At 51.9% G+C, this 139,811-nt stretch overlaps 4 protein-coding genes across 9 annotated transcripts; 2 read left to right on the top strand and 2 right to left on the bottom strand.

Annotated features, from left to right (window-relative positions):
- The first annotated feature begins 35,676 nt into the window (after window positions 1-35,676).
- On the top strand, window positions 35,677-67,971 carry ITGA3 (integrin subunit alpha 3). Of its 2 annotated transcripts, none has more exons than XM_070773295.1 (26): window positions 35,677-35,802; window positions 36,067-36,295; window positions 43,553-43,680; window positions 44,006-44,082; window positions 45,792-46,041; window positions 47,663-47,749; window positions 48,119-48,326; window positions 48,790-48,986; window positions 51,367-51,455; window positions 51,581-51,717; window positions 51,881-51,967; window positions 54,981-55,048; window positions 55,122-55,258; window positions 55,834-55,983; window positions 56,079-56,176; window positions 56,597-56,744; window positions 57,006-57,074; window positions 57,646-57,725; window positions 57,831-57,908; window positions 58,406-58,508; window positions 58,616-58,798; window positions 58,931-59,053; window positions 59,702-59,815; window positions 60,733-60,831; window positions 65,236-65,361; window positions 66,587-67,971. In XM_070773295.1, exons 2-26 carry the CDS (start codon window positions 36,090-36,092, stop codon window positions 66,740-66,742), a joined length of 3,198 nt encoding a protein of 1,065 aa, XP_070629396.1. In that variant the 5' UTR covers window positions 35,677-35,802; window positions 36,067-36,089; the 3' UTR covers window positions 66,743-67,971. The 2 variants fall into 2 exon arrangements, with proteins under 2 accessions (XP_070629396.1, XP_019837625.2); XM_019982066.2 differs by adding an exon at window positions 65,697-65,837 and having other exon boundaries at window positions 35,685-36,295.
- Window positions 67,972-72,616: 4,645 nt separating this feature from the next.
- PDK2 (pyruvate dehydrogenase kinase 2) lies at window positions 72,617-88,901 on the top strand. 4 transcript variants are annotated; one of them, XM_070773298.1, is made up of 12 exons: window positions 72,717-72,855; window positions 74,060-74,159; window positions 74,681-74,822; window positions 82,152-82,223; window positions 82,537-82,754; window positions 83,194-83,283; window positions 83,486-83,563; window positions 85,936-86,012; window positions 86,104-86,202; window positions 86,373-86,480; window positions 87,153-87,266; window positions 87,819-88,901. In XM_070773298.1, exons 3-12 carry the CDS (start codon window positions 74,755-74,757, stop codon window positions 87,957-87,959), a joined length of 1,065 nt encoding a protein of 354 aa, XP_070629399.1. In that variant the 5' UTR covers window positions 72,717-72,855; window positions 74,060-74,159; window positions 74,681-74,754; the 3' UTR covers window positions 87,960-88,901. The 4 variants fall into 4 exon arrangements, with proteins under 4 accessions (XP_070629400.1, XP_019836739.1, XP_070629399.1 ...); XM_070773299.1 differs by lacking the exon at window positions 74,060-74,159 and having other exon boundaries at window positions 72,617-72,855; XM_019981180.2 differs by lacking the exon at window positions 74,060-74,159 and having other exon boundaries at window positions 72,620-72,855; window positions 82,537-82,721.
- Window positions 88,902-89,138: 237 nt separating this feature from the next.
- SAMD14 (sterile alpha motif domain containing 14) lies at window positions 89,139-107,183 on the bottom strand. Its single transcript, XM_019981179.2, has 10 exons — window positions 106,608-107,183; window positions 102,986-103,040; window positions 95,399-95,565; window positions 94,706-94,994; window positions 93,765-93,852; window positions 93,602-93,676; window positions 93,337-93,496; window positions 91,827-91,946; window positions 91,584-91,739; window positions 89,139-90,729 (listed from the first exon to the last, which is right to left on the bottom strand). Exons 1-10 carry the CDS (start codon window positions 106,614-106,616, stop codon window positions 90,574-90,576), a joined length of 1,275 nt encoding a protein of 424 aa, XP_019836738.1. The 5' UTR covers window positions 106,617-107,183; the 3' UTR covers window positions 89,139-90,573.
- A 3,239-nt stretch (window positions 107,184-110,422) lies between these two features.
- On the bottom strand, window positions 110,423-126,610 carry PPP1R9B (protein phosphatase 1 regulatory subunit 9B). 2 transcript variants are annotated; one of them, XM_019980441.2, is made up of 10 exons: window positions 124,744-126,609; window positions 120,890-121,022; window positions 119,492-119,612; window positions 117,556-117,660; window positions 116,406-116,541; window positions 115,691-115,843; window positions 115,527-115,580; window positions 112,628-112,857; window positions 112,213-112,309; window positions 110,423-112,038 (listed from the first exon to the last, which is right to left on the bottom strand). In XM_019980441.2, exons 1-10 carry the CDS (start codon window positions 126,112-126,114, stop codon window positions 111,985-111,987), a joined length of 2,454 nt encoding a protein of 817 aa, XP_019836000.2. In that variant the 5' UTR covers window positions 126,115-126,609; the 3' UTR covers window positions 110,423-111,984. The 2 variants fall into 2 exon arrangements, with proteins under 2 accessions (XP_019836000.2, XP_070629397.1); XM_070773296.1 differs by lacking the exon at window positions 117,556-117,660 and having other exon boundaries at window positions 124,744-126,610.
- Window positions 126,611-139,811: the final 13,201 nt, after the last annotated feature.

Here is a 139,811-nt window from a genome sequence, read left to right as displayed (position 1 = left end):
CTTACCATATTTATTGAGATGATCTATCGATGTGTCTCTCTTGCCGATTGGACAGTGAGTTTCCCAAGGTCAGGGACCACGTCTGATTTCTGCTCTGCCCTCAACGCCTCACACTCAGCCAGGTGCTCAGGCCGCAGGTGCTCAGTAATGTCCCTGGGATCCTGCTCTTGCATCTGTTCTCAGCTGCCACTTCACACAGGCCTTGCACAATCTCTTCCACTTCTCTGGCCTCTCAATCTGCAGCTCCGGCACAGGCCCTCCCCACAAGTCCAGAACTGGGCATTTACTCTCTTCTAGACACTCTAACAGGGGCATCCCAAAAGCAGCTCAGACACCACCTGTTGGAAACTGAATCTTCCAATATCATCCTAAAGCTTCTCCTTCACTGCTCCCCTTCTCAGCAACAGCACCATGCCACTCACTGTACTACGCTCCCACCTGCCACAGTCGCTCCCCAAGGGTTACTGATCCAGTCTCCAAAATACCTGTCATTTTTCTCTGCCATGTTCACCCCACGGCCCTGCCTCCCCCACCCAACCCAGGCCTCCCTCCCCTGATGTCCTATCCCAGGCCTCTCTCAAGCCGGCCCTCCTCTGTAACGGGAAGTGCAGCTCAAAGCCCTTGGGTGCATCATCTTCACCTTCAGCCCTGCAGACTCCAGCCCTGCCAAGAGCCCTGCATTCTCTAGGGGCCAGCTGGGAGCATGTGCCCCTCTCCGAGTCCGTCCTCCTTCTTTAGGTGCTAACCCCTTCTTGTCCTTACCTCCATGAAGCCTGCCATGATCCACAGCCCGGTCCCTCAGCTCAAAGCCCCACGCCTGGGCTCCTGGGACCTCTGTGCTTTTTCTCTTCTCTATCTTGTGTGTCTATTGTACTAGACAGCAATCTGGCTTCCTGAAGTAAAACCTCTGTGGTTAGACAGGTGGTCTCTCTTCTACCAGTCTCTCCCTCTAGATTGTGAGTGCCAGGGGGCAGGATGACACCCTTAACCTTGGACCTCAGTCAGAATTTATCACATAGTAAGTGCTCTTCAGTCGTGACATGGGTGATCTGTGGACCAGCGATGGCAGGGTTTGGCAAACTTTGTAAACGGCCAGATAGGAAATATTTCAGCCTTTGCAAGTCCTGTGGTCTCTGTTACAAGAAAGCAGCCACAGTCAAAAGTAACACTGTATTTGCAAAATCAGGTTGGATTTAGTCTGTGGACTGCAGTTTGCCAGCTCCTGAACTATATGGATGAACTCCCCCAGCGCTTGGGGACAACTTCCCCCCAGCTTTCATGCTCAGTGAGACCTGTGCCTGCTTGCTGTTCTGACCAGCCTCCCTAAAAGGCCCTTCCCCATCCCCTTCTCTCACCGTCCCACCCCATTCCACTCTCTGCTACTCATTACCCCCTGCAGGTTCCTAGCTACCTGTGACTCAGAGCTCAGCTTTCTTCCCCTGGGGCTCCTCCTGCCCAGCCACATGGACTCCTCATCATTCCCACCTTGACACAGTGACTGCCCTTTGGACAAAGGAATGACAAGCAGATATTTACCATGAATGGCATTTCCTTGGCTGATCAGAAGCATTTTCCTTTGCAAAGCAGTTTACCTGTGATTTTCCACTCTTGTCAGCCCCTGGCTCTCTTACCTTTAGCTGGGCTCCCTGAGGACTTTCCCCTAAAGGCTCAGCCCTCCTGGCCCCTGCCCTGGCAGATGTGCTGCGTGTCAATCAGCAGCGTTGGGCCCCAGGAAGATGGGCATATGGAGAGGGTTATTTTCCTTCCCGGAAAACTAAGGAGGGGCAGGTATAGAAAAAGCATGAGAGATTTTGTTTTCTGATAGTACAGGAGGCAAGGAGAAGATGACAGCCAAGGCATCCGCCCTTGCCCAGCCCCTTGGCCTCAGCTGCACTCCTGGTTAGGCAGGTGGCAGGAGGGTTTATGTGAGAGACTTGGAGCCTCTAAGACCCAGCACAGCTGCTGTGGGGCCCACGTGTCTGAGCTGAGCAGCACCCTGGCACCCAAGGGCTGGAAGTTTGGGGAACACTGGAAGAAAGCACCTTGGTATTTTCCCCAGAGTACCGTCAAGTCCCTTTGGAGTGGTTTTGTGGGCAAAATAGTTCAGCTGGGGGACTGGAGTGGCGGAGGAGGGCCAGCGTGGGTGCAGCGGGAACCACTGCTTGGGGACAGGTTTGCATTTATTCCTGGGCTTTCCCTTTGGGGGCTCCAGAGATTCCTGGTGCCCCCAATAACAGTGGGGTCTCTGACCAAGGAGGAAGAAAAGAGTGGATGTCAGGGGTGGGCAACCAATGATCTCACCACACTGGTATGCTTCCTTACAAGGACAGAAAAGAAGGGGACATCTGAGAAGTCATGTTTGTTCTACAACTGGCCCTGAGGATGAAGAGCAGGACAGGGGATGGATGAAGGCAGCTGTGGAAACTGGACCAGTGGAAGGAGGGAAGATGTGGACATCAGCCAGGTGCGGAGAGGCAGAGGCACCCCGATTATAAAGATGAGGAAGCAAAGGCCCAGAGAGAGGCCATGACCTGCCCACAGTCACACAGCAGTGTCTCCCGTCTCCAGGCTGGGCATTTCTCCAGTTAGAGCTGTCCGGTTCATCACAGACCTGGTGTATCTCCACAGTGTCCTGCTTGCTGAGGTGGACAGGCAGTGTGTCTCTGGGCCTGGGTGTCCACCAGGGATATCCAGACCCCCCACGCAGAGCAACCTGGAATCTGCCTTCCTTCTTCTAAGGAGAAAGAGGCCAAGTTTTCTCATATGAATGGGGAGGGAGGAGCCAACAACCCATCCTGGCACAAAGCAGCCAGCTCAATATGTTTAGAAGTAGAAGGAGAAACAGGCAGACAGAATTCCTGCCAGTCCTTGGCCCAGCCGCCCCTCAGGCTGACTGTCCTGCCCTCGCATACTCTTAATCTTTCTCTGTCTTGAAAATAAGAGGTCAGACCATAGGAGCAAAGGTGAGGGAGAAATCTCTTTCCTTGGAGATTTTAAAGAATACCACTGCCTAAGCGTGCTAGAAAAGAGGAGGGTTGTGACCTGGGGGCGGGAGGAGGGTCAAGGTCACCCTTGGATGAGTCTTAATGGTCGCAATCCAGGCCTCGGAGATTTGGAGAAGGGTGATGCCGGGCCCTGACCGCCGGCTGCAGTAAGCGAAATGGCCACCAGGTGGCAGGCCTGCCTATTTCTAACAGATGCGGGCTCCGGCTGCTGGGAACTCAAATTGGTTTTGAGCCGTATTTATTTACTTATCCGTCATTTATTCATTCATGGTTTTTATTCCCCAAGCACTTTGGACTCCTCATATATGCCAACGGGCATTGTGCTAGGTGTAAGGAGGAAACAAAAGTGGCCGAGACAAGGGCTGTGTTCTAGGCACCTCGCACAGCTCCTCCCTGCTTAGCAGCCAGTCCCACAGGCAGAGGGTCCATGGGGCGGCCAGGTGTCTGTGGGTCATGTCTGCTGCCTAGGTTGGTTCCTGCTGCAGCCTCGTGGGATGGTGCCCCTTGCCTATGTTCTGCAGAGAGCCAACGGGCCGTGGGCCCTGAGTGAGGTCTGGATGGCCTCCCATCCCGGTGTCAGATCGCCCACAGCAGATCTCAGGTGTAGCCGCACAGTGGTCCCTGGGGCTGAGGTTTTCTCCATCTCTGTTCCTCCTCCAGCCAGGACCAACCTCAAACCACCAGGCTCTCCCCCCGCCCTTCCTCCCTTCAACTGCTCTGTTCTGGCAGCTTTCCTTAGAAATGTCCATCCAGAGAGCAGAGAGTGGGCCCCTGGAGCAGACCCAGGTCCTGGATGCCCTGGGTCACTTCTGCCTTCCTCAAGCCTGGCTCCTACCCCACCCCTACTCCAGGCACCCAGGGCCAGCGTTCACCTCCAGAGCACTGGTCTCCCATGTGCTGGAAGCATCGTGTCTTCACTCCTCACTCCATCCCCACCTGAGATACAGTCTCAGAAGGCCAGGGATCTCGACTTGCTCCCCATAGATGCCCCGGGGACCTTGCATAGTGTCCGACAACAATGTGGAATCACTCAGTGGAGGTGAGGGAATGCAGCTGTGCAAAAGCTTCGAGGCCTTTGAGGTCTCCCCATGGATCCACAGGAAGGCAAGGTGGACAAGGGTAAGCTTGGATGTTAAGAACACACCTGAGACTTCCCAAGTAGCTGCCTTGAATTGAATTAGAGGACCCCCTGGACCAACCTCAGTGAGGACCACCGGAGACCCAGTCTGCTCCTTATGCACTCAAACTCCAGACCCAGCAGAGTTGGGGTAGCATCCCCTGGGGTCACTCTTTCAACAGGGCCCCCAGATGGCTTCCTCAGCCAGCAGCCACAGAACCCTGTCGTCTGAAAGAGTGCCAGCCGCTGTTCTGCCTTGCTTCCTTCTCCCTCTCTTCCTGCCCCAGCTTCCCTGGCAACTGGGAACCCCCTTGCTCAACCCAGCCCTGTGCCTCTGACTCATGGTGCAGCTCAGCTAGAAAGCATCTGGCCATGCCCATCCATGGCCCTGGCAGCTGGCGCATTGCCCTACGTGAGGAACACCCCTCCTCACATCCTCCATGTGCTTCCTCCATTAGAATTATGTCCACTGAAAACTTCCCCACTCTGAAGAAACCCTCTCTGATAAGTGGGGATGGGGCAAAGCACCCCCGCCCCAGCACTCAGCGCCAGGTGGAGTGGGAGTCCTGATCTTATCAGCTCATCACATTCCGAACATTCCCCATGGGCAGGGGAGGAGGGAGGCTAGGAGAGGAGAGTCCCAGCCTGTGTCTCTGTCTGCCCCAGTTTCTCCCCCACCCTCACCCTAGCCCAAGCCCCAAGGCCCCTCCATGTTCCTCACAAGGCCTCCTTGGACCCCATGTCTGGTTCCTCATCTTTTTCTAGTCTCTTCTGAGAGTTCCCCCAAAGCCCCCTTCCACGTCCTGGACCAGAAGTGAAGGCCTGCTCCTCCACCTGCCTCCCACATGCACCAGCCTTGGGCCCCCTTCCTCTCTTGCTGGAGGAGGGGCTGCCTGCCCACATTTTTTACACAGCGTCTGTGGCTATTTGGAAAAAGTTGTCCTTTTCCTAAACACTTCAGCACACACCCCTCTGCCCTCTGGCCACCTCCTAACTCCTAACCAGAGAGCAGTGACTGAAGGGGGAGCTGAGAGCCAGGAACCTCAAGTTCTAATTCTGGCTCCTGCCACTAACTTACTGACATGAGGCTTGCCACCACCCTGCTCTGAGCCTCGGTTTCCCTGAGGAATGACAGGGATGGATTGGCGGTCTCAGGTTGTTGAGTCTAAGGGGAACACTTGATGATCCCTTAGACTAAAGTTTTGGTGGAGGACATGGAAGGGAGTCATCAGGGAGGTGCTCCCTCTTTGGAGACAACTCCATTTAGTTTTCTGGTGAGGAGCAGGCCATTCCTAGGGGTGCCCCTCCCCCAAGTATTCCCCACCCCAGGTCCTCTTCCCTCATCAGAAAAATGTTTCCACCGAAGAAGTACCATGAAGAATATCACCAAGCACATGCTCACACACACACACACACACACACACAGCCAACATCAAGCTTCATGGTGAATTACTGAAAACTTTTCTACTGAGGTCAGGAACCAGACAAGGCTCTCACTCACTATCACCCCTCTGACCAGCACTACACTTGGAAGTCCCAGACAGGGCAATGAAGCAAAAGATAAAAGCTATAAGAACTGAAAAGGAAAAAATAGAACTGTCAACATTTTGGGGGGAAGAGTGAATCATAGATTTTTTTTTTCACTGTATGAAAGATTCTTTAAATTCTATAGTGCTTTACAATTTTCAAAAGTTTCACACACATGATTTCATATAACCCCATAGTAATTTTCCCCCACCCCTATATTGCCTCTTCCCACTTCTTCCCCCTCCCCATTGGTAATCACTAGTTTGTTATATATTTCTGCGAGTTTGCTTCCGATTTTGTTTTATTCATTAGTTTGTGATCTTTTTTAGACTTCACATATAAGTAATGGGCTTCCTTGGTGGCTTAGAGGTTAAAGCATCCTCCTGGAATGTGGGAGACCCGGGTTCGATCCCTGGGTCGGGATTGCAGTATTTGTCTTTGTCTGACTTATTTCATTTAGCATCACTTCAGTTCAGTTCAGTTCAGTCGCTCAGTCGTGTCTGACTCTTTGTGACCCCATGAATTGCAGCACGCCAGGCCTCCCTGTCCATCACCAACTCCCGGAGTTCACCCAGACTCACATCCATTGAGTCAGTGATGCCATCCAGCCATCTCATCCTCTGTCGTCCCCTTCTCCTCCTGCCCCCAATCCCTCCCAGCATCAGAGTCCTTTCCAATGAGTCAACTCTTTGCATGAGGTGGCCAAAGTACTGGAGTTTCAGCTTTAGCATCATTCCTTCCAAAGAAATCCCAGGGCTGATCTCCTTCAGAATGGACTGGTTGGATCTCTTTGCAGTCCAAGGGACTCTCAAGAGTCTTCTCCAACACCACAGTTCAAAAGCATCAATTCTTTGGGGCTCAGCCTTCTTCACAGTCCAACTCTCACATCCATACATGACCACAGGAAAAACCATAGCCTTGACTAGACAGACCTTTGTTGGCAAAGTAATGTCTCTGCTTTTGAATATGCTATCTAGGTTGGTCATAACTTTCCTTCCAAGGAGTAAGCGTCTTTTAATTTCATGGCTGCAGTCACCATCTGCAGTGATTTTGGAGCCCCCCAAAATAAAGTCTGACACTGTTTCCACCGTTTCCCCATCTATTTCCCATGAAGTGATGGGACCGGATGCCATGATCTTCGTTTTCTGAATGTTGAGCTTTAAGCCAACTTTTTCACTCTCCACTTTCACTTTCATCAATAGGCTTTTTAGTTCCTCTTCACTTTCTGCCATAAGGGTGGTGTCATCTGCATCTCTGAGGTTATTGACATTTCTCCCGGCAATCTTGATTCCAGCTTGTGCTTCTTCCAGTCCAGCATTTCTCATGATGTACTCTGCATAGAAGTTAAATAAGCAGGGTGACAATATACAGCCTTGACGTACTCCTTTCCCTATTTGGAACCAGTCTGTTGTTCCATGTCCAGTTCTAACTGTTGCTTCCTGACCTGCATACAGATTTCTTGAGAGGCAGGTCAGGTGGTCTGGTATTCCCATCTCTTTCAGAATTTTCCACAGTTTATTGTGATCCACACATTAGCATAATGCCCTCCAAGTCCAACCTTTGCTACAAATAGCAAAATTTCATTTTTTTTTATGACAGAGTAGTATTCCATTGTGTGTGTGTGTGTGTGTGTGTGTGTGTGTGTGTGTGTGTGTGTGTGTGCATAACATCCTCTTTATCCATTCATCCATTGATGAACATTTAGGTTGCTTTCATACCTTGGCAATTGGAAATAATGCTTCTACAAACGTTGGAAAAACTGGTGGTGCGAGTGGTAAAGAACCCGCTTGCCAATGCAGGACACATAAGAAACGCAGTTTCGATCTCTGGATCGGGAAGATCCCCTGGAGGAAGAAATAGCAACCCACTCCAGTATTCTTGCTTGGAGAATACCATAGACTGAAGACACTGGTGGGCTACAGTCCCTAAGGTCACAAAGAGCTGGGCATGACTGAAGTGACTTAGCATGCATTCACCAATATTTAGATACATATGGTAACAGAGAAAATCCAAAAAATATATAAACTATTAGAATAAATAAGTGGATTTAGCAATGTCATTGGATACAAAATCAGTATAAGAAATTAAACGTTTTCCAATATATTACCAATGTACAATTAGGGAAAGGAATTTCTTTGAAAACACCATTTATACACCATAAAATTATCAAATACCTGTGTGCTAAGTCATTCAGTCATAATCAACTCTTTGTGACCCCATGGACTGTAGCCTTCCAGGCTCCTCTGTCCATGGGATTCTCCAGGCAAGAATAATGGAATGAGTTGCCATTTCCTCCTCCAGGGGATCTTTTGGACCCAGGGATCTAACCTGGATCTCTTATGCCCCTGGCATTGGCAGGCGGCTTCTTAACACCACCTGGGAAGCCAGAAACTAATCTCAGTGCAACCCAGACAGGACTCGGGCCCACAGTCCCCGGCTCCGCAGGCTGATGCCTTATCCATTAGGCCAGTGGGTCAACACATCAAATACCTACCGAGAAATGAAAGTGAAAGTGAAAGTCATTCGGTTGTGTTCGACTCTTTGCTACCCCATGGACTATACAGTCCATGGAATTCTCCAGGCCAGAAGACTGGAGTGGGTAGCTGTTCCCTTCTCCAGGGGATCTTCCCTTCTCTAGGGGATCTTCGCTTCTCCAGGGGATCTTCCCAAACCGGGGATCAAATCCAGGTCTCCTGCACTGCAGGCAGATTCTTTACCAACTGAGCCACCGGGGAAGCCCAAGAAATAAATCTAACCAAAACAGTGCAAGAATAATCAGTACACAGAAAATCACAAAATGTAACTGAGAAATACTCTAAAATACCTAAATGAACTATACTATATTATGTTCATGAATTGGAAAACTGGATATTGTAAAGGTGTTCATCCTCCACAAATCAAACTCAATGCAAACTCAATGCAAACAAATTCAATGAAATCTCAATCAAAATCCTAGTGCGAATGTGTATATGTGTGAGTTTGTGTGTGTTTAAATTGACAAGCTGATTCTAAAATTTGTGTAGAAATGGGAAAGACCAAGAAATGCCAAGACACACTAGTAGAAGAGTAAAGCAAAAGAATTCCAATACCACATATATTGAGACATTTTGGTATTAGTGCAAGAACAGACCAGATAGAACAAAATACAGAGCCCCAAAACAGATCCATACAAATATGGCCACTTGATTTTTGACACAGATGATACTGCTATGCTATACTGGGAAAAGAAAGGTCTTTTCAAACTGGTGGTGGGTCAATTGGATATCCATTTGGGAAAAAAGTATCTTTTTAAAATTGAAGTAGAATTGGTATACAACAGTATATTAGTCTCAGGTGTACAACATAATGATTCTACTTTTGTATACATTGCAAAATGATCACCACAATAAATCTAGTTATTATCTGGAAAAATATATATTTTGACCCTTATTTCACCCCACATCAAAAATAGATTCAGGATAAGTTTAGATCTAGATATAAAAGGTAAGGCAACTAGAAGAAAGCATAGAATATCTTCATGTCTTTGGGGTGGGGAAAGATTTCTTAAACAGGGCACAAAGTGCTAACCATAAAGGATAAAATTTTATAAATTATCCTCCATTAAAATTAATAACTTCTATTTATCACAAGTCACCATTAAGAAAGTGAAAACACAAGCTACAGAGTTGGAGAAGGTATTTGTAATGCAAAGGGCTTGTATCCAGAAAACAGAACTCTTACAGATTAATAGGAAGAAGATGGACAACTCAATAGAAAATGGGCAAGAGGCCTGAACAGGAACTTCACAAACAAGGCTTTGGAAATGGCCTGTCGACATATGGGAAGATGCTCAATATTATCCGTCGCCAGGGAAACGTAGATAGCATACAGAGCTGAAATGGAAAAGACTGACGCTATTAAGTATTGGTGGGATGTGAAGCGTATGGCACTCTGGTACCCAGCTGGTAGGAGTAAGTTGGTGCGACCACTTAGGAAAATCTATAGCAGCATCAACTAAAGATGAACTTATCCAGCCCCTCGTGATGGTTTAGGTGGTTTAGTCACTCAGTCATTTCTGACTCTTGTGACCCCATGGACTGGGGCCCACCAGACTCCTCTGTCCATGGAGTTTTCCAGGCAAGAATACTGGAGTGGGTTGCCATTTCCTTCTCCAGGAAATCTTCTTGACCCAGGGATTGAACCCAGGTCTCTTGTATCTCCTGCATTGCAGGTGGATTCTTTACTGACTGAGCCACGAGGGAAGCCCAACCCCTACGGCCTAAAAATTTCCCATCTGAGTGTGTGTCCAACAGAAAAGCATACATGATGCCCCAAAAGATAGGTGCGAGAATATTCACTGCAGCACTATTGTCAGTAGCCACAAATTTTAAAAGTTGGATGTCCCTCAGCAGAAGAATAGACAAATTAAAGGTGATGTGTTCATATGATGATGTATTTATTTTACAGCAAAGCAAAGGAACAAACTACCGCTATAAGAAACAATGTGGGGGATCTCACAAGCTTGATGTTGAACAACAAAAAAAACCAGACACGGAAGAACATGCATTGTTTCTTGCTATTGATCAGTTCAGTTCAGTCCAGTTCGGTTCAGTTGCTCAGTCGTGTCCGACTCTTTGCGACCCCATGAATTGCATGCAGCACACCAGGCCTCCCTGTCCATCACCAACTCCTGGAGTTCACTCAAATTCATGTCCATCGAGTCAGTGATGCCATCCAGCCATCTCATCCTCTGTCATCCCCTTCTCCTCCTGCCCCCAATCCCTCCCAGCATCAGGGTCTTTTCCAATGAGTCAGCTATTCGCATCAGGTGGCAAAAATATTGGAGTTTCAGCTTTAACATCAGTCCTTCCAATGAACACCCAGGACTGATCTTTAGGATGGACTGCTTGGATCTCCTTGCAGTCTAAGGGACTCGCAAGAGTCTTCTCCAACACCACAGTTCAAAAGCATCAATTCTTCTGCGCTCAGCTTTCTTTATAGTCCAACTCTCACATCCATACATGACCACTGGAAAAACTATAGCCTTGACTAGATGGACTTTTGTTGACAAAGCAATGTCTTTGCTTTTTAATATGCTGTCTAGGTTGGTCATAACTTTTCTTCCAAGGAGTAAGTGTCTTTTAATTTCATGGCTGCAATCACCATCTGCAGTGATTTTGGAGCCCCCCATAATAAAGTCAGCCACTGTTTCCACATCTATTTTTCATGAAGTGATGGGACCAGAGGCCATGATCTTAGTTTTATGAATGTTGAGCTTCAAGTCAACTTTTTCACTTTCCTCTTTCACTTTCATCAAGAGGCTCTTTAGTTCTTCTTCACTTTCTGCCATAAGGGTGGTGTCATCTGCATATCTGAGGTTATTGATATTTCTCCCGGCAGTCTTGATTCCAGCTTGTGCTTTGTCCAGCCCAGCGTTTCTCATGATGTACTCTGCATATAAGTTAAATAAGCAGGGTGACAATATACAGCCTTGAGGTACTCCTTTTCCTATTTGGAACCAGTCTGTTGTTCCATGTCCAGTTCTAACTGATGGATGATTCCTGACCTGCATATAGGTTTCTCAAGAGGCAGGTCAGGTGGTCTAGTATTCCCATCTCTTTCAGAATTTTCCAGTTTATTGTGACCCACACAGTTAAAGGCTTTGGCATAGTCAATAAAGCAGAAATAGATGTTTTTCTGGAACTCTCTTGCTTTTTTGATGATCCAGCAGATGTTGGCAATTTGATCTCTGGTTCCTTGGATGCTGTTGATAGAAAGTCCAAAACCAGGTAAAACTACTCTGGGGCAGTAGAAATCAAGGTGGTGATTATCTTTGGGGAAGTAGAAATTAGCAGGAAGCAAGAGGAGTTTTGGGGGATACTGGAATTAATAAATCTTCATTCTGGTTACATATTGTGTTCATTTTGTGAAAATCTGTTTCACACACACACAAAAAAAGCCCTTTTCTATCTGTGTGTTACATTTCAATAAAACATTTATGTTACAACAAAATTAAATGGCTCAGAGAGATTTGTGAACTTGCTCAGGATCACACAGCTCTGAGTCGGCCAGTTAGAAGTTCCAGGTTTTTACTCCTGCTTTGTTCTCTGACCTGGAAGGTCCTGGACAATTTGCTTTCTATTCTGGGGCTCAGTTTCCCCATCTATATGGAGTGAGAAGAAAACAAAACCGCAGTTGCTATTATAAAAGCTGGCAGCAGAATTCCCCTGAGAGGAGACTCTGCCTGGGAAATAACTTGCTGGACTCTCCTTGGGCATGAAAGAAAGAGTGGTGAGGCCCCAGCTAATAGCTTTTAGCTCTCTGGGTTTCAGGGGAGGGTTCTTGAGCAGAGATGTGGGCGACGGGGGAGGAGACAGAGAGAGGCTCAGAACCCAGGTAACAAGAAGGCGGGCGACCAGGGTGAGATGAAAACCGGCAGCTGGCCGTGAGAGGAGGGGTTGGCTGAGGGGCTCAAAGACCAGTTGTATCTGATATTCATCACTCACCTCCTGCTCCAGCACCCTCACCCTGAAGGAATTATTCCCTATCCTCACTGCCCTGAGTGACTAGAATTCAAGGAGCAATTAATGAAGGGGAGGGTGCTGCATTCCATACCTGGGCTGACAAAGTGCAGAGCCAACAGCCCACAGGTGAGAGGCAGAGAAGTGGAGGATTCAGCAGAAGCTGGGACCCTCAGCGTAGGGGCTCATGTGGCTCCAGTATGATTTTTTAATGTGAGAGCGGAAAGGTGAACCTGAAATTTTGGAGCACTCAAGTTCCTTGGGTGACTGACCCTTGGTTTCCATGTGAACCAGGCCAGGAGATTGGATATGGTTTAAGGCCCATTGCACTCAGCTGAGGAGAAGGCAATGGCACCCCACTCCTGTACTCTTGCCTGGAAGCTCCCATGGGTGGAGGAGCCTGATAGGCTACAGTCCATGTGGTTGCAAAGAGTCAGACATGACTGAGCGACTTTACTTTCACTTTTCACTTTCATGCATTGGAGAAGGAAATGGCAACCCACTCCAGTGTTCTTGCCTGGAGAATCCCAGGGACGGGAGAGCCTGGTGGGCTGCCGTCTATGGGGTCACACAGAGTTGGACACGACTGAAGCAACTTAGCAGCATCAGCAGTCAGCTAACTTCCCCCAAGCCCCTTCCTGCACTGGTACAGGGCTGCAGGTCAGACCCTTTCAGCCAGATATTACACAGACACGCAGACACCGTGGAGAATGTCAGTGGCCAAAGGCCAAGATGGCTGGAGGAAGCCATGGAGATGCACCCTGCTGACATCACAGCAGGCCCCCTTCCCAACCCATCTCTACCCTGTCCTGTCCAGGCCTGTCCTTGGGTGAAAGGACCCTGACACTCCCCAGGGAAGAGTCAGCAGCCCTGAGGAGCTGAGACTGAAGGACGGGGTGGGGTCGGGGGTGCCTTCAGCTCCTCCCAGGGTGAGCAGGAGGATGAGTGGGAGACTCTTACCACAGCACCTCCATTGCCACTCACAATGGAAACCCCAGTCCTCTGCAGTAGGTGCAGGGCCTCACCTCTCACAGACCTGTCACCCATCACCCTGGGTGAGGTGCAGAAGGGCAAGAAGCATGCTTTACTCCTGGGGGTAAAGGAGGCTCCAGGTCAGGTGGGAGTGAGGGGGTAGCAAGGGTAAATGCAGCCTCCAAGAGAGACGAAACATCCTCATTAAGGCCTGTCTCTGAAGGTCACCTCCTCTAGCAGACCTTCCCAAATGTCATTAAAGAAGCTGTCCCCACCCTCATCCCCAACTCCCACCTCTCACAACACAGGTATGCCAGCTTCCCACTCCAGTGGGGGTCTGCTCTGGTTATCCCCCCCACCAACCTCTGACCGACTTCTGAATAGCTGGGGCTAGGGCTAGGGCTCCTCTGGATCTCCCCCAGGCTGCCAGGGTGTGCTTTGCACATGGCAGGTGTTCACCAGAGTCAACCAGAGAGGGGTCCATGCCACCTGGAAGACTTATTGAGGGAGGGATCAAAGGAGGGAGCCCAGGAGGACCTTCCAGAGTTTAGGGGACAAGAGGGGGGCTCAGATATCCTGGGATAGCCACTGCCCACTTAACCCTGATTCTAGGGCAGACATGCCCTTGCTGCCCTGGCTGGGGCCCCCAAAAGGCATGGAAGGACCAGCCCACCCCCATACTCAGTCCCAGCTGTGGAAGCCCAGGTCTAGGAAGGAGAGGCCGTAACTGGGCAGAGGGCCTGTCCTTTCCTGCAGCCTTGGCCCCACAGGGTCTGGAGTCTCTCAGGCCAACAGCCCCTCCCCACATGGGCCGGGGCAGAATGAGGCTCCCCAGGAGGCAGGGTGGCTCCTCTCGCTGTGCTCAGGGGTGTTTGCAGGGAAAGGGTAGCCTTCAGGGAGGAGGAGCAGGTTTTTACCTGGTTGGGAGAGGCTTGGCTGAAGTTCAAGTTTAGCTACTTTACCACGCCCTGGGGGAAGGATATGCTGTTTGTTCCTATGTTGCTACCCTAAACCTCCCAGGGAAGGGTGGGGCTAGATGGGACAGAGAAGCTGAGTGTCTGGGTCGCCGCCGTGGAGATCCACAGCCACTTCTCCTGGTGTGGCCCCTCCTCCCACCAGATCTCTCTTGGGTGGGCAGATCCTTGTCCCAGCATGTCTGGCAGAGATGAGAGATAAGGAGAGAGGGGACAGAGAGACAGAGGAAGACAGGAAGGACTCAGGGCAGCAGTAGGGTGATAAGGGCAGAGGAGGGGGCAAGGGAGAAGGCTCCGAAAGACACTTGGGCAGAGGCCCGGGGAGCGGGGCAGGGCTGCCCATTTTCCTGGACCGAGGGAGGGAGCCACACAGGGCTGGCCCCTGTACGCCACCCAGAAGCGGCATCTTAGCTTTCTGGGGGCCCACGCGTGCCTCTAGTTCTAAGGATGTGTCTGAGGGCTGTGGCGCGTGATGGGATGGTGTGCTCTGGGAGGGGACTGCTTGTCAGCAATCCTCCCTGCCCCCCACCCCCTACTCCTGTCAAGCTCCTTGATTATTTTTTCCTGTCAGCTCTGCCTCCAGGGACGGCCTCCCGCCCAGGATGTAAGGCAGGCAGCAGCTTGTCTGATTCAGCCTGGCCCTGTTGAGCCCCTGCTCTTAGGGGGCTGAATAATCTGAGAGAGCGAGACAAGAGAGACTCTTCCCACCACCATTCTGGGAGCCAGGGAGGCCCCCCTCCCTGCCCCAGCTCTCTAACCTCTCCTCAGAGAGCAGGCCATGAGCCTTTGGGATGCAGCCAGATTCCTGCTGGTGGGTGGGCTGTGGGAGGATCAGCAGGCAGGCTACTGTTCTCTGCATCTCCCATCCCCCTCGCAGGGTGAGCCAGGCTTCTGCCTCCTCCAGCTTCCCCTCCCTGTGTCCAGGGCCTGCTTGTCGGTGTGAGACGAGAAATGGAGAAAGTCAGGGCCTGACCCAAGGGCCTTGGCTCTGGGCCCAGTGCTAGGAACACAGTCCGTAAATATTTGGGGAGTGAATGATGCCTGCCCCTCCCCACACAGCTGACTCCTGCAGCCACAGAAGGCCTGCCTCTGATCTGGGAGCAGCATCAAATATCTTGGGGTTCAGCCTGCGGGGCCTTCGACCAGATCTGTCCATAAACAGAAAGCATCTTCTTCATTCATTATGAAGGGCGGTGTCATGTCAGCCATGCCCCTGCTTCCAGATTGGCCATAGGGTCAAGCGCAGCCTGGAGACCCCAAGCCTTCTCTCCTGGGTACAGAATGCCTTGCTGATAGATGCTTTTCTGAAATCCAGCTTCTGCCCTTCAGAGGCCCCTTTACGTGGTATCGGGGTGGACATGAACCCGGTCTGACCTTTGGAAAGTTAACCGAGGGCCTCAGCCTTCTCTACTGTGCCCTTCCTGGAGAGTTGTCTGCCTGCTGTCACCCCATCTGGAAGGGCTCAGCCCTGGGTGGATGCCCCCAAACTCCTTGGGGGTCCCCTTCCTTGTCCTGCTGTGACCCTGGAGGGGAACATGCAGCCCTCAACTCCCCTCTCCCATGGCCTTGGATCAAGACAACAGAAATGTCTTTGGAAGGAAGTCTCTGGACAGTTCCCGGGGCCGGGCAGCTGGGTATTGGAGAGAGCCGCCGGCCACCTGCAGGGGATGACTGAAGCCGTCTCAGGCTGCACCCTGTGTGCACTTGTAGGGCCCTGGGACAGGCTGCAAAGTGGGAGAGCTGGAGTCAGGGAAGAGGGTGCTCGTGTGAGCTTTTCCAACGCGGCTCCGTTGGTCCACCCTCACTTCGTGACACCGCCTTGGCCCACTGTCTTGTCAGTTAATGTTGGGCAAGTGATCCTCAGCCTCCAGGGCTTAGTCTTCTTGTGTGTGAAATGGGGTTCATAACAGTATCTACTCCAGAGGATTGTGGTAAGGATCAGATGGAATAATGCATATAGGGCACTTAGCATGGGGTAGAAAATACAAGAAATATTCAATAAATATTAACCATTATGACTAAGACTTCTAAGACTCAAAGCCCAAGTTTTCCACTTCCTTCAGCCCTGAGCTCTGGATGTGCTTCTCATGGCTTGGGGGAAGAAAGGCTGTGGAGGAAATAATGTATTTGGGGACTGGATGGACCCCTGCCCCAAACTGCCTGCCCTGAGCAGGCCGACCTGCTCCCGTCCACGGTTGCCCTCCCCACTGGGTTCTCGTGGGACCCCAGATCTGCTACCTTCCCCCACACTCTTCCCACCTAGCCAGCCTGGTGCCCACCCCATATCCAGGAAGAAGGACATAAACACAAGCCAGGGTGGATTAGAGCTTCTAGCATCCTCTCCGGAAACACCAGGGTGGTTGGGGCTCCAGGGAGGTCTGGGGGGCGGAGGAAGCACCATTTCAGGAGCTTAGGAGAGAGGGAGCAAGGTGGTCCCAACTAAAGGTGGTGTTCAGACCCTTGCCACCTCAGCCTGCATACATAGTGGGTATGAAGTGGTATCTCCTTGCGGTTTTCATTTGCATTTCCCTGATGACTAATGATGTTGAGCTTAGTGCTTATTGGTCATTTGTTTATTTTCTTTGAGGAAATGTCTATTCAAATGCTTTTTAACCACCTTGCTGGCAGCAAGGCACTGGTTTGTCCTGCCTACGCCCATTCTCCCCACTGCAGCCTGTCCTCTGCTAAATGAGGCTCTTGCCAGGCTCTTCTTTGCTTAAATCCTCAGTGGCTCCCCTTTGCTTGCTGCTGAACTTGCCCAACTGTGTTCTGTGACAAGTGCTTTGGGAGAGGTCAGGAGAGGTTCCTTTGAAGATAGTTCCACAGTCAAGTTATGGTCACAGTTTTGGGAAATGTTATCTGCTCGCACCCATGCCAGGAGTTTGCCGACATATGTTGGCCCAGAGAAGTCCCAAAGCACACACTCCCCCTCCTTAATCCAACATTTCCCAAATGAATTTGATGATGAATTCACACTCCCCTCACCTTTTATTTTCTTTTTGACAGATTTATTGAGATATAACTCACATATCATACAACCAACTCACTTAAAGGGTGCAGCTGAAAGGTTTTAGTCACAGAGACGTGCTGCTGGGTCGCTTCAGTCGTCGCTGAAGGTCGGTTACTCTTTCCGATCCTATGGACTGTAGCCCACCAGGCTCCTCTGTCCTCGGGATTCTCTAGGCAAGAATACTGGAGTGGGTTGCTGTGCCCTCCTCCGGGGGATCTTCCCAACCCAGGGATCGAACCCGTGTCTCTTGCATCTCTTGCGTTGGCAGGCAGGTTCTTTACCCCGAGCACCACCAGATGAGCAGCCATCACTCGTATCGATTTTGGAACATTTTCATCATCCCCAAGAGAAATTCCATACACCAACCTGCCCTCCTCGTTCCTTCCTCTCAACCCTGGAAAACTACTAATCTACTTTCTATTTCGGTATTTGCCTGTTTTGGACATTTCATAGTAATGGACTCATACTGGAGGCAGCCTTTTGTGACTGACTTCTTTTCACTCAGCAAAGTGCTTTCCTGGTTCGCCCGCATTGTAGTGTGTATCAGCACTTCATTCCTTTTTGTGGCCAAATAGCTGTCCCAAGTGTGGATAAGCTACATTTTGTTTATCCACTCATCAGTTGATGGACATTAGTGTTGTTTTTACTTTGGAGCTATTTTGAATAATGCTGCTATGAACATTCATGCACAAGTTTCTGTGGGAACATGTGTTTTCATTTCTCTTGGAGTACATACTTGGGAGTGGAATTGCTGGGTCAAACGGTAACTCTCTGTTTAACTATTTGAGGAAATTCCAGACTATTTTGAAGCAATTGCATCATTTTACATTCTTACCAGCAGTGTACGAGGGCTCCAGTTTCTCCACAACTTTGCCAATACTTATTTGACTTTTTGGATCTAGCCATCCCAGCAGCTTCCCTGGTAGCTCAGTGGTAAAGAATCCACTTGCAATGCAGGAGATGTGGGTTGATCCCTGGATTGGGAAGATCTCCTGGAGAAGGAAATGGCAACACACTCCACTATTCTTGCCTGGGAAATCTCACTGACAGAGGAGCCTGGCAAGCTACATTCCATGGGGTTGCAAGAGTCGGACACCACTTAGAGACTAAAACCAAAACAAAACAGAAAATCCCTATAGGTGTGAAGTGATATTTCATTGTGGTTTGATTTGTATTTTCCTAATGATTAGAGTGGAGAAGGCAATGGCACCCACTCTAGTACTCCTGCCTGGAAAGTCCCATGGATGGAGGATCCTGGTAGGCTGCAGTCCATGTGGTTGCAAACAGTCAGACACGACTGAGCGACTTCCCTTTCACTTTTCACTTTCACGCATTGGAGAAGGAAATGGCAACCCACTCCAGTGTTCTTGCCTGGAGAATCCCAGGGACGGGGGAGCCTGGTGGGCTGCCGTCTATGGGATCGCACAGCGTCGGACACGACTGAAGCTATTTAGCAGCAGCAGCAGCAGCAATGATTAGAGAGGTTCAACATTCTTCCTGTGCTTGTTGGCTATTTGGATATCTTCTTTGGAGAAATGTGTATTCAGTTCCTTTGTCCATTTTCAAACTGGGTTACTTGTCTTTTTATTACTGAATTGTAAATGTTATTTATATATAGATACAAATCCCTCATCAGATACATGATTTATAAGTATTTTATTTCATTCTACGTGTTATCTTTTGCCTTCTTAAAGGTATCTTTTTATTTATTTTTACTTTATTTATCTTGGCCATCCCATGTGGCATGCAGAATGCTCGTTTCCTGACCAGGGATTGAATGCATGCCCCCTGCAGTGGAAGCATGGGTGTTAACCACTGGACCACCAGGGAAGTCCTGAGACGGATCCTTTAAAGCACCATTTCGATTAAGTTCAGTGTCTCAATCTATTCAGTCTGCTATAATGAAACACCTCAGGCTAGGCAGCCTCTAAGCAACAGAAGTTTATGTCTTACTGTTCTAGAGGCTGGAAGTCCGAGACCAGGATGTCAGCATGGTCAGGTGAGGCCTCTTCTGGGCCGCAGACTTCCTGTTACAACCTCACATGACTGAAGGGGCTAGGCAGCTCTGTGGGCCTCTTTTATGAGGATCCTAATCCCAGTCATGAGGGCAAATCCTCCGTGACCTTAGAACCTCTCAGAGGCCCCACTTCCTAAAATCATTATCTTGGGAATTAGGATTGCAACATATGAATGGGGGTGGGGGGACACCGGACACAGACGTCTAGATCAGCGCGTTCAATTTATCATTTTCTTTTGTTGTTTGTGCTTTTGGTGTTCTATATAAGAATCCATTGCCCAGTCCACAAGCACTAACCCCTATGTTTCCTTCTAAGAGTTGTATAGGTTTACCTGTTATATTTGGGCTTCCCTGGTGGCTCAGAGGTTAAAGTGTCTGCCTGTAAGGCGGGAGACCAGGGTTCAATCTTTGGGTCGGGGAGATCCCCTGGAGAAGGAAATGGCAACCCACTCCAGTATTTTTGCCTGTAGAATCCCATGGACAGAGGAGCCTGGTGGGCTACAGTTCATGGGGTCGCAAAGAGTCGGACACGACTGAGCGACTTAACTTTCACTTTCACCTCTTATATTTAGGTCTTTGATCCATTTTGAGTTAAGTTTTGCATATGATCTGAGGTAGCGATCCAACTTCATTCTTCTGCATGTGAATATCCAGTCCTCCCCTGAGCCTCCCTTGTATATTTACAGAACATCCAGTAGCATCTCATGGAAACCTGGTGCTACAGGAAACACCAATTGGGAACTGCCAACCTACATGATCAGGTCCAAGTTTCTCAGCCTAGTCAAAGCCTCTCACCATCTGCCCTCAACTGGCCTCTTGCTGTTCCTTAGACTTGCACTGGGTATTTCTGCCTCCACAGCTTAGTCTATGCTGTTCTAACACTTCTCCCAACACTAACACTGTCACATTCACATGTACCACTCGTCTTTTTCTACTAAAATTCACTCATCCTCTAAGGAATAATAATTCCTAACATTTATCGAGCACTTGTTATGTACCATGTCCCTAAGTGCTTTGTTTGTAATAGTATCTTATTTAATCCTCACAATAACCCAATCCTTACAATAACCCTAAGACATATATATGCCTATTATCCCCATTTTACAGATGAGGGAATTGAAATTCAACATGGGTAAGTAAACTGCCCAAGGTTACACGGTTAGCAAGTGATGGAGGGGGAATTTAAATCCAGATCATCTGCCTCTAGAATTCTTGTAAATCACTGTCCTCCCATCAACCTTCACTTATCACCACCACTTTGCCAATTACCTCACTGGCACCAAAATATATTTATTGAACTCCACTATATGTTTCCCCCTTAATGGATCGCAGCCTTGTCGAGATGAAGGGGTTTGCATAACTCAATGAAGCTACGAGCCATGCCGTGCAGGGCTACCCAAGACAGATGGGTCATAGTAAAGAGTTCTGACAGAATATAATCCACCAGAGGAGGAAATGGCAAACCACCCCAGTATTCTTGCTGTGAGAACTCCATGGACAGTATGAAAAGGCGAAAAAGATATGTCACTGGAAGATGAGCCCCACAGATCAGAAGGTGTCCAATCTACTACTGGGGTCGAGCAGAGGGCAATTACTAACAGCTCCAGAAAGAATGAAGCAGCTGGACTAGAGTGGAAACGACCCTCAGTTGTGGATGTGTCTGGTGGTGAAAGTAGTCTGACACTGTAAAGAACAATGTTGCACAGGAACCTGAAATGTTAGGTCCATGAATCAAGGTAAATTGGAAGTGGTCAAGTAGGAGATGGCAAGAGTGAACATCAACATCTTAGGAATCAATGAACTAAAAGGGACAGGAATGGGCAAGATGACCATTCATCTGGTCATCAACTCAGATGACCATTATATCTACTACTGTGGGCAAGAATCCCTTAGAAGAAATGGAGTAGCCCACATAGTCAACAAAAGAGTATGAAATGCAGTACTTGGGTGCAACCTCAAAAAACAACAGAACGATCTCGGTTTGTTTCCAAGGCAAACCATTCAACATCACAGTAATCCAAGTCTATGCCCCAACCACTGATGCTGAAGAAGATGAAGCTGACCAGTTCTATGAAGACCTACAACACCTTCTAGAGCTAACCCAAAAAAAGATATCCTTTTCATCGTAGGGGATTGAAAGGCAAAATTAGAAAGTCAAGAGATACCTGGAGTAACAGGTAAGCTTGGCCTTGGAGTACAAAATGAAGAAGGGCAAAGATGAACAGTTTTGTCAAGAGAACATGCTGGACACAGCAGATACCCTCTTCCAATGACACAAGAGATGACTCTACACATGGACATCACCAGATGGTCAATACCAAAATCAGACTGATATTCTTTGCAGACAAAGGTGGAGAGGCTCTATCAGTCAGCAAAAACAAGACCTGGAGCTGACTGTGGCCCAGATCACGAGTCCTATTGCAAAATTCAGGCTTCGACTGAAGAAAATAAAGAAAACCACTAGGCCATTCAGGTATAACTTAAACCAAATTCCTATGATTATACAGTGGAGGTGATGAATCGACTCAAGGGATTAGATCTGGTAGACAGAGTGCCTGAAGAACTGTGGAAGGAAGCTTGTAGCATTGTACAGGAGGCAGTGACCAAAACCCTCAGAGAAAGAAACATAAGAAGGCAAAGCGGTTGTCTGAGGAGGCTTTACAAATTGCTGAGGAAAGAAGAGAAGCAAAAAGCGACGGAGAAAGGGAAAAATATATGCAACTGAATGTAGAGTTCCAGAGAATAGCAAGGAGAGATAGTTCAGTTCAGTTCAGTTCAGTCACTCAGTTGTGTCCGACTCTTTGTGACCCCATGATCACAGCACACCAGGCCTCCCTGTCCATCACCATCTCCCGGAGTTCACTCAAACTCACGTCCATCGAGTCAGTGATGCCATCCAGCCATCTCATCCTCTGTCGTCCCCTTCTCCTCCTGCCCCCAATCCCCACCAGCATCAGAGTCTTTTCCAATGAGTCAACACTTCGCATGAGGTGGCCAAAGTACTGGAGTTTCAGCTTTAGCATCATTCCTTCCAAAGAAATCCCAGGGCTGATCTCCTTCAGACTGGACTGGTTGGATCTCCTTGCAGGCCAAGGGACTCTCAAGAGTCTTCTCCAACACCACAGTTCAAAAGCATCAATTCTTCGGCGCTCAGCTTTCTTCACAGTCCAACTCTCGCATCCATACATGACCACTGGAAAAACCATAGCCTTGACTAGATGGACCTTTGTTGGCAAAGTAATGTCTCTGCTTTTGAATATGCTATCTAGGTTGGTCATAACTTTCCTTCCAAGGAGTAAGCGTCTTTTAATTTCATGGCTGCAGTCACCATCTGCAGTGATTTTGGAGCCCCCAAAAATAAAGTCTGACACTGTTTCCACTGTTTCCCCATCGAGTTCCCATGTAGTGATGGGACCAGTTGCCACGATCTTCATTTTCTGAATGTTGAGCTTTAAGCCAACTTTTTCACTCTCCTCTTTCACTTTCATCAAGAGACTCTTTAGTTCTTCTTCACTTTCTGCCATAAGGGTGGTGTCATCTGCATATTGAGGTTATTGATATTTCTCCCAGCAATCTTGATTCCAGCTTGTGCGTCAAGGCTGTATATTGTCACCCTGCTTATTTAACTTATATGCAGAGTACATCCTGAGAAATGCTGGGCTGGAAGGAGAGATAAGGCCTTCTTAATAGAACAATGCAACGAAATAGAGGAAAACAATAGACTGGGAAAGACTAGAGATTTCTTCAAGAAAATTGGAGATATCAAGGGAACATTTCATGCAAGGATGGGCACAATTAAGGACAGAAATGTTAAGGACCTAACAGAAGCAGAAGAGATTAAGAAAAGGTGGTAAGAATACACTGAAGAACTATATAAGAAAGGTCTTAATGACTCGATAACCATGATGGTGTGGTCACTCACATAGAGCCAGACATCCTGGAGTGTGAAGTCAAGTGGGACTTAGGAAGCATCATTATAAACAAAGCTAGCAGGGTGATGGAATTCCAGCTAAGCTATTTAAAATCTTAAAAGATGATATTGTTAAAGTGCTGCACTCAATGTGTCAGCAAATTTAGAAAACTCAGCAGTGGTCATAGGACTGGAAAACGTCAGTTTTCATTCCAATCCCAAATAAGTACAATGCCAAAGAATGTTCAAACTAATGTAGAATTGTGTTCATTTCACATGCTAGTAAGGTTATGCTCAAAATCCTTCAAGCTAGACTTCAGCAGTATGTGACTAAAGAACTTCCAGGTGTACAAGCTGGGTTTAGAAAAGGCAAAGGAACCAGAGATCGAATTGCCAACATTCGTTGGATCATAGAGAAGGCAAGGGAATTCCAGAAAAACATCTACTTCTGTTTCATTGACTACACTAAAGCCTTTGACTGTGTAGATCATGACAAACTATGGAAAATTCTTAAAGAGATGGGAATATGTCTCCTGAGAAACCTGTATGCAGGTCAAGAAGCAACAGTTAGAACCGGACATGGAACAACAGACTGGTTCAAAATTGGGAAAGAAGTATGACAAGGCTGCATATTGGCACTTTGCTTATTTAACTTCCATGCAGAGTACATCATGCAAAATGCTGGGCTGGATAAATCACAAGCTAGATTCAAGATTGGTGGGAGAAATGGCAACAACCTCAGATATGCAGATGATACCTCTCTAACGGCAGAAAGTCAACAGGAACTAAAGAATCTCTTGCTGAGGGTGAAAGAGAGGAGTGAAAAAGCTGGCTTGAAATTCAGCATTCAGAAAACTAAGATCATGGCATCTGGTTCTATCACTTCATGACAAATGGAAGGGGGAAAAAGCAGAAGCAGTGACAGATTTCATTTTCTTGGGCTCTAAAATCACTGTGGACGGTGACTATAGCCACTGAATTAAAAGATGCTTGCTCCTTGGGAGAAAAGCTATGACAAACCTGTGTTAGTCGCTCAGTCATGTCCGACTCTTTGTGATCCCATGAGCAGTAGACCACCATGCTCCTCTGTCCATGGAATTCTCCAGGTAAGAATACTGGAGTGGGTTGCCATTCCTTTCTCCAGGGGATCTTCCCAACCCAGGGATCGAACCTGGGTCTCCTGCATTGCAGGCAGATTCTTTATCTACTGAGCCACCAGGGACAGTATGTAGAGAATGACAAACCTAGACAGTGTATTGAAAAGCAGAGACATCATTTTGCTGACAAAGGTCCATATAGTCAAAGCTATGGTTTTTCCAGTGGTCGCGTATGGATGTGAGAGTTGGACCATAATGAAGGCTGAGTGCCAAGGAATTGATGCTTTTGAACTGTGGTGTTGGAGAAGACTCTTGAGAGACCCTTGGACTGCAAGGAGATCCAACCAGTCAATCCTAAAGGAAATCAGTCTGAATATTCATTGGAAGGACTGATGCTGAAGCTCCAATACTTTGGCCACTGATGCAAAGAACTGACTCATTGGAAAAGATCCTGATTCTGGGAAAGATTGAAGACAAAAGAAGAAGGGGGCAGCAGAGGATGAGATGGTTAGATAGCACCACCGACTCGATGGACATGAATCTGAGCAAACTCTGGGAGATAGTAGAGGACAGAGGAGCCTGGCATGCTGCAGTCCATGGGGTCCAAAGAGTGGGACATGACTTAGTGACTGAACAACAACAATGCATTTTGTTGAAATACCAAGTTATCTAATGGGTAAAAGAAATAATAGAACTGCACTGACAGAGCTGGAAGGCCTCAGGCATCCTGGAATGGGTGGTACATTTGAGGATAACAACCCGATCTGATGGACAGGGAAGCTCTGTGACATACCCAGGGAAGCTCTGTGGCATACCCAAGGTCACAAGGTAGGGCAGAAACCAGGTCAGGACCAGGTCTCTTCCCCTCCCGCCAGTAGCTCTGACACCACGCCTGCTGTGTCTCCAATCAACACACAGTTATTGAGTTCCTTCTCTGTGCCAGGCCCTAGTCTGAGCTCCATCTGAAGCAAAGAGAACAAGACCCCCGGGACCTGGTCCCGCCGCTTTCCCTGGTCACAGTGGGGCTTAGGCCTGACGGGGCTCCTCCCTGGTTTCAGGGGCCATCCCCTGGGCTCCGACTCAGCTTTCCCTGCTCCTTTGGGAGGGAGCAGGGAGGTGACAGGCGGTCAAAGGCACAGGGCTGGCCGGGAGGAAGGGCCCCAGGCCCAGTTCATTTCCTGGCACCCTTGTTTGCTGTGTGCCCTTGACTTCCGGTGGCTGTTTCCGCCCCGCCCATAGCCTCCCTGGCTGAGTGGGCAGCTGGCCTGGGACTGGAATTCTCCCGCCATCCTCAGTTTGAGCTGTCTCTCAGCTGGGCAGTCCCCCAAAGCCCAGTAGAGCCAGATGAGAATCCTGCTCTCTCCTCCAGCTGCATGACCTTGGACCTGTCACTTTGCTAGGCTGGGCCTTTGCTTCCTCTTCTGGAAAAGGGGATGATGAAACTGACCTCACAGGTCTGTCATGAAGAATAAAGGATGTACTATACATTAGGGGCCTGGCACAGTGGGACTTTCAGTACAAAATATTGTCCCTTTTCTCAGCCTGGCTGTCCCCAATTTTCTCCTCCAGGAAGGCTTCCAGGATACCCCCTTCCCCCTGTCTCCTCATCTGTGTGTTGGAGTCCCAGTCTGAGCCCTGGGGAAAGCCAACTGGGCTCCTCCATGATGGTGGAGCTATGATGGGGTTCCCCAGATGCTGATACCTCCACAAGCTCTCAAGTGTCCATTTCACTCACACTGATGTGTCCACGTACCGTAAGGAACGGGGATGAAGGGGACCCACAGGGAATTTCAAAAGTTTTTCAATGTACCCGTTCAATTCAATGCACATTATTGATCTCCACACCAAGCAGAGTATTGTGGTAAGAGCTTTTGGCAGGGTGGAAAGAAGGGGGCCTGAGCTTGACTTTTCCTGAAGGACTGAGTTATAGAGGGAGAGATAGCCACTGCATCCCCACTCCCATCCCAATAAAAAAATAATACTTATTGAGCTATCACTATGTGATAGGCACTGTACAAGTTCTCTTTTACTCTCCATAATGACGCTATGGTTAGGGTGTAATTTGTAATTCAATCTTACAAATACAGAAATTGAGGCACAAAGAGCTTAAGCAACTTCACTCAAGTGAGTAAGTGGCATCTGGCCAAATGTGACAAACACTGGATCAGAGGGAGAAACATGGTTATGCTGGAGCAGAAAGCATCCAGTGAGATCCAGGGAGCTTGGGAAGACAATGGGTTTCGGTTGGTTTTGAAGGAAGGGGAACTGTCCATGGGCAGGAGGAGGCTGGAGCACCGCCTGCAGGCAAGGGCCTCAAGAAGGGGGTGAGCAGGCGTTTGGGAGAGGCAGATCTGCCTGGCAGCTGGGGCTGTGTGGGGAGGACAGGCATGTGGAGGACAAGGGCAGAAGGTAAGCAGGACAGTCATGGGCGACCTCAAGACCCTGCTGAGGTCTTTGGGTTTGGTTCTGCAAGGCATCTAAGGTAGGGTGTTGAGGAGGGTCAGATCAGAGGAGAGGTGGAGGGCTTCCTGGGGCTAGGTGATGGCTGTCTAGGAAGAGAGAAGGGAAAGTCATGGTGGGTGGCCCGCTGTCAGCTGCCCCCCCAAGTATGATCAGTTACCCATCCAACAGTCCCTGGAGTTGGGCATGATCATCACCCCTTTGCAAATAAACTGAGGCTCAGAGCTGTCCAGAGGTGGGTTAGAGGTGAATAACATTGGGGTAGGGATAAGGGCCCCCTCCCTGGGGTGGGGCCAGGGCCCAAACCATGCTTCCCCACTAGTGGCAAGGGTGGGTGTATAGTGCTCGGAGGTCTTCCCAGGGTGTCTGTGGGTACAGAGAGGAGGGTGATTATGGAATGAATGAAGTAGGGCCCCTGGGATTACAACTGGGGTCACCAAGAGCTAGATAGAACCCAGGGGGCTGGAAGGAAGGAAGGACAGAGGTGAGGGGCTGGAGCCCAGGGTGCAGGTAATGGGAGACCTAGTGGGTTGGGACCCCGGGGACTACCTTCAGTGAGCTTGCTATGGGCCCAGGCTGACCATTGGAACCAGGCTGACATGGCCTGATCAATGGCAAAGCTCAGGCTGGTGCTCCTAAGGAAAGGCGCTGGAGAATTTTCCTCTGCAAACCTTGGTGTCACTTCTGGACTCTGGCCTTCTTGTCTCTCTCTAGCTCTGCCCTGGGGCCTTGGGCAGATTGCCAGCCAGACCTGCATCTCCACTTAGGAGGCCCTAGAGGTCGCCCAGACTTACTGGTTGTCCTTGTTGCGGATCTCACCCATGACCCCTGCCTCCCACAGCCACCAGCTCCTTCCTGCCCACACTCCTTGCCCAAACATCTCACAAATCTACAGTAAGGCAGGTCCTCACCCCTTATCATTTCCAACCCCACATCCGCCCACAGATGGGTCTCCCTGACTCCAAACCAGAGGAAGCTTTTGAATCCACAAAGCCTGTCAGCTTACTCCAAAGCATGAGCCCGTCATTTCCCTTTGGTTCCAAGGCGGGCAAGCTGAAGCCCAGACTCCAGGCTCTAGTGCCGTCCTGGGCGTGTCCCTTCCGGCCAGCTGTGCTTGTGATTGCTGCCCACAGCCCTACTTACTGCATGTCAGTGCCCCCTCCCCGCCACACTCCTGGCTCTTCCCTCCCCACCCCCACCCTCAAGTTCCCTTCTCCCTTCCTGTAGTGGGCTGTGTTCTCACCCTACCTCAGAGCTACACCTGTCAGCAGCGAGGCCCAGGGCAGCTCTGTCACTGAGGGAGTGGCCTTGACACCCCCAAGCCCTGTCAGTTTCCTTCCCTCAGATGAGCCCGACATCCAGGACAATCCTCCAGAGGCAGAAGGCTACACCTCTCAGGGAGCATTTTACAGGAAAGTAAAATCTCCTTCATTGTTGACCTCATCATGCCAATACTTAACTGAAGAGGGCAGTGTCAGGGCCTGTCTGGAACCCCTGCCTGCCCCGCCCGCCCCCATTAAATCATTCTTTGTCCCAACTCTTCCCTCAGCACCCTTTCCTCCCTCTCCCCACCCTGCTGGCTGCCTGAGTCATTTATAACCCAGGGCCCTGGTTTTTGTGGGTGATGCTGTAATATCCTGCCTTATCCCTGCCAGAGTCCGCTTGCTCCCTTGCCAGGTAGGGCTCCCTGTATTTCAACAGGAACCTTCAGGAGATTGGCCTTAAGCCACAGGAGGGTTGCCCAAAGGTGAGAATTTCTGTGATCCTGGCAGGAAAGGAGAGGGCCATGAAGGGGAGGAGGAAATTCTGCTGCCTCTCACATCAGACTCCAGACAGGCACCCTGGCTTGCACATCAGACTCTGGGTCCTGAGAGCAGGCTTGTGTCTCCCCCCTCAGTCTACCCTGTAATCTACTCTTTAGCTCACTGAAACTTGCAAGCAGATTTCAAATCAGCACTCACCAGCCCCACAGACCTTCTTGTTACTGCTGACAGCCCCAGGGTGAGGTTAGAAGTGAGGGGTTTGGAGAGTGGGGGGAGCGCTCGGATGAGGGGCGAGAGCTGGGAGGAGGCTACAACCTGTGTTACTCAGGGTCTGGCCTGAGTATAATCACACTAGAAGCCCAGCCTGCAAGTCCAGAGCGGCAGGGAGGAGGAAGTGAGTCAGTGGGCATAGCCATTCATGCCTCAGAGTTCTGACTTTCCTTTTCAACCCACTGAGCCAAGACATTTGTCCCAACACGATCCTATGGTGGGGGAGGGGCAGGGAGCAAGAGGGTATTTATGAGACAGAGCTGGCCTCTCACTCACTTCTACTAGGTTCCCTTTCTTAGGGTCATAAAGCATATGTGGCCAACTGAATTCAGACATGCTGTGGTTGAAGATCTACTGAGTGTGAGGGACTGTCATGCGTGCTGGAAATACAGGTGTAATTGACATTGAGCACAACTATCAGTGAGATACTTCTGGGTCCCAGTTCTGCTGTTTTTCAACAAACCTCTGAGTCTGGTATCTTTATGTTCAACTACAGTGAGGAGACTAAGAGGTGAAGAGACCTGTCCAAGTCCTATCCCATCACAGAGCCTCTTGAAAGTGAAAGAGAGTGAAAAAGTTGGCTTAAAACTCAACATTCGGAAAACTAAGATCATGGCATCTAGTCGCGTCACTTCATAGCAAATAGATGAGGGAAAAAAGGAAACAGTGACAGACTTTATTTACTTTGACTCCAAAATCACTGCATATGGTGACTGCAACCATGAAATTAAAAGACGCTTGTTCCTTGGAAGAAAAATTATGACCAACCTAGACAGCATATTAAAAAGCAGAGACATTACTTTGCCAACAAAGGTCCATCAAGTCAGAGCTGTGGTTTTTCCAGTAGTCATGTATGGATGTGAGAGTTGGACCATAAAGAAAGCTGAGCGCCAAAGAACTGATGCTTTTAAACTGTGTTGTTGGAGAAGACTCTTGAGAGTCCCTTGGACTGCAAGGAGATCCAACCAGTCCATCCTAAAGGAAATCAGTCCTAAATATTCATTGCAAGGACTGATGCTGAAGCTGAAGCTCCAGTACTCTGGCCACCAGATGCAAAGAACTGAGTAATTGGAAAAGACCCTGATACTGGGAAAGATTGAAGGCAGGAGGAAAAGGGGACGACAGAGGATGAGATGGTTGGATAGCATCACCGACTCAATGGACATGAGTTTGAGCAAGTTTCAGGAGTTGGTGATGGACAGGGAAACCTGGTGTGCTGCAGTCCATGGGGTAGCAAAGAGTCGGACACGACTGAGCGACTGAACTGAACTGATAGTTTGAAGAACAGGTGGAGATTTTCCAAGTGGACAAGAGGGTATGGGGTATTCCAGGCAGAGGGCTCAGCTTGTGCAAAGATCAAGTGGCACGGACCAGCCTTGGAGTGTCCATGGAATCCTGCTGGGGGTGAGGCACTGAGATAGAGGTTGTTATAGAGAAGCAGGCAGTGGGGACAAGGGGAATGTGCTGATCCAGATCTGGACACTCAGAATCTGGGAAACCTGTGGGTGGCCAGCTGGAGGTGGTTGAAAGAGCTGAACATCAAGGCTGGGGCCTGGAGGCACTTGGGTGGGGGTCATCAGCAGGGAGGGGAATGCTAATACACAAACAGTGATCTGGGGAGGCAGAGGAAGGAGCAAGAACAGAAGCCCAGGGTGGGCTGAGGAGTCTTGCAAGGGGAAGAGACAGAGAGGAAGGAGGACCAAGAGAGGGCAAAGAGGGAGGTCACCAGGGTTCCTGCTGCCACCCCAGAGGGGTCAGGGACAAAGAACCAAAGACCACTACTGGGTGTGCCCCTCAGAGGAGGCTGGTGCCCAAGGAGATAAGGTTCCAGTGAGGGCAGAATCCCTACTTCAGGGATGTGACTTCTAAGCTGCAGAGACTTAGAAGAACAGAAAGCAGCCAAGATGACTGGGGGATCGGGGAAGGAGGGTGCCTGGTATCTTGGGTACCTGAGTACCTTGGGTACCTCAGTATTTTCAGCTGTAAAGTGGGTGACATCTCCACCTCATAAGGCTATTAGAAGATATACATAAAGGGCTGGCTACATAGTAGGTGCTCAGTAAACATTAGCTCCCTTTCTGAATTCAAATGTACATGAAACATTCAGAGACAAATAGTCACATAGGCAACATGTATAAATGTGTAAGGGATGACATGCACAGACACATTCCAACCTACATGTATGTAGGAATGCTCCATAGACAACCACACACACATGGCCCTCCACCCCTAGCAGAATCTCTAGGACATTAGTAGGAGTGGAAGCGGGGTGTAGATGAAGCCCAGCCCCTGTCCAGATTTCACACCTGAGCACAGAACTCTGCCAATAAGAAGGCATCTCCCCAAGGGGGCTGGTGACTCAGCTCAGCTGGGGCCACCAAGTGGCCTCTCAAACTTGAAGGCGCCATCTTGGCATGAAGTAGAGATGCTGTAGAGCCCACCCAAGTCCTAAACTCCCAGTCAGAAGGTCAAGGCATGTGCAGCAAGGCCTAGGCCATGGGGGACAGCATGGAGAGGGTCAGAGGAACTAGAAAGGCAAAGCGGTTGGCCAGCACAGAACTTTCCTGATGTCTGGGGCCTACTCTCCAGGCCCCTGTGGGGGTCACTCTATTCTTTCCTTCCCCTACCTCCTGCATAACCACCCCCCCACACACACACCTTTATCTAAGTCCAAGTCAGATCAGCGCCTTGGGGCCTTCTCACTTACTCTCTCCCTCCCTCCTTCTGCCCCTTTTCATCCCACTTCACCCACTGCCCAAATTATTATAGCTGCCCTCCCAGCCCAGTTCCTCCTGGCAATGCCAACTCCATGCTATAGCCAGAATGTTCTAACAACCCTCCATTGTTCCATAATCACCAGCCCTAAAATATAATGCAATGTGGATCTAGCCTCTTAAAATCTGAGAGCTTTCAGAATGTGAGGCCAGGATGAAACCCTGGCCTCCTGAAGATGCTCTCATTCATTTTTGAGCCTCTGGAGGTTCTCAGCTCTGTGCCAGGACATAGCAGGTTGTCAATGAATGCTTGAGACTGACAGATTCTGAGCCAGAGAAGTTTCTTGGCCTGGGTGCCTGTTCTGCCCCCATATCTGGGTCATAGGAGAAAGGAAATCTGATAAACCCATTCATGCTTCACTGTTCCCCTCTCCCTCCCCAGTAATTTGCATTTTCAATTTAAGTCAGAGACAGAGACCTGAGTCTTAGTTCAATAGCTGAGATTTGGTCCACTTAGTTCAACAAATACTAGGAGCCTTGGGACACAGGGATGCCAGGTGAAGAATAATAAGGGATATCTTCCAGCTCCTTCATTTCATAGATGGGGAAACTGAGGCTTGGAGGACGTGACTTCTAAGCTGTAGTGTCCTGGAAGAACAGAAGGCAGCCAAGATGTTTGGGGCATGGGGGAAGCAGGGTGCCTGGTGGAGGTACCTTGGGCATCTCAGTATTTTCAGCTGTAAAGTGGGTGACATCTCCACCTCATAAGGCTATTAGAAGATATACATAAAGGGGTGGCTACACAGTAGGTGCTCAATAAACATTAGCTCCCTTTCTGAATTCAAATGTACATAAAACATTCAGAAACAAATAGTCACATAGGCAACATGTAACTTGTACAAGGTGAGAGGGCAGAAGATAGCCTGCATTCAGCCCTTTTGGCAGCACAGTTCTACTTCATCCATCTCTCTCTATCTACGTGCTGACCTTCCTGTGAGAAGTGAGTGAGCCAGTGGTGTGGTCTGGGGATCTGGGAGAGTGAGATAGGGACAAGCAGGGTGTTGCATGGGGCAGGCTGCAGAGGAAAGCTGGTATGAATACATAAATGGAATAAATGGAAGGTCCTTTGCGGCATCTGATGTTTTCATGTTACTACTGGGAAAACTGTACCCCAAGCTAAGCCCTGACTCTTCTGCTCTCCTCTCTCTTGAGGCTCCCTCTTGCTAGTCCTTTCCTTCTCGCTTGTCCAGATGTTCCTCCTCCAGGAAGCCTCCCTCACTCTACAGCAGAACCCACGGTTTGTATGCTATCGTGGTCACCCACAGAGACAGATGGACCCCCATCCAAGATTTGGTTCAGTGTCAAGACTGATGATGTCACACGCACACCAAGACAGAATGAAAGGTTTTATTATTTATGTAATTGAGGTCTCTGGAGGAGCAGGGCCAGCTTCTCAAGCAGGTCCAAAATGGCTTGAGAGAGGGAGGAAAGGAGACTGGCCGGGGTTTTTACTGTGGTGAGAGAGTGAGGTTGGGGGAGCATTTGTGAGGAAAGGGGCTTGCATGGTTCAATCTCCCATGGACACCACAGGAGGCAGCACAGCACTCAGGCCCAAGAGGGAGAGGGGACAGCTGACGAGGTGTCAGCAGTCAGACATCAAAATATGGTCTCAAACTCCTCATTACACATGCTGTTCTCTGGGTCAGCATTTCTAGTGGCTTCCCTTCTCTACAGGAAAGAGTTGGCCTACTAAAGTCAACTGAGGGATGAGATGAAGCTGTGGATGATAATGCCACCGAACTGTGGTTTTCTCTTTCCGCATCTCTCCAGCCCAAAGACCCTTCCAGTCCCTTCATCTCTCCACCTCCATTCCATCTCCCCCAGATCTGTCTGCTGTGCTGTGCTCAGTTATGTCCCACTCTTTGCTACCCCACGGAATGTTGCCTGCCAGGCTTCTCTGTCTGTGAGGATTCTCCAGGCAAGAATTCTGGAGTGGGTTGCCATGCCCTCCTCCAGGGGATCTTCCCGACCCAGGAAACCAAACCAGGGTCTCCTGCACTGCAGGTGGATTCTTTACCAGCTGAGCTACCAGGGAAGCCTCCAGATTCCTTAGCTTGGGCCCTCCCCCTACCAGATGCACCCTGCTCCCACTTCCACATTCCCTCTGGAAACTCCCCCACAGTGGAAAAACCATCCCTCATCCCTTTCCTGCTCCCAAGCCTGGGATCGGACATGCTGGTCATTCCTGTTTGGGATGGCCAAAGAGATAACACCTGGCATGGAGCCCATCTGTCATGACAGAACTCTGAAAGCTGTTTCAGGCGGGACCCCTGTCCACATCGAGTGTCCACCCTGGCCCCTGGGTTCCTGGTCCTGGCTGTTCCCCCTTCTCCAAGAATGAGGTGGAGGACCCAGCAGCCAACTGGAAGGAGAGCAAGGTAACTGTTCAGTCCAGGTGAGCTTCCTATTCCTTAGTCCCACATCTCCTAACTCCTGGAGGCTCTGGGCCACAAAGCAGCCTGTGGAGAGAGGCTGGGCAGCTCTGAGAGTCACAGCTTGGGAACAAATGCTGCTCCAAGGGCAGACAGGGACAAGTGTCCTCTCCCCAAACACTTTAGAGAAACGCTGCTATCACAGCTGCGTTTGTTCAGGCGTGTCTGGCTTTCCAACCAACATCTGCCTGGAATTTGTCTCTTAAAGACACAGCTGTGGCCAGTGGCCTCCAGTTCTAGCTCTGGCCTCCCATGAGTTGTGTGACCTTGGACATCTAGTTTCCTCCTTAAGTTGAATGAGGCCAAATGACAATGAAATGAGAGTCTGTAGGTGAAAGGATTCATAAAAAGAAGTTCAGCTTGAGTCCCTTCCCATGCTCTGAATCTCATTTTGTACTCTTAATTCTTTATCCTTTTCCTTAAAGAGGGCTTCAAATTGTACAAACTTCAGGCCCCACCAAACCTAAATGTGCCCCGTGTATGGTTTGAATGTTAATTATTAGCACAAGTGGTCACAAAGGGCTCTAGGGTCAGAAAGCATAGGATTAAAATCCAAGTTGCGTAGCCTTCAATTTGCTTAACCTCACGGAGCCTCGGTTTTCTCACCTTACAACAGAGATAACACTTGAAAGATTGTTGTGAGGATTTAATTTACTAATATTTGTAAAGCAGGTAGCATAGTTTACACTGCCCAAGCCCTACAATATGGTGATCTTATTACCATAAACTCTCAGAGATAGGGGCTCTAAAATGAACTTTGAGAAGTAATCTCTGAAGAATGAACTGTTGTACCACAGTAAGAAAGCTCCTAAAGCCTAGAAAAAAGAATGCTCAGGGGAAATGGGTCTTTGTGCTGCAACAAAAGAAACCTGAGTTAAACTCAAGAAAACAGAGTGATCTCTTTAAGTTTCCATTTAGTTAGATTCTTCTGCGGATAACCAAATCTTTGGACTCCGCCTACCTAACTCAACCCTGGTGCCACCCACGACATACCTGTTGGGGCTGAAGTCCCTGCCCAGTCTCCAAACACTCAGAGCCTGGGTGGGAGGAAGGGACCTTGGGGATTCTGCTGGGCTGGGCCCTGAAGGCAAGCGTGGATCAGAAATGGGTACAGTCTGAGCCTAGGTCCTGGCTACGCAGGCACTCTAAAGAGAAGGGACTTCTTTTCACATCGACTGGATATTCATGATACAGTAGATATCAGAAGGCGTAGCCTGTCGGGGAAAACGCTGTCGTTGCTAATTATAATTAGCGATGCTTGGTTATTACCACTGCTAAATATCTGTCTGATTTTGCGAGACCATTCCCCGCCCGGGTCAAAGTGGGTGGGAACAAGTGGGTAAAAGAAAAAAATCTTGACAAGGAAGGCGAAGGGGCTGGGTACCAGGAAGAACGCTCAGAGACCGCTAACCTCTCAGGGACTCACAGCGCGGCGGAGGAGAGTAGAGCCTTCCAGCCTGCGGCTTGCGGACATTGGTTCCCAGATGCGCCAATGCCGGGGCTCTCCAGCCGGACCCACAGAGGTGGCCGCGCCCGGAACGGCCTCTCCAGCGGCCGCAGCAAAGCAGCGGGACAAATCCCACCGCCGGCCCCGCCCGTCCAATCCATCTTGCTCGGGAAGCGACGCTTCTCTGGAGGAGCAAGCGAAGGGGAGGGGAAATCCAAGCTTTTGGGGTCTCCCGACAGGTGTTTGGGGGAGAGGGCGGAGCCGGCTCAGGAAGGATGAGGGAGGGGCGGTGCTGCCCCTTTAAGAGGCGGCGGCCGAGCCGGGACCTTTTCTCTTTCCCCGGAAGGAAAGCTTAGTCCTGGCTGGGCGCGCAAGGTGGGGAGGTGCGGGGCTGGGCGTGGGGAGGCGGGGCGCGTGCGGGGGGACACCCCTCCTTCCTGCCTTCCTTGCGGTGGACTGGTCTGCCTGCTCAGATCCGCCACCGAACCCGGATCGGAGGCGACTGTGTGGCCAAGTGGGCGCGGCCGGTGCGAGCTGAGGGGCAGGGTGCCCCGGGCAGGGGGGAGGTGACCCGGGACAGTGCAGGCGGGAGAATAGACCCGCGGACCTCCGAGGGAAATCTGAGCGTTCAGACCGTGAGCGGATGTAAAATTGACCAAGTCTGGGGGCCAGAAACTGATCAGCGCTGCGGGGCTTAACTACGCGGCCGGCGGGAGCGTTCTCCGGTGGCGCGGGGGAGCAGGTGAACAGGTCCTCACTCCCAGCTCCACGCCCTCACGCGCTCTCGCCAGGAGCCAGGTTCCCGCCGGCAGCCATGGGCCCCGGCCCCAGCCGTGCCGCCGGCGTCCTACGCCCGTTGCTCGGCATGCTCGCCTTGATGGTGGCCGCAAGCAACCGCGCCGCCTCCGCCTTCAACCTGGACACCCGATTCCTGGTGGTGAAGGAGGCCGGGAACCCGGGCAGCCTCTTCGGTTACTCGGTCGCCCTCCATCGGCAGACAGAGCGACAGCAGCGCTACCTGTAAGTGAAATTGGCCGGAGTGGGGTGGGAGGGAGAGTGTGAGCACAGGCTGCAGATCTCGAGCTGAGTCCGAGCCCTAGGGCCCGGTGGCTTCCAGGCTCGCAGGCCGTCGGCTTTGGGGAACGAAGATTGAGAGGGCGGGGACCTAGGCAGCTCTCCTGCTGCTGAAGCTTGGCGGGAAATAGAGGGATTGGAAGTGGGATGGGGGCAGTAATCATTTGCAAGTGCTGACCTGGCCAGAACCTGTCTAGACTCAGCCCCTCGGCCTTTTAAACCTCTGTTGAGAATAGAAGTGGAGTCCCCGTTTCCTGAGACCCCTCCCATTCAATGAACCGGGAATTTAGTGTACCGAATGCCTCATCTCTCCAAGGCTGGGAACTGGGGAAAACTGCAAGATAAATGCCTTTCCCCTTTCCCGGGAAGAACCTATGGGGATATGCATTTAAGCCCGCCCCCACCTCACACTTAGTGTGTGGCCCCGCCAGCCACACCCTGCGCAGAACCAGACTGGAGGGCCTTCTCAAGTGCTTGGTGGTTCGAGAGAGAGGTGACGGCGAGTCTGGGTGGCTGGAGCTGTCCAGGCGCTCCTTCAGACCCCTTGAGGATGCAGAAGTAGCAGTGAGAGGAGGAGCTGTCCCGACTCCCCCTTGGTTTCCTGCACCCCACCCCCACACCCCGGCAGTGATGCCCTCCCACTAGACGTCTCTGTCTCCTCGCATTCCACGGATTCATGTTGAATCTTCAAACCTGAGTTGTGTTTGTTTTGGTTTCAGGAGGGAAATAGTGTTTTTCTCTTCTGGTCTCCTTCCCCAACACCTGCAAGGAGAAGGAGGGGAAAGAGCTAGACAGAGAAGAGAGACGGGAAGGAGACACATCCAGCTGCTTATGTTGTGCCCCCCACCCTATATCATGCCCAGAGGGGCATGTCCAAGTTTGAGAAGTTTCTCTGCGTGGGCTCAGTGTGCTGAGGTTGGCAGGTGGAGGAAAAGGGCAGCTGGGGAAGGTGAGGCTGTCCAGGAGGGAAGGCTGTTAGGACAGCGCAGGCAGGCCTTCTTTGGGCTCTTCTGTTTGACTTACTGAGATGTCAAACCCTGCTGAGCAAGAGGACAGTGTCAGATAAAGGGTGTGTTGAAACCTTTTCCAATTCTGGCTGGAACCTGCAGAAACTTGAGGAAGTTGGAATGTCCAAAGTCCAGACTCTGCCTCAGCCTTGGCCCCTGCCCTGCTGGCCCGGCCCCTGCCCAGTCTACCTGCCTACTTGGCCTCAATTCCATCTGGCTTTTGCAGAGGTTAGGGCCACCACACCCTTCCCAACCTGGGCCCAGCGGCTGCCGTCTGGCCTTAGCCAATTCTCCATCTTTTGGAGACCCTAAGTGACCATCAGCTTAAGTTTCTATATTAGTGCTCTTTCTGCCCCAGCCCAGAAAAAGATTTTCAGATTTTCATTGCTGAATCAACATAATATAAGGCAATGTAGTGTAAAGAGAACATCAGAAAAGCAAGGGTAGGTAATGGAAAGTTGGAGGAAATAATAGATTCTGTAATATGCAATACTCCCCCCCCCCCGCCTTTTTTTATTTTTATTTACTGCTATGTGACCTTAAGCAGGATATTTCCATTTTCTGGGCCCGTTTTCCCGAGAAAGGGGTTCAGTCTGGATCTATATATGCCTTCCTGCCTCTGTTGGTGTGTAAAAGGCAACTTGGCATTGTGGAGAAAGAAGAGGCTCCCAATCCCATTACCAGTTTCCCATCTAGAATCTGTCACTAATACCTGACTCTTCACATATTAGGGCACTTTCTTCATGGGGGTAATAGTGAGGTTTTAAGGAGATGATTTGGGGTAAACACTGCATCAGCTGAGGGCTCTTGTGCTAACCAAGGGCCTCACTCAAGGTGACTTAGTGGAGGAGTCCTACTTTTCTTCCTGGGTAGCTAGAGACGGCATTAGGCCTTTCAGGAGCCCAGAAGTTTCTAAAACTGATGAATCTCAGAGTGACAGGTAGTTCTAGATACTGTTCTGGGTGACTCATTTGGTTGGGTATCTTCAGTCTTTCCAGGGGTGATTCTACATCTTGGCTCATCTCTTCCTCTCACTGAATTCTGCCCCATGACCCTTAGGCAGAACCAGCTGGGCCAGCTGGGCTTAGCTGCAGCCAGCTGTGTAGCCAGATGTAAACAGCTGCCGAGTACACAGCTCAGGGGAACCAGCAAGTCAGGTGGCAGTCTTATATTCTGTTAGCTTCAAAGTCCCTTTGGAAAATGGGGGAAGGTTCATGATCCTGAACAAAGTCTGAGCCTGGAGTTCCCTGCAGATTTTCAGGAGATACAGGGACCCTGGAAAGTGTATGCAAAGTCATGCATGTCTGTGCATTGTTCTGGAGCCAGGAGAGGGGAAAAGCATAGCTTTCATTATATTCTCAAAGAAGGCCTTATTGTAGTAATGGTTAAAAATGAAGGTGTGTCTTTGTTCCCCATCACCTTCATCTCTAGACTAAGGTTCGTGCCCACAATATCAGAGGCTTACTCTAACCCCGGCCCCAATTTCCCAGTCCCTGGAATCTCCAGTTTCCTGGTGATCAGAAGCAGGGCAGGGAAGGGGAGAGGACCAGGGCGCTTTGGGCTTCTTAGTGAGATATGTGAGGACCCCCGGGGAAGCAGAGGGACTATTTCTCTGGTCACAGACCTCCCCTGCTTTCCCCTGGTACCTGTTCTGTCATTCCCTCCTGGGAATCCAGGTGTCCTGGCCTGACCTGACCTTGTAGACTATGGGAGATACCTCTGGGGCCTTTGCATGGAAATGAGGGTGTTTGGGAAGCCTGGGGTGGGGGTAGCCACAGCTCCTGGAAGATGAGGTCATACCTGAGGTAGACAGGAACCAGGCTTACTTGTTCTCCTAAATCATGTTTCCCTGGGTAGGGCAGGCACCTGGCAGCCTGCAAGGCTCGTGCCAGAGGAAATGGGCAGAGCAGCTGTGGCTGCAAGCAGAAGGCCTGGATCCGTAGCGTCCTTTCTCTCTGGCTTTCTCCAATGACCAGGCCAGGCCAAGGGGCGTAAAACTGGATGGGAGGTAGGGGCAGCCTGATCTTGTAGAAAATGAAGTGAAAAGGGCTTGGTCAGAACTAACAGCAAGAGGGATTGAGGTTAGATGACATGAAAAATGACCTAAGGGATCAGATGTGGGAAAAAAATACTAAGGAGCCAGAGAAAGGGAGAAGAAATGAGAAAAAGTCTTGTTCTTTATTATTGGAGACTTGAGCAAGGCCTCGTTCTCCTGTCCTCTCTCATTCTCTCATTTCCCCAGCTTGGTGCTGGGATTCTAGGCTGAGTCACCAGAGGGTAAAGGGGACTGGGGGCAGCTGGAGAGGACGAAGAGGCTGCAGTTTCAGCTAACACAGGAGTGGCCTCTGGGGACATGGCTAATTCAGGCAGAGGGTTGGCACAGAGCTGGGATTCAGGCATCAGAGAGCTGCCCCCTACCCCACTGCCCCCCACCCCACCCAAGCACTCAGAGCTGGAGTGGGACCCTCCCTAACTGGCTTTCTGGCCAAAGGAGTAAGGCATGGGGGCCCATGGCCTGAGTGTTGGACTCGCTGGCCCCTCAGTGTTAACTGAAGCCTTTCCGCTGGGGCCACCCCAGTGCCTGCCTGAGGTGATGAGTCTGGGAAGTTGAATCTTATGGGCTGTTTCTCTGAACATCATCCCACCCCAGTATGCCCCATGGAGACTTCTCTGGGGTGAACTGACTGGTGCCCTGACACCCCTGGGCCCTGTTCCCCAGCTTCCTTTGATTCTGTTGCTTTCTACTTGGCTGTTGCATTAGCTTTGATCTGCCCCAGGAAGAGTGATGGGGTGGGGGGGGTGGTGGCAGGAGTGAGAAAGGGCTTCTCTGGACTTGGAGCCCAGGGGCCTCTACAAAGTCCAGGAGGGGCTGTCTGGCTGGAGCCAAAAAGTAGGGTGAAAAGGCAGCTATTTGAAAGCCCTTGAGAGGTCATTTTACTCATTCTGGAGGGGCACCCGCTCCAACCCAGTCCAGCCTGACTTTAGGAGAGAGGCTGTCCAATCTCCTTTCTCCCTTGCTGCAAGAGCTGAACAAAGTATCCCGCCTTGCGTCCCACTTCTGACCGCTGCCGGGAGGGTGACCACAGTGGTGGTCTGGGAGGGATCAGCTTCTGATCTGATCTGATCTGGACCAGATCCAACAGCAGGAGCAGTGTGCTCATTTGCTTAGTAACTTACATTCATTTACAACAGCAACGAAAAGATCTTTCCCACCCTCTGGATTTTCCCACACCTGACTGTGGCTGGAGGAAGCTGGACCCGGCCCTCTGCACACCCTCCTTCCCCTTCTATTCCCAGTCCTCTGGCTGTGGATCCATTGGATCCTGGGCTGGGAGCCAGAGGGCCTTAAAGGGCCTCTAAGCAGGCCAAGTAGGAGCTAAAAATACTCCAGGGAGGTGGGGGGAGCACCTTGTGGAATCTCTGGGGAGGGAGGGGCCTGGGATGCAGGGCTAGGGTTAGGGTCTTGCCCCACTGCCCCTCAGTGGGCACAGGCTGGTGCAGGTGAGAGTGGAAAGGGTATAGGTAGTAAGGGGTTTTATGTCAATCCGATTGCTCTTCATGCCCAGCTCTGCCTTCTCTGTACCACAGGAGGCTAAGAGGAAGGGGTCCCTCACGCCACTCCCTCTAAGATGAGGCTGCTGGGAGGGTGTGGCCACCTGCTCCTCAACCATGCCAGCACTTAAACTTGGGCCTGGAAAGCCGCAGGCATAGCAACACTTCCCTTGCACTGCTCGCCCTGGAATGCAATCTGGGTTCTCCAGGGACCCCTGGCCCACTGAGGCCTGGACCCACCCCTTCAAGGTCATGTAGCCAACCCCCAGCTGCTACCTCCAGCCAAATCTGAGCTCCCACCCTCGAACGACTAGCTGCCAGTAGCCCGCTGACCTGACTGATGGCCTGGTGTCTTTCGGCCCCAGAAGTGTTACTTCCACATTACCCTCTGCCCCGTCCAAACACCTGAACTAGTCTGCCCAGTGTGCTCTGCTTTAGATCCCCTCATCTGGCAGGGCAGAAATTCCTGGGTCCCCAGAGCAAGGCCTGGGGGTGTGCTGGGGCCATTCTGGTGCCACAAGAAAGCAGAACCACCGTGCTCACATGGGCCTCGGCTTCATAGTCAGAAGGCCCTTCTAAAGAATGAACCTACTGCTCCCCCAACCATCCTGGAGGCTGGTGGGGCAGCTGCTGGCCCATTTTACAGATGAGGCACTCATGGCTCAGAGGTAAAGGAAATTGTCCATTGAGGCAGAACACACCTAGAACCAGACCCCTCAGCTCCAAGGCTGAAATATTCCTTTTCCACAGGTAGCGGCTCCCCGCTCTCACCTATCAGGCACACTGGGGGCAGATGTCTACAGGTGGTGAGGCCATGGGCTCACTAGGTACCCACCTCAGCCCAGACCAAGGATGACTAACAGGGCCTGGCTGCCACGCTGGTCCGCTGCCAGCCCTTCTGTTGGAGTTGCCCGCCCTGCTTTGCATAGAGAAGCTGCACCCCTGCTCTTAGGAACTGTTCTCCAGGGTGAGGTCTGAGCTGAGGTGTGAGGTGCAGGCAGTGGTCCCTTCATGGCACCCCCAGGCAGCGCATTCCTGATACCCAGTGGGCGGAAGCACCCAGGCCCCGGCATGCCCAGGCCTGGCGCTGCCCATTCCCTGCCGCCCTCTCTCTCAGGTCCCAGGCAGGAGCTGCAGGCAGGGCTGTTGTTTTGCATATCCAGGCTCTAACAGGAGGCCTGGCGCCCCAATTCTGAGTTGGGAGCCTCAGGAACCAGCATTGCCAGGGCAGATGGAGGAGTACCTGGGAGATGTCTGCTACCCAGGAGGCAGGGTCCAGCAAGATTGAGGAGGTGGTCTTGGCAGAATGTCCAAAGGCTGCTGACAGATGATGCTGGGAGAGCAAGGGGTGGTAGAGCTGGGTTCTTAAACCACGATGTGAATATTTGGGGTGTATGTTAAATATACAGGTTCCAGGGCTCTACCCTCAGATTCAACTCAGGCTGTCTGTGGTGGGCTGAGGAATTTGCCTGTTGAACAAATATCGCAGGGATTTTTTATTCTAGTGGTCCAAGAACTACCTTTTGAGAGAATGTGTCAAGGCTGGTCACTTGCCTTCCTCTCCTCTAGTCACCTGTCTGGTATGGGATGGGCTGCTGGAGCCCTAAGAACCCTTGTAGGGACTTGCAGGTGGCATCCCTAAAGATGGGCTCCAGGCAGACTGGGGACAAGGTGACTGAAGTCCTCATTCACCCCGACTCTCGTGCTCACCCTTCTGCCCAAAGTGTCAGGTACTCAGCTCTCCTGCCGTCACCCCCATACCTCATAAATCTGTCTCAACATGGCAGGAAGGGGGCGAGAAAACACTCCAGGGTCACTTAAGGACCCTGCTGACTCAGCTCACCCAGCTGTGGTTTGGGGTCAGTTGTCCTTTCCTGCCCACATTCTTCAGACCACCCCAAGATCTAAGTCCTCCGACGACTTAAAGAGGTAGGACCCAGGCCTCCAACTATCCACCCCTCCCCACCACCTCACACATTCTTGCCTCGGATCTCTGGAAGTTTGAATCTTGTGCCAAGACAACGCCGCCTTCTTCTTTTCCCATCTACCTTCATCTCAGAAGCCAAGCGTTCTTTCCCCAAACCAGATCTGCTTATGTCAGTCAGATACCGAAACAGTCCTTCCAAACCCAGATCTCGCCATGTTTCTGCCTTGCTTAAAATCCCTCCACAGCTTCCCTTCTCACCCTGTCCTCTTGTTCCTCCCCATGTTTCTGGCCTCCAGCTGTACCGAGGGCCTTGCAGATCCCTGAGTCACCCTCTTGCTCACAATTCCTGGCTCTTGCACATGTCAGACCTCAGCCTGCAGTGCCCCTCCTCCCCTTCTTTACCTGGTGAGCCCTGGGCATCATCCTCAGACTCAGGCCAAGGTACTCTTCTGTGAGCCTCCCTGATGGCCCCCCATGCAGAGTCGGGGCTGGTTTGCTCCCTGCTTTCCTGTCATGAGGCACTGACCACAGGTGTCTGTCTCCTTGCCTGCCTTCCCCACCCTGGGCACTCCTTGAGGGAGGGGCACGGAGCCATTCATCTCCTGCCCTCAGAGCCTGGCACAGAGCAGATGCTCGGTACACGTACATCAAGCAGTGAGTTGTTTGAAGCAGGCTTTGGCGAGTATGAGCCTGAGTCTACTACCTTCTTGCCCCCAGGCTCCTGGCTGGCGCCCCCCGGGACCTCGCTGTGCCTGATGGCTATACCAACCGGACTGGTGCTGTGTACCTGTGCCCACTCACTGCCCACAAGAATGACTGTGAGCGGATGGACATCAAGGAGAAAAGTGAGAAGAGGGCTTAGGAACTGGTGCTGGGTCAGGAGCCTGATGGAGGAGGCAGCACAGAGAGAATGACTAGAAGAGACAGAAGGCTCAGCTGGGCAGTTTCAAGTGCTTTCTTGTCCAGCTGGGAAGATGGAGCCCTAGGGGAGAGTGGGACCAGATGGGATTTGTGGAGCTCAGACTGTGATGGGCTGGGGAAGGTAGGGAGGGAGGGCAGCCCTGTTGGAGTGGGAGATTTGGGAGGGACCAACTCCTGCCCTCTGGAGGCTCTCGATGCCTAGAGGATGGGATGAGGTGCCCTAGCTCATGAGCCCTCTCATGCCCACAGGTAACCCTAACCACATCATTGAGGACATGTGGCTCGGCGTGACTGTGGCCAGCCAGGGTCCTGCAGGCAGAGTCCTGGTAAGTCGGGGCTCGCCGTCGGATCCCCCTCCAGACGTCTCCTTTCATCTCCCGAGAGCTGCAGAGGGAAGCAGAGAGCAGGAGAAGGGACCTTGGTGCATGAGCTTGCAAATGTCGATTTCTGCAGCTGTATGTCTCCATGGACATGTGTGTCCCTTCATCCTGCACTGTGGCAGGGGGATGGGGAGGGTGTCTGGCGCTCTCCCAAGGGCCAGCCTGGGTCCTTTCTGAATCACCCATTCCCCCCACCCCGGGGTGGGGGCGGTGCTCACCCTTTGTGGGAATGAGTTGAAGGGACTTCGGGATGGAAAGGGCAGAGAGAGCCTCAGGCAATGTGGCCTGGCCGCACTCCTTCCGGGGAGGCCAGCTGACGGAAGAAGCACAGCCCTTCTGCCCCAGCTCATCCGGCTTGGGTTGGGGGCCACTCCCTGCTGTCACTTGTCACCTCCAGCCTGCATTCATCAGTGCTGGCCCCTGGGATCTCAATTTTTGAGTCCCAGATAGACAAGTTATTTTTCATTTTTAAATTCATGTAACATTTACATACAGTGAATGTACAGATTTTAAGTTTCAGTTGAGTTTTGGCAAATTATAAACCCAAGTAATCAACACCCATTAAAGAAATAGCATACTTACATCACTTCGGACAGTACACTCCTTTTCAGTCACTTGTCACCCCCATAGTCATCACTGTTGTGATTTCTGTCACCTTTGAACACTGTTGTAAGCTCCGGGTTTGACCAGCTCACTGAAACACCGTTTCTAGTCTCTTATACGGATGGTGGGTCCAGAGCTCCGCCTAAGTCAGTCTAGACCTTGGGTCCTTCCACAGCCTTCTACTTGCCCATCCATTCATTCAGTTCGTTTTTAGTGAGCATGTCCTGCTTGCCAACACTAGAAACTTCCCAGTGACTCGGCAGCAAGAGCTAGGTCTGGTTCTGGGTTTCATCTGGCCCCTGGCTGTTTTACAAATACCCTATTATTGATTTGCCCAATAAACTTTAATGGAGCACCTCTCATGTGCCGGGAGAAGCTTTGAGAGAGGCAGCACAGTCTGGTGCTTAAGAGCTTGACCCCGGAGCCCGACAGCCTTGGATTGAATATCCCCTGCCTCTCTCTGGATGTGAGGTTGCTTATTTCTCTGTGCCTCAGTGTCCTTATCTAAAATGAGGAAGTAATTATCCCTAGCCCATAGAGCTGGTAGGAGGCTTAAGAGAATTAATATGCAAAAAGCTCAGACTTGTGTCTGGTATATACTTACTAAGTAAGTAAGCACTCAGTAAGTATTAGCTACTGCTGCAGTGGTGGTGGTTGTTATTCTAATATTGATCCGTTTATTAAGAGGGCAGGATCATCAGGGGACAACAGAGAAGCAACTTCCTAACCTGCTCTGTGTCTGGCTCCTTTTAGACCCAAGAACCTGAGCCCCACATCCCCTCATCCTTTTCCCTTTTTATTTTGCCGAGATCTCTAAGCCACTCTCAAAATCCAGTACCTTCTGGTCTTCCAAAAAGTGTTTCTAACCCTCAGAGCAGGTTTTGGAATTCTGGAAAGGCAATGCGGGTCCAGGCATTTCTATGGGAAGAGAGAAAAGCCAGGAGACCTCTTTCCACTCCTCTCCTGCAAAAGTAGAGGTGCACGGGGCCGTGGAGACTCCGTTCCTGAGTCCCCACCGTGGGCTTAGCTGTGTGTGTTGGGGGGGTCCCCAGGTCTGTGCCCACCGCTACACCCAGGTGCTGTGGTCCGGGTCAGAGGACCAGCGGCGCATGGTGGGCAAGTGCTATGTGAGAGGCAACGACCTGGAGCTGGACGCCAGGGATGACTGGCAGACCTACCACAACGAGATGTGCAACAGCAACACTGACTACCTGGAGACGGGCATGTGCCAGCTGGGCACCAGCGGCGGCTTCACCCAAAACACCGTGTACTTTGGCGCTCCTGGTGCCTACAACTGGAAAGGTGGGGATTGTGGGGGAAGGGAAGAAGAGCAGAGACCACCACCCCTGTTAGGCCCTGAGGCAGCCTGTCAGATGTACTTTGGCGCTCCTGGTGCCTACAACTGGAAAGGTGGGGATTGTGGGGGAAGGGAAGAAGAGCAGAGACCACCACCCCTGTTAGGCCCTGAAGCAGCCTGTCAGAGCTTCCACACAAGAGGGCAGAGGAGAGCATGCCCTTGCCAACATCAGCAACCACCTCTGCTATTTTAAAGTGCTTTCTAGGTACCAGAGGTCCACCTATTATCTTAATTAATCTTAAAATGCAAGTATTATTATACCCATTTTACAGAAAACTGAGCCTTGGAGAAGTAAAATAAATTGCCCAAGGCCAGTAGTAAGTCCTGAAATGTGTATTGGAATGTAGGTCCCTCTGATGCCAGGTTAACCATTTAAAAACTTATTAAAAAATAAAACACATCCCTGGTACAACTACTAAATGGTACAGTAGAATAAACAGGAAGAGCGCCCTTCTTCTCCCGCATCTCCCTTGTCCCATTTCCCAGTGTATACTGCTAAGTGTCTTGTGGGTCCTTCCAGACCTGTTTTAGAATATATAGGTATCTTAAGAAACACACATACCCACACAGAAAATCATTTTAAATGTATTGTTCTGCTACTTCCTCTCCATGTATCAATAAATTTGGGGCATGTTTTCATGTCAGTGCATACAAGGCAATCTTTTGAGAGGGCTGCAGAGTATTTTCTTGTATCAAAACTCATGCTTGATTCTGCCACACCACATACTGACTTTCAGGCATCTGACGGCTCACACACCGTCCACCTGCCTCTCTCCACCACAGGCTGTAGCAACAGTGACCTCTTTTCCCTTACTGCACCTACTGTTGCAGAATCAACAAGCAGAGGGAGGCCAGAATCTTGCTCTTTTTTTTTTTTAATTGCAGTATAGTTGATGTACAATATTATGTTAGTTTCAGGTGTATAACATGGTGATCAGCATTTAAGTACATTGTAAAATGATCACCCCTATAAGCCAAGAAACCATCTGTCACCCTTCAAAGTGATTACATTATTATTGACTATATTTCTTATGTGGCATGTTACATCCCAGTGATTTATTTGTTTTGTCCTCTTGACTAACAGGTTGCCCAGGGCATAGTCACAGCTCTGGGCTCACCTGAGGCTGAGGCCTCTGCTCACTCTGCTAGTCTTATCTCCCACTCCTTGGCAGGGCCAAGGTACTCTCCAGCAGCAGCCTGGGAGGCAGGGGAAAGTAGGTAGCCCGAGTCTGGGGACAGGATTAGGAGAAAATAATGGTGTGAGTCTGGCTTCGTTGACCAGGGTGGGAGAAATGTCATCTCTTGATAGTATGCCGGTACCCAGATGACTGGATTCCAGCCATGACTGGACATCCCTGAGCCTCCATCCCTGAGCCTCACTTTTCTCATCTGCAAAATGGGGTCATCATGCTAGCTCAGAATTGTTAAAATAAAGAGTAAGTGATTTTCAAATGGCAAAGTACTCACAGGTAAAAGGGGTTATTATTATCCTTATCTGGAGGGGGGGCTGGACATAGTGGAGAAAAGGAGTGGTGACTTATACCCCCTCCTCAAATCTTTGTGAAGGAAACAGCTACATGATTCAGCGGAAGGACTGGGATTTGTCTGAATATAGTTACAAGGACCCAGAGGACCAAGGAAACCTCTATATTGGTGAGTCCAGTTGTAGTGGCCCTTTGGTGGGGAGGAGAAAGGGGGCTCAGTCCCTGGCACACTGGTCCTCTCCCCTTCAGTGTCTGTGGAGTAGAGAGGCCAGACTGCACTGAGACCAGTAGCATTCAGTTCAGCTAGCACACACTTACTGAGCACCAGCTGTATACTCCACCCAGAGGCAGAGTCACAACCCTCATGGAGTTCATGGTCAGAGTACGGTCAGGACTTGGGGCTGGGTATCCAAGGTCCGCTTTCTTGCCCAACTTAGAATAGAGGAATAGAAGATAATGGGGGATCCTGGGAGATGACCAGAGTACAAGGGGACCAACCTTACTGGAGTCTCAATTGACCACCTTCCCCCCATCCCAGGCTACACGATGCAGGTGGGCAGTGCCATCTTGCACCCCACAAACATCACCATTGTGACAGGTGCCCCGCGGCACCAACATGTGGGCGCTGTCTTTTTGCTGAGCCAGGAAGCAGGTGGAGACTTGCGGAGGAGGCAGGTGCTGGAGGGCACGCAGGTGGGAGCCTATTTTGGCAGTGCCATTGCCCTGGCAGACCTGAACAATGATGGGTAAGAATCCAGGGACATTTCTCTGGGGCCAGGGAGAATGATGAGGGGGTGGGCTTGCACAAGTGAGGGCAGAGAAATAGAGGTTTGCAACTGTGTGTTTTTTTGCATGTTGTTTGCAGGGATTTACAAATCAGTTCTGCATGTTGATTTGCAATCAGACTTTATGGGATTTGGACTTTATGGGTTTGCATGTCAATTTCGTGATGCCTGCATCTCACTGACTGTGCCTGTCATTTGTATGGCCCTGGTGGATATGAGCTGTTTGGGTGTGATCTGTCTGTACATGGCTTTTCCACAACCTGTGTTTTCTATTAGATTGGTCACAATGACCCTTCCATGTCCTTCCCACAACCTATGGCCAGAGGCATCACTTGTAGAGTTGTGTGCCCTGCCTGGCGCAGTTGTGTCTGCTAAATAACAGTTATGCTGCGTGTTCCATCTCCCCTCCTTCTTTCCTTTGCAGGTGGCAGGACCTCCTGGTGGGTGCCCCCTATTACTTTGAGCGGAAAGAGGAAGTAGGGGGTGCGATTTATATCTTCATGAACCAGGCAGGCACCTCCTTCCCAGACCACCCCTCCCTCCTTCTTCATGGCCCCAGTCGCTCCGCCTTCGGCTTCTCTGTGGCAAGCATTGGTGACGTCAACCAAGACGGATTCCAGGGTATGAGCCAGCACTCCCGGCCCAGCACCCGCTGACTGAGAGCCAACTGCATACCAGGCTTGATAGGGCCCAAAAAGGAGACAGACTCGGGCCCAGGTCTGGGGAGCTCACAGCAGTGCAGAGGGAGCCCCCAGGGGTGAGCTCAGTAGACCTCCAGGAACAGTGGACATACCATTGGGCATCAAAGGCCAGGCTGAGTGTACACAGTGGTGGGAACAGAAGGGGCAAAATGTGAGTGTGGTCCATTTGGCTGATGTGAGGTGTTCACAGCAGAGATGTGGCTGGAGAGGTAGTGTGGGGATGGGGTGGACACACTGAAAACCAGGCAGCAAAGCTAGGGCCTTATGCTTGGGTTACGGTAGAGGGGTGTCCGGAAAGATTTGAGGGCAGAGGTGTGACATGATAGCTTGGTACCCTGAAAGATGATTCTGGAGGGAGATGTGGGCTGGATGGAGGTGGGGAGCAAGGCTAGGGATGTTAAGATCAAGAATATAGTATTACCTATGGCTGATTCATGTTGATGTACGGTAGAGACCAATACAATATTAAAAAGCAATTATCCTGGTGGCTCAGATGGTAAAGCATCTGCCTGCAATGTGGGAGACCCGGGTTCAATCCCTGGGTTGGGAAGATCCCCTGGAGAAGGAAATTGCAACCCACTCCAGTACTCTTGCCTGGAAAATTCCGTGGACTGAGGAGCCTGGTAGGCTACAGTCCATGGGGTCGCAAAGAGTCAGACACAACTGAGCGACTTCACTTTCACTTTCATCCTCCAATTAAAAATTTAAAAAAGAATATCGGAGAAGGCAATGGCACCCCACTCCAGTACTCTTGCCTGGAAAATCCCATGGATGGAGGAGCCTGGTAGGCTGCAGTCCATGGGGTCACTAGGAGTCAGACACGACTGAGTGACTTCACTTTCACTTTTCACTTTCATGCACTGGAGAAAGAAATGGCAACCCACTCCAGTGTTCTTGCCTGGAGAATCCCAGGGACGGGGGAGCCTGGTGGGCTGCCGTCTATGGGGTCGCACAGGGTCGGACACGACTGAAGCAAGTTAGCATAGCATAGCATAGCATTACTGTATCAGGTGTGGAACTTCCCCGGTGGTCCAGTGGTTAAGAATCCATCTTGCAATGCAGGGAACATGGATTCAGCCCCTGGTCGGAGAACTAAGATCATGCTGAGGGGCAACTAAGCCCACATGTCACAACTAGAGAACCTGCATTCTGCAACTAAGACCCGATGCAGCCAAAAAAAGAAAAAAAAAAAAAATAAATATATATATATATAGTATACCAGGTGTGGATGTTAAGCACAGGGACATGGTAGAAGTTCTGGATATAGGGGATGCCAATTACTATTCTGCTGGACTTGGAGACCAATCAGACCTTGCATGTCAAGGAGAGGGATAAATCAAGGGGTTTAGCCTGGTTGCCATGGGAGCACCTGGCTTATCTGGAAGTCATTTCTCTGACAACCTCAATTTCCCAGAATATATCTGAAAACCAAAAGGAAGGCAGAGGAACCTCTCAAGAGCCAAAATAGGTGCTAGAAAGTTCAGTTAATGAAGCCCAAGCACTTACTGATCAAAGAGTTGCCCAGTTGTCACTCAAGATCTACTTATTCTTCCTTTGCCTACTTTTCCTACAAGCTTGACTTTCTAATTACCTAGGCCATATCAGATCAAAAGCAGCAAACTAGAAAGTTTAAGAAGACAAAACATCTTGGAGTTATTTTGTGGAAATAATGGTTAGAATTTAACAAGAAAAGTTATAGTGTTGTGATGAAAATCCCAGCCCCCACTGTTAGACATAGGCTCAAACAGCCTCTTCTCTACTTATTAGCTGTCCGACTTTAAGTTTTCTGAGCCTATTTCCTCATCTGTGAAGTGGGGACAGTATTACCTACTGCCAGCACTCTTGTGAGGACTGGATGAGATGAGTGTTTGAGAACTATCTGGCAAAGTCACAAATGGGGAACACCTGCTTTTGTGACCCTGCTCTTAAATGTCATGAGAAGAACCAGGTGTCTGGAGGGGCGGTTGACAGGGGAGAAGGAAGGCACAGTAATAAGGGAAAACAAATAGCCAGTGGTCAGGAATCTGGGGTCTAGACCTGCCGGAGACATTAACTTGCTATGTGACTTTGGTAAGTCACTTCCCTCTCCTGGGCCTAATTTCCCATATATAAAAGGAGGCAAATGGGTGCCTAATGGTCCCAGTTTTAATCCTAAGTTACAGAACTCTGTTCCCTGATGCTCTGAGCACTGCTTGACAGGGAGGTCATGCCATGCTGGGCTCTGTGGCCTGGAGCATAGGACTGGAAAACCATGGGGCCCATAGTACCCAGGGTGACCCTGAACTATCTCTCTTTCCCAGACATTGCTGTGGGAGCCCCATTCGAGGGCTTGGGCAAAGTGTACATCTACCATGGCAGCTCCAGGGGGCTCCTCAGACAGCCCCAGCAGGTACAGATGGCCAGGGACAGAGGCACCTTCTTCCTTTTCCTCACGCACTCCTGCCTATTCCCCATGGGCCCCACTCTGTAGAACCTTCCCCAGAGCCTGTCCCCACCGTCTCCCCCTGCCCCCAGGTAATCCATGGAGAGCAGCTGGGACTGCCTGGCTTGGCCACCTTTGGCTACTCCCTGAGTGGGCAGATGGACGTGGATGAGAACTTCTACCCAGACCTGCTGGTGGGGAGCCTGTCAGACCGCATCGTGCTGCTGAGGTGAGCCAGGGCAACGGTGGATGGGGACCTCTCTCTTCCGTCCCTGCCTGCATGGAGCCCCAGCTCTGTCCACCTTCAGAATCAGGTCCATACAAGCCTGAGCCCTGACCCTGGCCTGGCCTGGGGTGGGCCTGAGGCACTGATGTCTGGTTTTTCTATGCAGGGCCCGGCCTGTCATCAACATCCTCCATAAGACCTTGGTAGCCAAGCCATCCATACTGGACCCTGCATTCTGCACGGCCACCTCCTGGTGAGACCCTCTGGCCCCAGTCTGCCCATTCATTCCTCCTGATGTTTGGGAAGCCCAGGAGGGACCCTGGCTTTCAAAACCCTTCCCTGGCAACTCCTGATACCCCACCATTAAAGAGCTGATGCTTGGGAAAGCATTGCGCTCCCCACTCAACCTCATTAAAGAGCAAAATTCCTTGCTAATGGGTGAACTGTGGGGGTAGGGGGGCAGGTAGGGCATGGTGGTTGGAGCTCTGGTCTGCTTGGTTCAGATTCCAGCCTTGCCCACTGCAATGGGAGGGATGGGCTCTAGGGAGTAGCAATATTAATATCCAATTCACAGAAACTAACACAACACTGTAAAGCAACTATACTCCATAAAATTTTTTTTTAAATATATAATCAATTTACAGGGTGGTTGTGATAATCAAATGAGATAATGTACAAAAAGCCCTTAGCATAAAGTGAAAGTGAAGTCGCTCAGTCATGTCTGACTCTTTGCGACCCCGTGGACTGTAGCCCACCAGGCTCCTCTGTCCATGGGATTCTCCAGGCAAGAATACTGGAGTGGGTTGCCATTTCCTTCTCCAGGGGATCTTCCCGACCAGGGATCGAACCCAGGTCTCCCTCATTGCAGATGCTTTAACCTCTGAGCCACCAGGGAAGCCCTTAGCATCAGTTCAGTTCAGTTCAGTCGCTCAGTCGTGTCTGACTCTTTGTGACCCCATGAATCGCAGCACACCAGGCCTCCCTGTCCATCACCAAAACCCGGAGCTCACTCAGACTCACGTCCATCGAATCAGTGATGCCATCCAGCCATCTCATCCTCTGTCGTCCCCTTCTCCTCCTGCCCCCAATCCCTCCCAGCATCAGTCTTTTCCAATGAGTCAACACTTCACATGAGGTGGCCAAAGTACTGGAGTTTCAGCTTTAGCATCATTCCTTCCAAAGAAATCCCAGGGCTGATCTCCTTCAGAATGGACTGGTTGGATCTACTTGCAGTCCAAGGGACTCTCAAGAGTCTTCTCCAACACCACAGTTCAAAAGCATCAATTCTTTGGGGCTCAGCCTTCTTCACAGTCCAACTCTCACATCCATACATGACCACAGGAAAAACCATAGCCTTGACTAGATGGACCTTTGTTGGCAAAGTAATGTCTCTGCTTTTGAATATGCTATCTAGGTTGGTCATAACTTTCCTTCCAAGGAGTAAGCATCTTTTAATTTCATGGCTGCAGTCACCATCTGCAGTGATTTTGGAGCCCAAAAAAATAAAGTCTGACACTGTTTCCACTGTTTCCTCATCTTTTGCCATGAAGTGATGGGACCGGATGCCATGATCTTCGTTTTCTGCATGTTGAACTTTAAGCCAACTTTTTCACTCTCCACTTTCACTTTCATCAAGAGGCTTTTTAGTTCCTCTTCACTTTCTGCCATAAGGGTGGTGTCATCTGCATATCTGAGGTTATTGATATTTCTCCCGGCAGTCTTGATTCCAGCTTGTGTTTCTTCCAGTCCAGTGTTTCTCATGATGTAGTCTGCATAGAAGTTAAATAAGCAGGGTGACAGTATACAGCCTTGACGTACTCTTTTTCCTATTTGGAACCAGTCTGTTGTTCCATGTTCAGTTCTAACTGTTGCTTCCTGACCTGCATACAGATTTCTCAAGAGGCAGGTCAGGTGGTCTGGTATTCCCATCTCTTTCAGAATTTTCCACAGTTTGTTGTGATCCACACAGTCAAAGGCTTTGGCATAGTCAATAAAGCAGAAATAGATGTTTTTCTGGAACTCTATTGTTTTTTCCATGATCCAGCGAATGTTGGCAATTTGATCTCTGGTTCCTCTGCCTTTTCTAAAACCAGCTTGAACATCAGGAAGTTCACGGTTCACATATTGCTGAAGCCTGGCTTGGAGAATTTTGAGCATTACTTTACTCGCATGTGAGATGAGTACAATTGTGCAGTAGTTTGAGCATTCTTTGGCATTGCCTTTCTTTGGGATTGGAATGAAAATGGACCTTTTCCAGTCCTGTGGCCACTGCTGAGTTTTCCAGATTTGCTGGCATGTTGAGTGCAGCACTTTCACAGCATCATCTTTCAGGATTTGAATAGCTCAACTGGAATTCCATCACCTCCACTAGCTTTGTTCATAGTGATGCTTTCTAAGGCCCACTTGACTTCACATTCCAGGATGACTGGCTCTAGGTCAGTGATCACACCATTGTGATTATCTGGGTCATGAAGATCTTTTTTGTACCGTTCTTCTGTGTGTTCTTGCCACCTCTTCTTAATATCTTCTGCTTCTGTTAGGTCCATACCATTTCTGTCCTTTATCGAGCCCATCTTTGCATGAAATGTTCCCTTGGTATCTCTAATTTTCTTGAAGAGATCTCTAGTCTTTCCCATTGTGTTGTTTTCCTCTATTTCTTTGCATTGATCGCTGAGGAAGGCTTTCTTATCTCTTCTTGCTATTCTTTGGAACTCTGCATTCAGATGCTTATGTCTTTCCTTTGCTCCTTTGCTTTTCGCTTCTCTTCTTTTCACATCTATTTGTAAGGACTCCCCAGACAGCCATTTTGCTTGTTTGCATTTTGTGCTCTGTAAATCCTAAGTGCTCAAAAAACATAGTTGCTAAGATGGTTACAATAATGACAGTGATGACCCCAAGGTCTATTAGTGAATGAGGATAATGGATCAGAAAGCTGAGGGAGATGGAGTAGGGAAGCAGTGGGTGGTGGGGAAAGAGATCTGGACTGGGGATCCTGCCCAAGACTAGGCTGGGCCAACACCTGGCTTCAGGCAACTCCTTTAGTCTCAGGACCTCAGTTTCCCCATTGGTGCCCTCTAAGCTTGTTTTCTATGGCCTGAAGAGACCAGGGACACCCCAGCCCAGCTCTGTGGACTCCTCAGTTTTGTCTCTGTCTTTCCCCCAAAGACCCTGTTTCCTCTTGCCCAGTAAAGCGGGTGAGAGCTGGGACCTGGGTATCTGGGTTCCACCGTGACCTGACCCTCCTGTATGTCCCCCACCCTCAACAGTGTGCAGGTGGAGCTGTGCTTTGCTTACAACCAGAGTGCAGGCAACCCCAACTACAGGCGGAACATCAGTGAGTTCTGGGCTGCAGGGCGAGGGGGGGCACGCTCACCTGGTCACTTGCTGACCAGCCTGTACACCCACAGCCCTGGCCTACACGCTGGAGGCTGACCGGGACCGCCGCCCACCCCGACTCCACTTTGCACGCAGCCAGTCAGCTGTCTTCCACGGCTTCTTCTCCATGCCTGAGATGCGCTGCCAGACACTGGAGCTGCTCCTGATGGTGAGGGAGGGGGTGAGGGGCAGTACATTGACTCCATGGTCCCAGGAGGAGGTAACTCCATGGGCCCAGGAGAGTCCCCGAGGTCAAGGGTGAGGGCATGAGTTCTCTCCAGAGACAAAGGTGGTGGATTGGCCTGGAAGGTCATAGGTAAGTGGAGGCTACAGCACACAGCATCCAGCCCATGGTAGAGAACAGAGACCTTTGGAGCAGGGATGGGGGCCAAAGAGAAGTATGTGAGATTTTTAGCTTGTCTCTGGAGAAAAGGCATCCAGAAGCAAGGACAAGCGCAGGCTTTCTCTGGGACATCAGAGTGAAAAGGGAAAACTCAACTTGGGGACCCCAGGAATGAAGGGAGAGTCAATCTTCCTCCAGAGGAGTCTCTGGAGAGGAGGAGCCACATCTTACCGAAGCGGGTCAATTTGGTGAGCAGACCAGAGGGGATTCAGTCTTACAGGGGTTTTTTAGGGTTGAGGGAGAGGGGCGCAGCTCCTCCCTAGGGGCTTAGGTTTGTATGAGGATACAACTTGGTTTGGAGGGCAGTGCAGAGCTGGGTTCAGTTTACCTTCCTTTCCCAGGACAACGTCCGCGACAAACTCCGACCCATCACCATCTCCATGAACTACTCGTTACCTTTGCGGTTGCCTGATCGTCCCCAACTGGGGCTTGGGTCCCTGGATGCCTACCCGGTCCTCAACCAAGCGCAGGCTCTGGAGAACCACACGGAGGTGGGTAGGGCCGGGGCCGGGGCCAGGGCCGGAAGGGCACGGTCCTGGAGAGCTATGGATGATGGTGGGCCCTTCACAACTCCCACCACCCCCAGGTACAGTTCCAGAAGGAATGCGGGCAGGACAACAGGTGCGACAGCAATTTACAGATGCGGGCGGCCTTCGTGTCTGAGCTGGGGCAGCGGCTGAGCAGGTGCGCTCTGGGCAGGGCTGATTGGCCAAGGTGGGCCGGACTTCACTGGCTATCAGGAATTGAGGGGCGGGGCCCTATTGGTCGGAAAGAGTGGAGAGAACTGTTGAGACCTAAGGGGTGGGGTCTCACAGAGAGGCAAGTCAGAGAGGAGGGACCTTAATTAGCCAAGAACTATAAGATTGGCTGGAGAAGGAAATGGCAACCCACTCCAGTATTCTTGCCTGGAGAATCCCAGGGACGGTGGAGCCTGGTGGGCTGCCGTCTATGGGGTCGCACAGAGTCGGACATGACTGAAGCGACTTAGCAGCAGCATAAGATTGGCCTTCCTTGGCCAGAAAAGGGGCTTTCTTCTGAGGGGCGGAGCATAACAGATTGGGGCGGGGCTTTGGGCTCAGTCTGGGCCTGCTCCTCCCCTCTCAGGCTCCAGTACAGGAGAGACCTCCGAAAACTGCTCCTGAGCATCAACGTGACCAACACCCCAAGCCGGAAGCGGGCTGGGGAAGATGCCCACGAGGCGCTCCTCACCCTGGAAGTGCCTCCCACCCTGCTGCTGTCCTCAGTGCGCCCCGTGAGTGCCCTCTGCCTCCTCAGAGCCCAACCACGACCCAATGCATCCTTCCTACATGTCATGTACATGTGTGGTCATTTGCCACGTGTCCCCCCCCCAACCCTAGTCCTCTGGGCTGGGCTTCCTCAGGTGCCTGCAGCGTCTCTGTTGCTAGGGGAACCCACTTCTCAAGCCTCGAGGGCTTCAGGCCCTCTGCCACAGGAGAGGAGTGGGACAAGCCTTAGTCTGACCACCTAGATCTGATTTGTCTTCTTTCTTCAGCCTGGAGCCTGCCAAGCCAATGAGACCATCGTTTGTGAGCTGGGGAACCCCTTTAAACGGAACCAGAGGGTAAGTGCCTGACTGTACTCTCCCAGGACTGTGGGTCCAAGGCTCCTCCTCTGATGAATTCCTTATCCTCCCTCTGCCTGCCTGGTTCCCAGGCTTCCTTGAATCAAAGAGCTAGAGCTGGGGAGGAGGGATGCAGTAGGGGGTGGGGAGAGACCCAGAGACAGAAAAATGGAGCCACTACGGAGCTATGCACAAAGCTAGAGCAGGTGGAGGCGAGGAAACTGATTTTGCTGAGCACCTGCTGCATGCCAGGCCCTGAGCCCAATTCTTTTATGTATTTCTCACAACCTTCTGAGGAAGTTGGTGCTGATTTACAGAAAGGAAACATAGGCTTAGCAAGCTTGAGTGATTGCTCAAGGTCGTGTAGCTCAGAAGTATTGAGCTACATGAGCTATTACTAACAGAAAAGAATGGGAAGAGGGAGGCAGATAAGGCTAGGAAGGTGGAAGAGTGGAGACAGGTGGGAGATGGAGACCAGGGAGCCAACTCCCCAGCACAGCACTCAGCCCCTCTCTTCCCCATGGCATCACCCCTGCCTGGCCTCAAACAACCTCTCTTGCCCTTATGGCAGATGGAGCTGCTCATTGCTTTCGAGGTCATCGGAGTGACCCTACACACAAGGGAACTCCAGGCGCAGCTGCAGCTCTCCACGTGAGTGACCTCAGGAAGCCAGTCTATATGGGGGTTGAGGTATCCTGGGTGCCCCCCAGCCTCAGCTGACATAGTCCTCCCCTACCCTCTGTATTCCTTCCTCAGGTCAAGTCACCAGGATGACCTACGGCCCATGACCCTGCCTCTGCTGGTGGACTACACACTCCAGGCCTCACTCAGCATGTGGGTACCGCCCTGAACCTCAGCCTGCTGAGGAGCCTGGGCCTCCCTTCCCTAAGGTGTCTCTCAAGCTCCTCTGACACACCTTTCTTGGCCTGGTATCCTCAACATCACTGTCATGATTGTTACTGTTATTGTTCTCCTTGCAGAGCAGCTAGCTGTGGAGGAATCAGCAACTCTGGGGCGAAGGTGTTGGTGTGGCCCTACCATTTCATGAGAGCCCATTGTGCTAATGATTTTATATACATCATCTCATTGTCTTCTCACAATGGCCCCATGACACAGTGACCCCACTTAAGAGATTAACCTTACTTTACAGTTGAAGAAACTGAGGCTAGAGAGGATAAATTATTTGCTCAAGGCTGTACCGCAGTAAATGCTAGAGCTGGGGTTTGTCTCAGGTCTGCTTGATGTCAGAGGAGCTGTAGTTAACCTTGGTACCCACCCCCTGCAAGGGCCCCTACTGTCCCCTATCACTCCAGCGTCTTTCTCACCCCCAGGGTGAATCACCGGCTACAAAGCTTCTTTGGGGGGACAGTGATGGGTGAGTCTGGCATGAAAACTGTGGAGGATGTGGGAAGCCCTCTCAAGTACGAGTTCCAGGTAAAGGGACCTCTGGGTCCAGGGTCAGAGAGTGTGAGGATTGGGGGTTGGTGAGACAGAGGTGGTTTCCCAGGAGAAAGTAGCAGTGACATCCCTTGTCCTCACAGGTGGGCCCAATGGGTGAAGGGCTGGCAGCCCTGGGGACCCTGGTCCTGGGGCTGGAGTGGCCCTATGAAGTCAGCAATGGCAAGTGGCTGCTGTACCCCACGGAGATCACTGTCCATGGCAATGGATCCTGGCACTGCCAGCCGCCTGGAGACCTTATCAACCCTCTCAATCTCACTCTCTCTGTAAGCATTCACTTGTGGCCCATTTCCTTTGCTAGCTGCAGGGCAGAAAGGCCAACATTTTCCTCTCCCTGCCCTTTCCTCCTCTCCTCACCTCTGCTCCTTCCACCAGTAAATCGCCTCTACCCTCTTCAGGTTCCTGGGGACGGGCCGCCATCTCCACAGCGCAGGCGGCGACAACTGGACCCAGGAGGAGGCCAAGGCCCCCCGCCTGTCACTCTGGCTGCTGCCAAAAAGGCCAAGTCTGAGATCCAATTGGTGAGTGGCCAGGGCAGGGCTGGGGGGAGTATGCCCACCCATCATAGGGTGAGTGGGCACCTCGAGACATACGAAGCAAGAGAGATAGCTGGTACTCTCCAGGAGACCCCAGTCTGATGTGGTAATGTGGCCCTTGCCTTGTTTTGGGGAGCAGTCAATACGGTGAACCAAAAGCACAGACACTGATTCTATTCCCAGGAACCCCAACCTGTTGGGGTGATATAGCTGTTCAAAGCTTTGGATATTAGAACTAGGGATGGGGAGACACAAGATGAAGACAGGGTGCAGGGCGCCCTCTGTCGGAAGGGAGTGGGGAGCAGGCCTGTGCAGCAACTTGAAGCCTAGCTGGGTGGAGAGGGAGGAGTAGCCGGAGGAAGCCCAGTGTGGGAAGGTGGTGTTCAGGACTGGGCGCCGTGTACATGAACAGGGACCAGATTTCCTGTTCTCCATGTCGCTGGCATATATATATGTGTGGTCCAAAGAATGTACCTTAAACACATAAATGCAGGGTTGGCGGGGAATGTGCTTGAGTGAAGGGATGAGGACAGGCCCCTTCAGTTTCAACCATAGTTGGGACAAAGCCTGGAGCAAAGTCTGGAGAATCTAGAGACCCAGACTGTCTGGGTCTGTGTTCCCTGCCTATCTCAGAGCTGTGGCAGTGACCACACCCACTGTGTGTGGCTGGAGTGCCCCATTCCTGATGCCCCTGTCATCACCAACGTGACCATCCAGGCACGAGTGTGGAACAGCACCTTCATCGAGGTCAGTGCCGGTCTCAACTGCCACCCACCCCGGGCTGGGAGAGCAACAGGGAGAGGGTGAGGCCAGACTACACGTGTGTACCTGAGTGTTGTCGGTGACTGCATGGAGATGGATGCATGCTGGGTTATGCACCTGTTACTGTGTGCCCTGTCAGAGTTAGTCTGTGCATCCATGTGTGGACATGACATCATTTTGTCTCCATAAAATAACATCTCCCGTGTCCTTTATTCTGTTGTGTATCCATTACTTTCTCACCTCTGCGTTAGCCCATGCTGCTCCTTTCCCCTGGATGCCAGCTCCCATCTGTTACCTCTGCATGTAAACTCCTATTCAGCCTTCACAGTCTCCCTCAGAGACCACCAGCAAGATCTTTTCTGATTTTTTAGCTGACAATGATCTCTCCCCTCTAGACACTCACAGAACTTTCTCTGAAGCCACACATGCCACTTAACACACTCTGCTCTGGGTTGCAGTGCCAGCCGACCTAGACCAAACATTTTCTGTGAATGACTAGGTTAAACATCTCTTTTCAGCTCTGTGAACCACGAACTTTCTGTTGTAGGTACTCAATTCTGCATTGTACCATGAAGCTACTGCAGACAATACACTGGTGAATGGGCGAGTCTGTGTGCCAGAAATACTTTATTTACAAAAGCAGCTCTTGGGCCAGATTTAGCCTGCAGGCCAGACCTAGACTGTGGCCTTCACTGTCTCTGCTGTCCCCAGCATCTGGCACAGGACCTGACACAGAGATGAATGAATGATGTGCATTTGTGTGTAGAGGAGAGGCCCGGTGTCAGGTCCTTGGGAGTGCTGCTTAAAGATGCTCTGTGGAGGGAGAGTGTCCTGGGGGCTGGTCAGGAAGGAGGTTCAGAGGGACTTCATCTGCTGCTTTGACTCATCGTTCCCCCTTCCAGGATTACAGAGACTTTGACCGAGTCAGGGTAGCCAGCTGGGCCACCCTGTTCCTCCGAACTGGCGTCCCCACCATCAACATGGAGAATAAGACAGTCCGGGTGAGTGAGCACGTTAAGGAGACAGCAGAACCTGGCCAGGGCATGGGAGTGCAGGGCATCTTTTCAGAGCACTTCCACATACTTTAGCTATTTGGTTTCAGTCTTAGCACATTGGAATCCCCTGGAGGACTGCTAGTGTCTGGACTACACCCCTAAGTGATAAAATCTGAGTCTGTGGAGGTGGGACCCCAGTATTGGTATGTTTAAAAGTACCCCCAAAGATTCTACTGTGCAGCCAGGGTTGAGAACCTCTACTTGGGCTCATTTGATCTGCATGTAAAGATGTTGCATTTCTGTGAAAACCTGAAAAGAAGTTCCCAAACTTGATTCTAAGATATATATGGAAATAAATACCACAAAATGGCTATAATTTGTTATGAAAAGGTTAGAAAGGATATGTATAGGAGGTGAATGATGGGTTGATTAAATACATTATCATACATTTCCTAAAATAAGGTAGCAGAGGAAGGGCCAGGAAGATCAATGGAACAGAATAGAATTTACTAATATTGTACAGATAGCATTTTAATAAGGAGAAAACTATAGATGATTAAGTAGTATTGGGAGAACATATTTGGAAAGTAAAGACAAACCCCTGCCTCACACCATAAACAAAAACACATTTGAGTTATATTAAATATATTTAAATGTAGGAAATAAAACCTAATATACCAGAAGAAAATTCAGGAAATAATTTAATAATAATCTTTAATTATGGGGAGAGGGAGTTATTTTATTAAACCCAGAAATCACAAAAAAATTTTGAAAAATTCAACTCTGAAATTTTAAATCTGTATACAGCAAAAGAGATGGTAAAGAAACTAAGAGGGCCAAAGACTTATTGCTTTTTTAAAAGTTTATAGCATATATAACAAAATATTGATAGACATATTTTTAATATGTAAAGAGAAAGGGTGGCATACATATGCATTGTATGTATGGTGAAATATAACAGCAGTAAGATTTTTTTCATATCATATGAGAAAATATTAAAAAGAAGAATGCTGTCTTGTTCTGATAAGGTAGAAGGAAATGCAATTGATTGGAATATAAATTGATGGATTCTTTTTAAAGATGAATTTGTCAATATCTATTAAATTTTTAATTGTATATTTCCTTTGATCTTGTGTATGATAATATATCAAGGAGCTAATAGGACAAATTTGCAAGCATAAATATATGGGGATATTTTAAAGCATTATTTATAATGGCAGAAAATTGGAAACAATCTAAATGTCTTTCACTATGAGATTCGTTCAATAAATTCTGGCACATTTCCTACAATGATGTGCAGTCGTCAGAAGAGATTCAGTTCAGTTCAGTTCAGTCACTCAGTCATGTCCAACTCTTTGCAACCCCATGAATCGCAGCAGCGCACCAGGCCTCCCTGTCCATCACCAACTCCCGGAGTTCACTCAGACTCATGTCCATCGAGTCGGTGATGCCATCCAGCCATCTCATCCTCTGTCATCCCCTTTTCCTCCTGCCCCCAATCCCTCCCAGCATCAGTCTTTTCCAGTGAGTCAACACTTCGCCTGAGGTGGCCAAAGTACTGGAGTTTCAGCTTTAGCATCATTCCTTCCAAAGAAATCCCAGGGCTGATCTCCTTCAGAATGGACTGGTTGGATCTCCTTGCAGTCCAAGGGACTCTCAAGAGTCTTCTCCAACACCACAGTTCAAAAGCATCAATTCTTCGGGGATCAGCCTTCTTCACAGTCCAACTCTCACATCCATACATGACCACAGGAAAAACCATAGCCTTGACTAGACAGACCTTTGTTGGCAAAGTAATGTCTCTGCTTTTGAATATGCTATCTAGGTTGGTCATAACTTTCCTTCCAAGGAGTAAGCATCTTTTAATTTCATGGCTGCAGTCACCATCTGCAGTGATTTTGGAGCCCCCAAAAATAAAGTCTGACACTGTTTCCACTGTTTCCCCATCTATTTCCCATAGTGATGGGACCGGAAGCCATGATCTTTGTTTTCTGAATGTTGAGCTTTAAGCCAACTTTTTCACTCTCCTCTTTCACTTTCATCAAGAGGTTTTTTAGTTCCTCTTCACTTTCTGCCATAAGGGTGGTGTCATCTGCATATCTGAGGTTATTGATATTTCTCCCGGCAGTCTTGATTCCAGCTTGTGTTTCTTCCAGTCCAGCGTTTCTCATGATGTAGTCTGCATAGAAGTTAAATAAGCAGGGTGACAATATACAGCCTTGACGTACTCTTTTTCCTATTTGGAACCAGTCTGTTGTTCCATGTCCAGTTCTAACTGTTGCTTCCTGACCTGCATACAGATTTCTCAAGAGGCAGGTCAGGTGGTCTGGTATTCCCATCTCTTTCAGAATTTTCCACAGTTTGTTGTGATCCACACAGTCAAAGGCTTTGGCATAGTCAATAAAGCAGAAATAGATGTTTTTCTGGAACTCTATTGCTTTTTCCATGATCCAGCGGATGTTGGTAATTTGATCTCCGGTTCCTTTGCCTTTTCTAAAACCAGCTTGAACATCAGGAAGTTCACGGTTCACATATTGCTGAAGCCTGGCTTGGAGAATTTTGAGCATTACTTTACTAGCGTGTGAGATGAGTGCAATTGTGCAGTAGTTTGAGCATTCTTTGGCATTGCCTTTCTTTGGGATTGGAATGAAAACGGACCTTTTCCAGTCCTGTGGCCACTGCTGAGTTTTCCAGATTTGCTGGCATATTGAGTGCAGCACTTTCACAGCATCATCTTTCAGGATTTGAAATAGCTCAACTGGAATTCCATCACCTCCACTAGCTTTGTTCGTAGTGATGCTTTCTAAGGCCCACTTGACTTCACATTCCAGGATGACTGGCTCTAGGTCAGTGATCACACCATTGTGATTATCTGGGTCATGAAGATCTTTTTTGTACCGTTCTTCTGTGTTTTCTTGCCACCTCTTCTTAATATCTTCTGCTTCTGTTAGGTCCATACCATTTCTGTCCTTTATCGAGCCCATCTTTGCATGAAATGTTCCCTTGGTATCTCTAATTTTCTTGAAGAGATCTCTAGTCTTTCCCATTGTGTTGTTTTCCTCTATTTCTTTGCATTGATCGCTGAGGAAGGCTTTCTTTTCTCTTCTTGCTATTCTTTGGAACTCTGCATTCAGATGCTTGTATCTTTCCTTTTCTCCTTTGCTTTTTGCTTCTCTTCTTTTCACAGCTATTTGTAAGGCCTCCCCAGACAGCCATTTTGCTTTTTTGCATTTCTTTTCCATGGGGATGGTCTTGATCCCTGTCTCCTATACAGTGTCACGAACCTCATTCCGTAGTTCATCAGGCACTCTATCTATCAGATCTAGGCCCTTAAATCTATTTCTCACTTCCACTGTATAATCATAGGGGATTTGATTTAGGTCATGCCTGAATGGTCTAGTGGTTTTCCCTACTTTCTTCAATTTAAGTCTGAATTTGGCAATAAGGAGTTCATGATCTGAGCCACAGTCAGCTCCTGGTCTTGTTTTTGTTGACTGTATAGAGCTTCTCCATCTTTGGCTGCAAAGAATATAATCAGTCTGATTTCAGTGTTGACCATCTGGTGATGTCCAAGTGTAGAGTCTTCTCTTGTGTTGTTGGAAGAGGGTGTTTGTTATGACCAGTGCATTTTCTTGGCAAAACTCTATTCGTCTTTGCCCTGCTTCATTCTGTATTCCAAGGCCAAATTCGCCTGTTACCCCAGGTGTTTCTTGACTTCCTACTTTTGCATTCCAGTCCCCTGTAATGAAAAGGACATCTTTTTTGGTTGTTAGCTCTAAAAGGTCTTGTACGTCTTCATAGAACTGTTCAACTTCAGCTTCTTCAGCGTTATTGGTTGGGGCATAGACTTGGATTACTGTGATACTGAATGGTTTGCCTTGGAAACGAACCCTTGCAGCAACCTATGATACAGATATTATTAGCATATACCCTATTTCACAGCTGAACAGAAAGGTTAAGTGACTTGCCCAAGGTCACACAGCTAGTGAATAACATAGTTAGGACTTGAACTGAGGTAGTCTGGCTCCAGAACCCATACTTTTGGCCACTCTACTATACTATTAGGTAGGCATTACAATCCTCTTAACAGAGAGCATGAAATGGAGATTCAGAGAGGTGAAATTACTTGTCCAAGGTCCCACAGCTTGTGAAGGATGGAGCTGGTACCCAGGCCCGGATGTGTGGCTCACAAACCAGACTCTGAGATCTTGGTGTCTGCCTCTAGGAGAAAGGGGAGGATAGAGGAATCTGCTCCTGTCAATGGGCTGGCAGGGGGCTTTTCCAGTCCCTGTGTGCCCCCTACAGGCAGTAAATCAAACAGCAGGGTTCTGGGTCCAGCCGAAACAGGAAGGATGAGCTCAGGGCCTAAGGGGGTGGACACGTGGCTGAGCCCCTTCTCACCCCTTCCAGTTTTCCGTGGACATTGACTCTGACTTGGTGGAGGAGCTGCCGGCTGAGATTGAGCTGTGGCTGGTGCTTGTGGCTGTGAGTGCCGGGCTGCTGCTGCTGGGGCTGATCATCCTCTTGCTGTGGAAGGTTAGAACACCCAGCCCGCCACTGGGACTCCCACTCTGGGACCGCCTGCCAGCAGACCCTCACCAACTCTCCCTTCATCTCATTCCTCACTTCCATCTCACCCCACCCATCACCCAAGTCCTCCCCACTCTCTCTCCAGCTCCCAGTCCTGGGTTAATGGGGGGACTTGCAAGCCGGAAAGGGGAACCAGGAGCTCCGGCTCCTGCCACATCACCAAGCTGGGCTGGGAACCAGGCATCCAGGCTCCCCAGCCCTAAGCCCGAGTTCATGAGTGCTGCTGGCAAGAACCCCCCAGCTCCCCCTGATGGCCCCTCCCCACCTCCTCCCCTCCGCAGTGCGGCTTCTTCAAGCGAGCCCGCACTCGCGCCCTGTATGAAGCTAAGAGGCAGAAGGCGGAGATGAAGAGCCAGCCGTCAGAGACGGAGAGGCTGACGGAAGACTACTGAGGGGGGCAGCCCCCACCCCGGCCCAGCTGGGTAACGCGGCCTCCGGGCCCCTTTCCCCAAGCCCCCAGCTGGCTGGGGCCTCTGACTCTCTCCTTTCTGTTCCTCTTCCTTTATGGGCCCTCTCTGCACTTCACTCTGTCCCCAGCACCACCTCCAAAGACTAGATCACTCTGTCAGTCTCCCCTCCACATCCTGGGAGAGCCTGGGGTGTCTGCTCTCACCAGCCTCCCCACTGAGTCCTTCAGGGACTTGGGACCTCAAGAGGGAGCCGTAAACCCTCCCTGTGCCCCTTATGCTTTCTGGGGATTGGAAAGGGTCAAGGCTAGGCCCCATGTTTGTAGGCCACAAGACAGACTTCAGAGTGATTCCATACTTCCATCCCCACCTCCAGAGAAGGAGGGGACTAGTAGAGCCCTTCTTCCTGGGAACCAGCACTTTTCCTCTTGGGACCCTCTTGGGCTGACAAACGGACCCCTCCCGACCTTGTGGTCACTGTAGATCCCCACCCCCCCTAGCCATTCCATCTGCAGTCTAGGCGACTGCCCCTCTGACTCCATCTGCCTCTCCCTCTCCTCTCTGCCTTCCTCAGCTCCTCCTTCCTCTGGGGTCTGGGGTGGGGAACCTTGTCCTCTTTGTCTCAGGGCAGGGAGATGGCATTGTGTTTGGGTAGGGGTCCTGGCTCTGAGGACCTCTTGGTGAGGAAGGAAGGGACTGGGCATATCTTCCCGCTGGTGTAAATGCTGGCTTCTGAGGGCCTCCCTCTTCTCCTCCTCCTCCAGTGTGACTTCTTTAAGCGGACCCACTATTACCGGATCATGCCCAAGTACCACGCGGTGAGGATCCGGGAGGAGGAGCGCTACCCACCTCCAGGGAGCACCCTGCCCACCAAGAAGCACTGGGTGACCAGCTGGCAGACTCGGGGCCAGTACTACTGACATCCTCCCTGATCACACCCTGCTCCCCCAGCGTCCCCTTCTACTATTTATCATAAGTTATGCCCCGCCAGACCACAGGGGACGCTGCCTTTGGCTGGCACCAGCAGGCTCGGGCACACACACCTTTCAAGTGCACGCACGTGCTATGTGGCCATGGCCTCCTCCCTGAAGGAAGGCTGGGGCCGTGGCCCGTGCATTGCTGAGCACTGCAGCCCTGTGCCCTGGACACACATGAGCGCGTGGGGGTCCAACTGCTGTGGACTGTGCTTGCGCACCCAAATAGTGCACGGCCATGCGTGTCCCAGCCTCTAAGTGCCAAAACCAAGCCAGAGGCCTTCTGCCAGAGCCAGGAGGAAGAGGCCCCCAATGCGGTGACCCTTCCTGTATTCACACTGGACCCATCATGAGCCATAGGCACTGGATTGACCCTGACCTCGAGATGAAAACTACCTACAAGGAGCAGCCCACAGACCCCCAGTGCAACTCTCAGCACCCCTGGCAGAGAGTGGGGAGCCTGCCTGAGGTCGCTCAAGGAGGTGTTCATAGGACCTGGTGTGCTCAGACCAAGAGCGGAATGAACTAGAAAAAAGGTCCCCAGGGGGGCTTTCTTTCACGAATTGCTGGGAAAACCTCTGAACTCAGCCATGGCCATTCCGCGCACTAGTAGGAAATGCAGCCTGAGGAAACAGAGATGGACATGCTGCTAGGCAGCCAGGACATGCTGTGCTGGGACCACTCTGGGAGCATAATGGAATTCTCAACAGAGTGGGGACCGGTCCTGGGCCAAGGAGATGATGGACGGATACAGAGCAGATACCACTTCTCACCCACATCACCATCCTGACCTTGAAGGCCTGGAGGGATCTCCACGCGATCACAGAGGGAGCGACACCTGAATGTACAACAGGAAGGAAGCCCCATCATGCCCCGTCGGCCAGACCCCACTCTGCCCTCACTGACCATGGGTTGGAGACCTAGAAGTGGAGCTCTTGGCTCTCTTTGGCTTTTGGAGCCAGTTTAGCTTTGCCTTCTCACCTGTGGCCCATTCTAGAAGTTGAGCTATTTCCAGAAAAACCTCTCCTGACCCCGGGCTGTTGGCAGGTCCCCTCCTCAGCCCCTCCCCCCTTTCATGGTACTGTAGCAGGGGAGCTCCCTCCCCCTCCTTGTGCCTTCTTTGTATATAGGCTTCTCACAGCAACCAGTAAACAGCCCCCTGTTTGTACACACTGCATCTGCCTCCATCTACCCCTACGTCTTACCAACACCATTCAGTCTGATGGATCATGATACCTAGCTGATCCCCAGGTGGACAGAGCCAGGCGCAGGGCTCTGAGAGGTTGGGAGGGTAAAGCGCTATGGCAGAGATAACAGCTCCTGTTCTCAGGGGTGCCCCAGACTTCAGGGATGGTCACCGTCCCATAACTGAGATTCAGAACATCAGATGAGGAAAAGCCCTGAGTAGACTGTATGGAATCCAAACCAGCTTCTTGGTGGACACTGGGCCAGCCTGGGGAAGGAGTAGGAGTAGAGGTGGTAGCGTGCAGGGTCTGGAAGAGGCAGGAAGCTACTCTGCTGTAGAAGCAGGTAGTTCTGGGTAATGATAGAGTGAGGCTGTGTGCACAGCTGGAGAGCTGAGAGCCCTCATCCGGTGGCTACCTTCAGATAAGAACCTGGTTACTGCCTCAGTTTCCCCACAACCAGCCCTAGATACCATGACGAGTAGATCAGATGGTGAACCAGTGACCCAAGGGTGGAAAAACTGAAAAGTTCTAGTATACACTCCCTAGCTCTGGGAGGGAGAACCAGGAGCCCTGGCCTGCAGCAGCTCTTCCGGACACACTTCTGAGCTGAGCTCACAGGCACAGAGTTGGGTCAAGCGCTCTGCTGCCTCCTCTGTGCTAAGGCTGTGGACTGTGCTCGTGCACCCTGAATGGTGCGTGGACACGCGTGTCCCAGCCTCTGCTAGTGCCAAAACCAAGCCTCAGACGTGGGGGATGGAGCAAGGCTGCTTACCCTGTGACTTCTGTGTCCTAAATCGTGTCACAAGTCCTTCTGTTAACTGTTCCCAAGGACCTTTGACAAGAAGTATTAGTTGCTTAGTCATGTCCAACTCTGTGACCCCTTGGACTGTAGCCCGTGAGGCTCCTTTGTCCATGGAATTTCCCAGGCAAGAATACCGGAGTGGGTTGCCACTTCGTTCTCCAAGAGATCTTCCCAACCCAGGGATTGAACCTGGGTCTCCTGCATTGCAGGCAGACTCTTTACCATCTGAGTCACCAGGGAAGCCCTTTTGACAAGAAAGCTGGAAATTACTACTCAGAAAAGCCTAGAGGCAGATCTTCAATTCAGCTTCAGCTGCCTCAGACAACCCCCCTGTGGCAGCTGTCTGCCCTCTACCCTCTCTATGAGAGCCCACTGCCTCACTTTCTCTGCTGGGATTTGTCAATGATTGACAGTGAAATGTCTAGTTCCTCCAAGAAAATCCCAGCCCCTACCCACAACTTCCAGGACCAGTAACCAGAGACCTCAGTTTGTTCTCCAAATCTGGGTTATTCTCTAGGTCAGAAAAAACACACATGTAGGTCGTCAAAGCCCAGCTCAAGTTGATGAGAGTTCAGTCCAGCTCGGTCCAGTCCTTGGCTGCCACTGAAGAATGAAGTGGGATCTATATATTGCTCTGACCAGTGCACAGGCCCAGCCCCCATCTCCTGTGAGCACTTGTTTGGATGAAAACATACCATCTGTCTCACACACACTTGCGAAAGTAAGTAGACATTTTCAGGACTGTTTCAGCTACACTTTCATGAAAGAGATCCAGCAATGCCCACTTTATAGAAAAGAACCCTGTATTATGTCAAGTTCATTGAGTTCCTTGGAGCTGCAGTACCTCCAAACACTTTAAAAGAAGTGTCTTGGCTCTTGTATCAGTTAAAAAACAAAACAAAACAACCCATCAGATGATTCTCCCTCTCCTGGGCACAGGGCTGTATTGCACTTCCTAGGTCCTCCTGGTTGGATGATGCCATTCTGGCCAATGAGTTGTCAGCCAGAGGGAAGGGGATCAGTTCTGGGCTGAGACAGTTAACTGCTGGGTGAGACTCTCTCAGTTCTGCTGCTCCTGGCTCTGATGCTGTGGATGCCTGTGTTGAAGTAAAGCTTCTGTCAGTCTGAGCCCCTGAGAACGCCCCACCAACCCAAGTTGTACATACAGTGGGAAATTTGGGGATTTGCGGGCTTTGTTTCTTCCCATCACCTAACCTAGCTTGATTGATACACCACTCCACGCCACTCCCATTACCACTCTGCAGCAGTTTCTGCAGGAGGAATCTGATCCAAGCTCAGAGCCCGCATTAGGAAGTCCAGCTCTAAGGGGAAGATCATGGGAAATCTCTCTTTTACATGTAGCCTCAGAGGTTACGGCCTTTTCCTTGTTACTTTAATTTTTACAGTAGTAGTAATAGTTGCTATTTATTATTTACTGTGTGCCAGCCACAGGGCTCAGCTTTTTTACGTATAGGATTTAATATTTTCTTCTGGGCAACTTGAAGACTGCCTTCACCAATATCGTCAATGATCTAATTGCTGCTGCTGCTAAGTCACATCAGTCGTGTCCGACTCTGTGCGACCCCATAGACGGCAGCCCACCAGGCTCCCCCGTCCCTGGGATTCTCCAGGCAAGAACATTGGAATGGATTGCCATTTCCTTCTCCAATGCATGAAAGTGAAAAGTGAAACGGAAGTCGCTCAGTCATGTTTGACTCTGCGACCCCATGAACTGCAGCCCATCAGGCTCCCCCGTCCATGGGATTTTCCAGGCAAGAGTACTGGAGTGGGTTGCATTGCCTTCTCCGGATCTAATTGCTAGCTGGGTGGATTTTGGTGGTCTTAGATATCTCTGTGGCATGTCTTCCCAGTGACTCCAACTTCTTATTTCACCTTCTTTTCCCTTCAATGTGCTGTGTCTGGTGCTGGAGACAAAGCAGTGAATAAGACCAACACAGGCCCACCCTCACAGAGCTTAAAGCCTAGCTGGGGAGACAGATGAGTCGGCAGATGATTACCATGCAGTGTGTTAAGAGCTAAAATAGTGCTAGATCAGGAGGCCTGAGGAACCTTCGGAGGGAGCCCATAACCCAGCCTGGCCAATGAGTTGTCAGCCGGAGGGAAGGGGATCAGTTCTGGGCTGAGACAGTTAATTGCTGGGTGAGACTCTCCCGGTTCTGCTTCTCCAGGCTCTGATACTGTGGAAACCTGTGTTGAGAGAAATATTCTGTCAGTGTGAGTCCCTGAGAACACCCCACCAACCCAAGTTGAACATATAGTGGAAAATTTGGAGATTTGTGCGTTTTGTTACCTGCACTCCATTCAGCTAGCAATTAGGTCATTGACGATTTTGGTGAGTGCAGAAGAATGGGTAGGTGAAAGTGAGAAGAAAGAATGATCCATGGGTAGGAGACAGCATTTGCAACAGCGGGGAGATTGAAGTCTGGTTCAAGGCACTAGATAAGTATGGGTGGGACTTGAGCAGGGGAGTGTGGAAGAGATGAAGCTAGAGAGTTAACCAAAGCAGATCATGTGATAACTGGAAAGGCTCCAGTAAGAAGTGAAAGCCAAGGCTGTGAGCAAGGGAAGTAACACCTTCAGATTTGCAGTGGAAAATGGTACCTGAACCTGTTTCCTCAACTGTAAAATGGTGGTAACAGCAGCACGGTAGAGCTGTCTGGAGAATTCAATGACATGATGCATGCAGAGTGCCTGGCAAATGGGATATTATTCATTCAGCTAAGAGAGTCCCTTCCATTGTGAAGCCTTGCACACAGCTCTGCAATGGTTATAACTGCAGTCTGCTGTAACTATTTATTTACTTATGCAGCTCTCTCAAACTGAGAAATGAAACAATCAAGGCAAAAGACCATGTCCCGGTCCTGTCTGTTTCCCATTCCCAGCATATAAGCCTAGCAACTAACTATTTGGCACTTGGTGAGTGTGGGCCAAGGACTGAAGCGGAAAAACACCTCATAGGGGCAAGTGGGTGGGATGCCGGGACAGGACATATCCTGCATTGGACAACAAGAGGACAAGCTTTGTTCCCACGAGAGATCCGGACTGCTGTGAAGTGCCGGCTGCTGCGAAGTGCCGCCTCTTGGCCTCCAGTACAGATCACCTTCCAGGACCTTTCTCTAAGAACGCTAAGTGCGAAAAAGTTTGCTTTCTCAGGTCAAATGAGTAGAGAATAATAAAATAAAGGTGGTTTTAAAAGTTCATTGTAGCCGCCGCTAGGCGTTAGTGAGGGGGTTGACTCGGTGTTTTTTAACTGGAAAAGCAAAATGCTGCCTTGTCCTGAGCTGCTTGGATCTTTGTGGAAGTAGGTGTGTTACACGTCTATATGAGGGATGAGCATGGGCTCGAATCCCGACCCATCCCCAGTCCGAGTCACAGTCATCCAGACTGGGAACCCACCAGACGCCCTGAGGGAGAGCAGGTGGGTGGAAATCAGGACAGGTGAATCGGGCCCTTGTGGGCGGAAGAGCACGCGTTGAAAGCTACCGGACAATCTCCGGGCGGGCAAGTGAAGGAGATTCGGGGAGGTAACGGGGAAACGGAGTGTAAGAGGAAAGGGAATCACGGGCCTTTCGGGAGGGAGAGGTTAATCCGGGCTAGGCCGGGAGGAGGAACGCGCGTAGTGACGCCGGAGGCGGGCTCTCAGCGCTGCCTCCAGAAAACAGCAGGCCGCCCGGGGCAAACAGTGGGTTAAGGGGGCGGGCCCAGGGGGGTAGCCACGTGCCGGGCCGAGAGGCTATTGGCTCTCCTGGAGTTGTTTGTGAGTCGCCATTAGTGACGTCGGGGCGCCGCAACAAGCCAATTGGCCGGGTCTCGGGGGTCGAGGTGGGGAGGAGGCGGCCGCCGCGGCACCGGGCCGGACTGGGCTGAGCAGAGCGCCAGCGCTGCCCGCGCAGGGTCCAGAACCCGAGTCCTAGAAGTGGTCGCCATCGCCATGCGCTGGGTCCGCGCGCTGCTGAAGAATGCGTCCCTGGCAGGGGCACCCAAATACATCGAGCACTTCAGCAAGTTCTCCCCATCCCCGCTGTCCATGAAGCAGTTTCTGGACTTCGGTACGAGTGAGCGGGAGGCGGCTGGCACCGGGGGTCTGCGAGGGGCGGGAGTGGGGGTGAAGGAGTCGTGGTCACGAAGGGTTAACTCGGAGGCTAAGGGAGGCCGAGTGACAGGGAAGGTTTTCTTGCAGGAGTCCAGACAGGAAAGAGTTAACGGGGAGGTAGGGGCCGCTTGGGCTTGAAAGGGTTAAGGGCACCCCGGCTGAAGAGACTGGGCTGTTAGGGGGACGTGGGGGCACTGAGAAGGAGGGGGTCCATGGTGTCTTACTGGGTTTTGTGAGAAGTCTTGGAGAGGAAGGGGCAGTGAGTCAGTGCCATTGGAGCAGGAGGGTGTATCCAGGCACTGAAGGGTTACTGGGGATTGTCCTGGCGACTCTAAGAGTAAAGGTCAGAGAGGAAATGGGGGGTGTTATGGGAGTGACTAGGGGGCATTGAGAGGTGCAGCCATCGGGAAGGAGACCTGCCCTGGGGGTCTGTTAGCAGGAGGGACTCTTTCAAATGAGTCAACAGGAGAGAGGCCCTGACTGGTACATCTCCCCCCACTGAAAGAGCTGGCCCCCAGCTGTCCTGGAGGACAAGGACACTTGAAGATCAAATCTCCTGTGGCCTTGCCGTCTGTCCCCAGCTGGGTAGGGGTCCAGGACACCATGAAATGGAGTCAGACAGCTTGTACCCATCCTTGGCTGCCCCTGGGTTCCTGGGCCAGGGTCTCCTACCACCAGTGATCTGGGAGTGGCAAGGCTGTGCCAACACGGTGACTGAAACAGGCGTTGTTTGGACAGTGTCTGTTCACACAGAATTTCTGTGGTGCCGGCTAGGGATTAGAAGGGGTTGCCCAGGTCTCTCAAGAGTTGAGGAGACAGTGCCTGGCTCAGGTTACAGCTGCGTCACTGATGGGAGGAGGTGGGGAGGTGGCAGCCAGGACACAGGGCATCTGTTGCCGATACTTGTTCACCTGCTTCCCTCCATATTTGAGCTCCTGCCATGTAGGAAAGCTTCCTGAGCCCACTCCCAGCCTCCAGCAGTTGTCTAGTCCAGACTGGACCCCAGTTAACAGAACTGTCACAGCAGGGAGGGACTCACAGTCAAGTGGTCCACTTGGAGTTCAGGGGGTAACACAGGTCTTCAGAGGGATAGTGACATGCCCTGGGTGACAGAGTTAAAAGCAGAACCTGGACTTAGAACCCAGGTCTCCTGACTCTAGGCCATGACCTCATTCGGTCCTCTACCTGCTCTTCATCTTCAAGCCAGACCAAGAATCTAAGTATTTGGGCCCTAGTTCCCCGACCCTGTCTACCTCTCAGGTGAGTGGGCATTAATGTAGGGGCAAGTCTACTGTGGACATAAAGACCACCTGGGCCAAGATGATGCCGGGACCCTATGGCTGCTGTGGTCTGGGCATAGCTTCCCTCAGCCAGGGGAGCTCATCTCAAGGTAGGATGGGTTTCCCAGCCTCCTCTGCCCACCTAGATCAAGTCCCGCAAAGTGTCTACTAGGAGGGAAAGAAAGAGAAGAAGTGAGATAACTTGGGCTGAGGCAGCACCCAGTGGGCCCAGGGCGGCCCTGTCCCCTGTGGTTGAAGGCAAGCAGGGTTCAGCTGGAGGTGGGGAAAGGCCACAACCTCCCTAAGGGTTAGGCTGAGTGGTGTGGTGGTCACTGCATGGGTCAGGAGGGGCCCCTTGTCGTGTGCCTCCTTGTCTTCTTGTCTCTTCTGAACCTTCAGGAAATGAAGTATTTAGTGACCTGACCCCCTTCCCCACCACTAAGAGGTCTTCTGGCTCCAGTGCTTTGTAACTCTTAGGCTCACCTTTCCCTCTGCCACCAGGGTCCAGCAATGCCTGTGAGAAAACCTCGTTCACTTTCCTCAGGCAGGAGCTGCCTGTGCGCCTGGCCAACATCATGAAGGAGATCAACCTGCTTCCTGACCGGGTGCTGAGCACACCCTCGGTGCAGCTGGTACAGAGCTGGTGAGACCCTTGGCTAGATCCCCATGCCCCCCACTCCACTGTCAGATGTCTGATGCTCCCAGCAGCCTTGCAGGAGGTGGGGAAAGAGGAGAGGCACAGGGACTTTGAGAGGTAGGGGAGTTCTCACAGTCAAGTGGGAATCCTAGGCCATAGCAGGGACTCAGATCAAGCTTCCAGCCTCCATGTCCCTGAGACAGCACTATACCCACCACCCTCCATTTTCTCGAAAAGGAAATCATCATTTTCACACCAAAACCCAAATCAGGCTCATGTCAACATTTGCCACCAGCCCTGACCCTGAAAATCTAGCACCTATTAGATAAAACATCTAGCTGGGGCAACTTTGTGGGAAACAGGAAGAAGTGAATCTTCAAATCGTATAATCCAAACAAATCAGCCTGTTTTGGATGTTGGAAAACACTCAGATAGACACAAGGATGGCACAGTACCAACCCCAAAGAGCTTTAGATGGGCAAAGAGCAAAAGTTTATTGCACAGAGCAGCAATAGCAGAGAGAAATTCTCAGTAAAGTTTACTCAAAAACTTTGTCCAGAGATAAGTATTAAAAACTGAATGACGTTAACCAAAGGCCAATCACATGAAGGATAAACAAAAATGTGCTTTGTAACTGGGTGTGTGAGTAGCTAATCGTGGTTAATCTTCAGTGGCATGTGTGCAGAAATCTCTTGCCTGTTATTCTGGCTGTGGCAGGTCTGGTACTACTGTGGTTTCCTTTTCGATTTGGGGCATCCACACCCACTTGGAGCTCAGTGCTGCGTTAGGTTAGGGAAACAGCAGCCGAAGCTGCTCCTCAGGAGCCCATGATCTCATGGGGAGAATAAAAGGGGCAACCTTAAGAGGTCCATAATGGCAGGAGCAGTAAGCTACTGAAGAGTTTGTTTTCTTTAAATTCAAAGCAAAATAAGATTATTTTAAAATAACATTGGTTTCTTTCCCTCACTGAAGAAGTATGACATGCCCACTTTGACATTTGGAGAACACAGAAAAGTAGATAAAAGAAAACGTCAGCCACTTCCCTCCACCCTCTAACCAAACATTCAGGTTTTGTACGTGCCCTTTGTTGATGCCCTTCCAGCTTTTTTCTGTGCGTGAATGTGCTACAAATGACTTATTCTAACTAAATGAGGATAAAGTAAGGAAAGACCAGGCACACGGTCTGTGCACAGTGAATTTCAGTTGAATCAGAACATTGTGGAGAAGATGAAACGGAGGCAGAGAGGGGGTGACGTGTCACTGGGCCTTATAGGTTGCCTAAGTGAACTTTGACCTAGAAAGAAGGGTAGCGCATTCAGACCAAAGGAACTGCTTGTGCAAAGGTGTGGAGGCAGGAGAGAGCCCGGCTAGGGCATCCAAGCACTCACTTTATGGACAGGGCACTGTTAGCGCAGGTGATGAAGGTGGATGGTGGGGACAGAGGGCAGAGCCTGATTTTTATGTGGCACAATGAGGTCACCCCTCACTGGGGCCTATCCCTTAAAGGTCCAGGACCTCTGAGCCAACTGGCATTTCCTGCCATGGGGCAGCGTGGAAGGCATGGGGAGGAGACAGAAGGTGCCATCTGTTCTCTCCAGCCCTCCTCCGGCTCTGTCCAGCTGAGTGACCTGGCTGCCTTTCCAGCTGGTCCTTAACTCCAGGGCAGGGTTTCTCGGGCCCGTCCTTGGACACTTGTTTCCTTGAAGAGTCAGGGGACGTGGGGGGGGAGGGCAGGGAGGTGCTGATGGCCCGTGATGCCCCCAAGGCCCATAGAGCCCCTTCTTTTTTAAAAACTATTCATTTATTATGTGCTGTGTTGCGTCTGAGCTGTGGCACGTGGGATCTTCCCTGTGTCATGGGGGATCTTTCATTACGGCACATGGATTCTCTACTTGCGGTGCAAGGGCTCAGTGGTTATAGCACACAGGCTGAGTTGCTCTGTGGCATGTGGGATCTTAGTTCCCTGACCAGGGATCGATCCCATGTCCTTTGCATTGCAAGGCAGATTCTTAACCACTGGCGCATCAGGGAAGTCCTAGAGTCCCTTCTTGAAAATCAGTTACACACGTCGGGGCTTGGCCTGACTTAGTTCTTCTCTCAAAGCTGGGAAGTAATGACCAGCAGGAGAGAGTGAAGTGAGACAAGAGGGAATGCTTCCCAGTGGATGATTCATTTAGAGGAGAGCAGGCCAAGGTATTGCTAGAGTGTGCTGACGCACTGAAGAGACAGCCTGCTGAGACTGTTTGCAGAGAGTGAGCATCAACCGCAGCAAGAGAGATTGTGGTCTGAGGGAAGGAAGGACTTCCTGAAACAGACCTCCCTCTCCATAGGAACCCCCTTGCCAGCTTGGATGATGGAAGTGGTGGGGGTAGGCAGTTTCACGAGAGGAAGGGGACAACCTACCAGAGAGCATGCCAAGAGGGCTACTGGCCTCAGAGACTGATGAGTGAGCAGTAAAACTTTTCCTTTGGAAATGGACAAGACCTGCGCACGTGCTATCGGTAACAGTGGTGGCAATATTTAACATGTGGCAACAGCTAATGGAGTTTCTACTCAGCTGGGGAGAGGTTCTAGGCAGGAATCACTGTGGGCAAGTGGGGAATTCCTAATTCTAAACGAACCTGATGGATTATTTCAACTGGACTCACTTGGGGTCATGGGATCCTGTTTTGGAGGTGACTGGAAGGTAAAGGAAAGCCCTGGGTATAGCACCGGCATGCCTGACTTTGAGGCTTGGCTTTTTGTGCTTGACTTTTGTGCCAGACTTAACGTTTGGCCAACCACATGGCCCCTCTGAGTCTCGGCTTCCTCATCTGTAAAATGGGTGAGATGCCACTGCTGGATGTGGAAGTACACGGAACTCTACACACGAGTGATGTCTGTGATCTTCCGGCAGCAACACCTTCTGGCCAAAGAGAATGTGTTGTGGCAGAGGTTCTCTTAAGAGTGTAGTCATGGCATGGTGGCAGACGACAGTGACAGAGGCAGACACACCGGAAGGCCTGCTGGCGATCAGGAGCTGCTCTGAGCCTGTCCTTACTCACTGACCCTTCACAACAACCTTGCGAAGTAGGCCTTTTTATCACCCCTGTTTTGTAGATGAAGAAACTGAGGTTCAGAGAGATTAAGAAACTAGTCTGAGCTCATCAGGTAGTAAGTGGTAGAGCCGGGATTCCAACCCAGGCTGTGTGATCTGGAGGCTGTGCTCACAAAGGAAAGGGAGAGAGCCGTGTTCTGGAGGAGTCAGAGATTTCTAAGCAAAGCAGGTCAGTGGGAAAGTAGATTTTCTTTACAGAGATTGTTTGATGGCTAGTGTTGCGGGGGTCCAGAGGGGTAACCTTGACATCTCGCTGGGGAGAGTGACAGGCTGACAAAGGGCACGGAGTTGGGGATGTATCTGGAAAATGGAGGGTTGAGTGAGAGTTGCAGAGTAGAATCAAATGACAGTGAGTCACTCCTGTGACCAGTAGTGCCTTTGCAGGGGTGTAGTATGGGAAGGGGGTAAGAGTGGGTGCCTCGGCACCTTCTCATGAACCTCCCTTGCCTCAGCAAGGTATGTGGATACCAGACCCAGTAATCTTTGCCCTTGAAAAGAATCACCACCTCACTGGTTCCGGGCACCCAGGGCCTGCTCTGTGCCAGGCCCAGGGCTGTAGCCAAAACCTGCCATTGAATCCCTCAGCCATCACTTACGTATTCAGAGTGGAGGCCGGCCACCAGCATCGCCTCCTCTAATCTGTTCCTGCTCCTGCGAGGCCCACTTCACACAGTGGGACTGGGAGCAGTGCCATCAGCAATGGGACCCGGGTCGGCCTGGCTCAGGGCCGCGCCCAGCGCCCCTCCGCAGGCAGCTGCCAGACACCAACACGCCTCCACCTCTCCCCTCCTCACAGGGCCTTTGTCTTGTTCACACCCTGGTCCCCAGCGGCTGTGGACACGAGTGTGCACACACACCCACAGGCGCCCAGATTCACACCGGCTCCCCACTCCTCTGCCCACACAAGCCTGCGCGTGCCTCCTCCCCCTCTGCCAGATGCTCATTCCGACACCCCTAGCCCAGGCTCATCCACGCACACTCACACAGGCACACACATGCGCCTTCCTCCCGCCAAATCCCACCCCTCCCCCCTGCCAAATCCAGGGTTCTGGATTGGCTGGAAAGCCCCAGAAGGCAGGGTCTGGGGCCTCCACTTGACTTGGTAGAGGGGAGGTGGGGACACTCCAGCTGTCACCCAGGAAGTCCTGGGCAGCCTTGGTTACTGCTGAGGTCGACAGGCCAGGCCTTCCTGGAGCTTCACCTTGGCCCCACTGCCTGTTCTGCCAGGCCCAGGGCAGGTGACAGCTCTGTCGTTGCATCACTGCTCCAGACTAAGCCCAGCTCTTTCTCTGACCGGCCAGGGTGGGCAGCCCTGGAGCCAGCATCACTCCCTCCCCAGCATCTTTCCCTTTTCAGGACCACGGGTGAGGTTTGGCCTGCCAGACTCTTGAGGGGTTTCAGGCCCAGTCACGGTTCCCCTGGGAGAATTCTCATCATCCATCCTTCCTGGAGTACACCCAGGACCACTCCCCTGCTGGAATGTCCCCCAGAGGAAGGCGGGCAGAGATTCTAATCCCTGCTTCACAGTCCAGGAGACTGAGGCCTGAATGAGGCTGCAGCTCTCCCCAGAGCCCTGCCAGCTGGCGCTCCCACTGCCAGTCCATCCTGGTGTCCTTTATTTTACTTCAAGCTACCCTCCTTGGTGGTTCATTAGGCAGCCACAGTGGGTGGGGCTACCAGCGAGAGCACTCATCCTGTCACCAACCCCCAATCCTGGCCTAGCTGGTCAGAGCCCCGTAGTTCCAACCTCCTCCCTCTCTATTTGCCCCGGGCCTTGGGAAGGGGTTCCTGGGCACCTATCCCCCCAGCTGGTCTCCTGTCTCTCCTGTCTCTGTCTGTTCCCACCATTGCATACTTGCAGATCCTCCTCTCAAATCCCCTCTCCCTCTAAGAGTCACATGAGCATGAAGCTTTCTCTTGGGCATGGGATCCAGGGATCTGGAGTAACACAGGCCTGTGAGAGAGCATTCCAGCTCTGCATGTTGACCTGCTTATCTGTAAAATGGGTCCAGCAGTAGCATACACACCACAGAGTCATTGTGGAGGTTAAACTAGGGGAGCACAGAGCAGAGCCTAGCACAGGGCCAGCACCGTAGACACTGGCCGCCCTCACCGTGGACATCAGCAGCATCACTGTTAGGACCAATATAGACTGTGAGCACTTGGCCATGTGGTGTAGACTGGCGTCAGACAGACCTGGGTTTGAATCCCAGTGTGAATGCTTACTGTGTGACCTCAAACATATTATCTGCCCTCTCTGAGCTGATTTCCTTATCTGCAAAAGGGGGAAATAGCACATGCTCAGAGATGAAAGCCCCTGCATAGACTCTGAGCACTGCTACTGCTGCTGCTAAGTCACTTCAGTCGTGTCCGACTGTGTGACCCCATAGACGGCAGCCCACCAGGCTCCCCCGTCCCTGGGATTCTCCAGGCAAGAACACTGGAGTGGGTTGCTGTTTGCTTCTCCAATTCATGAAAGTGAAAAGTGAAAGTGAAGTCACTCAGTCGTGTCTGACTCTTAGCGACCCCATGGACTGCAGCCTACCAGGCCCCTCCGTCCCTGGGATTTTCCAGACAAGAGTACTGGAGTGGGGTGCCATTGCCTTCTCCGGACTCTGAGCACAGGTGAGCACTAATGGTCACTGGGTGAGCATCGGCTATTGTTATTCTCCAGGAATTCTGAGGTGAGGCCGTAGGCGGCTGCTCTGTCTGTCTGCTGGGGCGCTGAGGATGGTGAGGGGGTTCCAGGGAGAGCTGATCACCTCTGCTCTCTGGGCTCCCCTACCAGTGACTCTGCCACCTCCTGCCAGGCGCTGTGCTGGGCCCTGTGTGGGGAAGGCGGGCAGCAGCAGCAGGGCTGGGAAAGCCCCATCTGTTCTCCGCGGCTGTCCGGAGCGTGACAGATTCAAACATGGTATGATTCAGAGCCTGTGCCCAGGGTAACCAGGAGGAGTGTGTCACGTGCCACCCAGGGACTAAGAGGGCGCACTCAGCTGTTGACAGTGTCTGAGCCACTGTTCATAACAAGAGCAAGCATTTAAAGTGCTCAGTATTTGCTAGGCACTGTGTTAATTACCACATTTCATTCTCAGCACAAAGCAGTGATAGCAGTAGGTACAATACCCTCCCTTTCTCTGATAAGGAAACTCAGGCCCAGAGAGGTTCCATGACTTCCCAGAGCCACACAGCTCAAAGTGGAAAAGCCCAGCGTGGGACTTGCAGGGCCAGCTTCAAAGCTAGCTCTTTCACTGTCTTCTCTGCTGGGTTAAGCAAGAGAGGGGAGACTGGCAGTAGGTGAAGGGAGCAGGGCACTCCAGGCAGGAGAACCACGGACCGAGGGGCTGAGCCTCTTTGAGCAGCCAACACTGTATAGTGGCAGAAGCGCCGGAGGCCTGTCTTCACTGCCCAGCTGCGGAACTGCCTCAGGCCTCAGTTGCGGAGACTGTGAAACGGGGCTCATTCCTGCTGTTCTTAGTGTTAAGGTCAAAGCCCTGTGTACAGGGGACTTTGGACTGTGGTGGGAGCTCTTCAAGAGGGACTGTTAGGCCCCCAGGGCCCTCCCTGGTCAGACTCTCAGTGGCCCCTCCTTCCTGCCCCTGAAGTGTTTCTGCCAGAGAGAGGCTCAGCTCTCCGCCTTCCCCAAGAGAGTGAACTGCTGTAGGCTGAGGTGTCGGTAGGAAAGCAGTGTCTCCCCGCCTCCCAGTGGGGACGGGGCGGGGGTGGGGGGACAGTGGCTCCAGTTTGGCAGCATCTAGGCATCTGGGCCCCTTTAGGCTCTCCGTGGGCTCCAGCCCCACCCCGTGTCAGAGCTGGGCATGCCCAGTCCCCACCAACTCCCCCCCACCTCGTTTTTCCCACCCACCATTTAAAATCTAGTTCCCTAGGAACTGGGAATAGGATGACAGCTCCTGGTGTCCAGAGTCGGCGTGTGAGGATGTCTCCTTGAACCCCTGCTCTGTGAGAGCACTGGGCTGGCCCACGGGATACAGCAGCGACCCTGCAGGCAGACACCATGACGGCTGGGGAGGCTGAGTGCCTTGCTGTCACTGCTGGTCTTGGGCAAGGCCCCCTCCCCAGTCTGGGCCTCAGTCTTCTCACCAGGAGCCCTGTGGGTGGGGTGGCCACCAAGCCCCTTTGAAGACTGCTATTCTAGGACAGCAAAGCAAAGGCCCTCTGAGAACCAACAAATGGGGGCCTGGCCCTGAGCTAAGGTGGTACCCCCCTCCCCTCCTGTATAGGTATGTCCAGAGTCTCCTGGACATCATGGAGTTCCTGGACAAGGACCCTGAGGACCATCGGACCCTGAGCCAGTGAGTGAGGCCCTGGCTAGGGGCGGGAGGGCAGGTGTGACCCACAGCCCCAGGGACAGAAATGCCCGTAGGATGACGGAAATGTCCCTGTCCTTGGGGATATCCAGGGTGAGCAGGGAGACAGCCCTCAATCCTTGTGTGTCTTGTGGGGGGAGCCCAGGACCCACCCTGTGGAGCTGTCAGGCAGGCAGTGGGACGGCCTTCTGGAGGAGTGGGCTGGGAAGAGTCGAGTGGGTGAAGGCACTGTGGAGAGAAGGGCAGAGCCGGGACAGGCTGAGGGTGTCCTAGAGCCAACATCTCCCCCCCTTCGAAGGTTCACTGACGCCCTGGTCACCATCCGGAACCGCCACAATGACGTGGTGCCCACAATGGCTCAGGGCGTGCTGGAGTACAAGGACACCTATGGCGATGACCCCGTCTCCAACCAGAACATCCAGTACTTCCTGGACCGCTTCTACCTCAGCCGCATCTCCATCCGCATGCTCATCAACCAGCACAGTGAGCGGGCGCAGGGCCATTCACTGTTCAGAGGTTTACAGAAAGCAGAACTGTGTCACTTCTTTCTGTGGTATTCATAACAATCTCATTACACTAGGAAACAGGTGGTTTTCTAGAGTTTCTTATTCTAGGAGAATTAACTATGAGTGTTGCAAAATCATAGCCAATCATTAAATACACAAGATGGTAAAAATTATTTTAATGTATAGCAAAAGAGAAGAATTAAATATAACGTAGAATGTGTGGGAACGAGACTTCTGAGAAGAAGAATGTTTCAGGCCTGCAAAGGTCCAAACTGGCCTGATTCGAGGTTATAGGATCTGGTCAGAGGAGAGAGGGTAGGAGGGTGGGAAGTGGGTGTTAGAGTCAGAAGTGTTAGAAATAGAGGTGGGGTCCTGGAGAGCCAGGGGAAGAGGGAGGGAGCGCTGAGGCACATGGCCCCGCCAACTGTGCCCACCGTTTCTGCCTGTAGCCCTGCTCTTTGACGGCAGGACCAACCCTGCCCACCCCAAACACATCGGCAGCATCGACCCCAACTGCAATGTCTCTGAGGTGGTGAAGGGTGAGTCGTCCTCACTGTGCCTGGCCCACAGAGGAGCCCCAGTGAACCCCCAAGTTTACCTGGCCAGAGGGTGACCCATTCCCCCGTGGGTGGGGGCCACATCCCCATGGGTTTAATGTTGGTGGCACCCACTGTTGATACCAAGAGAAGTGCCTGCTGTGGGGAGGCCACCCCATTCTCTGATGACCTCTGCTTCTCTCAGATGCCTACGACATGGCCAAGCTCCTGTGTGACAAGTATTACATGGCCTCTCCTGACCTGGAGATCCAGGAGATCAACGGTGAGCGAAGGAGGCTGTGTGTGTCTAAGGGCTGGGGACATGGGAGAGGGAAGTGATGTAGGAGTCAGGAAACGAGGGAGGAGCAGAGCTATTATATTATTATTAATTTATCTAGTAAATATTTATTAAGCAGTAAACACAACAGGCTAGGTCCCTGTTCCCATGGAGTCACATTCTTGGTGTTGGGGAAGTTGGGGAACGGGGCCTTTAGCCAGTGAGTACATAATAAACAAGCTAATTTCAGCATGATATGTGACAGGAAGGAAACAAAATGAGATATCCTGACAGGCATGGGTAGGAGCAGCGTATTATGGGATGTCAGTTTGGCTGTCCTCCCGGATCCAAAAATGCTTAATTTGAGAGGTTTTCTCTCACTAGCCCCTGGGATAGAATGGCCAAAGCCGGCTATACCCCCTCACGTCCCAGTTGCAGCCTGGCGAAGTTTTGGGAAAGAGGATGTGGAAGGCAGAGCCTGGGAGTTGATCACACCACTTCCCTGAGTCTCCCAGCTGCAGAGGAGGCTGAGAATTTAGTCTCTAGCTGGGCAGTTCGGAGAAGGCAATGGCACCCCACTCCAGTACTCTTGCATAGAAAATCCCATGGACGGAGGAGCCTGGTGGGCTGCAGTCCATGGGGTCGCTAGGAGTCGGACACGACTGAGCGACTTCACTTTCACTTTTCACTTTCATGCATTGGAGGAGGAAATGGCAACCCACTCCAGAATTCTTGCCTGGAGAATCCCAGGGACGGGGGAGCCTGGTGGGCTGCCATCTATGGGGTCGCACAGAGTTGGACATGACTGAAGCGACTTAGCAGCAGCAGCTGGGCAGTTACATGCTAGTTAAAACTTTGGGGGAGGCAGGCGTCTATTACTAAAAGAAGAAAGGGAATGATGGACACAGAGGATGGCTACAAGGGTCCTACTTTGGATGGAGTAGTTGAGAAACAGAAGGACCAGTGTGGTGGGGTTAGGAGATTGAAGGGGTGAGGGGCGGGAGAGAGAAGCTGGGCACGCAGGGCCTGTGGGCTACAGACGGGAGCTGGGATTTTGAGAAACCACTGGAGGTTTGAGGCACAGTGATGACAGGATCTGAGTAACATTCTAAAGATTAATTTAGAGGTTGGAGGAGGCAGGAGAGGACCCAGGAAGACCAGTTAGGAGGTCACTGCAGGTTTAGGCAAGGGGAGGGGAAGGCAGCAGAGAGGAAAAGAAGGGGGTGAACTGGATAAACACCTTGGAGGTGGAGGGGTGAGGAGGCCCAGAGACCTGGAAGTTACCTCTCCCCTCCCCACCTCCCGCTGCTGCTCAGCCACTCTGGCCTGTGCGCCAGAAACCTGAGGTGTCCATGCCTCTATGTCTGCAAGTCGCACTGCCCATATCCTAGTCTTTCCTTAAGAACTGTTCAAGTCCAGCTCCTCTGCAAAGCCTCCCCAGACCTCCCAGAGAGGAGTTAGGCCCTGCCTGCCCCCAGTGGACCTCTACATTGCGCTGTTTAAATTACTTGGGGGCAGAAACCGAAGGGCAGAGACAGGCCGCTTTACTTCCGGATCCCCAGGGTCAAGCCCGGAGCCTCGCACACAGCTCTGGGTACACCTGATGTGAAAGTGAGGTGTGCGTTTCTCTGTCTAGACATGAATTTCTGAGAGGGTAGGGCTGAATTTTATTCAACTTTTTGTCTCCGCTTGCCTAGCACAGGGCCTCAGATTCCCTCATTCATTGATCTGTTGCACATTTATTTAGCTTCTGCTACATACAGAGCTCTGTGCCAGGCACCAGGAAGATACTCAGTCCCTAAAACGAAGAAACTCTCCAGGTTAGAGTGATTCTTAGGAAGTAGGATGCTGGTGTCAGGATCACCTGGGTAGCCCCTTCCTCTCTCCCCTGGGTGAAAAGCTCTCCAGGGGATTCTGGTATCAAGGTGAATGCTAATAGGCTAGGTATAGCATAGATAGATACTATTTGAGTGGATAAATGATGAACAAATGGATAAACAGTGGATGAATGGAAGGATGGATCTGTACTCTGAGTGAATGGATAGATGGAAAAGATAGACGTTTGAACAGATGAATAGACTGGAAGACAATTGGATGGTTGGATGGGTAGATAGATGAATGAATGGATGTTGAATGGATTGATTGATGAATGGGTGGATACTGGATGGATGGATGGACAGACACTATGATGGATGGATATTACATGGAGAGGTAAATGGATGAATGGACACTGAATGAATGAATAGATAGATGAACGAATGAGCAGACGGATGGACCATGGATGGTGGTTGAGTGCTGGGTGTTAGGTGCTGGTGAATGAATGCTGAATGGTGACCTCTTGACAATCTCCTGATCTTTGGTCTGGACTTCCCTGGCAGCATCCAACTCCAAACAGCCGATTCACATGGTCTATGTCCCCTCCCACCTCTACCACATGCTTTTTGAACTCTTCAAGGTGAGGAGCCTGGGGGACGCTCCTTTGGGAGGGTGGGGGGTGGTTCGGTCTAGGCTGCTCTCACTGTATCTTACCACCTTTCCCACTGCAGAATGCCATGCGGGCGACTGTGGAAAGCCATGAGTCCAGCGTCACTCTTCCGCCTGTCAAGGTCATGGTGGCCTTGGGCGAGGAGGACCTTTCCATCAAAGTATGTGACCCTTGACTTTGAGAGCCCGAGGGCAGTGGTATGGAGACTTCCCTCCTGCCAGGAGATGGGCTTAGGGAAGACGCTGGGGGTGAGGAAGACCTGAGAAGAGCAGGGGTGCGGTGTGGAGAAAACTGAGGTCTAGAGACCCTGACGTGTCCTGTCTCCCCTAGATGAGTGACCGAGGTGGGGGTGTTCCTTTGAGGAAGATTGATCGACTCTTCAGTTACATGTACTCCACAGCCCCCACGCCCCAGCCCGGCACCGGGGGAACCCCACTGGTGAGCTGGCTTCACTCCAGTCCCCCGACCTCCTGAAGAATGCCTGTCAGTCTTCTGGTCTCTTCTTACCAAACTGTCACACACGCCCGTCACTCGCTTCCCCACCTCCCGTGGTCCCTCCATCCTGTGGGCCGTGTGTGACGTCAGTCAGCTCTTCCGGGTCTGGGCCTCCTTGTTCCTCCTCCCTCTCCGCAGCCTGCGCCTCCCTACCTACCTGTGGGTGTCTGTCTGTCACCTTGCCTCAGTTCTCCCCGTCCTCTCTCTCTCTCCTCAAGTAACTACCTCTCTCTTGGCATTGTTCATCTCACCCGCACCTCCGTGTCCATTCCCAGTGTAATAGGCGGAGCGAAGTGTGGGAAATAGAGACAAAGAGGTGCCCAGTGACCTGCGCAGATGCCTAACTACCAGGGCCAGCCTCCTCTCCTGCCCTGCTCGCTGCTCCCCACCCCCACCATGCCCTGCAGCCTTCCTCCCCCACTGGACTGATTCCCCCCTCCCTACAGTCCCCATCTTGTCTCCGAGCTGTCCCTCTCTCCTGTCCCCTCCTCACCCTGGTGCTGGGAGCCCCCTGTACGACCTGAGCTTAGCCATCCTCACTCAGCATATAGGTCTCTGCAGCTCCAGGGAGCCCAGGCCCAGTGTCTCAGCGCGCTCCTTTCCCACCTCTTGCAGGCTGGCTTCGGGTATGGGCTCCCCATTTCCCGCCTCTATGCCAAGTACTTCCAGGGGGACCTGCAGCTCTTCTCCATGGAGGGCTTTGGGACCGACGCTGTCATCTATCTCAAGGTGAGGGCCCCTGCCTGCAAAGCCCGCCCAAGGGGCGGGGATGGGTTGCTGACAGGTCGGGCCTGTTCTTAGGTTTCTTTTCCATCCCTCCAATCTTTACCTGATTTCAGACTGAGAATCAGAGCAGAGCTATGGTTCCCCAGCCACCAGGCACTCCTAAGTTGGCAGGCAGGTTTAGGGAGTCTGTGGTACATGAATGAGACCCTGTTCTGGGAACCCTTGACTTGTGAGGAAGCATGGAGAACTCATTCAGCTCAGGGGGCGACATAGGCCCAGAGCTGGTGACCTTCTTCAAGGTCACACAGCCTGCCTCCTCCCTCTCCCGCCCTGACCTTTAAGTGAACAGCCTTTTTAAACAGAGCAAGCCACAGAAGGGACAGACGCTTTTATGGGTCTTTCTGGTTTAGTCATCTCAGCCAGTGTGGCACCTGGCTGGACTGACATGTGGGCCATAGTTAGTGGCCGCTGGAGCCCACCGCTGGGCAAGGGTGGTCCGCCAGGGAGTGGGCAAGGTGCAGGAAAGCAAGAGAGGCTGACCTTGACGCCCCTCAGGCCCTGTCCACGGACTCAGTGGAGCGTCTGCCTGTCTACAACAAGTCAGCCTGGCGCCACTACCAGACCATCCAGGAGGCCGGCGATTGGTGTGTGCCCAGCACGGAGCCCAAGAACACGTCCACGTACCGTGTCAGCTAGGAGCTACCGCACTCACCTACACCCAGGAGAATGGACTGCTGTCGCTGGGTCTGGCCACCGTGGTGACCCTCCCCATTCCCCGCCCCCCCCAGGTGCAGGAGGCTCTCCCTATTGACCAGCTTCTGTCTTCAGAAATCACTGCAGTGACCAGTCTGTGGTGGCCCCTAAGTGCCAATCTCTGTCTCCATGGAGACCCCTTGGTGGTCTCCCTGGGTCCAGTCTCTGTGGGCAACACCTGAGGATTGGAGGATGTCTCCATCCTGATGGGGTGTTCCAGAGATAGGTTTCCATGGCAGTCTTTCTTTCTGAGCCCAGAACTGCCACTTCTCTGCCAGGGGCCCTAGGTCCCCCTCGCTGCCCACCACAGCCCTGGCCTTCCAAGTGGACGCTCCTGCTTGCCTTACTGTCCTGGCCCATGCCGGTACCCTGGCGCTGGTCTGGTGTCAGTGTTGGGAAGGGGCCAGGTGCCTGCCACATCTGGGGTAGTGGGAGGGAACCCCTGATTGGGAATCTGGTCCTATAGTCTCTCCCTCCTCTCTAAGGTCAAAGGTAGGAGGGAGGGGTTTCTCACCTGGGGTTCACCCCTAAAGCCGAATTATCTGGGAGGACACAGAGGTCAGCCACCCAACCTCTCCTCCCTGTAGGTAACCCCAGCAATGTTTCTGCCACCTCCCGAGCCCTTCCCCTGCATGTCCTCATGTGCATACACCTACCCACCGCCCACGGTCCCTCGTGAGCTCCAGACCCCAACTCCCACTGTGCCTGGACATGCGTGTGCTTGGGGTGGCTTTCTCCCTAGGATGTTGTGTGTATATAGCTAGTTTTATAGCCCCAAAAGCCTCTACCCTTCCCCTTAGCACACAGGGGGTTAAAGTTGTGTGCTCCTCCCAGTGGCTATGATGGTGACAGTGACATCTACAGTAAAGAGGAGATGGAATGAGACTGCGGCCCATCTGCTTTCCTGGGGGAGGGAGATCCTCTTGTACAAATGTATGCAGACTGCAGTCCCTGTGATCAACACGCGACATGCTGAGGACAAGACCCGGTGCATGCCAAGTACAACAGTGGCCAGAGCCGTCCGTTCGGAATACTTGACAGGGCGGCACCAGTGACAGACCTGTGGCCCTGCCACACTCAGAGCCCAGCCCAACCCCCAGCCGGGGCGAACAGGAAGGCCACTGGCACATCATAAGCGTTTATTGAGAGAAACTAAGTACCGCCTCCCCCTTCACATGCAGGTGGGCACCCAGATAGCTCCTCATGGCTTCAAGGACTTGGGAGCTTTCCATCCTCCCCACCAGCCCCTCTGGGGCCCAGGTGGTACTAGTGCCCCCATGTCCAGTCCCCCCTCTGAAGCCCCTCTCTCAGCACAGACAGCAGAAAGGAAAAAAGAACTGAGACCCAGAGAACAGGGGTCACAGCCACAGCCCTTGGGCTGGAGCGAGGGGAGTGGGTGTATGGGGGCCTGTCTGCTGCTCCAGGCTGGTGGGAGGAGGTGAAGGGAGGTTTCTAGTCTAAGGCCTCTGACCTTACTGCTAACTCTGGCCAGTGCTACAAAGGCTGGGCTAGCTGCTGGCCAGCACCATGCCTGGACACTGGACACACTCACCCTAGAAGGACAGACACCTTCCCTGGGCTCTGGGATGGCTTCCACCCCAACCCAGGGAGCGGGCCCCACCCCTCCTGTCTGCCAGGTCTGGAGCCCACGGAGGCCCTGATAAGAACCAGGATAGGTGGGGGAGGGCTGATGAACCTTTTCAATTTAGCAGCTTTCAGGGGGCCTCCCAGATTTTGCCTCTCTGCCTGGCTGGGGTGAGGATTCACCAGTTAAGGGCCATCTAGGCATTGATGGGGGTGTCATATGTCCCCACCAGTTCCCAAGTTTGCCATCTTCAGAGAGGTTCCAGGTGGCCTCCGCAGGAGCAGCAGAAGTGGGCCCAACTTGGAGAGTAGGTCAAAACCCAGGCTTTGTGTGGGCCTCAGGAGGGGCAGACCTGCAGGGGCATCATCCTACCACTGAGACCCCTCCCTTCTAAAGCCCTTGCAAAGATGTCTCTGCTCTTCTGTTGAGGAGTGCAGACTGGGAGTCTGCTTTGAGTGCAACTTGCTGTAGGCCCACCAGCCTCCTGCAGAGCTCTCTCCACACAGTCACCTGGGAGAGCTGGAAAGGAACTACTTTATCCACCTGCTGCTGCAGAGAGGCTCAGCCCGTATCTCTGAGCCCAGGGCCTCTGGAAGGTATGCAGGCCTCCTAGTTCACTGGCAGCCCCAGGACCCCCTTGGCCTGAGGGAACAGGGTTAGAATCACTCAGGCACCTCTGGGCTCCCTGATTTGCTTCAGCCCTGGCCTCTCTGCCCATAATCTGCCACTTCCCCCAGGAACTTTGTGCCAAAAAGTCCTTGCAAGGGGATTTATTACTGGGTCCTCTCCCCTGGGTCTCTCTCTGAGGGATCTGGGTCCAGACAGATGACAGGGTGAGAGGGCTGTTCTCCTGAGAGCATGGAGCCAGGCCAACCCAAGCCTGGTGCCCAGGCCCCGCCTCCTAAGGCGGCCTGTGCCCGCAGAGCCCAGCAGCTTCCCGAGCCGGGTGCCAGTGCCTGCCTGCCCATCTCCCTAGCTCTTCTTGGCCTCCTGCTCCCTGCGCCGGAGCTTCTCACGCTGCCGTGCAGCCTTCTCCTGGGCCTTGCGCTCCTTCTCGGCAGCCGCCGCCAGCTCCTTCAATTTCCGCTTCACCAGCGCCCGATCATGCGAGTTGCTGAGCCCCAGACTCTGGGGGAGGGATCCAAGGGTGAAGTGAAGAGCCCCACACCTGGCCAACCCCACGCCCAGGGTTCTCTGTGGCCCAGGTGTATTTTCGCTGGAGCTCTGCCAGCCCTCAGCCTCCACCTCCCAAGCTTGCTGATGGATCAGGACCCTCAGGGCAAAAATTTGGAATGGGAGTGGCTAGGAGAGATGAGGGTAAATGGTGCAGGGTTCCAGGCCCTTTGCCCCTTCCCCACCCTAATCCTTGGCTCCCATCCCTCAACTCAGGATTTCAGCCTTGGAATAACCCTGCCAGATTCCGTGAGCCCAGAGATAGAAAGTGAGTCTGTCCGAGGTCACACAGCCCGTCAGTAGCTGAGGCCCCTGTTCCAAAGACTTCTCGGGGACTCTCCTCACCATTGCTTCCCCAAGCAACTAAGCAGACGGTGCAAAACCAGCCAGAAACCCCCAGAACAGAGATCAGAGCACAACCTCTGACACCCTCCCTCCCTCCCCCTACTTGCCTCCCACAACCACCAGCCTCCAAGATTTTTAGTCTTAGAGATGAAGCCTCCAAAATTCAGATGAGATGACCAGAGGAGGCTCATTAGAGTCAAGAGTCAGATGATAGGCTAGTCCTCAAGGTCAGAGGTCAACCTGAAGACTTTGGCTGGAGCTTGAAGGTCAGACTGAGGAATTGGACTGGAGTCAAGACTGGGAGGGAATCCATGCTAGAGAGCAAAGATCAAGGATCTTGCCTAGAGGTCAGAGGTCAGGGCAGTGGTCTTAAAGGGAATGGAAAGGTCAGGATGAGGGGATCCCAATCCTTGAAGGCTGCCTCAGGGATCCAACTGGGTGGTGGTCCCCCCACCCCAACCCACCTTCAGTTTGCTTCCATCCAGCTGCAGTAACTGCGGCCCATCTACCTGCCGCGCAGCGAACTCAGCAGCATACTGCTCCAGGTTGAGGCTCTGCAGCCACTGGCCCACCTGCTGACTGGTCCAGTGGTAGACGGTGGGAAGAGGCTCATCCAGAAACTGGGGTGGAGACCAGGGAGAGTGAGGGGGCAGGGTGTGCCCTGTGGCCCACACACCTGGCTGTGTCAGAGGTCAGGGCCTGCTTACCTCATCGGAAGACTGGGACAGAGTGTGGTAGGGGTAGGAACACTTGGCCGCCTGCCGGGGACCACTTGGGATCTTGGGGCTGCTGCTGGGGGGTGTGGAATCATCACTCAGGGTGGATTCCTAGATGGAAAGGGGGCATACTGCTGAGGAGAGAGCTCACCTCAAGACCAAGGCAGCAACCCACAACCTACCATCCCCATTCAAATGGAGCTGAAGTCCAGGACCAGGCACCAAGAGTTTCTCAGGGCCCTTGGATGTGAACCAGGAGCTGGGCAGGCACACAGAGCAAGGCTGCAGGGCTAGAACTGAGCAGTTAGCGGGAATGGAGGTCACGCTGCTGTCCCTTCCTTGACAGCTGACCGGGATTTCCCCGGGCTGGGTCTCCTGCCTTGAGCCTCTCCAGCATGGCCTCCAGCACCCTGGCTTATAAAAACCTGGTTAGATGTCATGTCTTCACTGGACTCTGAGCTATACGAGTGTCTGGGTTGTGTCTGTTCACCAGGGCCCAGCACAATGGAAGAAAGGGAGGGAGGATGTGGGAGAGGGACCCTTTCTCCCCTGAATGTACAGTTTTCTGATCTTCTCTGACCCGGCTGCACACAGGAACAGAATCACAGAACAAGCACAGGGCTGGGGGTCATTAGAGCCTGGCATCTAAATCCAGTTGAGTCTGTAGGCAATTCCCTTCAGTCTCAGCCTGCATTTGCCCATCTGTACAAGATGAGCTTCCCTGGTGGCTCAGCTGGTAAAGAATCTGCCTCCCATGCGGGAGACCTGGGTTCAATCCCTGGGCTGGGAAGATCCCCTGGAGAAGGGAATGGCTACCCACTCCAGGATTCTGGCCTAGGGAATTCCATGAACTGTACAGACCATGGAGTCGTAAAGAGTCAGACACAACTGAGTGACTTTCACTTCACTTCACTTCACAATAGGGATGAGTGTGCCTGCCCTCCCTACTTCACTGAACGTTTATGAGGATAAACAAAAATGCTTTTGGAGCTTTGTAGGCCACAGAATCCTAGTGAACATAAATAGGTGCTCATTGTTGCTTCTATTCCTTGGTCTCACTTCACCCACAGGGTTGTGAACTTTCCAAGCACTAGCTAGGTTGCAGTCCTATTCATCTCTGTTCCCCCCAGCCTCACTGTACCGCACGTAGGCCAGCTCCTAATACAGGATGTGGAGTCAGAACTGAGTCAGGCAGAAGAGTTAGCAGGAATAGAGGAGCCCTCAGGCTGGGTGTGTACTAGGGGATCATAATGCTCGGTTATGTGTGTTGAATGGAGACAGCAATGAATGAGTCAACAAAGGAACCACTCGGCATACGAACAAGTGAACAAGTGAATGCCTGAACTCAGAGACTGGATGAATTAATGATCGTCGAATGGCTCCTTGGATGGACAGATGGACTCTGGGAATGCCTGGATCCAGGCCCAAGCCAGGGTGAAATATGTCCTCATGTCACCTGAGTCTGGGGGCCAGGATGGAGGCCAGAAGGCCATGGACTCACCTGAGAAGCTGACTTCTTAGGGCTGAAACCCTCGCGTTTAGGGGAGCAGGACGGGGAGGTGGTGCTGCCAGAAGATGCGGAGCCCTTGCCACTGTCTGTGAACCAGGAAAAGGGCAGGAACGGGGAGCCCCCTGACCTGCTGGACCCCTCCACCGACTCCCTGCAGAGAGAGTACGCTGCATGGGTGCAGGCACCAAGGAGAGGGCTGGAACCACGGGGAGTTACGGGCAGAAGCTGTGGCTGAGGGGCTGTGGGTACCTCTCACCTGCTGCCCATGGACAGACGGTTGCTGCCCTTCTCCTTCCGGCTCTTGCTAGTGGATGCTCGGCGTAAGGTGACCCTGTGGGGAGGGCAAAGGGGAGTGCAACAGTGCTGCCCATCGTGCTACCCAATCCCCAAGCCTCAAGCCTTTGTTTCTGGTCACTCACCCCAGGTCCAGGAACTTTCGGCGAGTCTTCTTATCCAGGCCAATGGTAGGGCTGGCGGGCTCAGGTGGGCTGGCATCCCGGCTGTCATCTTTCAAGGAAGAAAAGGAAGGAAATAGCCTATGTGGTGGCTTGTGTGCCTCTTTCAACTTCCAATAAGGTGATAGAAATTCTCTTGACTTAGAATCAGGCAACCTTACTCTAATGCCTTTCACTAGCTGTGTGACCTAGGACAAGTCACTACCTCTCTGAGCTTCCTGCGTCTTAAATATGGGGCTAATAACACTGCCTGTTTCATGAGACCTAATAGGATGAGATAGTGAAGGACAGGGAAGCCTGGCATGCTGCAGTCCATGGGGTTGCAAAGAGTGGCACACGACTGAGCGACTGAACTGAACTGAATAAGATGTTTATGAAAGCCTTATACAAACCATAAACCACTCTAGAAAGTAGGGATCGCTACTCTTTACTGTTAATTTTATCTTGGCCAACTTGTAACCAACCTTCTAATCTTGGCTCACATGTCACTTCCTCAAGAAGCCTTGCAGGAGGCTGCTAACTGCTCCCAGGATGTTTTCAGCCTGATAAATGTCCTTCCGCCCTGCGTTCCCTTTCTCGAATAGCACTCAATACACCTTGTACCTACCTATACATTTCATTAAGGGATTGCTTCCCCTCAAACTATAAGGAATTATTTGACTGCTTCCCCTAGAACTTACAAGCCTCGCGAGGAGGAGGACAGCATCTGCTTGTTCTTTTGTGTGTCCCAGTGCCCAGACAGTGTCTGGCACACATTAAGGCTCTCTGGAAATAAATGAATGAACCGTGGTCTTTATTCCCCACCTCCCCTGAGCCACCCGGTGCCAAACCCGAGGTCCGGCCAAGAGCTTCGGTGCCCAAAGGAGTGCTTGCCGGCAGGGGGCGCCACGCCGGCCGCTGCTCACCTTCGCTGTGCAGCTCGGCGCGAGGGTGGCGGCGCACGAAGCTGGGCGAGCTGTCGGACGAAGCAGCGGAGCGGGGCGGCGAGCCGGAGGCGGCGGCCAGACCCTCGTGCGAGGCGGTGTTGTGCAGGGGCCGGTAGCGTGCGAGCGGTGAGGGCGGCGGCTCGTCCTCGTCCAGGCTGCGCCGCAATCCCGGGGGCTCCAGGCAGAAGGAGCCCCCAGCTGGGGACCCGGGGCCCGAGTGCAGAGGCGAGCGCAGCCGGTGCAGGGGGCTCCCGCAGCCGTCGGTTCCCTGGAGGAGGGGCAGCTGCTCACCGCCTACCCTCTTCCCCTCTTCCCGGAGGGGAGCCCGGGCTCCTGCCGCCCTGGGCCGAGCGGTGGCTGGGCAGCGAGCAGTGAGAGATGGAATTTCTGGTCACAGAGGCAGGGGCTGCATCGGGCCTCCACTTACTAACTGTGTGACTTTGTTAGTGAACCTCTTAGAGCTTCAGTTTCCCCGTCTGGAAAATGGGGTAATACCTTGCTTGAAAGGATGAAATGAGCCAGAATTGAACTGCACAAACTAGTATTTGTCAGCCTTATGTGAGAAGTCTAGGGGTGTGGTTCCCCTGGAAGAGTGGTTTGGAGGGATTATCCAGGGGCAAGAAGAGGCAAGAAGGGTGGGTAGGGTATGGTGATTGAGGGGATTGTCCCAACCTTGCCTCCAGGCCCATCGGAGCCTTCACCATCCTCTGCAGAGCTGGCACTGTCCCGAAGCCTGGAGCGAGAGGGCCGGTGTCTCCGGCCCTTGGCCAGTAGTTGGGCCCGGGCCTTGTGTAAACTGCTGTCCAGTCTGACGGTTTCTGGCACTGCCAAGTCCAGGTCTGCAAACCAGGGAAGAAGGACAGAGACCAGATACATAAGGACAGCACGCCCAGAGGCCTGCCTCAAGTGGCCCCCTGCACGCACACTCAGGCATTCAACAATGTCTCCGAGTATTGGGCACTGGTAGTCCAATGAGATGGAAAACCGAGTCTCTCACAGTCTCCCAGGGAGCTGGAGATGTCAGCTTGTAAATACAATGTGTGATAGACCCTCTCACAGGCACAGAGGGCAGGATTGTCCTGTTTGGAGGAGGAAACACCAAAGCTGGGTCTTCAGGTCTGTCTGGGAGTTTACAAGAGAGGGGGCTGGCAAAACTGGTGGAGGCTGGCAAAACTGGCATATGCTATGCTGAGAGGAAGGGAAGCTGGGGGCAGGACGCCTCCAGAGCAATGAGAGGGCAGGTTTGTGGAGGGGAGGACTGGAAGATGAGGCTGGAGAGAGCACAGTTGTAATGGCTATCACGGAAGAAGTGCCAACTAGGTGTCAGAATGTACATTCATCACCTTGTCTACCCAGAACAACCCACAGGCTAGGGATAGCTTTTATTCCCATTTCACAGCTAAGCAAACTGAGGATCAGAGAGGTCAAGTCTCATGCCTGAGGCCCACAGCTAGCAACAGTCTGGGATTTGAGCCTGGCTAGTCTAGCTCTGGCTCCAGGTGGTGCAGTGATAAAGAATTCACCTGCCAATGTAGGAGACACAAAAGACACAGTTTCAGTCCCTGGGTTGGCAAGATCCTCTGGAGGAGGGACTGGCAACCCACTACAGTATTCTTGCCTGGAAAATTCCATGGACAGAAGAGCCTGGTGGGCTACAGTCCATGGGATCGCACAGAGTTGGACATGAGCAACTGAGCACACTCACACAGTCTTGCTCGAGAGACTGGCCCTGCTGGGGATGCTGGCTTTCTGTGCCAGGCTCAGGGTCACACTCAGAGACAGCACTGCTGAGCAGCTAGATGACTTGCAGTTAACTAGAGGGAGCCCTAGGAGCCAGTGGCAAAGAGGAGAGCCCACATGGCTCAGGGCTAGGTCCTGGATGAGGACAATGTGGAAGAGTAGGCAAACCTAACAGATTACGCATCAACCCTACAGCTCCGAGCTTCACTTTCCGTTTGAGCTTCACTTTCCGTTTGTTCCACCCTAGAATACAGACTTCCTTCTGCAGTGTCGCTGAGTTTCTCCAGGCAGAAAGAGTCCTTCCCAGACCATCATGGCTTAAGACCTTTCTTCACCACTCCACCCTCCGGGATCTCAGGGACCCCATCCAATCACTCCTGCCTGCCCTGCTTTGCCTGCTCCTCTTTCTCTTGTCTGTGCTATGCTAATGCTATGCTAAGTCACTTCAGTCATGTCCGACTCTGTGTGACCCCATAGACGGCAGCCCACCAGGCTCTCCCGTCCCTGGGATTCTCCAGGCAAGAACACTGGAGTGGGTTGCCATTTCCTTCCCCAACGCATGAAAGTGAAAAGTGAAAGTGAAGTCGCTCAGTCATGTCTGACTCTTAGCGACCCCATGGACTGCAGCCTACCAGGCTCCTCCATCCATGGGATTTTCCAGGCCAAAGTACTGGAGTGGGGTGCCATCGCCTTCTCTGTCTCTTGTCTGTAGACACCCCTTAAATCACCCCGGTGGCTGAACTACCACCTATATCTATTTCCAGCTCTGATTCCTCCCCTGAATTCCAAGTCTGAGCACCTCAACACCTGCCACATCTAAAGCACCCGGCACCTCAAACTCAGTCCATCAAACGAATGCACCACCTTGCCTCTGTCCCTGGCTCTGTGAAAGACCCCATTGTCTACCCAGTTGCCCTCTCAGACCTAGTGAAGTGAGTGAAAGTCACTCAGTCGTTCCCGACTCTCTGTGACCCCCTGGACTATACAGTCCATGGAATTCTCTAGGCCAGAATACTGGAGTGGGTAGCCTTTCCCTTCTCCAGGGGATCTTCCCAACCCAGGGGTTGAAGCCAGGTCTCCCACACTGCAGGCTAATTCTTTACCAGCTGAGCCACAAGGGAAGCCCTCTCAGAGCTAGACCCAGTTGGTAATTCATGGGTCCAGCTCCCTACTTGACACTTCCACCTGGATGTCCAATGGACATCTTCAATGTATATGTTACAATTGGACTCCTGACGTCCTCACCCCTCAAGCTGCCCAGTCTGCCCATCTTGATGAGTGACAGCTCCATTCTTCCAGCTGCTAAGGCCAAACCGTGGAGTCACCCTGGATTCCTCCCTCTCCCTCCTGCCCTACAAACTGATCCAACCACAATTCCTGTTAGCTCTACTTTGGAAATATATCTAAACATGCTGAGATATTTTTGGTGAAATGACATGATGTTTTGGATTAGGTTCAAAATAATCCAGGAAACTAGGAGGGAAGAGAGGAAGGGGATGTAGATGAAACAAGACTGTCCATGAGCTGATGATACTTGAGGCTGAGTGATACATACATAAGTGTATGACGGGGTACTTTGTGCTAGTCTCTACTTTTGATTTCCCGCCATAAAATATTGTGTATATGTGTCTTTGTATACACACACTTACATACATGCCTACATGTGGGGAGAAAGAGGAGGGGAGAGGAAAGGAGTAGGAGAACACACAGATCCCTGGTCTAGGTCACCATCACCTCTTGACTCACTGTTACAGATCCTCCCAGCTAGTCTTCCCGCTGCTTCCCTTTCCCATTTACAGTCTATTTCCAACCCAGCAGCCAGTGATCCTGATAAAACATGTCAGCTCGTGTTACTCCTCCCTCCACTCAGAACCTCCACTGACTTCCATCTCACACAGGAAGAAGCTGAGTTCTCAGCGTGGCCTTTAGACTCAGGCTGTTCAGAGACGCTCTACCTCTTTGTCCCTCTGCTCCAGTCACCCTGGTTCTTCCTTATACAAGCTATCCTGCACCTCAGGGCCTTTGCACTTCCCCTTCCCTTTCCTGCAAGGCTCTTGCCATAGATTTCTGCACAGTTCCTTCTTTCAGCTCCTTCAGGCCTCTGCTTAAATGCTTCCTCTCACTGAGAGACCACTCAATTTAGAATATCCCCAAAACCCACAGCTAAATTTTTTCCTATATCATTTATTATTCTCTGGCATACCATATATGTTATTTAGTTTATTGTCTCTCTCCACCTATCAAAATCTCAGCTCCATGAAAGCAGATGTTTCTCTATTTTGTTCATTGCACTAACAGGCATAGAACATTGTGTGTGTGACAGTGTGTGTGTGTGTGTGTGTGTACAAGTGTCCTAAGTGTTTTATAACTACTAGCTCATTTAAACCTCCCCACCCAAGGAGACTCCAGGAATTCTCAGGGCAGCCTTAATTTGCCTGAGGGTATAGGGCTGGAAAAGCTATGACAAACCTAGACAGCATATTACAAAAGAGAGACATTACTTTGCTGACAAAGGTCCATCTAGTCAAAGCTATGATTTTTCATGTATGGATGTTAGAGTTGTACCATAAAGAAAGCTGAGTGCAGAGGAATTGATGCTTTTGAACTGTGATATTGGAGAAGACTCTTAAGAGTCCCTTGGACTGCAAGGAGATCCAACCAGTCAAGCCTAAAGGAAATTAATCTTGAATATTCATTGGAAGGACTGATGCTGAAGCTGAAGCTCCAATACTTTGGCCACCTGATGCGAAGAACTGACTCATTTTAAAAGATCCTGATGCAGGGAAAGATTGAAGGAAGGAGGAAAAGGGGATGACAGAGGATGAGATGGTTGGATGGCATCACTGACTCGATGGACATGAGTTTGAGCAGGCTCCGGGAGTTGGTGATGGACAAGGAGGCCTGGCATGCTGCAGTCCATGGGGTCACAAAAAGTTGGACACAACTGAATGACTGAACTGAGGTGCAGAGCAAGCCAGGGTTATAGGCAGTCTGGCTCCAGAGGGTCAGCGAGTAATTACCAAGCCCTCCCTACCTCCTCTGAGGCAGAGATAGAGAGACTTGTGAATTCAATCCCTTAGTTTACAGGCACTTACTCTCCTCAGAGAGCAAAGTTTGGCCCAGAGTGCAGAGGGAGCAAGGACAGTAGACAGGACTGCTGGTAGGCAGCTGATGAGCACCCTCAACCAGTCCAGTGTTAGCTGGTATCCACTGCCCTGGGCCAAGGAGAATGGCCCTCTGCACCTGAATCTGGGCCACGTCAAACCAGGGTCACCTTACTGTGGAGGGTCTAGGGAGCAAAGGGACTCCTAAGGGGCTCGGGGATTTCCAAGGCAAGATGGGGCCAGCTTCTCTCCTGGTGCCTTGCTCTACCAGGCCCCTCTCACCTCCTTCCATCCCTCCTTCCATCTCTCTCTCCCTCTCCCTCTCCCCCTGGGAGTTAGCCAGCCCAGGGCTGTGGGAAGTCATGAATATTTCATCACCTTTCTCTTCAGGAAACCGGCCAGGCTGGCAGCTACCTCAGCAGGTTGGGGAGAAGGAAAACAGGAAGGGTTGGGCTGGGGTTGGTGTCTGAAAAGCCTAAGGAAGGGGGAGTTCATCTCTGCCAGGCCGGGAGTCAGGCTGGACCTGGGTGAGGATGGACAGATTCAGAGTCTGAGGCCCAGAGACTGTTTGAGGCTAGGGGAGTCCCTAAGGCAAAGCTTTCATGCACAGGCCCCAGGGAGGCCAGGGCAGGAAGCAGTTCCTCAGAAGCCAGGAGGCAGCAGTTCCAGGCATCGCCAGGATCTGCAGCAGCCGCAGGGGAGAGTCAGTTGAGCAGAGCGGGAGGAAAAGGAAGGGCAAGGCAGGTAGAGATGAGGAGAGGCAGGGGAGGAGACGCTGGAGGCCCTATGGCATTCCACACCTAGGAGCCTTTCCCGGCTTGAGAGCCCTGATGGCTGTGTACATGACAGAGCTTTCTGCTTCCACCTCTCCCGCTGTGTTCCTCCACCTTCTTTTGCTCACTGACTCCTCCACTGAATCCAGCCGGGAAACGACCTTTCCACCCCGGTGCATGCTGGGAACTCAGTCCTCTCAGTGGTCTTTCTCTAATCCACACAATAAAAAGACTGCAGGAGGCAAATAATAGGGTGTGTGTGTGGGAGTCCACGCATCTCAGAACAGAGGGGGTCGGTCCTGGGTGCCCCGGGAGTGTAGATGCTAAGTGTGTTATGCATTTTTTATTTTCCTGCACATCATGTAGATGAAGTCCCTTATTTATGGGACTTGGAGGCAACCTGTGTTGCTTCTGCTGGGGAATCCTGGTATACAGCACAGTGACTGCCAGTAGGGAGTTGGGCAGTCTGGAGTTCTTGTCCCAGCTCTGCCACTAAACTGCCGTGTGATCTTTAAAGCCAGTCACTGCAGCGCTCTGTGTCCTAGGCTTAATGTCTGCTATATGGGTACACTTCTCAGGATTATTGTGGGGTTAAAGTGATATACCCCCTTCATGGATCACAGCTTTGTCATGACAAACGGGCTTGTGTAACTCAGTGATGCTATGAGCCATGCTGTGCAGGGCTACTCAAGATGGACAGGTCATTGTGAAGAGTTCTGACAAAACGTGGTCCTGAAATGGTATGGACCTAACAGAAGCAGAAGATATTAAGAAGAGGTGGCAAGAACACACTGAAGAACTATACAAAAAAAGGTCTTAATGACCTAGATAACCACAATGGTGTGGTCACTCACATACAGCCAGACATCCTGGAATGTGAAGTCAAATGGGCCTTAGGAAGCATTACTATGAACAAAGCTAGTGGAGGTGATGGAATTCCAGCTGAGCTGTTTAAAATCTTAAAGATGATGCTGTTAAAGTGCTTCACTCAATATGTCAGCAAATTTGGAAAACTCAGCAGTGGTTACAGAGTGACCTCTGGAAAAGGTCAGTTTTCATTCTAATCCCAAAGAAGCACAATGCCAAAGAATGTTCAAACTAATTATTGTAAAATTGTGCTCAATTCATATGCTAGCAAGGTTATACTCAAAATCCTTCAGTACTACATGAACCAAGAACTTCCAGATGCACAAGCTGGGTTTAGAAAAGGCAGAGGAACCAGAGATCAAATTACCAACTTTCTTTGGATCATGGAGAAAGCAAGGGAATTCCAGAAAAACATCTACTTCTGTTTCACTGACTACACTAAAGCCTTTGACTGTGTGGATCACAACAAACTGAAAAATTCTTAAAGAGATGGGAATACCAGACCACCTCACTTGCCTCCTGAGAAACCTGTACGTGGGTCAAGAAGCAACAGTTAGAACCAGACATGGAACAACCGACTGGTTCAAAATTAGAAAAGGAGTACGACAAAGCTGTATATTATCACCCTGCTTATTTAACTTCTGTGCAGAGTACATCATGTGAAATCCAGGCTGGATGAATCACAAGCTGGAGTCAAGATTGTGGAGAGACATGTCAACAATGTCGGATATGCAGATGATACCATTCTGATGGCAGAAAGTCAAGAGGAACTAAAGAGTCTCTTGGTGAGGGTCAAAGAGGAGAGTGAAAAAGCCGGCTTGAAACTCAACATTCAAAAAACTAAGATCATGGCATCTGGTCCCGTCACTTCATGGCAAATAAAAGGGGAAAAAGTGGAAACAGTGACAGATTTTATTTTCTTGGGCTCCAAAATCATTGCAGACAATGACTGCAGCCATGAAATTAAAAGATACTTGCTTCTTGGAAGGAAAGCTTTGACAAAACTAGACAGCATATTAAAAAGCAGAGATATCACTTTGCCCACAAAGATCTGCATAGTCAAAGCTATGGCTTGTCCAGTAGTCATGCACAGATGTGAGAGTTGGACCATAAAGAAGGCTGAGTGCCAAAGAATTGATGCTTTTGTTTGTTTGTTTGTTTGTTTTTTAGAATTGATGCTTTTGAATTGTGATACTGGAGAAGACTTTTGAGAGTCCCTTGGACTGCAAGGAGATCAAACTAATCAATCCTAAAGGAAATCAACCCTGAATATTTATTTGAAGGACTGATGCTGAAGCTGAAACTCCAGTACTTTGGACACCTGATGTGACGAGCTGACTCATTGGAAAAGACCCTGATGATGGGAAAGATTTAAGGCAAAATGAGAAGCAGGTGGCAGAGGATGAGATGGTTAGATTGTATCACCAACTGAATCTATACAAACTCCGGGAGATGGTAAAGGACAGGAAAGCCTGGTGTACTGCAGTTGATGGGGTTACACAGTGTTGGAGAGGAGGTAGTGACTGAATAACAACAACAACAGACGGGATACAGGGCATGTGACATGGTGGTGCTAGCCTAGTACTGGCATGAGCCAAGCACTTAATAAATGGGGACCCTTATTATCATCACTGTTGTAATTGGATATCTACTCAGATAGTGGTGACAAAGATTCAGACTTTAAGGCCAAAATACACGCACACTGAAGTCCCCGGGACTGTCCCTCCCTCAAAACCTCTTAGCCTTGGCTAGAGATAGAGTCAAAGAGTACTTACCAAAAACCTCATCCACAGGTTCTCGGAGCTTTGAAGAAGCCATGACTCGAGAGAGCTGGGAGAACAAGAGAGAGAGGAAAAAGAACCATGGATAAGAAGGAAATAGACCACAGTTGGTGGAGGTAAGGGAGCTGCCAATGGCTACCTGCTCCTGGCCTTCTAGATCCTCACCTTCCCTTACAACTCTTCCTCCAGCCCCTTGAAGAGAAACCATCTGAACCGTACCCCAGATGGTGGGCTTGGGCAGGAGACAGAAGCAAGTCCAAGGTGCAGACAACAGGCTCTCCCACGACCCCAATCCGAGCTGATTTGCCTCCACACAGGTCACTGAACATCTCCCCTTCACCGTCCTGAGCCTTTCCATCATTAGCATTTTCTTAAAACATTTAATTATCATAAACTGTCCAACATCAGATCTGGGAGAAATCTTGCAGACTATTAAATCCAATCCTCTCATTTTACAAATAAAGAAACAGATGGGAGAATGATTGACCTAAGATCACATAATAAGTTATGGCAAAATCAGAACCAGAACCCAGGTTCTTCCATCTACTCATCTACCTACCTCCCTACTTATCTGTGCATCTCTTGCCTATTCACCCATTCATTCAGTCAGTCATCCACCATTCACCCTATTCAACCGTCTACACATTTTTACATCTATCAATTTGTACCATCCACTCAGCCATTTTCCCACCCATCACCCAGTCCTGCCTCCCTCCACTGGCATCACTGGTGCAGTCGCCACCTGTCTTTCTGAACATGAGCTGTTCAGGAAGCTGGCATCATCAGCAGGGCCTCTGTTCTTAACAAACTCACAGTTCTCACAGTTCTAGACAGACTCACAGATGCAGAAGGGTATAAAGAGTACCCACAGCAGAACAGTGGACAGCCAAATTTCTATGATGCATCATGCATGTTCTGGCAAGAAGTTGGATAGATAGGGGTTTTGTTTTGTTTATAGGATGTAGGAAAGGAAGGGCAGGTGGGGAAGCAGGATATATGTAGCTGAAACAGTTTGGGCAGGCTTCCTAGCAGACGTAGGATTGCAGCATCCCTAAACCAAGGCCTGGGTGTTAGAGAGGCGGGTGGATAGCAGATGAGGGGAGAAAGAAGAAGCTCAGGGTCAGGACCACACTACACGGCTGGGCCATGATCTCCAATTATTTCTAACTCTCAGGTCCCCACGAGAAGGGCAGAGCACCGGATTGGACCATACGTTTGAAACATTCTAGGAAAGCTAGAACACATGCCTGCTGGGTTATTTTCCAACTCTCCTCTTCTGTTATCACATAGATATCATCTCACTGCATGCTGGCCAGGCTTGGGATTCTTAGTATCCCCACTTTACAGATGGGAAAACTGAGATGCAAGAGGTAAGAGGCTGAATGCAATCTTGATCCCTTCAGCTCTATCCTGGAGCTTTGAAACCAACTCATAAGGAAAGAACACTGCTGGGAGAAGGCACAGGATGGATAGAGTAGGGGAATTGATTCATACTCACTAAGACCCGATATGTCCACCCCAGGTTCCATGGACACTTGGGGCTACAAGCAGGAAATGAAGTGTAAGAAGGGGCCAGGGATATGGAGCCTCCAAGAACTCTCTTCCATTTTTGAACTCTGGGTGCTAGTAACAAAGAAGTTCTAGACCTCCTCTTCCTGTCCTGAAGGCAGATGGGAAAAGAGGCTGCACCAAAGAATGAACCAGACTCCCTCATCCCGTCGCAAAATCTCATCTGACCAGGACCCAGCTGCCACCTCCACCAGAAAGCTGTCCTAGATAGCCATTACTCCCCTTATTCGTTTATATAATTTCTAAATCCACCCTTCCCTGCCACTAGGAAATGAGTAATTTTTCATACTTCATTGATTCCCTAACTAGGTCACATCTCCCCCACATCAGACAGGAGCTCCTGAGGAGAGGGGCCAGTATTCCCATCAGTAGGGACTCTCTGAAGAGAAGAACTGCCTCTCCCATCAGAATGGAGGCTCCCTGAGCACAGCAGTGCTGCTGCTTCTTTTAGACAACTTGAGAATGGAAAGCCCGCGTGTGTGTGCTCACTCCAGTCATATCTGACTCTGCGACCCTATGGACTGTAGCCTGCCAGGCTCCTCTGTCCATGGGATTCTCCAGGCAAGAATACTAGAGTGGGGTGCCATGCCCTCCTCCAGGGGATCTGCCCGATCCAGGGGTCAAACCCACGTCTCTTATGTCTCCTGCATTGGCAAGCAGGTTCTTTACCACTACTGTCACCTAGGAAGCCAATGCAAAGCCCAAGTGCTCTTTATTCAAGATCCCAGTCTAGGAACGAGACCTTCTTGTGGATGCCACCCTCTTTTAGATACACTCTGGGGTGAGCTGGGGCTTCCAGCTCACACCAGCGCCCAATACATTCTGATTCAGCACAAACTGCTTTCTTTAACAAATAACTCCCTGAGGTATGTATGGGAGGCCTTCCTTGCACTGTCCCATGGGGAACTCTGGGAAGCATGACATCAGGATGTCTCCAGGCCCTTCCTACACCACCTTTCAAAATTGAACCTTAAAAATTAGAGAACCCCGCATTTACACTCCTACAACTCTACATTCTTACACATAAACACACACACACACACACCATACTCACTCACATTCAAACCAGGTAAGCACCTCAAGGTGGAGATGAACTTGTCCTCTGGACACACTGTGGGCTCTAACTCTTGCAGGCCACTCCTTCCTCCCCAAATTTCCCAATTCCCAGAGGAAGAACACCAGGAGGCAGGTGAACTCCAAGTTCCCTGGGACCCAGGGGAAGGAGAAAGAGAAACAAAGTGTGCACAAGTCCTGAAGAGGGAATGGAGTGTAGGACAGAGATGGACAGGTTGGTGGAGTGTTAGTCCATAGAGCTGCAGAGAGGAGGAAGAAAGAGCAAGAAAGAAATGAGCCAGAGAGCAGCAGCAGCAGCAGGGGCAGGGGAAGCAGGAGAGACCGGGCTATAGCAGCCCTGAGTGAGGCCCTGGGGAGAGGTGGAGAAAGCTGCCAGGAGAGGGGCAGCCCCCAGTGGAGCAGGAAGGAGGAAAGGGGCTCTGGAAGAGGAGAAGGAACCCAAGAGAGAGAAGTGCAACTGAAAAAGCCTGAAGAGGGGTGTTTGGGAGAGGAAGCTAGGGCTCGGGTGGCAGTGTAGAGCTAGAGAAAGTGGTGACCCCCTCTCACAAGGCCCAGGCTGGGGGCACCTGGCAGCACCACTGGAGATGGGGTGGGGTGAGAACAGGGCGTCTTCTGCACCCCAGGGACCTTATGCCCCAATCAGACCCAAGTGGCTACTTCTGTTCAATCCGTCAGTCCAACTCCTCACCAGGCAAGAAGGAGTTAAGCTTCACCCCTCCCCCAACACCAGTTTGTTTTTTTAAATTAATTTCTCCAGGCAGCGGGCTGAGGGAGAGGATTAGGGACACAGATCCTATCTCCACCCCCTCCCCTGGCAGCCCAGCACCCTACCTTGGTGCAGCCCCCCGTAGGGGACAAGGGAAGAAAGGTCCTTGTCTCTTGGCCCCATCCAACCCCACTAGGGTTCCCACCACGAGCCCGAGTGACCCCGCGTCCTCTTCCACGTTAGGGATCTTGGGTCCCAATCCCTTACCTCCAGCATCTGTCATCTTCAGCGTCTGGCGCCTCAGAAACCCCTCAGGCCCATGGTGCTTGGGGCGGGGACCAGGTGGGAGAGGGGCAGTGGGGTAGCGGGCTGTCACCCCGGCCGCGGGGGGCTCCGGGCTGGCTCCATCCGCTCCATCCCAGGAATAGGGGTAGGGGTCAGCGAGAGGGGTCCTGGAACCGGAGGAAACGTTGGCGGGGTGGGTATTTCGGAGAGAGAAGGTTTGCAGGAAGCAGGAGGCGAGGCGGGCGGGGCAGGACCGGGAGACCTGACGGGGAGGATGCTCCGTGCGTGTGTGCGTGCGTGTGTGTGTGTGTGTGTGTGTGTGTCTGAGAGAGAGAGAGTGGAGGAGGGGGAGAGAGAGAGAGAGAGAAGGAGAGGAACCGCCTCCTGCCCTGCCAATCCCGGCTGGACGCGGGGGTCCCCCGCCCCGGCAGGCAGATACTCGTAGCGTCGCTTCTGCGGGGATCCGCGGGGGTCCCCAGGGAAGAGCCAACGCGGGGGGCGCGTAGCGGCGAGGTGGGAGACAAAGAACGGGTGGAGGGAGGGAGAGTGGAAGGGAGGGGCGGAGGCAGCGGGAGCACGGGGGAAAGAGGAGGCGCCCCGGTGACGGGATTCTAATTGCCGATACTCCGCGGCCAGTGGGAGTCGGGCGGGTGTGAGCGGCCAGTGAGGCGGCCCCATCTTAGGACGCACGGGGCTTCTGACTCCTCTGCAAGGCCTGTGAGGGCTCCTGATCCATTCAACGGACAACCACAGAGCAACTGGGCGCGCTGAAGCGGGAGGGGACCGTGAGGAACAGAATCGACCTGGTCCTGGCCATCGAGGCTCACAGCATTGTCAGGGGAACAGATGAGCAGACAGGCCCTCAGGAAAGCGGGCCCGTGAGCCTGGGTTCACAGAGGACACTTTAGCGTGGGGAGAGCCCACCCAGGGAGCCCCTGCTTGTCTGTGGGTGGCTGAGGAGGTGGGGCAGGGGCTGTGTGTGGAAGAAGGACTGCTGAGGGGACGCGTTGGCTACTTCTGCAGGCCAGGCTAGGGTAGGAGCGCTAGTGGCTAGCGGGGGGAGGGAGGAAAAGGGAGGAAGAAGAAGGATGCATGAGGTGGGCAGATTGCACCTTATCCTACCAGCCATAGTGGGAAAAGTAAGAGGAGTGAGGGGCTCAGATCCGCATTTTAGGAAGAACACCTCTGTTCCTTTGGAGAAGGCAGCCTGAAGGCTGTGGCACGCTTCATGAGGCTGTTGAGTTGATGGTGGTGGACATGAAGATCAAAGATCACGATGAGAACTATCCAGGATATAGAACTGAAGAAACTGACAGGGTTTGGGGACTGGCTGGCCACTGAGGGAGAAGGAGGGTTTAGATGGTTGCAGGTCTTGGCTTGAGGCCCTGGACGTAGAGGGCGATGGGAGTGGATGAGATCAGACTTGGACCTGGGGAGCTGGAGGGGGTGGTAGGCCAGCCAGGGGAGACAAAAGTCAACTAGCTACTGTACTGACACAGCTTGGTGGAGTGTGTGTGTGTGTGTGTGTGTGTGTGCGCGCGCGCACGCGTGCACGCACGCATGCCCTAGGCACTGTACTAAGCACTTTTCTCATTGTCACCCTCATGATAAACCCATGAGGTGGGTGTTTCTATTGCCCCCTTTGTTTGTTCAAGAGCAGGTGGTGAGGTTGGATAAGTGGGTCCAGCGCTCAGGGAAGAGGTTGCACACCTCTGTCCCTCAGTCTGGAGGGGTAGCGTTGCCCGGCGGTCTGCCAGAGTCACTGCAGTCCCAGGTCTCTGAGGAGCTGTGGGAGGTGGCATGTTGGGCCCAGATGGTCTTGGGACCATAGGTGAGGATGATAAATTTTAGAGGGTAAGATTCAAGGAGATCTATGGAGAAGGAAATGGCAACCCACTCCAGTGTTCTTGCCTGGAGAATCCCAGGGACGGAGAAGCCTAGTGGGCTGCCGTCTATGGGGTTGCACAGAGTCGGACACGACTGAAGTAACTTAGCAGCAGCATGGGAATTTGGGTATCTCTGAGTGTCTTCAGAATCTGCCGGCAGCTGTGGGTTGCTGGCTAGATTGTGGAGATCTGGGGAGGTCCTACTGCGGCTGTCTGGGGTCTTTAAAGAGAACATGGTTCGCAGGCATTTGGTGAGATCTGGAGTGGGGGGTTGATTATATCATCCCCATAGGGAATGGGGAGATGATGGGTATGTAAAGTCAGGGCTGGGGCAGGTTCTGTGGGAGGGTGCCTATAGGTCATAAGACCCCCTGTTCCTATAGGCCATAGGACCCCCAGATGAAATCCCCCTCATCTGATTTCCCTCCCTTGTGGCAAATGTTGGGCTGTGGCAAACCTGCTTGAGCTCCTAGGAACTGGGAAGCGGGCAGGGCTGGACTGGGGTAATGCCTCACATAGGCTTGCCCATGTGGCTTGCCCTTGACATGTCTCACAGGTGAGTCATATCTCAGGTCTGAAAACCCTTGCAAAGCTATACACACCATCCCCAGCCACACACTATACTTAGATTTGGGGGGCTACTTTCTGAAAGGGTTCCACCTTTTGGAACGTACAGTGTGCAAGCCCCTCACCTAATACACAGGACAGACAGGCATAGGACCCCACCCCGGATGCTCAACTCTGATCAGATCAGATCAACAGAAGCCTTCGTCACAACTCCCATGTCCGCCTCAACACCCAGGGAGGTCCAGCCACTTCACTTCTGCGAACTTGGCTAGGTTGCCTGAGCAGGGCCTAAATCACCTGTAAGTCGGGAGATATAACCAGTGACCTTGTGGTTTGGTGGTTTCTGATCCTGGGATTCAGCCACCTGAAACTGTCTTCCCTGAAGTGTTCCAAGGAAGATCCACTTGTAAGAGAAGATGGCTCTCATGGAGATGCATGACCACCATCTCCAGGTTGCCAGGTGCTTCTCGAGTGGCAGAGCTGGACTGGTTCTATATGGCCCTGGGATGTAGAACTAGGACTTTTGAAGGGAAGCTATCAGAAGCTAGAATTTGGCTTGACATGGAGACTTGTGTGACAGAGCCATCCAGGAGTGGCCAACACAGGAGCTGACTACAACTGGGAGTTCCAGTTGAGGTTTATCAGGGACCCACCAAGGTGATCCTGAAGAGTCCTAATTTTGGGACTTTCATTCTTTAGGGCAGACAGGTCTGTGAGAATCTTTCTGGGGGTCAGGCCACTGAACACCAAGTGCCTTGTGGTTCAATTTTTTCACATATAGCACACAGCTTCCCAAAGCAAGAAAGGCTGGTGTTGGGGGTGGGTCCCCTGCTCTCATCTCTTTGGGACTTGTCTTTGGAACCCTGGCATCTGGACTCCCGGACCCATTGGTATTAGAACTGGTGAGTTAGCAACCAGAGCTGCTGGCAGGACGGAGGGCTAGTTCTCTCTGGCCAACCCGAGGGATTCTCTAGGACCCTGGGCACAAAACTGCTCTGACTTATCATTTCCCATCCACAGCTACCACCACCACCTTTAATCTTTCCCGTACCTTCTACAGGGTGCCTAGTGGGAGAGTAGGGGTTGGATATCTCCATTACCGTATCTAACTCATCCTCTTAATTCCATTGGAGGCCTTATAAGAAAGAGCTGAGTGATGAGCCTAAGGAACGCTCTAGAAATCCCAGCCCTGCCCAGAAGGGATGGGAGCGGGGGTGGCAAATGGAGTTTGCAAGAACAAGGGTTCTCATAAAGCTCAGGGTCAGAGGTAGCACTGGCAGACCACCTGACTCAGACTGGCATCCCATACCTCCTCCCGCGAATCAAGAAACCAGGCGGCAAAGCTCTGGGGACTGCTTTTATGGGAGTGACCTGACAGAGGGCATGATCCGTACAAAACCGGGAACAATACATACATATATATATTATATACAGAGACGCAGTCCTGCAAAAGGCGGGGCTAGGGTGGCCCTCGGCCGGAGAAACCGGAAGCCCCCCCAACAGCCCCGCCCCTGGCCCCGCCCCCTCCGTCTGCTGAGGCCGAGGAGGTGAATTGCACGGGCCCAGGCACTAAGATAGCCAGCTCTTTCACGGGGTAGGCGCACATCTGGGGGCAGGAACAGATTGCTGAGAAATACTGATTGATGGCATGGCCTATTTACAGGGGACGAGAGGAAGCCAAAACGGATGGTACAGGGGTTGTTTTTTTTTAAAAAAGAACAAAAACCCAGGCTGAGGCAGGGGCATGACGAAGAGGCAAAAATGAGATGGTTTCTGAAAGGGGAGGGGACCTGGGGTAGGGGTCTCACCTCCCTTGGTCCAAGCCCCGATTTGGGGTTAAAGTGGGGAAACAGAGTCGATTTCACTTAGAAAGCAGGCTGCTAGCAGCGCAGCCCTGGTCTCCAAAAAGAAGAAAAGTAGTAAAATTTTGCCCTCCAGTCAAAACACTGGAAAACTGTGGGTGTGGGTGGGGTGAGGCTGAATCTCTGATGTTAGTACAAGGCTTCCAGGTGTGGCCCTGCGTAGGGCAGGACGGGACTTGGCTCTCCAGTAAAAAATGTTCCCCTTGCCTAAAACCAGGCCCTCTAAACTGACCTCTTCTCCTCCCTTGCATTGACAGGCTTGGCCAGGAAACCTGGACCCCAGAGAGGCCGCAGAATGGTTCCAGGAGGTTATGGCTATTTGGCACCTGGGGGAGGGGAGGCACAAGGAGAAATTGAGGGCTGCTGCCCCAGGAGAAGGGGGAGCTGGACACCACATGTCCTTGGCTCTCCCCTTTTCATGAAGGATTCATAAGAAATCAGTGCAGGGTCAGGCCCAGCCTCCAGGCTCTGAGTGGACTCTATCCCTCCTGGGAGGGTGGACAAGGATGGGAGGAGGTGTGGAGACAACCCTTCCCAGCAGGAGGATAAGAATGCAACAGAACAGCACAATGATAGGGGAGGAGGGAAGGGCCAAGATGGTAGAATCTCAAGTCAAGAGGCCCAGGGACCACCTAGGAGCTCCGTGATCAGGAGGCAGCCTCCAGGCGGTGAGATGCTGGGAGAGCCCCCAGCCCTGTTCCAGTCCAGAGACAAAGGCTGGAGGCCGTAAAATCTGGCAGTTTGGTCTGCAGGTCCTTGTGTTCATCCACCACCCAGGCCAGCCCCTGGCATTCCATGGCCTCTGTGCCCCAGCCCCATGGGCAAGGAGGCCATCCTTCCAGCCACCGGTCTGCCTGGGCCACCTTAAGGGGCCTATATGATGTGGGCCCTCTGGTCCCTGAAGCTGGGTGAGGTGGGGTGGAGGCGTGGGCAAGTCGGGGCACCTGTCCCCAGGCTGATAGGGGGCGGGGTCAAGTATTGAGGACAGGGGAGGGAGGACAATGGGAGGGGATTAATTATTGTCCGGTTAAGGAATGATTCCTGTTAAGTAGAATTGGAATTCCTCAGTGTTTGCAGGTTTCCTTCCAGTTCTGAGATCTGAAAAAAAGGGGGAGAGGGCATCAGGACTGAGCATTGGACTCGGGCCCTGCCCCGCCTGCCCCCCTGCTGGGGACATGACCCTGAGCTCCCAGCCACGACTCTTCTCCCTCCAGGATCCATAGGGTGACTGACCTGCTGCTCCCTCCTGCCCCTGTGGCATCCCGGGCCTACCTTGTCCAGGAGCTTGTCCATCTCCTCCTTCCTCGCCAGCTCTGACTCCTCCAGAACCCGGCGCTGTGCTGTCTCCTTTTTCAGAAACTCAATCTCCCTGGGGATCAGTGGGGGACAGACAGTGGGTAAGGCTGTGTGGTCTGGCTTCCATTCAGAGAGTCTCAGGGTCTTCAGCCCTGTCCTTGGCAGCTCTTGCCCACTCCTTGTTCTCAGGTCTGGAGATCCCTAACCTTCCCAAAGCCTCTGGGGCCTGGCTTGTTGGCTCTGGCACCCAGTCATTACGAACCCAGGTACCCCCCCAAAAGGACCCTCCAACTTCTGCGCTCCTGGCCCCCCTACTTGGCTGGGGTGGGGAGGCCCCACCACAGGCCTCTCCATCCTCCTCAGGTCCAGGGCTCCCAGCCCCCACACGTACTTCTGCTGGTAGTCTTTGATGAGGCGCTTGGCCTTGCTATATTTGCGCTCCAAGGCCTGGTACTGGGCCTGGGTCTCCCGCAGGTGCTCATCCACAGCCTGGCACAGGCTCTGGGCCTCACCCCAGTAGCCCTCCAGTTTTTCCATGCGCTCCTTGTTCTCCTCCACGCTCTGCTCCAGCTGGGCCTTCTCCACCCGCCACCGCCCCTTCTCCTGCTCCAGGCTCTGCAGCTGAGAGGAAGGAACAGCCCTGGGTTGGTGGGGACGACAGTCTCTGGATGATTCCTGCAGATGTGGAGCCCACTGCCCCCCAACTACTGACTCTCCTTGGCTGAGTCTGGGAACTGAAACCCGGAGAGGGAGGACCCCATCTGTCCCAGCCAGGAGCCCTGATACGTGCTGCACTCCTAGAAGGCAGGCCGCCCGCGTTCATAACTGACTATCTCCGTGACTTGGGGTAAGGCCACTTTTGTCTTAAGCTGCATTCCTCCCATCTGTAAAGTGGGACTGATTCCTGCCTTGCCAAGCTCACAAAGGCTACACAGTGTGATGGTAGATGGGTGAGAACAGGGCACCACTGCCCTCTGTTCCCTCTCTGTAGCCCTGGCTTCTGCGGCTTCCTAAACAGTCCTGGCTGCTCGCCTAGTGCCCGTGCCACCCCAGTGCAGACCTCCTAGCTCCACAGCCCAATCATAGGTCCTCTGTTCCCTCTGTACTCACTTTCTTCACCACCTCTGAGCACTGAGCCCCAAATCTCCAGCCCAACTTTACTTCGGGTTCCTCAGAGGCACCCTGCCCCAAACTTGGCCCCACCTACACAAACTTATTCCTCCTTTTCTGACTAGCCCACCTCCGTCCAAAGGTGCCATCATCTCACTGCCACCCCAGTGCTGAGCTTCAAGCCCCTGACTGCCCCTCCAACTTTGCTGGCTGCAAACACCCCTTGCCCTCTGTGTCCCAGCTACACAGGCCTTCCTGCACATCCTTGGACCTACGTTCCCTCTTGCTGCAGGGCTTCGCCTCGCTGTTCCCTGTGCCTGGAATGCTCCCATCTACCCTCCCACTACCTCATCATTTCCCACTAGCTCAGCCTTCAGCTGAGCTCAGTATTTCACTTCCCCAGAAGTCTCCTGTGATTCTCTCTGACAGCACAGCCCCCCACACATTCCAGCTTCATCAGGTTCCACCAGCTCTAGGAGTTCAGGGACCCTGTCCTCTCCTATAAAGCCTGTGTCAGCTTCTATGTACAAATGTTGCTGTGCGGACTCTAAGCCACACAGGGCAAGGATCAAGTGCTTTTGCCCATCACATGAATTGGATGGTGCCACACACCTAGAAAGAAAGTGAAAGCTGCTCAGTCGTGTCTGACTCTTTGCGAACCCATGGACTGTAGCCTGCCAGGCTACTCTTGCCTGTAGCCTCAGGCAAGAATACTAGAGTGGGTAGCCATTCCCTTCTCCAGGGGATCTTCCCAACCCAGGGACTGAACCCAGGTCTCCCACACTGCAGGCAGATTCTTTACCACCTGAGCCACCAGGGAAGCCCAAAGGTGTTTATAAATTGAAAGACCTTTGACTGTTCCTTCCCTTTATGCTCTGCACCTACTCTAACAACATGAACTGTCACCTCGACCTGGGAAATGCAACTCGAATCCGTCCTTCCTATACATACCCTCTGCCTGTGCCCTGGGTAGCCCTGCCCATACCTGCCAGGGCACCACTTGGGGCTCTAGCTGGTTCACCAGTCTCCAAGTCCTGCTCACCCTCATGCCTCCCACTTTGGGGATAGTGACCTTCCTCCTCCTGGTCTCATATGGCCACAGGATCCAGGCTGGAGTCCTCAGTGGGGAGTCAGGATACTGCTACAGCCCATCCTGGCAATCCAGCTCTACCTTCCACTCCCCTCCGCCCCCGGAATGGCTGCCATAGCCTGCAGGTCTCTTTCCAAAGCCAGCCTCCAAGCTCACGTTTGTCTCCCCACCAGAAATGCCCTTCCTCTGCCTCAGTCACCTAAACCCTGTCTTCCCTCTGGGGCTCAGCTTCACACTCTCCTGTCTCCAGGCATGTTGGTCTAAGCCCACATATGGGAATGCACCTGTGTGTGCCTGGGTGCACAATGTCTGCAGAACCCCTGTGTGCCTCTGCCTCTCCCTGCCACACTGGAAGCCCCATGGGGATCGGGACTCCTAATGCACAGCCTGTGCTTCAGAAGTCTGTATATCTATGCCTCTAAGGGTGCTGGCACCCAGTATGCTTGTGCCGGTATCTATACATGGTATCTCTGTGAGAATGTGCATGTTCCATGAAACATCCTATATCTCACAGCAGACAGACACATAAGCAGACGGACACAAAAGTCTTGCTTGTGAAGCATGGGTCCATTGTCCTCATGTTATGTCTAAGCAGAGAGGGTGTCTGGGTGGGTGGGTCTGTGAGTACCATGTACCTGGGATCTGGGCTGATGTTTGGATCTCTGGGTGGTTTGCATTTAGGCTAGGCTAAATGCTAGGCTTTTATGTAGAGGACATGCGTGGGACTGTGTGAACGTGAAGACATCCACGTTCAGCTATTAGAGGGCTGACAGCTAACAGCTCAACTTTTTATTAAGCAACTGTTATGTGTCAGACCTGTACTAAAGACCTTACATGTATTATTCTATTTTATTCTCACAGTGGTCCTAGGTCCTGGCACTATTATCAAACCATTTTATGGAGAATGAGGCCCGGAGCAGCAAGTGAGTGGTGGAGAGATGGTCTAGCTCTTAACACTAGCCTCCCTTACTTCAGAGCAGCTTGTTTTCCATGCGCCTGTGGGTGCCGGACAAGGGTCGACATGTACAGCTGAGGGTGGAAGACTGTCGCCCCCATGCCCTCAGCCTCCCCCACTTCCCGCCGCTCTTACCTTTCTCTTCAGCTGCTGGATCTCGGCCTCAGTCACAGCATGCTTAATCTGGAGCTGTGGGGGCGAGGGCACAGACACTCAGCTCTGGCTGGGGCAGGCAGTGCTGCAGCACTAAATACTAACCTGCCCTTGCCCTCCACCAGCCCAGGGGCCCCTCTGCGCACCTCCTTGAACTTGTGCACCAGCTTCTCGGGCTCCATGTCCACCGGGGACAGGGCATCCTCATTCTCTGCCAGCTCGAACACCTCGATGGCCATCTCGCCCCCTGGGAACGTGGGGCTCAGCTCCTCATCCTCGTCGGTGGCGTACTCTCCCGTCTATGAAGGGGGACAGGAGGCTGTGTCCCCTGCCCACGCCAGCCTACCCCAGCCCTGATGACTAGGGCTGAAACCAGCAGTGGTTAGTCCACGGCAGACTGAGTGCGACCCAGGGGTATGGGTCATGACCTCCTCCATCAGCCAGGGGTCCACACCAGGGGCATGGTTTGTGACTTCCGGAAAGTCTCCTGAAGGCAGGAGTTATCCCATAAAAGACTAAGACCTGAAGAAACAGCCTTTGCTTTCCCCTCCTCACGCAGCAGGTCCCCTGAGGCCTAGAGCTGTCTCCTTCCTCAGAGTGGCGGCTCTTAGAGGGAACTATGTTTTCTTTGTAGGACCAGGAAGGCTTTCTGAAGACAGAGGGTGTGATTCCTCCATCAAACTAGAGATTCTTTAAGGGAGGGATCTGCATTGCTTCTCAGATTAGGGGCTCCCCCAGGACAGGAGTGGCGCTCTGGGGTTCTTCACAAGGCCTGGGAAAGTGGCAGAGGCAGGGGACAGCTGTAATGCTCCATCAGGCCACCAGGGGACGATGACGCTCCCAGCCAAGTAGAGTCCCTACCTCCTCGTCATCCTCGCCGTACTGGGCGTATCTCTGCTCCATCATCTCCCGCTGCCATCGCTCCTGTTCCAGGGTCTGCTGAATTAGCTGGGCCACCTCACTCTGCTCACCGGGCCGCTCCCGGCCAATCATAAACCTGCAGGGGCACCAGCATTGTCTCCTTTTTCTCTGTCCTTAGCTGGAAATGCCACCATCCTCCCCATTGGTACTCCCCTCTCAATACCCAGGTCCTCCCTGGGGAGGTGAAATGAGAGGGCTGAGTCCAGAGACTGCAGAATGTTAATAATGAATGGGGGAACAGGGGGCCCTTATTGGGTTTCTTTCCCAGGAGTAGCAGAGACTCATTAGCCCTCCTGGCCAGTTCGGGGGATGGGGAGATGTCAGCCAAACTTCAGGCTAGGCTGTCGGGGACATGAGGTCAGGAGGTGCCAGTGTAGGAGCTCTTCCCTCACCACATGGGAGAAAATGAGGCAGGGGCCTGGCAAAGCTGACCCTGGAACTGTGGAGGGCTGTCTTATATGCTCTCCAAGTCCTTGAGCTTCAGGAAGGGGCGGGATGATGGCGACTGGAGATTAGGATGGAAAGGAAATCGTGGAACTTCCAGGCACCAGCCCCTCCTCTCCGTGGCCACCCACATCCTGTTTCTCTCTACCACCCTTTCCTGGGGGCAGTGCCCCTTTTGGAGGGGGCATGGAGTTGTCCCTGAATGTTATGCCAGAGATGAACATAGGGAGCCTCTAACCCAACCTCTTCAGTTGGCAGACCCAAGGAGGAGAGTCCTCAGACTATACCAGGCTAGAGGGAGGGAGGGATAAACCCCGATCTGGATGGCATCCTTCCTGCACATCTTGGGATCTTCAATGAATGAGTCAGGACAGACAGTGGGGAAAGAAGACGACCAAGAGGCATGGTGGACAACAGGCCTGAAGCCTGAGTGCTGGTGGCCAGCAGTGGTCAGGGGCGGGAGATGTGAAGGGAGACGGGGCAACGGATAAGCACATAGCAATTCCTTTCCACAGTGGAAACGTCTCTGTAAGTTGGGCCACAGAGGATCTCAACTGGGTGTGGGCAGGCGGGCAGAGTGGCCCGATGAGGGCTGAGCCTCCTGTCTGCGCCCACTCCCCACCGCCCCCACCCTCCTGGGCCTCACCGCACACGGCCCTTGGTATTCCGGAGCACGGAGGCTGCAAAGCTCTGGGTCACTCCCACCAGACTCGTTCCATCCACCTCCACCAGGAGATCGTTCACCTGGATCCTGGGGACGGGCGAGGGGGAGGTGGGTGACATTGGTTAGGGGATCCCGAGGGGAACTGTGGAGCTAGGGTAGACATGGCCCCCTTCCCATCAGAAACTCAAGGCTCAGTCCCCACAGGAACCCAGTACTTTGTCTACCTGCATAAGAGGCATGAGGCCGGAGGATCAGGTATCAGCCAGGCGCATGGGCAGTGAGACCCAGGCAAGCACAACCGACACGGGCATCCAGAACCAGGAAGGGTGGCAAGCACACTTCCCAAGGCAATCACACACTAGTCCCTTCCTCCATCACTCGACAGACCAGCGTGGCATCCACAGAGTTCATCATGGCCACGCACACCAGCTAGGGCCTCTAGCACACACCTGACATACAGCCCACCCTCTTACACACCCATTCAGCACAGACCTGAGCCCACAGATTTCTTTCAAATGCCCGCGATCTGTGTTCACTACAGTCCCACGGGGTTAGTCCCCCCTGTGCACAGCCCCCAGTACGCTCCAGCTATGGCCCTGGAAGCCCTGTTCCCCACACAAGGAGAGATGGGAGTGGCCCAGCCTGACCGCAAGGGGGATGGAAGCACGGGAGGGACACCTGGCCACCTCCATCCTCCACTCCCACCTCCCCTCAGTTCCAGGCCTCCTCGCAGGGCTCCCACACAGAAAAGGAAGAAATGGTCTCCCGTCAACAGTTCGCCCCCACCACCCACCCCACATGGGGACACCCTCACATACACACACACTCCCCAACCAGCCAACAGGCAACCATGGGAAAGGCTCTGGGAAGTTCAAATGAGGGAGTAAGTAAAAGAGTAGGGGTGGTCACCTTCCTTTTTCTGCTCACTCCCACCCCTGCCCACCATGCCATCTGGGCTGCAGCAGATAGAAGCTTCCTGAATGAGGCAACTCCACCTCTAGCAGCATGACCCCAGTCCTCACAGGAACAAACAGTCAACTCTGTCACATGGAGGGGTCTGGGCTTAGAGGTAGCACAAGGCACCCTGATATTAACCTTTAACTTACAGCCTGGGGGTGCCCTACAGCCGTTCCCACTCCCCCTCGGCAATTCACACACAGTGGGGAGGCTCCAAAGGGCTCACTGGGCTGCCCAGAACTCCAGGGGATCTTTCCTGAGCCCTCTGACCCACCGAACTCACACCTTCCAGCCTCAGGGGCCAAACATAAGCATGTAGGCAAGGAGCAGCCTCCTCCCGGGCACACCGCCCCTATGGGCTCTTCTAACCTCATAAGACACCTGAATCCCGTGGTCTCTAGCTCAGCCACACCTGCCTGCTTTTGGTGCCCTGCCTGGGACACTCTGCACACCCCACTCCTGCTCATGCTTTAGGTCTCAACTCCAATGTCACTTCCTCCAGGAAGACTTCCCTGAAACCCAAAGAGGCCAAGCCCTCCTGACTTAGCCTTTAGTGCCGCCCTGTACTTTTGTCCATGTCGCTGTTTTCTGTGTGCCCTCTTGAATGCCCATCTGCCTTACTACACTACATGCTTCTTAAGATCAAGGCCCTCATCACTGACTCCCAGGGCCTGGCACCAGCCCTGCAACAGTGTCACAGGCTCAATATTTCCTAAATGAAAAAGCTCAATGTGTACTCTACTAGGCACAGAGCCTCCGCACCCACGCTCTCCTCACCATGGCCCGAAACACAACACCTACACAGCATGCAAGTGCCACGAAGCCGAGGGCCCTGTCTGTGCTGCTCACTGCTCCCTGGGGGGCGGGCCAGCAACAGGCACAGTGGTCTCCACGAACGCCTGGGCCCCACCTGGCGACCCGCCCCGCAGACCACGGCTGATAAGGGAAGGGGAGGCGGTACCTGCCGTCCCGATGGGCCGCGCCGCCCTCAGTCACGGTCTTGACGAAGATGCCCAGCTTCTCAAGGCCCATGTCCGCCCCGGCCCCCATGCCAATGATGCTGATGCCCAGGCCCTCGGAGTCTGTGAAGCAGAGGGTGATGAGAAGCCAGTAGGAGGGTAGGATGGGTTGAGGATTTGCCGGGGACAGAGTGAGAGGCCCATCCCCAACCCTCACAGTGGGGCACAGCCTCACCTCAAGAAGCAGTCTCCATGCTGAGGGGATGTCCCACATCTGGTTCTGTCACTCCCTCTTTGCCAAGCCAACTAGGATGCTCTTGGGTCACTGCCCTCTGCCCCAGCCAAAGAACTGATGGGCAGCAGGACGTGCTGAAGGGGCACTATCTGTATGCAGATGAGGTGTGTGGTGGCCATGGGGATGGGTGGGGGAGCCACGAGGGGGCTGATGGTCCCCCTCCCTAAGCAGTCTCATCCCTACTCACAGCCTCAGTGACTCAAGACCTCCTGCTTTTCTCTCCCGCAAAACCTACTCCTCTCTCCACAGCTGCCCCCCTCTGTCTCACGGGCCTCTGACATCTGAACGAGATCTTCCCCCACAAATAGGCTTTTCCAGCCTGCCCCCGCTTCACGGGGCCTGGGAGTCACCTGGACTCCTGCCTCCCCCTGCAGCCTCTGTGGAAGCCAAGTAACACTCAAATCCTGTCAATCCCACCTTCCAAGAATCCCTCAAGTCCACCCCCTTCCCACATGGCCATCACCATGTCCACACTACAGGGGCCCCTCTCCAACCATGTACAACCCTTTGCCCCACAGCACAGCTTGGTATAGTCTCTCTAGAATACCTTTCTCACACCTTACAAGGCTCCCAGTCCATCTTAGAAAAGTGGTCAACGAGGTCCTGTATGCGCAGCCTTCTCCCCCACCCTCCGAGTCCACCAGGTCTCTCTCCTCTTTTCCGCAGACTCCCCTCATCTCCTCTTCAGAGTTCAACTCAAGTGTCTCTTTCCTTGGAAATCCCCTCAGGTCTGGTCAGGTCCCCTGTTAAATGCTTTTACAGTGGCCCCTCCTTCCTTTCCTGGCCCCCTCACTGTGCCAAGGACGCACTTAGGTGTGAGCGTCCCAGCCATGCCTGCCCTCTCCCCCTTCCATCGCTCTCCCATTGTGGCTTGGCCTGCAGAGCCCAGGACCCAGCCCACAGTGCTCATGCGGGGCCTGACAAGTGCAGAAGCAGAGTGCAGCGGGACAGTGTGATGGTGGAGCTTTGGGCTGGGCTGAGTCTGTGTGGCTGTGGGGTGCTGACAGAGGCCCAGTTAGAGGAAGCAGAACATCTCAGTGGAAGCCCTGAGGGTCCACCCAGGGCGGAAGTTGGCACAAGGCAGAGGCCCAGTGGCCCAGCTCACCCTTCTCCAGCTCCACAGGGAACAGCTCCAACCTCTCCACCCGCTTCTCCAGCTCGTACTCAGCAGAGGCTGCCATGGGATCCACGTCCTCGTTGCGACGATCGTAGTCCTCGTTGGAGTAGGTACTGAACACCTGGGGGAGAGGCTGCTTGTCAGAGGCGCCAATAGGAGGGCAAGGGCTAACCCAGTGAGAGGAGGCTGAAGGGGCAGGCTGCGCCAGCCACTGCGCTCCCCTCCTGCCAGAGGCCTCCCCCACCCCCAGACAGGCTGAGGTGAGGCCTTCCCCAGCCCGTGCTGATCCCAGCTCAGAGTGGGGCCCTTCTAGTTCTGAGGTAGGGGGCAAGGCAGAAAGGAACCCAGCCTTGCCACATCCACGCCATGACTCTCTCCTGTAGCCCTGACCACACAAGCACGGCCAGTTAGAAGAAAGGAAGGTCAATGCTGGAGAAACTGTCATACTCATGAACCCAGGCTCCCAGGTCAGAGAGAGACCAACAGACAGTCCCCATCCCAAAGACGAGGGTGGACACAGACGGCAGGAGAGAGGAAGGAACACGCTGAGTAGCAGAGGGGAAGAGGAGGAGGGATAAGGAGTGGAGGAGATTCGGGAGGATGCCAGATGGGGAGGGGGGAGCGGGTGTGAGACAAGGGCAGTGGCGGGTGGGGAAAGGGGAGGAGAGAGGCAGAAGGACCACCGGTCCCCCCACGGAGAATGGGCAGGCCCTCCTCTTGAGGAGCCCCTATGGCCTTGGCCACATGGCCAGACCTCAAGCTCCCTTCTGAACCGCAGCTCTCTGAGGTACCCCGCTTATCCCCAGGGCACTAGGAGGCCCGGGCAGAGGTCCTGGGCACAATACCCTGCAGAAAGCAAGGACAGCAGGCAAGTGGCAGCCTCTGACACTGTCCGCAGTGAACCTGGCCTTGTTGTCCTCTGAACCCCTCTGCTGGCTCAGCAGAAAGGGGAATCCCCAGCCTGACCCTCCTCCAAAGAGCAGAGAAGGTAGGACAAGGGCTCTGCAGGAGTGCCTAAGTCTGGGTCCAGGCGGGGTGCTCCTGGTGGGAGGTTAATGAGCACCATTTGGGGCATCATGACATGTTCCTGTTTCACTGCCTGCAGTGACAGGTTGGCACCACTTGGAGCCAAGTGGGGGCGATGAAGGGTAGCAGCAGCTCTATCAGATGGCTGGGCCTGAGGCCTGAGCAGCTGGAGTGGGACACTGTCTCCCTGAGGCCCCTGCCAGGGTCCCTCTCCTCCAGAAGCAGGCGCTACGGGCACCCAGGCCAGCAGCTCTTGTGCCCCAGCCTCGGTTTAGTGTCGCCCCCCAAACACCATGGCTCCCACAAGGGGGCTCCTAGCTGGGAGGGGCCTACGTGGTCACTTAACTCACTGCCCTCAACTTTACAGCATCAGAGAAAGAGTGCAAACCCTTCGAGTTCTTTGTCAATGGTGCAGCAGTCAGACTGCCCTCTTGACATCTGGCCAGTAGCCCCAAGCTCCTGGGAGAAATGGGCCACCCAGTCCACATACAGTGCAAGATGCTAGACCCACTGTCCAAGGTCATGGGAGCTAGCCCATAGCAGCGTGGGATGAGACTGGTGGGTAGGTCACTGGGACTTTGTCCCCATTGTACATAGGTCCCAAGCCCCAGGACAGGGCTGCCACGCGCCTAGATCTGGCAAACTGGCTTTGGTCCACTTCTGCATCCCAGTCCCTTGACCCTCACCCTCTATCCCAGCAGAGAGGGTCTCTTCATCCCTCAGTCTATGTGGTAGCCTGGGTCAACCAAACTCCTCCCCACCACAAGTACACACAGACACACACTGTGACCTCCAAAACACCCTCCTAGCCTGTCCTGGGCTTTGTCCTCCCCTCTTTTCTCAGATTATTAAATTCTGCCCCCTGCAAGAAACCCAGGCCGGAGGGTCAGAGGCCTCAGACCACCATTCACACTGCCCACCTCCATGTGTCCAGCCTGTCCGAGGGCCCTGGATCCAGTCCCCCTCTCCAGATAACTATCTAGAATTGAGGTTTCTTTCCTCAGCAGAAGCCTCTGTATTGTGGCCAACAATTGGGTCATCCGAGGGGCACAAGACCCCGGACTTAGTATCAATGCAGGGGTGGGGCAGAGAGAGGGAAAAACTGGGTGGGGAGGAAGACATCCCCAGCAAGGTCAAAAGTCAGACACACAAAGGCGGCCCAGCACACCACAGGCGAGCAACTGTCACTAGGGAGTCAGGGAGCACTGCTCCAAATCATGTGCTATTTTTTACCCAAAAATCAGGGTAAGGTGTCAAATATAGACAGTCAGAGGCTGAGGACTAAAAGACCAACCTCTACCTCTGAGGGGATCAGGCAGCTCAGAGAACTGCTGTGGCAGGGCCGTGGGGTGTCCTGACCCCCTCAGTGGTCCCCACTTGCATCCTCAGTGTCCCAAGAAACACCCCATATCCTTCAGTTCTCTGCCTCCAGGATCCCAGCTCTTCAGAAAAGGAGGAGAGGCAAAAAGGCTTGTGAGGTCACAGCCTGGGGGAAAGGGCTGGCCAAAGTGGGGAGTTGCACTTCCCAGGCCCCCTGGGGTGGGAGGTGGAAGAGGAACAGAGGTTAATGCTGGGGCAGGCAGGAGGAAACGGGCAGCTTCAGTGTCCAGGAGTTATGGAAATTTCAATCAAACAGAGGGGGGTTTGACTGGGGAGGGGTAAAGGCTGAACTTTCCTTGGCCTTGACAGCCCCATAAAGCAGACTTGGACTTGGGCACAGCTGAGCTTGGGGCGGTGAGAAAAAGTCTTTAAGCTTTATGTGCCAGCCAAGAATAGAGGGTAGTGCACTGCAAGCGGATTCTTTACCATCTGAGCCACCAGGGAAGCCTCAGGAAACTGGGGGCTGGGGCTCTTAATTCTCCCAGGGATCTCTCCCAGCATTCTCCTGAGAATCTGAGGGCACTGGCACAACCCACAAACCAATCACCAATAGTATGTGTGCCCCCCCAAAGGGAGGATCTTCTGTCCTTTCAGGGTACCCGGAGAATGAGGCAAGAGCGCTTGGTGCCTGCCAACACCAAGAGCAAAAGCAGGAGGCTGCTGCCAGGCACCTGGGAGTTTCCCAGCCCCACCCCCTCCTCCTCCATACCCTGCTAAAGGCCTAGCCTCCTCAAAACCCACAGAAAATGCCTGCCTATGTAACCTCGTACCCCCACCTCGGGAGCTGGCCCAGCACAGACCCCAGGGAACAGGGCCCCCAGTCACATGGTCCCAGCTCAGCTCAACCTCAGAGACCTGCTTCCCTCTTTCACTTCTGCAAAGTTGGGGTGAGGGCTACAGCCAGTTTGAAGGAAGGGCTGCACCTTTGTTTTGGGAAGTTTCTGGCTCCTCCACCCCCGTGTGCAGCTCTGGTGCAGGAGGAAAGCAAGGGTGTTTCTAAGCTCCTCATGCCCCTCCGATCTACAGCAAAGTAAGGACCAAAGTGGGGGTGCTCTTCTGAGGTCACAGGTACACACAGACACACACACACACCTTCCCACCACTTAAGCCCAGGCCTCTGGCAGTCTCCGGAGGGAGAATGTCTGGAAAAGGAAGGGAAAGCAGGTGTCCCAGGACCGGCGCAGGGCAGGGTGGGGCAGCAGGCAGAGGAACCCGAGGGCAGGTCAGGGCAGGCCACCTCATCTCAGGCCTAAATATCCTCCCCCTCTGACAAACAGCTGGAAGTCCCCCACGCCCCCCTCAGGGAGGTAACTTCTGGGAAGGGGGCTGGGTGACAGGGCTGACTCAGCCTGCCAAAGCCGGCTGGCTGGCGAGGCGGGGGCGACTGCGCGCACGTGGCAGGGGCGGCGCGGGGGCGGGGAGGGGGGCTCACTTACTTGGATCGGCGCTGTGCTGAAATGGATCTTTCGGCTCGGGGCCGGGTCCTCTTCTTCCGAAAGCCCTGGGATCTCCACGCACCCCGACTCGGGCTCGTACGGGGGCTCCCCCTCCTCCTCTTCTTCGTCGTCCTCCTCCAGGGCACTGCCCCCAGAGTCCTCCCCCAGCCCACTGTAGGCGCTCACGTCCACCAAGTCCGCCTCCGAGAAGTCCTCCTTTTTGGACTCGTCTACGTCCTCGGGGGCCACGTCCGGGGCCCGGCCATTGCCCACCCCCTTTTCAGGCACCGCCACGGTCGCCGCCTCCTCCTCGGGAGCCGCCTGAGCCTTCTGCTCCTCAGGCGCCGGGCTAGCGGTGGTTGCCAAGGCGCTGCCATTCTCCAGGGCCGCGTGGACTGTCACCTCCGCCTGGATCACCTCTGTGGGCGCTGCCTCGGCCTCCGACTCCCCGCTCTCCTCCACCTCCACCGGCTTAATCTTGCGCACCTCCCGGGGCTTGGGGGGCGGCCGGGCGGGGGCCACTCGGTGTTGCGGGGGCTGCTGCCCTCCGGGGCCGCGCTCCTTCTCGGCTGGGACATCCCCCGACGGGGCGGGCGGCGGCGGGGGCGGCTGAAACACCCGGGACCGCTTACTGACCAGCTTCGAGTTGACCTGGGGAATCCCGGCGGCCGCGACCCTGGGCAGCCCGGGCCCGCGGTGGAGGCCGGTCCTCGAGTCGGCCTTCTCAAAGACAGCGCTTAGCTGGCTGACCGTCGGCGACACGGCGTCGGCGTCCAGCTTGTCCAGCGCCTCGGTGCTGCCGTTGAAGCGCACCACGACGTCCAGCTTCCGGTCCTGCAGGCCGGCGCGCTCCTGCCTCAGCAGCCGACGCGCCGCGGCCTCCTTGTCGCCGCCCGCGGCCGCAGGGACGCTCCGTTCGAACAGCTTCCGCGTCTCCTGCAGCCGGGACGGCGGGTGCGGCGGCGGCGCGGGCTGCGCGGAGGGCGCGGGCTTGGAGTCGAAGCGGCTCACGCGCTCCGATACGCTGGTGCCCAGCTTCAACAGGGCGCTATGGTCCACGTTCTCGTTCAGGCTGCTGGCCCGCGGCAGCGACAAGCGCACGCCGCGCTCGGGCGCCCGCAGGGCCTCGGTGGGGCCCGCGCCGCCGCCCGCATCGCCCGGCGCGCCTGCCGTCGTGCCCATCTGCAGGAACATACTTTTGATGCGATGGACGTTGGAGCCATATTTCTTGTGGTGGGCTGCCTTGGGTGCCTCGTCGGGCCCGGGCGCGTCGGGCGGTTTCAGAGCCTGGATGCCCGCCTCGTAGGCGCTGCGGTGCGGGGAGGCGCTCCGGAGGGGACCCCCAGGCCCCCGTGGCTCCGTCTTCATCATAGTGGGGGGAGCCGGGTTCGCATCCCAACGCTTCCCGCTCCCCCCTTCCAACAGGCGGCGGGCCAAGTCGGGACCACCGCCCCCTCCCCCAGAGAAAAGGAACCCCGAAAGGCCTTTTTAAAGCCTCCCCCCAAAACCAAGCTGCCCAAAACAGTTAACCTCGCTTTAAAAAAAAAAGGAAAAAAAAAAACCTCCGAGCGCCCTGTGTGGATCGCCTCCCCCAACCAAGCTGCCAAAGACAGCCCGCCCTTCTACCAAAGCCCGAGCGGCCTGGTATGGTCGCCCCCACCCAAATTAGAAAAGCGGCGCTCGGAGCCGGTGGGACCGCTTGCCCTGCAGCAGCGGAGGCGCCCGCTCACATCGTCCGAGGTGGTGTCAGCGGGGCTGGTAGACCCGGCACCCCCCACCCCGGCCGGGGGCCTTGGCTCTCCAGGGGCCCGGCACCCGGGCGCCCATAGCTGCTCGGCCGGCCCGGGCCGCTCCGCCGCCGCGCCACCCTCCCTCCCTCCCTCCCCCCCGCGCCCCGAGCCTCGGTCTTTCTCTGGCTCTGCCCGAGCGGCGGCTGCCGGAGACCAAGCGGCTGCCCTTCTCGCCGCCGCCGCTGGGGGACTGGCATCTCTGGGTCCTAAAGGGATCGGATTTCCGGGACCGGAGCCTGTGAGCCCTCCCCTTCCCCTCCACCCCAGAGTATACTCCTCCCCTACCGGCCCTCGCTATAGCCCTCCACTGACCCCAGAGGTTGGTCGGTCTTCTTCAACCCTTCCATCCCAACCTCTGACTGTAGCTTTCCACAACATATATAACCTCACCCCCCATTAAATATTAAGTGTGTTAGTCGCTCAGTCGTGTCGACTCTTTGCGACCCCATGGACTGTAGCCCACCAGGCTCCTCTGTCCATGGAATTCTCCAGGCAAGGATACTGGAGTGGTTTGCCATTTCCTCCTCCAGGGAATCTTCCTGACCCAGGGATTGAACCCCGGGCTCCTGCACTGCACGGAGATTCTTTTCCGTCTGAGCTACCAGGGAAGCCCTCCACTAAATATTGGTGGAAGGCAGTCCAACCACTCAGTGGTCTCAGTGTGGCCCTCCTCTACTCTGGGTGTGGAGGGGGAATAGTGGGGGAGGGACAAAGGATCGTTTTCTTCAAGATTCTTGGAGCTGCCTAGTTTGAACTTTTTTAAAATTCAGATTTCTGGATCCTCCCCCAGACTTTGTGAAGCAGAATCTCAGAGGCTGGCCTTGGAATCTGCATTTTAACAATAGGGACTATTTAAGGTGTGAAACTTTGGCCCACTGTTGCTGGTCTCCTGGTGGAGGAGAAAGGGGAAGAAAGGAATGGTCCTCATCACCCAGGTGGCCGCCTGAAGCTGGCTTTTGCCCTCTGGAATTCTGAAGATGGTATGCTATCAACTGCCTCCCCTGAGCTCAGGTTGGAAATGAGGGGTGGAATCCCTATCTTCAGGGCCTTTCTAGGGCACTCCTGCCTCTCAAACAGGAAGAAGGAGTTTTGAAGGAGGAATTCTGGAGGCCTGGGGCCCGAGTTTCACCAGTGAGAGCTCTAGCTTTTATCTCTCATCTAAAGGACTCTGGCCACAGTGTGCAAGTGTGAATGTAGGGAGGGAGGGGGAAGGGTGGCAGTGACATCTGCGTCCGCTGTCCTGGCAGCTGTTTTGATACTCTCCTCAACCCCCCCATACATAACAAAGGGCCTGGGATTGCCCTATACCCTTGCTCAGGGCCTGGGAGTGAAGGTCCACCCCCTTGGCCATGACAGATCCAGATGCGCAGCCTCACTCCACAGATCCCAGAAAATAATTTAACATTGTGGACCCTAGGACCCAGAGAACACCTCAGGCACAAAGCCTCCCCCCACTCCCAGCTGCTTCCTGCATCTCGGGCCTTCCTGCAGCCTCTGCCTCCTCCCCCTCCCTCTTCCCTTCCATCCTCTTCCTCTTCTTTCCGATCTCCCACTACCCGCCCCCCTTGCCTAGAAGGGCTGTTCAAAGGAATTCTCTCATCCCTCCACCGTCGGGATGTGTGTGGGTTATGTGGGATATAAACTGGGTAGCACGTGCAAAAGCTCGTGGGGGATGGGATGTCGGACGCCTCCTGGGAACCCTGAATATTGGGACAGGGAGGGGCCAGGAGCCACAGGACTGATCTTGAGGCTGGCAATCCTGAGGCTAAGGGATAGGGAAGATTTGGGCTCTGAGCAGGAGCTTCAGTGACTTGGGTTTCCAAGCTCAAGTCTGGGACTTGACCCTCCCCACCTACAGGCCCCGCCCCCAATCTTATTATGAAAGTTGGGTGAGACAGAAGTCTCACTAGTTGAGGGTTTGGGCAGTGTCCTCAAAAGCTCTTGTGTGGATTGAGGGAGGGCTCAGGCCCCAGGCTATTCTGCCCAGAATCTCCCACACCCTTTGATGAGTCATTCTAACTGATCCCAGCCCAAGGGGTCTGTGCCCACGCTTCTGGCCAGGTGGGGAAGCCAGCTTCTAAGGATGGGAGGAGGAGCTAAGAACCAACTATCAGGCCCAGCGGACACCCCAGCTCCCAGCTCCAGCCCCCAACAACATCTCCAGCAGCAGCTTGGGTTGAACTCTAATTGTTGGGATGCTTGGGTCTCTCTTGTCCTGAGACTTCCAAGAGTAAAACCCCGTTAAGTACTTTGGGATGCAGGAGGATTGGAGCCAGCCCGGAGCTCAGATGACTGAGGCTAAGGAGAGGGGATCATTATTTCCTGGGCTCCCAGTTAGCGTAGTGACCCCCCCTCTCCCCCCACCCCCCCCCCCCGCCCCCAGCCAGGATTCCCAAAGAAGCTTTTATAAAGCAATGAGTGCTTTAGCTTGTCCTTCCCTGGGGTCAGGCGCCAGGCAGGCTAGCCTGTGAGAGGGGTGGGGAATGGGGTGTTATCTTCTCCACCCATCCCAGCCTGCCTGAGGCAGTAATCACACCTGCAGAAAGGGGAGGGTGAGGAGAACGGTTACTTTGGGAAGGGTTACACCCAAACTGAAGGGTTTGAACCTAATTTTCATTCCTCAGGCTGAGATCCTCACTCAGCTCCCAGAGTAATTTAACCATTCTTTCTCTCTCCTTTATCCTTTGTGTGGTTGCCTGGTAGTCTTCTAACCCTTCCTTAGCTCTGCTGTGAAATAGAATAGAATGAATGGTTCCCAAAGCTGGCCCAGGAGCCAGGTTGCCAGAGTTCAAATCCTGGATCCACTGCTTACTAGCTGTGTGATCTTGGACAAATCACTTAGCTTTTCTGTGCTCAGTAAGGGTAAACTGAAGTGAAAGTGGATGGAACACAGAAGATAGGGTGTGTGCCTTTTCCAGCTATTGCTAAAAAGCCTGGAGGCTTCTTTAGGGGGAGATAATTCACACCCAAACTTCCTCCAGATAAAGCCCCTCATTTTCCCACCTAACCTCAAATTTGAGGAGGGCCTTCTAAGACTGTTCCTTGAGGCTTGCATTTTAAACACCAGGTGTTAACTGCAAAGACAGGTGAGGAAGGCAGAGAGAACTGATTTGTGATAAATCTGGAGGTCTTAGTGCCCTGGACTCCTGGGGTGGGCAAGCCAAGGTTGCCTTCTCTTTCCAGCCCTGGGGTCTTGAGATTCGGCCTAGGAAAGTGGTATGTCCATGGCTAGGGTCACCTGAGCAAAGGCTGCCTAGACCCTGCTCTTTGGTCATTTTGTGGTGAGCCAGTGGCCCCTGTTCCAACCACTCTGCTTTTGTCCTCCTCTGCCAGAGCTTTGGGCTAATTTGAGGATGCTGGAAAGGCTTGCCTGTGAGTACCTTTTACATACAGGAGAGCTCAAATCCAGGATGTCAGTGTTGATGGGGCTTTAGTGGCTCTTGGCTGACCTCTTCCCAGGGGGAATGAAGAAGGCTGAGACATGAAGTGGGAAATGACTTTCCAGTTTTGGAGGAAAGAGACAGAAGTTTATAAGGTCTGAACTAAGCCCTGTGATGTCGCTCAGTCATGTCCGACTCTTTGCGACCCCATGGACTATAGCCTACCAGGCCTCTTTGTCCATGGGATTTTCCAGGCAAGAGTAATGGAGTGGTTTGCCATTTCTTTCTCCAGGGGATCTTTCTGACCCAGGGATCGAACCTGGGTCCCCCGCATTGTAGGGAGATGCTTTACCCTCTGAGCTGCATGCCCTAGCATGAACTAAGCCCTAGCTCCACCCATTTAGAATCTGCCTCCAGTGCGGGAAACTTTAGTTGATCCCTGGGTCGGGAAGATCCCCTGGAGAAGGGAATGGCTATCCATTCCAGTATTCCTGCCTGGAGAATTCCATGGACAGGGGAGCCTGGTGGGCTATAGTCCGTGGGGTCGCAGAGAATTGAACACAACTGAGTGACTAACACTTTTCCACCCACTTGCTGAGCGACCTTGGTTGGGCTAGTTGTTTTTACTCCCTAAGCCTCAGTTTCATCAAATTGTCCAGATTTGAAAGTCTGAACTTGGTGTGTTGGCTGTTATTGATTACATGGCTATCCAACATGTAAGGGTATGTGTGTACATGTGTAGGGGTGTGTGGCTGAAAAGAGGCATCAATATTTGCATTTCTACCTGTGTCTCCACTGGACTGTGGGGCCTCTCGTTTCCCTTTAAGGTCTATTATATGAGATTCTGAAATATAAGCACACCTTGTCTCCAAATCTTTTGGGATCATCCCTGGAGTGAAGGTGACTTTGCTTCTCTACTTCCCAAAGGGTTTTTCATTCCTACCTCTTAGTGTCTCAAGGCCCCCAGTGTGCCCCTGCAGAGAGAGGGATTCTTGGAGGTTCTCCCACAGCTGGGAGACTGCCTTGCCTGGGTCCCTCTGCTCGGCCCCCTCTTTCTTTCATTCACCCTCCACTCTTTGTTCTAGTGTCACTTGGAAAGTTCAGATACATCTTTGAGATTTAGGACGGAGACCTAGAAGGAGGAGTCAGGCTGTGTGTGTGTGTGTGTGTGTGTGTGTGTGTTGGGGGCAGGGAAAGGATAAGACAGAGGAAAGATTTCTCCAAATCATCAGTTGCTTTAAAAAAAAAAGGCTATATTTAGCCAGGCTTAGAGGGCTTGTAAATATGTATTTTGTAAAGCAGACAGCCATAGCTATGGGAACTCGAGAGATATGCAAGGAAGTCAAAGGAAAAAAAAAAAAAACGGAAAGATTGAGCAATGTTATTTTGTCATCAGCAGATTCGAAGAACTCTTTTTTTTCCTGCCTGCTCCAAGTGCTATTGTTACACATTCCCGTGTTTTGATGTTGGCTTCTATTTTTCATGTGCTGTCTGGATCTGCAGTGGGTGCCTGGCAAAGAGGTTGGCTCTCAAAAGGCATCTTCCTGTCAGCCTTTGCCTCACCTGCCCAGGGTCAAGGGAGAGCAGATACTGGCCCTGCCAGCTTCCCTGCCAACTGGCTCCACCAGGCTCAGTGGGCTGCATGTGCCTAGCCCAGATACCCTCTGCAAGAGCAGCTCAGCTCTAAGGCTCCATGCTAAACCCCCTGCACTTCAGGTGGCCTTGACAGTGAGGACTGGGGTGGCAAATCTTGCCACTTCAGGGCAGTTCTACTTTAGAGAACTCTCTGTTCTGAGAGAGAAAAGAATTTACACACCTATGTTTTTACTTTTAGTTTGAAAAGTTTCTTTCAAAATAAGAAAAGTTCAGGGAATTTCCTGGCAGTCCAGTGGTTAGGATGTGGTGCTTTCAACTACTGTTGGCCTGGATTCGATCCCTGCTAGGGGCCAAAAAAGAAAAAGAATCACATAACAAACAATTTAAAAAAAAAAATTGGCTGAGGCAGGTCTTCGTTACTTTTTCGTGTGGGGTTTCTCTAGTTGGGGTGAGTGGGGTGGGGGTGAGAGGGTTACTCTTCATTGGGATGCACGGGCTTCTCTTGTCGTGGAGGACAGGCTCTGGGCACAGGGGCCTCGGTAGTTGCCGCACGTGGGCCTGGCAGCTGCGGCTCCTGGGCTCTAGAGAGCAGGTTCTGTAGTTGTGGCACTCAGGCTTAGTTGCTCTGAAGCATATGGAATCTTCGTGGACCAGGAATCAAACCCATGTCCCCTGCATTGGCAGGCGGATTCTTATCCATTGCTCCACCAACTGCTGCTGCTGCTGAGTCACTTCAGTTGTGTCTAACTCTTTGCGACCCCATGGACCATAGCCTGCCAGGCTCCTCTGTCCAGGGGATTCTCCAGGCAAGAATACTGAAATGGGTGGCCATTTCCTTCTCCATGGGATCTTCCTGACCCAGGGATCAAACCCGTATCTGTCTTGTCTCTTGCATTGGCAGGTGGGTTCTTTACCACTAGTGCTGCCTGGGAAGCCCCCAGGAAGTCCACAAACAAAATTTATTTATAAGTACCAGCAGAGACTTCCCTGGTGGGCCAGTGGTTCAGACACTGCACTCCCAAAGTAGGGGGTACTGGTTGGGAAAATAGCGCAGGAAGTGGCCAAAAGGAAACAAAACAAAACAAAAAATCCTGCTATTATTGTGTCATTTTTGCTGCAGTTTCTTTCAAATAAAAAAACAGAACATGAGAATTAGCTGAAACCCCTTTCTCTGGCTCCCTAGTCCCACTGCCAACCCTACCCACTCTCAAAAATTTGGAATGCATCCTTTATGGTCCAGAATTTTTAAATTACCATTTTAATTGTCAGATATACATAAAATAAAAATCACTATTTTAACCATTTTAAGTGTACTGTTCACAGGTATTACGTACACTCGCATTGTTAGGCAACCATCACCATTTTCCATCTCCAGAACTTTATCCTTTTCCCAACTGAAACTCTTATCTACTAAACAGTAACTCCCCAGGCCCCCACCCCCAAGTCCCTGGCAACCACCATTCTACTTCCTGTCTCTGAACTGACTACTCTAGGTACATCATATATAATCTATATTATAGATGGAATCATATGATATTTGTCCTTTTGTGACTGGTTTCAAATAGCATAATGTCCTCAAGATTCACCCACGTTGTAACATATGTCAGAATTTCCTTCCCTTTTAAGTCTAGCCCATAATTTCAGTTTTTTCTATAAAGTTAAGTATTCATAAAGCAGCATTTAATAATGCTTTCTGTATTATTAAGATGTATATAAGACCATCATGCTGTGTGTATAATTTGTGTCTTTTTTTCACTTGAGGTGCTTTTCACAATGGAGCCACATTGATATATGTGGCTTTGGTTCATTGATTTTAACTTCTGTTTACTATTTCATCATATGAACAAGCCACAGCTTATTTATCAGTTCCTCTACTGATGGGCTTTTGAGTTGTTTCTGATTTTCTGTTATAAGCAGGGCTGTGATGAGCATCCTTGTGCTCATCTGAACCCATCTCTGGAGTGTACACCTCGGAGCAGGAAGCCAGGGCTGCAGGCACAGTGTCACCTAGGCTAGCACTGCTAAGCTGTTCTGTAGCCAGTTTATGCTCTTGCCACCAGCATTTGTTTAAGATGTCCTATTTGACCACATCCTTGCCAACATCTGCTTTTGTTAGACTTTCTATTTTTGCTAATCTGATGGGTGTGAAGTAGTATCTCATTTGAATTTGCATTCCTTGCCTCTGAGGCAGAGCATCTTATCATGCTCATTGGCCGTCTGGGTTTCTTCCAGGCAAATTGCTTACATCCACATCCTTTGCTACCCAGTGCAACTATTGATATAATTACAGAAAGTCCTGTTAGAAGTGGTTGAAGCAAAAAAGGGAGTTATATTATCTCACATAACAAGGAGTCCGAGGTTTGGTTCATTCAGAGACTCAAGTGTGACATCAAAGAAGAGGTTCTCTCTTGCTTCCTAGACTGGCCCCGTTATGGTCCGAGATGGCTGCCTCTTCCCTGGGTGTCTCATGCAGACAACAATGTCCAGAAGCAAAAGAAATGATGCTTTCTTCTCAGTTTTTTTCCAGAGTCCCACAAGAGATCGCCCTTCTGGTCTCAGTGGACAGAACTGTATACATGTCTATATCTAAACCAATCACTGACCAGAGGAACTTTATTAGCATGCTCTCCTTAGACCAATCACTGTTCACTTGTTGGGGATGGGGAAAGTCCAGCCTCATCCAAAGCCTAGACCCTTGACTTTTGAATCAGGAGTCTATTCTAGGAATAAGGAAAAGAATGTCATTTGGTGTGGCACTCAAAAGTTCTGTGTTTGCTTTATTGATGTGTAGGAGACCAATACCCGGATACTAACCTTTTATCTGCTGTCTGTACTACCAATATTATCATCTAGGCTGTTGCTTGTCTTTTGTTTATAATGTCATTTTCATAGAAGAAAGCTTTTTTTTTTGGTGATGTAGTGAAATTGATCTTTTATAAATTATGTCTCTCATCTAAGAAAACTTTTCTTCCCTGAGATTTCCTACATTTTCTAATTATTTTAAAGTTTTGTCTTTCACTTTCAGATCTGTAATCCATCTGAAATTAATATTTATGGATGAAAAGTCAATTGTTACAACATTTTTTATTGAAATGTGTACTCTCGCTAAGTTGCAAGGCCACTGCCATCATAAATCACATTCCCACATATGCTTGGATCTGTTTCTGGGCACTCTATTCTATTGATCTCTTTGTCTAGCCCAGCAACAATACCACATTGTGTTAATTACTATCGTTTTCAAATAAGCCTTTATTTCACAATTGTCTAATCTCTTCTTGGTCCTCTTCTCTCCCATATGAATTTTAGAATCAGTTTGCCTAGCTCTCTGAAAAACCCTGTTGCAATATTTAGTGGGCTTGGATTGAATCAGCAGATTTTTATGGAGAGAACTGTCTTTGTGACATTGAAGTTTCTCATCCCTAAACGTAATATATCTCTCCATCGCTCAATTTATTCCTTTTCTAGCTGGTAGTTTTTATGGTTTTATAGCCTAGTTTTTCTTCATAAATGTCTTTTAATATATTTTCTAAGTTTTTTTTTTCTGGGTTCTGTACAATTTTAATTTTGTATATGATTTCTTTCTAAAAAGATATTAGTTTATAATAAAATTGCTTAAGTATGGAAACACTGTTGAATTCTGTATTTTATTTGAATTTGGATGTTAAATTTTGTCCAGCAACCTGGCTGATCTCTCTGAGTAACTCTTGACAACATACCTATGGAATCTCTTGGGTTTTCCATATAAATAATCATACCATCCGCAAAAAAAAAAAAAAAAAAAAAAGTCAGAGACTTTCTTTTCTTTTTTTTGTCCAAGGTTTAGGGTGAAAATACTGAAGTGTAGCAGCAAGAGTCAAAAGTTTCCATGTGGTGTTGTGAAATTCATCCCAACTGTGGGCTGAGTGGCCTGTAGTTTGAACAGATTGCTGAAGTTCAAGAGCTTCAGCACTTCCTTAGTGTCAGAATCTACAATACTTCAGTGATCTCTCGAGCCAGGTCCCCAGGCCTCAGGCATGTAATTCTCTCTCTCTCCTCCTGCAGCCTGATGGAGATATGTTTCACTGGAAGTCGTTGCCCTGGCACTTCTATTACTTCTCAGTGATGACCTCAGCTACCTTCGTCCTGGTTTTGGTGCGACTGGGGCCCGTGTTGGCAAGTCCTTGGCAAGACAGTGAAATTTTGTTTATCTCCTAATCCTCTAGAAGAGATGGCTTCTAAATCTGACCTCTCCCAGCTCTCAGGCTGTGCTAGTGGGCTGACCCTGGGCAGCTATTGCCTTCACTGTCAGCTATAAATAAATAAAAGCCCCCTTACTTCCTCCAGAGTTTTACAGGTTATAAAGCACTTTCACTTCCATTATCCCATCAATCCTTATTGCTCCCACTTTACAGAAAGGGAGTGTCTGAGTAGGACTCAGCTCCAAGTCCAGAGATCTAGCTGTGCAGATTACTGTGCTGTGGGACCTCAAGGAGACCCTCTCCTTCTGTTATCTCCTCTGTAAGCTAAAATGTTTGGCTAGGGGTGGCCTCTGGCCTCCTCAGATTCAAGATTGACAGCTTTGGGCGGTCAGGAGGCTCAAGGAACCCTTTTGAAGACAAGTTTACAGATAAAAGGCCGAGTGGGGGAGGGGTATTATGGGTACACTTAGGTCCTCAGGCTGGTTCCCCCAAATGTCATGGGGGTGGGTAAAAATGGAATTGTCCTTTTAAGTCCGAGGAATGATATAGATTATCAGGAAGGTAGGAAAGAGGGCATTGTGTCCAGTCCCCTGCCTCTCCTCGGGTCCTCCTCACTGTTTTGGTGTTTGGGGAGAACATCCTCTGGACCCGGAAGGGGAGGACAACAGGCTGTGGGTCCCCTCTAGCCGCCGCGCTTAGCAAGCGCCTCTGACGTGTATCCCTAGCCCGGGGCGGGGCGCTCTGTTGAGATTCCGACTGGCCAACCAGCTCCAGCCCAATATTGCGCAGGCGCAGGTCCGGGCTGGAACAGACGAATGCGCCCTCTCGTGGTAGAATGAGAGATCGCACCCTTTGTTTTGCTGGGGGCAGAGAAGAGGATGCGGGAGAAAAAGATGTGGGTGGAGTCTAGGAGGCGGATGCGACAGTGGGATCACAATGACGATAATCCCTTTCCTTTGTCCCTCATGACATCTAAACCTCCGTTTTAGATGCAGATGAAGAAAATATGGCTCAGAGGTCAAGAGACAGATTCATAGAGACGGAAGTGGAATGAGAGAATTGGGGAGATGATATTCAATTAATCATTTATTCAGCAAACATTGATGGAGATGGGGACAGACAGGGACAAAGGACCAAAGGGATTAAACTGAGACACTGAATGGCCAATATAGGGCGGAAAGCTGGGGAAACAGGTGCGGATGGCAAAGCAGCAAGGACAGAAAATCAACCAGCTGAAGTCAGTGTCCCCGCAGCAGGAGGAAAGTAGAGGCATGGGATTCTGGACTGGGCTTTTGTAGACACTGTTGAGACACTGAGATGCAGAACTGACCTTCCAGTTTCCCCAGATGGATGCTGCAGCTGAATAGGACCAATCACAAGCTCAAGATGGGCTCCTATGATCACCTTTGAAATGGTTTGCCAGAGAAAGTGGAACCTACAACTGATCAGGAATCTCAACTACAATTTGTGAGACATAACAACATACAGGAAATACAACTTACAAGAAGTACAGTAGTCAGGGGAATATGTTAAAGAACACAGTAGAGTTGCAATCAGCAAAATCCAGGCTACACAACAAATGACCTGGTTACCCCAAGGGAAACCAGAGAGAGAGAGAAAAAATGGTAGTTGAAGGGGGAACCCATAGATTAAGAGATTTCAAAGAAGCTTATCAATGTATATGTATAGATGCAATGTATACATCTTATTTGGATCCTGATTCAAACAAATACATTGTAAAAAGAAAAGACATGTATGAAAAATTGGAAATTTGAACTCTATAGATCTGATATTAAGGAATTAACCTTATGTAAAATGTGTGATTAGGTATATTCATTGCAGTTATTTTTTAAAATATATACATTTTATTGAAGTATAGTTGACTTACAGCGTTTCAGGTGCTCAGCAAGGTGATTCAGTTATACAATTTATATTATACAGTTATATAGTTATTATACAGTTATAAAATTATATTATTGTACAGTTATAAAATTTATATTATTTTTGAAATTCTTTTCCATCATAGGTTATTATAAGATATTGACTATAGTTCCCTGTGCTATACAGTAAATCTCTGTTGCTAGTTGCATATCTATTTTTTAATTAGAAATCTAGCATTCTATTCATACTAGGTCAAGTGGAATCAAAATGTCATAATTTTTTTAGCTAGGCAAAAATTAATAAGTTATCTAAAATACATGTATTATACATATATATATATATATATATATATATATATAAAAGCTTTTCTACAACACTTGTGATGGCCCCCACTCTGTCTCTGGAGTGTGCTTCTCTCTGTATCTGAATAAATCCACTTCTTACCTGTCACTTTGTCTCTCACCGAATTCTTTCTGTGATGACTCATCAAGAACCCCAGCTTCATTAGGTCCTGAAACCAAGTTCCATGGGTTTTGGCTGGGTTTGAGTCCCAGCCACGTGGGTTCAAGTCCCAAGCAGGGTTTTGGCTGGGTTCTGCCTGCAAGGCAGGAACTACGGGAGACACAGTTTCGATCCCTGGGTCAGGATGATTCCCCTGGAGAAGGGCATGGCAACCCACTCCAGTATTCCTGCCTGGAGAGTCCCATGGACAGAGGAGCCTATCCTGGGCTACAGGACAGAGGGTCTCAAAGAGTCGGATGCAACTGAAGCGACTTAGGACTTGGAAGTACATGCATACACACGTTTTCATCCACCCAGCCAGTCTATGCCTTTTAGTTGGTGTGTTTAATCTATTTACATTTAATCTATTTACATAATAGGATATGTATGATCCTATTACCATTTTCTTAATTGTTTTGGGGTTATTTTCTGTAGGTCTTTTCCTACTCTTGTTTCCTGCCTAGAGAAGTTACTTTAGCATTTGTTGTAAAGCTGATTTTGTGGTGCTGAATTCTCTTAACTTTTGCTCTTCTGGAAAGCTTTTGATTTCTCCATCAAATCTGAAGGAGAGTCTTGCTAGTTAGAGTATTCTTGCTTGGTTTCTTCCCTTTCGTCACTTTAAACATGTCATGCCATTCCCTTCTTGTAGAGTTTGTAGAGTTTGTAGAGTTTGTAGGCTTGTAGAGTTTCTGTAGAGAAATCAGCTGATAGACTGATGGGAGTTCCCTTGTATGTTATTTGTCATTTTTCCTTTGTTGCTTTTAATATTTTATCTGTCTTTAATTTTTGTCAGTTTGATTACTATGTGTCTTGATGTGTTCCTCCTTGGGTTTATCCTTCCTGAGACTCTCTGTGCTTCCTGGACTTGGTTGACTATTTCCTTTCCCCTGCTTGGGAAGTCTTCAGCTATTATCTCTTCAAATATTTTCTCAGGTCCTTTCTTTCTCTCTTCTCTTTCTATGATCCCTATAATGTGAATGCGTTTAATGTGTCCCAGAGGTCTCTTAGGCTGTCATCATTTCTTTTCATTCTTTTTTCTATATTCTGTCCTTTGGCAGTGATTTCCACCATTCTGCCCTCCAGGTCATTTATTTGTTCTTCTGCTTCAGTTATTCTGCTATTGATTCCTTCCAGTGTATTATTCATCTCTGCTTGTTTGTTCTTTCATCCTTCTAGGTCTTTGGTAAACATTTCTGGCATCTTCTCAATCTTTGCTTCCATTTTTTCCCGAGATCCTCGATCATCTCCTTTATCTTTATTTAGTCTGGATTGTTTTTCTGGAAGGTTGCCTATCTCCACTTCATTCAGTTGTTTTTCTGGAATTTATCTTGTCCCTTCATCTAGGACATAACTTTCTTCTTTTTAATTGAGATTAACTTTCTATAACATGGTTTGTTTTAGCTGCGGTGAGACTGTGCTTCTTCTTGTTTCTTCTGTCTGCCCTCTCATGGATGAGGCTGAGGCTTGTATAAGCTTCCTGATGGGAGGGACTAGCAGTGGGAAAAACTGCTCTGGTGGGCAGGGCCTTGCCCAGTAAAGCTTTAATCCAATTATCTGCTGATGGGTAGGGTTGCAATCCCTCCCTGGTAGTTGCTTGGCCTGAGGTGACCTAGCTCTCCGGTCTGTGGGCTCTATGGTAGGGTTAATGGCAAACCCAGGAGGGTTTACGCCAAGAGGGACCGTCCAGTGCCCCCGTCCCTGTGGCGAGCCCCTGCCAGCCCACGCCTCCACAGGAGGCCCTC

The sequence above is a fragment of the Bos indicus genome, chromosome 19 (genome assembly GCF_029378745.1).
Source record: "Bos indicus isolate NIAB-ARS_2022 breed Sahiwal x Tharparkar chromosome 19, NIAB-ARS_B.indTharparkar_mat_pri_1.0, whole genome shotgun sequence".
NCBI lineage: Eukaryota > Metazoa > Chordata > Mammalia > Artiodactyla > Bovidae > Bos > Bos indicus.
Note: the sequence above shows the minus strand (reverse complement) of the source record. Positions and strands in the feature narration are given on the sequence as shown.

Excerpts from the sequence above, each read along its gene's own strand:
- PPP1R9B (XM_019980441.2), bottom strand. The coding sequence starts at position 126,114 with ATGATGAAGACGGAGCCACGGGGGCCTGGGGGTCCCCTCCGGAGCGCC. Across the intron at positions 121,023-124,743 it reads TCAGCACAGCGCCGATCCAA|GTGTTCAGTACCTACTCCAA; the intron begins GTAAGTGAGCCC and ends CCTCTCCCCCAG. Across the intron at positions 117,661-119,491 it reads GCGGCCCATCGGGACGGCAG|GATCCAGGTGAACGATCTCC; the intron begins GTACCGCCTCCC and ends GCCCGTCCCCAG.
- PDK2 (XM_070773299.1), top strand. The coding sequence starts at position 72,738 with ATGCGCTGGGTCCGCGCGCTGCTGAAGAATGCGTCCCTGGCAGGGGCA. Across the intron at positions 82,224-82,536 it reads GACCATCGGACCCTGAGCCA|GTTCACTGACGCCCTGGTCA; the intron begins GTGAGTGAGGCC and ends CCCCCTTCGAAG. Across the intron at positions 82,755-83,193 it reads GGGCCATTCACTGTTCAGAG|CCCTGCTCTTTGACGGCAGG; the intron begins GTTTACAGAAAG and ends TTCTGCCTGTAG.
- ITGA3 (XM_070773295.1), top strand. The coding sequence starts at position 36,090 with ATGGGCCCCGGCCCCAGCCGTGCCGCCGGCGTCCTACGCCCGTTGCTC. Across the intron at positions 55,259-55,833 it reads CACTGGAGCTGCTCCTGATG|GACAACGTCCGCGACAAACT; the intron begins GTGAGGGAGGGG and ends TTCCTTTCCCAG. Across the intron at positions 57,726-57,830 it reads GCGCAGCTGCAGCTCTCCAC|GTCAAGTCACCAGGATGACC; the intron begins GTGAGTGACCTC and ends TTCCTTCCTCAG.
- SAMD14 (XM_019981179.2), bottom strand. Across the intron at positions 93,677-93,764 it reads CGAAAGTTCCTGGACCTGGG|GGTCACCTTACGCCGAGCAT; the intron begins GTGAGTGACCAG and ends CCCTCCCCACAG. Across the intron at positions 91,947-93,336 it reads CTAAGAAGTCAGCTTCTCAG|GAATCCACCCTGAGTGATGA; the intron begins GTGAGTCCATGG and ends CTTTCCATCTAG.